Below are 144,179 nucleotides of genomic sequence, written 5' to 3'. Positions count from 1 at the left end.
GCCATTGTGTATGAAAGGTGCTATACAAATAAACTTGCCTTGCCTTGCTCAGGGGCCCAACTGTGGCAACTTTGCAGCAATGGGACTTGAACCAGCAACCATCTGATTAATAATATCAAAAAAACATACAGCGTTTAAGTTCTTGCTCAGGGGGCCAACTGTGGCAACTTTGCAGCAATGGAGTTTGAACCAGCAACCTTCTGATTACTAATTAAAAAAAACAGACAGCGTTTAAGTCCTTGCTCAGGGGCCCAACTGTGGCAAATTTGCAGCAATGGGACTTAAACCAGCAATTTTCTGATTAATAATATAAAAAAACAGACAGCGTTTAAGTCCCTACTCAGGGGCCCAACTGTGGCAACTTAGCAGCAATGGGGTTTGAACCAGCAAACTTATGATCACTAATAGTCTGAGTCTGTGAAGTTGCTTTGAGACAAAGTCTATTGTAAGTGCTATATAAATAAAATGACTTGACTAAAAGTAAATTGTGGCTTTTGTTGTATTTTTATATTGATTTTAACTGTTTTTTTTTTTATTTCAGTGTTTTTAAATAAACTTACAACATAAAACAACAAATTAATTTTAATTAGTGCTTATTTGTTGTTTTGTTTCTGCCTGCTCTGGTGGTGGTTAGGATAATTGGCAGGAAACGGCCTGCGCTAGCTTTGTAGTAAGAACATAAAAATAATTTGACATTAATAAATCAAACCATATCAGGCTGTTCTCCAATATAAATATTTTTATATTAACTGTAAAGTAAAACACGATAACTGTAAAAAAATATTTTATTTTATTTTATTAATAAATGAGAAACATTGGTGTGTTTGCCCTGCCATGGACTGGTGCCACGTCCAGGGTGTTACTGTGTGCCTTGCACCCATTGAAAAGCTGGGATAGGCTCCAGCACCCCCTGCGCACAATAGAATTATTATAAAATAAATATTAAAAGTAATTTTTAGTTTGTGAGGAACAGTAATTGTATATAAAAACAATTCTACATTAATTAATATAAATTGTATTATATTGAACACAGTCAAGGACAATTTAGTGTCTCCAGTTCACCTCACCTGCACATCTTTGGACTGTGGGAGGAAACCGGAGCAAACCACACAGACATGGGGAGAACATGCAAACTCCACACAGAAAGGGCCCAGACCGCCCCACCTGGGGATCGAACCCAGGACCTTCTTGATGTGAGGCGACAGTGCTACCCACCGTGCCGCCCAAATAAGATATAGAGATATCTTTCAAATGTAAATGAGAACACACATTTAACTGAGTGGATATTATATTTTTTGTCCTTTAGTTGTCATTTATGTCAGGTTTTTTTTTTTTTAATTTTTTTCAAGTGACCAACATTTTGTCCATGATTTTTACCGAGACGCACACAACATAAACAATGCATCAAAACAAACAAAATATATTTAACTGAAAAAAAAAATGGTGGCAATCTGCTCCCACTGTGGTTTATAAGATGTAACATGAATCCTCCATAAGGGGTGTTCGTGTACAAGTATATTCTGTATTTATGTGTTTGTTAAAACTCGTTTTTGAATTATTTTATTTTTTTTGCGACCCATTTTTTTACACTGATCTGTCATTACACATTTGCATTTTCAGCATTTAGCAGACGCTTTTATCCAAAACGACTTACAGTACTGTGAGAGTACACAGTTTAAGCATTTAATGGTTAAAGAACTTGCTCAAGTGCTAACAGTGGCAACCTGGCAGTGGTGGGGCCTGAACCAGTGACCTTTTGATTACTAGTCCAGTACCTCAATCACTAGGCTACAACTGTCCTACATAGAAAGCTGCTAATCACATCTTTTCACCAGTCAGCAGCAGATATCAGCAGAGAGCTTTAGTGTGTGCAGATGATCATGCTATGCTTTCTGTACTCCTCTGGTCCATGTACGGGCGGGCACCTTAACCCGACAGTAGGAGTCGCTGTTGCAGTAGCAAGGATGTGATTTCTGATCTGGCCTTTACTTAGACTCTGGCAGGTGTGTCGCAGGTGAGACCCAAAGCATGCATGAGTTTCAGCTGAGACTCAAACTCGAGTTTCTGTGGTTGCAGGCCAACAACTGGGCCAGTGCAGCACCAGTTTCAAATGTTATTTCTTTATTAATTTAACGTCATGTTTTACACACTTTGGTTACATTCTTGACAGGACAGGTAGTTACTGGTTTCTTTAGTTTACAAACACAGTCATGGACAACATTGTATCTCCAGTTCACCTCACTTGCACATCTTTGGGGACTGTGGGGAAAAATCAGACCTCATAGACATGGGGAGAACATGCAAACTCCAAAGGCCCCAGTTGGCTCCACCTGGGAATGAACCCAAATTTCAAGGTTTTAAGGAACATTGCTTGCTCGCTCTTAAAAAAATTAATACAATTAAAAAAGTTAATTAGATAAATAATTTAATACAGTGTATTTATTATATGCTATTATATTACGCTTAATGTTGCAAAACAGCAGCACTGATTTAAATTGTCCCGATCACGTTTTTTTGTTCCTGATCCCGATCATTAATTTTGATTCAGATGCGAAACCGAGTCTCAAACCGATCGATACTTGTATTTTCTAGATATTGTCTAGATAAGAACTGGATAATACTGTTCACACAGTGCACACTTCAAGTACATTACAGTTATTCAAATTAATCCTGGTTTGTTTATGTACTTGTAGGCGTGTTGTAACTAAGCCAATCAGAGTGTATTTAGCAGTGGGTATAGCATTTATCTCGTTTAGTTTTACAATTGCTGTAATAAATGTATAATGGTTTCCCCCCCTTTTGTGTTGATTTAATTCATGTATACTTTGGCATCCCCTGCACTTCCACTTCACCCTTGCTGGTCAAGGAGGTCCTCAGGCTAGCGTACTGACATACTAAGAATCATGCTATTTTCTCTAGCTTCGTCCGGAATCGCATACTTCCATACTCAATAGTACGCCAAAGCAGTACGCGAGAGCGGTTAGTATGTCCGAATACATAGTATACATAAAAAGGTACGTGAGAAGTACCCGGATGACCTACTTCTTGGGCAGCCATGTTTGAGTATGCAAACAATGCACACTTTCGGTCCGCTAATGTTTCCCATAATGCAACTGGAGCTGTGTAGGCATTCAAAGCAGAAGAAAGCGAAAGTAAGATGAATAAAATAAAAATTTTATTATTGCGTACAACCCTAAATAACGTTATGATTAGCGCAAAAAGATGATAAATATCCAAAATTTTGGCGAGTGGGGCTTGTAATGAGTGTGCGGTCTGTAACTATGGTGATATTACGTCATCACGTCCTCACGTCATCACTTGACGTTGGTAAGATGGTGGATGTAGTATGTAGGGGTGTTGCGTGCATACTGCACACTTCTGTACTGAAAGCGCGTACTTCTTTACCGGACGAGCGGTGCGTACTTCTTCCAATCTAGTACAGACTCTGTAAGTATGCGATTCCAGGTGGAGCTTCTGTGTTCATCCACCGCTTGTGGAGGTGCCATGACGAGCCAGCAGGAGTCAGTGTTGCAGCAAATGTAAATCAAACATGAATGAGTTCCCAATTTGGAGGACACATTTTAATCAGAGGAAGTTATTTTATTTCGGGTCTGTGGTCACAGATGGACAGTGGCAGCTTATGTAACTTAACAGAGGCCAGATAAGACACAGACTAACGAACAGTTTTATTTCGTCACTGATGTTTCTAAAGAACCATCTATCATTATACTGTATTTCATTGTTTGGATTTGCTGAAAACATCAACTGATAAAATTTTTGGCTGATCATTATTAGAACTTTCATTCATTTATGCATTGTTTTATTTAAATGCACTTTCTCCCATTTTTTTCTCCCGCTTTAACACGTCCAAATGCCCCATTGCATCACGCTTCCTCTCCGCCTATGCCGAACCCTGCTCTGACTGAGGAGATCTAAGCTAACCCACGACCCCTCCGACACGTGGGCAGCAAGCCGCATGCATCTTATCACCCACACATTGACAAGTGTTGTGCCACCTAGCGTTGTGTACGGAGAGACACACCTTAAGAGCACTCCTTCCTCATCTCTGTGTAGGCGCCTCTAATGAGCCAGCAGAAGTCGTAATTGCACCAGTCTGACAGAGATAGATTCCATATCCAGCTCCAGTCCCGCCCATCTGAACAACAGGCCAATCGTTGTTCATGTAGCTGCTCATCCTCAGCCGGTACAAGACGAGATTCGATCCGATGTATTCGAGATCCCAGCAGTTTTTACTGCTGCGCCACCTTTTCATTATCTGTTTTACCACCATTTTATTCTGGTCAGCACATGGTGGGTCAGATTTATTGGGCAAAAGGCAGAAAAAAAGCTCAGTGGTTAAGGTACCGGTCTTGTAATCAGAAGGTTGCTGGTTCAAGCCCCACCACTGCCAGGTTGCCACTATTGGGCACATGAGCAAGGCCCTTAACCCTCAATCGCTCAAAATTGTCATAATTGTGAGTCGCTTTGGATGGAAGTGTTGGCTAAATGTAAATGTACTTAAATTGCCCTGTGTGTGTGTGTGTGTGTGTGTGTGTGTGTGTGTGTGTGTGTCTGCTCTGTGATGATCTGGTGACCTATCTCGAGTGTTTCCTGCCTGTCGCCCAGTTATTTGGACCCACCATAACCCTGAGCAGAATAACTTGATGGTAAAATGATGAAAAATGCATTGTGTTTATACTTTTTACTTATAATATCAAATTTTGTTTAATAATCTAAACTAATTAATCTAAGTAAGGCGTTTAAAAAAGGATAATTACCTTTTTACATCACTACACGTACAGTATTCCAAAGTCATCATGATAGAAGTTTTGAAATAAAGAAACTCACCGATCTTTAGGTCGTCTCATGGTTTTGGTGGCATAGGTGCCAGGGTGGGAACTACTTTAGGATCGGTGGTCCAGTATCCACGGAAACCCTGCGCCTGACGTGCTTCATTAGAGAGGAAGCGCACAGTGGCTTTGTCTCCAGCGATGGTCAGATTGGGTGGTACAGACCCACAGAACTGACCTGGGCAAAAAGTAACACCAAAACAAAGATCAAACCACTTTATAGCAGGTTTTCCATCGCTCAGAGGAAATAAACAGTCCTATCTAACCCTTACTGGCATTCAACAAGTATTTACTATTGTATTATTATTGTTGTTCTCTGTGACCCATTTTTTTGGCTTGCGACCCTTGGGTGGGTCCAGGGTTTGGAAAACACTGATCTATGTCATTACATATGTACATGTTCAGCATTTAGCAGATGCTTTTATCCAAAACAACAGGACTGTGACAGTATATATCTAAGCAATTGAGGGTTAAGGACTTTGTTCAAGGGCCAGCAGTGGCAACCTGGCAGAAGTGGGGTTTGAACCAGCGACCTTTTGATTACTAGTCCAGTACCTTAACCTCTAGGCTACAACTGCCCTACATGTAATGCTGCTAAGCACATCTTTTTACCAATCAGCAGCAGATATCAGCAGAGAGCTTTAGCGTGTACAGATGATCATGCTATGCTTTCTGTATTCCTCCACTGTATGTGCGGCACCTTAACCAGACAGAAGGAGTCGCTGTTGCAGTAGCACGGACGTGACTTCCCATCTGGCTTTTCCTTAGACTGGCAAGTGTGTCTGTAACGGCCGATAGCATACAGAAGGAACAGCTGAACAGCTGAAGAATTTACTATTGTATTTACAAACTACGTATAAAGTTTGCACATACTTGTACAAACATGATTATATAGCCAAAAATATGTGGACATTCCTTCTAATTGTTAAACTTTAGGTGTTTTAACAGCCGTTGCCAATGTTGTATACCAGCGTTTTTCAAACTTTTTATTAAGCGACCCACATTTTGTCCATGATTTTTATACGACCCAGGCAACACAAACAATGCATCTTACACTCGCTATACAAGATGTAACATAAAGCCTCCACAAGGGGGCATTTGTGTACAAGTTTTAAAAATTATTATAATTTTTCTCTGCAACACATGTTTTTGGCTTGCAACCCACCCAGGGTTTAAAAATGCTAGTGCATACCACTGATTAAATAAAATAAATGATATGCTTTAGGTCTCCACAGAACCATAGTGAGAGCCATTATCTCCGCATTAGAAACATTCCTGCACACTTTTCTTTAATATATCTGCTGCTATACAAAACCTGAACTGTTGTTTATACAGTATAATAAAGTATGGTGTGCATTCTATTACTCAGTACAATGTACCAGCCAACACCACAATCGCCTTTTGGTCCCGTCCCTTCAGTTTTTAGGTCCAAAAACGTATCGTGTACATTAATATTGATCTGCACTGTGTGTATTGTGTTGTTTATACTTGTGATCTTTGTAGCACCCTGGTCCTGAAGGAACGTTTATCGCTTCAATATGTTCTTGTATAAAGCTGAAATGACAAAAAGGGCAGCACTGTGGCTAGGTGGGTAGCACTGTTGCCTCACAGCAAGAAGGTCCTGGGTTGGATCCCCAGATGGGGCGGTCCAGGTTCTTTCTGTGTGGAGTTTGCATGTTCTCCCGGTGTCTGTGTGGGTTTCCTCTGGGTGACCTCCTTGTGGCCAGTGATAGCTCAGTGGTTAAGGCACTGGACTAGTAAACAGAAGGTTGCCGGTTCAAGCCCCGCTGCCACTGTTGGGTCCCTGAGCAAGGCCCTTAATCCTCACTTGCTCATTGTGTAAGTTACTTTGGATAAAAGCGTCTGCTAAATGCTAAAAATGTAAATGTTAGTATAAATGCTTGCATGAAAATAACTCCTTGACTAAAGGTGACTTTTCCTACACAGCGTTTTGGCCAGGATGCTGTAATTATAAAATATTGTATGTTTGTATCTATTTTCAACACTTTACTGTGAGAGCTACTTGCAGGCACATGCACAGACATTTTTGGGGACAGGTGCTCAAGCCAAAAAAAGGGCACCCATTGCCAAAATTATTAATACAATTAAAAAAAAAACACACAGTAGGATATTTAACTTATATATTTATTTTTGTTAACACAATCAATACACATCTAATCAAATAACTCAAATTATCAAATTGCATAAATAAATGAAAAACAGGCAAAAACAAGGCCATACTGTGCACGTTTTTTATTAACCAAACAATATATTAAATAATCATCAAAAAATAGCTCAACTTAAGATCTACCTTTGATTTCAAATCAGAAACCCACTTTGGCTAGTTAATGTTAGCAATGGGCCTATTATTCTGCCAATAAAACGTAACCCTCACTTGCTCATCATGTTCCGCTCATTGTGTAAGTTACTTTGGATAAAAGCGTCTGCTAAATGCTAAAAATGTAAATGTTAGTATAAATGCTTGCATGAAAATAACTCCTTGACTAAAGGTGACGTTTCCTACACAGCGTTTTGGCCAGGATGCTGTAATTATAAAATATTGTATGTTTGTATCTATTTTCAACACTTTACTGTGAGAGCTACTTGACATTCTCCTGCAAAATATTTGTGCTCATGTTTTTTTTTCTTCAGGCTTTCACATCAAAATAAGTAAGATTTAAAATGAAACAAAACTGGTGACCTTGTCTAATTTGTAAAACAGTAAAACACTTTTGGGGGAATTGATGACAGGGAGGGTAATTTTTATTTTTAAATATTAATGATTGTAGAAAAAAAATTGGGCTCCAACAGAAAGGGCACTTTTCTCATCCAGGGCAAAAGGGCAGGTGCTTGAGCACCGACAGCTGCGTCCGGAATCGCATACTTAGAGAGTATGTACTAGATTGGAGGAAGTATGCACTACTCTGCCGGTAAAAAAGTACATACTTCCAGTACAGAAGTATGCAGTATGCACACAACACTGCTACGTACTACATCCACCATCTTTCCAATGTCAAGTGATGACGTGGGACGTGATGACGTAATATCACCATGGTTACAGACTCATTACAAACCCCACTCGCCAAACTTTTGGATATTTATCGTGTTTTTGTTATTTATTCGTCTTTAAAATGTTTTTATTTTATTTATCTTACTTACACTTGTAAACAGAGGACCGCTATCTTTCTTGTTTCTTATTACGCTTCGAACGCCTACGCAGCTCCAGTTGCATTATGGGATACATTAACGTACCGCAAGTGTGCATCGCTTGCATACTCAAACATGGCTGCCCAAGAAGTAGGTCATCCGGGTACTTCTCGCGTACCTCTTTATTTATACTATGTATTCGGACATACTAACCGCTCTCGCGTCCTCATTTCGCGTACTACTGAGTATGGAAGTATGCGATTCCGGACGCAGCTTAAGTCTATCTGTGCACGTGCCTGCTGGGTTGCCTGGCAAAGGGCAAAGCCTCTTGAGGAACAATCACACAAACAAATGTACATAAGACATTGAAAACAAACAACGATGAAATAAATAATAAATAAATAAATATCAATTATATGAATAAATAGTGGTGTAAGACCAGAAAATCATCTAACACTGCTCCTTTAGGACCCTGGCTTGCAAAGACTTTCTTTCGCTGATATCCATCCACTTTTTTGTATAAACCCCTCCCACTTGCGGTATAAACCCCTCCCACTTGCGGTATAAGCCCCTCCCACTTGCAGTATAAGCCCCTCTCACTTGTGGTATAAGCCCCTCCCACTTGCGTTATAAAACCCCTCCCACTTGCGGTATAAGCCCCTCCTACTTACGGTTCTCCGGTCTGCAGAGATACCTTTCTCATTTTTTGGCCGGCGCCGCCACCGGGGTCGCGGTGTATTTAAATATACAGAGGGAGCGCGGTGATGAAGGTGAGTTATTTTTTTATCCTTAAGTTACTTTGCTTGTCTATTTCTCACAAAAATTAACCAACTGTTGGTTATTTTCTCAACCCAGCACTTATGTTAGCATGTCCTGTAGAATGTAAACGTTTGTAACGGCCCATGTTGCCAGATTGGGAGGATTTTTTTTTAAACTGGCGGGAAATTGGCAAGTTTCAAGGAAACACAAATAAAAATATTTCAAATGTAATTAAATGTATGATTACTAATCTGTAACATATCAGCAGTTTGTTAGTACAGTGTTTTTCATGAGTATGCATTTTGGCGGGTTTTGAACACTAGTTTTAACACTAGCAATCTGGCAACCCTGATGACAGAACCGAAACGTCAGTTTGGAGATTTGCTGCAGCAGCATATTTAAGGTCAGTGTTTTCAATTTATTTTATTGTTTTTAATGCTAATAAAATATATGTTTGAAATATTATTAACCATATGTTTAGTTTAATTACCTAAAAACTCAATTTGCCTCTTCAAGGCATAAATATATTGTCCCCAGGAGCACTGTGTAGGGAACATAAATCTATTGTTTAATATTCTGTCTAGTGCACTAAGTAGGGAACATAAATCTATTGTTTAATATTCTGTCTAGTGCACTAAGTAGGGAACATAAATCTATGATCGAGTATACAATCTAGTGCACTATGTAGGGAACATAATGAATTATGTAATACACTATCTAGTGCACTCTGTAAGGAACACAAATCATCATCTAGTTATACTTTCTAGTGCACTATGTAGTGAACATAAATTCATGTCTAAAATACTTTCTAGTGCACTATGTAAGGAACATAAATTATTTTCTAATATACAATCTAGTGCGGTTAGCAGCTCCTAAAAGTTCTGTTATCACCCACAGGGCTCTAGACTAACTTTCGCATTTAACACCGCAGTTTTACAGGTTCAGTTTTTTTTTTTTAAATCACTTTCCATATAGGCAATATTGACTTGTAAATTATTAACTAACAATCTTTATTTGAAGCACAATTCTCGAAAAAATTGAAAATCGAGAAAAAAAAAAAAAGAGTTTCCAGACAGAGAACTAGTGTCTAATCTGGTAGTGGAACCTTGACTTACGAGTTTAATTTGTTCTGTGACCAAGCTCGTAACTCAATTTGCTCGTATATCAAATAAAATTTTCCCATTAAAATGAATTGAAACGCTATTAATTCGTTCCAGCCCCCCAAAAACCACACCGATTTTTTTTGTTACGTGTTTTTAAATAAGAATAATGTACTTTATAAATAACAAATAATGTATAAAAAACAATAATACATAATAAAAGAGAATGTAAAGAAATAAACTGGTTTTATTAAGTGTATTTACCTTAAAAATCAGACGAAGATGCTGGCGGAGGTGGAGATTGGCGGAGGAAGTTGGGGGAGTGTTTCATTTCGTGCTTGTTACAGGGCTCAAACGCCTCGTGTTGTGTTTTCCCAGATCTTCAATAACAGTCTGGTGGAACCCAAAAGCAGATTTGAAAAATTGCAGTGAGTGAGATTCGAACCAGGATCGCGGGTGTTAAAGAGCTTTGCTCTACCCGATTCACTATGGGCCTATTCAATCCTTGAATGTAAACAAATAGCAGAAGATATATATATATATATAAAGGAACTGTGTGTTTGTTGAAAAAAGGGAAAGACTGACTGAAATAGCGGAGACCGCAACTTGATAATAAAAAATAAAACGTGCGGTTTCGAACCCCGCACGTCAGCGTACTGAGCTCGAGAGACTGATGCACTAACCACTACTCTATAGGGTGTATAAAGGATGCCAAACAAACCAAAAAATACACAAAGAAAAACTAATCTGATGAGCTACCCGCTGGCTGTTGGGTAGTCGTTTCAGAACTCAAAGAGACCTCAACAAAGGTGTGACGTTACTAAAGAAATGATAAATTACTTTACTTTTCTAAAACTGTTCCAGTTATTTAAACAGGGAGATAAACAAAAAGGTCTTTCTTTTAGGGGAAAACCAATGTTCCTGAAACAGAGAGAAAAAGAGGACGAAAGATGTCTTTTTTTTAAGAAGATACCGGCGAGGTCTGGTATTACTAGATTAACACAAGACTCTGCGCCAAGTGAGCCGTGCGCAGCCTTTATAAAGGTGCTGCACAGCTGATGTCAATCAGCTTAATTATCCCTGGGTGTGGCACGCGGTCTCCCTCTAGTGGTGGGCGGATGGCGGTGTCTTACAGTGCTCTGTCATCACTTAACTTACTCGCTACACACTTAATGCTACAATATATTGCTAAATTTAACTTACACACTATGCTACACTTCATCGCTATACTTAATTGTGACTTTAAAAAAAATATATAATAAAAAAAATATATATATATTTTTTTACTTCACTTAATCTTGGCTTTTTTGTTACATTTTCCGCTCTTTCACTTGCTTGTACGGCAAGATAACCAGGTGAACTGAACTCAGATCTCGGCTCGTATCACAAAGCAAAAAATCGACCAAGTGACAGCTCGTATCTCGGAAAATTCGTAAGTTGGGTCACTCGCAAGTCAAGGTTCCACTGTGAACCGTGACGTCATCTGTGGGCGTCACAGTGTCGAGGTTTGTGTGCTTTGCTAAACCGTTGTGCTGGTGTCTCGATTGGAGCTTGAAGCTGAATTTTTATCTTTTAAAGTTCACCTGATTAAAATTTGAGCCAGTTTGCCGCCTCCGTTTGCACGTTCACGTGGAGTGCTCGCCACATTAAGGGCTGTCCCAAAGTAATTAGGACAGAGGGGGAGTGCACTATACATCCCTCCAACAGCGAGTGTACACCAGAGCACACTCAACCACCACACTCCACAGAAGTGCAGCTAGGAAAGGTGAACAGAGGAAACACCTTACAAATGTAGCTTCCGACATCATTTTCAGTAAAATATGATATTAGGTTTCCTCATAAGGTGTTAAGGCAAATTTAGGCACAGTCTTCTTCAGTCTTTTTAAAGAAAGTAATGAAATCTGTGATCGGTGAACTTAAAGGGAAATGATTCCTATCTGGAATCGACTCCTAAATACAACGGACGGCGCTACGACTGATCTGCCAGAAAATTTAGTAATTTAGCAAAAAATGCTTATAAATGTTTTATTATTACTCGAAATTAGGTCATAGCCATAAGTGATATAAACACTTAAAAGTAAAAATTTTCATAGAGAGCAAATTTTGGGGAAAATGTAGAAAAAGCATCTAAATCTAAGCAAACTCTGATGATTTAAGGTTAATAGCTTGTCTTAGTATTTAGCCTCTTATGTCGGTTACACAGTAGTCAGTAATGCATCTGCATGTATAGAGTTAGCTGGTTATGTGAAAGCTAAATACAATTATAGTTTTAGTTTATGGTTTAAACATACACTTATCAACTTTATCAAAAAAAGTTTGGAACTTTAGACAAATGAATCTGGTGGTGTAAACTAGGGGGGTAAATGTTGTTGAGAGTAAAAATTTTCACACCCGTGGGTGTTTACTCAGACAGGATTGGCTATATTTCAGAGAAGGGTGAGGCGTGGCCCAATCTCGCGATGGAATGGCACCCTGTCCAGGGTATTTCTGTCTTGTGTCCAGTGTTTCCTGGTGGAAAACCAGAATGAAGGTGGTATATGAAAATGAAATGAGCCATTTTAGCACTGCAGGGACACTAGCATGGTAGTAACAGGGTTGTGTCTGTTGTACTGGAGGTGCAGCAGGTCTAGCAGTGTTGTTAGGATTTTAACTTCTCAATCTGTTGATGCATGCTCAGTAATCCAGGTACACAAATCCACAAAGTTGAATCAGTTCATCTGTTCATCAGAAGAAGTCTTTCGGATTGAGTGACGAAACGTATCTCTACAACAAACTTGTGTCCAGATGAACTGATTCAACTTTGTGGATTAACTTCTCAATGTTAATACTTGGAGGAGTAATATATATATATATATATTAGAATTGTGTTTGACTAAAGTAAAGTATATCTCCTTCCTCTTCTTTTAAATGTTTACAATTATACTAAATTATTTCTATAATGTAGCAGCTTAAATGATGTTTGGCTTCAATGATGTTAGGTCACCCAATGATCTTTAATGCAGTAATGATGTGGTCATATGAACTCCTATGCAAATGATTGGACACCTCTGGTCAAATTCCATGTTGTAATGATTTTAGAAGTTAACACATCCTCCAAATACAAATCCTTATTTTAAAGCAGACCTAAAAATTGCATATTATTTTTTAATATTTAACATTCGGAAAAATAAAGCTTAGCCCATTTTTTTGTGTGGTAACAAGTGCAGGTGCCGTATAAGATTTATTTGAATAGCTTCTGTTTGCTTTCCATATATTGCCAAACAGCTTTCCCTCTTTATCCATCCAGACTCAGTCACCTGTCCTTTAATTTTGATAAGTCCATGCTTGCTTTAGCTGTCAGCTCTTCTCTTTTTGATAAGTCTCTGCTTGCTTTAGCCGACTCCCTTAGCTACAGGTGCGCAGCAACAGGAGCCCTGAACAGAAACACATCCCTGCAGAAACACATGCCCTCCCTGCACTTCCCATGCCACTGTGTTTTGTTGCCCTGTCACTGCAGAGGCTCTTGACAGAACAGAATCAGCAATAATGTGGCAGAAGTTGACTGTACCCGTGGTTGATTTCTCTCCTCTTTTGTGTTTCTCTAAGCACAACAAGGCAGCGGTGCAGATCAGGATCAGGGAGGACATGAAGAGAATGGCGCAGCTGCCCATGCTGAAAAACCTGCCGACCCTCAACACCTCGGGGGACAAGACAGGTCAGAGGGCATTTGGTGTTTCCCTGATTGAACTGAGCGAATTAGGATTGGTAAATGACGGCGTGCCCTCGGTCCTGAGAGGCATGGTGGAGTACCTGAGACAGCATGGTGAGTAAAGTGCAAAGTGATAATAGACTATTCATAATATGAGAGCTTATTACTATGGCATACGAAAATGTTACATACATGTAAAGCAGCTGTAGCCTAGTGGTTAGGGGACTGGTCCAGTAATCAGAAGGTTGCCGGTTCAAGCCCCACCACTGCCAGGTTGTCACTGTTTGGCCCCAGAGCAAGGCCCTTAACCCTCAATTGCTTAGATTGTACACTGTCTCAATATTGTACGTCGCTTTGGATAAAAGCTTCTGCTAAATGCTGAAAATGTAAAGAAATCTAATATATGAGCTACACAATGTCAAATTTAATTATTAAAAAAGACACTAAGTGTGGCTAAGTGTGTAGCACTGTCGCCTCACAGCAAGAAGGTCCTGGGTTCGATCCCCAGGTGGGTCAGTCCGGGTCCTTTCTGTGTGGAGTTTGCATGTTCTCCCCGTGTCCGCGTGGGTTTACTCCGGGTGCTCCGGTTTCCTCCCACAGTCCAAAGACGTGCAAGTGAGGTAAATTGGAGATTGTCCATGATTGTGTTTAATATAAACTTGTGAACTGATGAACCTTGTCGAGTAACTACCGTTTCTGTCATGAATGTAACCGAAGTGTAAAACAGGACGTTAAAATCCTAATAAACAACACCATGGTATACTGTGTTTAATACCTTCACTTTATTTTGGATACCTTTCTCCTGCATGATACCTTTCAACAATGTTGATTTATTTATTTATTACAGGATTTTAACATCATGTTTTACACTTTGGTTACATTCATGACAAGAACAGGTAGTTACTCATTACACAAGATTCATCAGTTCTCAAGTTTAACATCCAACACAGTCATGAACAGTGTTGTATCTCCAGTTCACCTCACTTGCACGTCTTTGTACTGTGGGTGGAAACCAGAGCTCCCAGAGGAAACCCACACAGACACAGAGAGAACATGCAAACTGACCGCTCTAACTGGGGATTGAACCTTGCTGTGAGGCGACAGTGCTACCCACTGAGCAACTGTGCCGTCCCCTTTCAACAGTGAGATCCCTTTAGCGCTGCATTAATGCAACTACAGTGAGGAAAATAAGTATTTGATACACTGCCGATTTTGCAAGTTTTCCCACCTACAAAGAATGGAGAGGCCTGTAATTTTTATCATAGGTACACTTCAACTGTGAGAGACAGAATCTAAAAAAAAAAAAAATCCAGATAATCACATTGTATGATTTTTGTAACCAAAGTAACCAAAGTTTAAAACATGATTTTAAAATCTTAATAAATAAATAAATTTGAGATATACAGGTCCTTCTCAAAAAATTAGCATATTGTGATAAAGTTCATTATTTTCCATAATGTAATGATAAAAATTAAACTTTCATATATTTTAGATTCATTGCACACCAACTGAAATATTTCAGGTCTTTTATTGTTTTAATACTGATGATTTTGGCATACAGCTCATGAAAACCCAAAATTCCTATCTCAAAAAATTAGCATATCATGAAAAGGTTCTCTAAACGAGCTATTAACCTAATCATCTGAATCAACGAATTAACTCTAAACACCTGCAAAAGATTCCTGAGGCTTTTAAAAACTCCCAGCCTGGTTCATTACTCAAAACTGCAATCATGGGTAAGACTGCCGACCTGACTGCTGTCCAGAAGGCCATCATTGACACCCTCAAGCAAGAGGGTAAGACACAGAAAGAAATTTCTGAACGAATAGGCTGTTCCCAGAGTGCTGTATCAAGGCACCTCAGTGGGAAGTCTGTGGGAAGGAAAAAGTGTGGCAGAAAACGCTGCACAACGAGAAGAGGTGACCGGACCCTGAGGAAGATTGTGGAGAAGGGCCGGTTCCAGACCTTGGGGGACCTGCGGAAGCAGTGGACTGAGTCTGGAGTAGAAACATCCAGAGCCACCGTGCACAGGCGTGTGCAGGAAATGGGCTACAGGTGCCGCATTCCCCAGGTCAAGCCACTTTTGAACCAGAGAAGCAGCACTGGACTGTTGCTCAGTGGTCCAAAGTACTGTTTTCGGATGAAAGCAAATTTTGCATGTCATTCGGAAATCAAGGTGCCAGAGTCTGGAGGAAGACTGGGGAGAAGGAAATGGCAAAATGCCTGAAGTCCAGTGTCAAGTACCCACAGTCAGTGATGGTCTGGGGTGCCATGTCAGCTGCTGGTGTTGGTCCACTGTGTTTTATCAAGGGCAGGGTCAATGCAGCTAGCTATCAGGAGATTTTGGAGCACTTCATGCTTCCATCTGCTGAAAAGCTTTATGGAGATGATGATTTCATTTTTCAGCACGACCTGGCACCTGCTCACAGTGCCAAAACCACTGGTGAATGGTTTACTGACCATGGTATTACTGTGCTCAATTGGCCTGCCAACTCTCCTGACCTGAACCCCATAGAGAATCTGTGGGATATTGTGAAGAGAAAGTTGAGAGACACAAGACCCAACACTCTGGATGAGCTTAAGGCCGCTATCGAAGCATCCTGGGCCTCCATAACACCTCAGCAGTGCCACAGGCTGATTGCCTCCATGCCACGCCGCATTGAAGCAGTCATTTCTGCAAAAGGATTCCCGACCAAGTATTGAGTGCATAACTGAACATAATTATTTGAAGGTTGACTTTTTTTGTATTAAAAACACTTTTCTTTTATTGGTCGGATGAAATATGCTAATTTTTTTGAGATAGGAATTTTGGGTTTTCATGAGCTGTATGCCAAAATCATCAGTATTAAAACAATAAAAGACCTGAAATATTTCAGTTGGTGTGCAATGAATCTAAAATATATGAAAGTTTAATTTTTATCATTACATTATGGAAAATAATGAACTTTATCACAATATGCTAATTTTTTTAGAAGGACCTGTATGTCTGTCTATATATGTCTATCGAGATGCGCAACCTATAGTATAAAATAGTAATTTCTTCAAGAAGGTAAAGCTCTGCATCCACCTAGACTCACAAGCCAGTTGGAGTGGCTTCTTCTCGCTCATTCACATGCTCATACCCACCCACCGTGCCCCCTACTGCTCAGGTGCGATGCATTTGTACGAATCTGGATGTATTTGTGAGAAAATCTGACAAAAATGACACAAGGCGCCAGAACAGTGCCAAAAGTCACGTGATTCCCAAACGGCATTTGCGGAACAGCTTTTGTATTTGTAAAACGTGTTCTATTTGTTTGTGAAGTGCAGTGTATTAGAAAAAAAGCTGTGCATTCATTTGAAAGTCACATATGCATTTGCAACAGTGGCATTTTGTATTTGTAAATCACATTGTGTGCGTTAAATAGTCGTGTTTTTATTTGAACATCGTGTTGTTTGTTTACAAATAGTGTTTTTTATTATTTGTACATTGTGTTTTGTTTGCAATTCACAAACATTCAATCACGTGTACGTCAATACATAACATACAGTTTACCTCTAGCTCCTCACCTAGTAAGTCTTCAGTTTGTTCATTCTAATGTGCACGACTTAATGCATCTGCAATGTGCATTTCTTTGCCTGGTTTGTAGCTGACTTTGAGATTTGTGTAGCAGCTCTTACCTTCTCTGTGTCTGGCTTGAGACCTTCTGCAGATAGTATATGTCCAACATACCTGATTTCAGATGTTCTGATCTTGCACTTGTTTTTGTTGAGTTTGAGATTCCTTCTATGGCGTCAAAATAGGGCCAAAAGTATTGAGAACCAAAAAGCAGATATTGAGAACCTAAAGAGAAGATTTTGTGTGCATTTTGTATTTTACATTTATGAATAGTCTGTTTTATGCTTTTGACTGCGCTGTTTCTCAGTCACGTTTCTCTCTGTCTCGCTTTCAGTATAAAAAGTTTCTCGCTTACGCTTTTTTCTGCGCTGCTCTCAGTTACGCTTCTCTCAGTTCTTCTCTCGAGTCAAAAATCTTCTCAAGTTAGAGCAGGGGTGTCAAACTCATTTTCACCGAGGGCCACATCAGCATTATGGTGGCCCCTCAAATGGCCGATTGTAACGTATCCTGCTGTGATTGCAGTCTGCTGTTTATCTTAGAGGCTGAATTCTGCATTTATATTGTCCTCCTTTACCACAGACACGGCCTTATAACACAAGAGATGCACCGGTTTCCCTTCCTGAAGCACAAACTTGTCTTCACTTTCATTACATTTACTCCTTCTGCTACATTTTCTTACTCATCTTCTTGTACATTTTAGAATCATGTGTAAATATTTCTTAACATCGTCTACTGGCGGGATGTGTCACTTTGCCGGTCACAAAATCAGCCTGCATTTTGAGAGATGCAGTTTATGTAGGATTTTAGTGTATTTTAAGACAATCATTCTGCCCTCACTAATAGTTTATCCCCCTTTCTTAGCCATACAGACAGACAGACAGACAGACAGCTCCCTTCAGAACACAGTCGGTTTATTTGCTTCCCAGCTGTGTGATACACTGTGTGCATCAAAATGAAGTAAAAATACAAACAATAAAAACAATAAAGAACTTAATACAGTAAAAGCACACAGCTGTAGTTAAGTGTTACATCTGGTACAATATGAGATTTACCCAGACGTAAATTAGCGCTAACGAGTTAGCATTTAGTGTAAAGATACTAATTGCTATAGTTACGGTAACAACCATATTTAATTATGGTAAATTTGTAACTAAAGCGCTGTGATATACTCACTAAACACTTACAAACAACTGAGAATATAAATGTCACTACTTAGAGACGGTGCTTCTGTATTATATTGCAAGATAATTCTTTTGATTTATTATTATTGTTTACATTACTGACTACGCTACCCTGCGTTCTTTTGCCGTAAAAGTCACATAGCTTCTAGCGAAGGTCAAAGTTGCCGCTTAAAGGCACAGGAGTCCCAGTAAATTATAAGTCCGTCTCTGTAACGACTTGAACAATCCTACAGTCGTTTAAGCTCTTGCGGGCCACATAAAATGATGTGGCGGGCCGGATGTGGCCCGCGGGCCTTGAGTTTGACACCCCTGAGTTAGAGTTTTGGCCCCGTTTTGACGGGTGGGCTGGATCTCGTCACTCATTGGCTGCTGGAGATAAGCCCGTGTACGTTTATATTATTGTGTTGCCAGATTGGGAGGCTTTTATTTTAAACTTGGGGGGTTTTAAGAAACACAGCATTGCAAATAAAAATGTCACTAAATGTATAATTACTAATCTGTAAGATATCAGCAGTTCATTAGTATAATGTTCTTTATGAGCACACATGGGGGATTTTCCGTGCATTTTGGTGTGTTTTGAAATACGTTTTAACACTGTAGCAATCTGGCAACCCCGATCACAACACAGTTTGGACGTTTGCTGGAGCAGCATATTTGAAGTGTTTTCAGTTTATTTTAATATTTAAATGCTAATAAAATACGTTTGAAATATTACTAGGGATGTAACGATACAATCTACCCACGATGCGATACAATTCACGATACTGAGTTCACGATACGATTTTTCCCCGATTTTTTATTTTAACTAAATGAAATTGAAGACAAATTATGACGTTTCCTTTTATTACTTCTATTTAAAATAAAATACTGTATTTGTGCTTAGATTTAATTCATTTAAATAATGAATGTCATTTTATTTATTAGATAGGTGCAAACTGCAAAATAATTGCTACACATTTGCCTTATTCTGTAATAAAATATATAGCACCAGCGCCCTCTGCTGTTTAAAGTGAATATCGATTCATCTTAAATGATTAACCGATTCAAATCGCGGCACATGCGCACCGATTTTTAACTGTCTTCCGGTGCACCGTTACATCCCTAAATATTACTAAGCCTATGTTTAGTTTAATTACCTAGCTTTAGCTTACTTTGCTAACTACAGCGGATATAAGACTTTATCTCAAGGAACGTTTGTTAATTATTATTTATTCCAATGTTTTTAACCATAGTTAGTTTATTAATGTCTCTTTTTGCTCCTTTATTAACAGTGTGGAGCAGCATGGTGCAGTATTTGCAGCAGTATGAACAGAGGAATCCATTCCCGTTTGTATGATAGAGCAGCGTCTCTTATCCAAACATCTACAAATAATCTGTGGGCTGTAATCAAAGAAACGCATGTGACTCTTTAATAAGTGTAAATAATATATTAATCTGTCTGATTTCATTTTTTTTGTGTATCCATATACATTGTTGTACTTAATTTTGTATTTACTCAAAATAATAAAAACATATTTGTGCTGACTTTATTATTATTATTATTATTAGAAGCAGCAACAGCAGCAGTATTAGTATTATTATTTTCATATCAGCATCAGTAAACAATGCATTGGAGTAAACAACATTCATGGTGAACATAACCCAGCATTGGGTAAAAAAAGATCCTTATAGTTGGGTTGTTAAAACAAACCAGCACAATTACATTACATAACAAAACAAGTCAGGTTTAAATAACCCAGCGTGTGTTCTGTCCGATATTTACAGCACTGGGTTGCCAAATAAGCATTTTTAGAGTGCAGTTGTAAGTTTGCAAGATCACAAAGTTGTAAAAACCCTTTCCTGACTTCTGCTGGCTAAATGAAAATTCAGACAACATTTAATCTCCTTCAGAGGAGTTGGAACTATTTCAGGCTGCCGGATTACATTTACATTTACATTTTCAGCATTTAGCAGACGCTTTTATCCAAAGCGACTTACACAATGAGCTGAACACAATGAGCAATTGAGGGTTAAGGGCCTTGCTCAGGGACCCAACAGTGGCAACTTGGTGGTGGCGGGGCTTGAACTGGCAACCTTCTGTTTATTAGTCCAGTACCTTAACCACTGAGCTATCACTGGATTAAGGAAACGAAGGATTTCTGTGGAAGGTACTCGGTGAGCGGTGCTCATCTCTAGCAGCCAATGAGTGACGAGGTTCCGCCCGTCCGTCAAAACGGGGCCAAAACTCTAATTTGAGAAGATTTTTGACTCGAGAGAAGAACTGAGAGAAGCGTAACTGAGAGCAGCGCAGAAAACAGCGCAAGCAAGAAACTTTTTATACTGAAAGCGAGACCGAGAGAAACGTGACTGAGAAACAGCGCAGTCAAAAGCGTAAAACAGACTATTCATAAATGTAAAATACAAAATGAACACAAAATCTGCTCTTTAGGTTCTCAATATCTGCTTTTTGGTTCTCAATACTTTTGGCCCTATTTTGACACCATACCATTCTCTAACCCTTTGCAGTAAGAGGAGGATGATCATGTTCCTCGATTGTTTCACCCTAGACTGAGAGGATATTGTCTATGACATTAATCACACCTTCCAGGCCTTCAATCATCTGTGCAATTGTCCTTTGGAAAACTTCAGAAGCCGATGACACCCCAAAATCTAGGGCAGAAGAACGTGCGCGATGCGCTCTGCCCACTGCACTACACAAACAGCAAAGTATTTATAGTGGTGGTAAATTCGGTTCATTTTATGGACTCGGGTTTATCTGAGTCACTCGGTAATGTGATCCGGTTCACTTGGGTCACTTGAGTCAGTTGAGTCACTTGTACTGACATTCTGATTGCGATTGATTTATTGCATTAAAATGCATCCAAATATCACTTGTCTTCCATGCTCTCATCTTCTGTAAATAAATCCTTCTCTTTTAATTCTCTTGGCCCCTCACACTTCTGCTGTCAGTGACAAGTTGACACTTTTTTTAAGTGAAATCTCACCTACTCACCTACCATTTAGATGGGCATATTAATGGGTCAAGGGTTTAAAATTACCATGGGGGGTATGATACTCCTTAAGTGGTACAGTACTAAAGACAGTGGTAGCCTAGTGGGTAGAGCTTTGGGCTATCAACCGGAAGATTGACGGTTCAAATCCAGGCTCTGCTATGCTATACTGTTGGGTCCTTGAGCAAGGCCCTTAACCCTGTCTGCTCCAGGGGTGCTGTAAGGTGGCTGACCCTGCGCTCTGACCCCAGCTTCCAAACAAGCTGGGATATGCGAAGAAAGAATTTCATTGTACTGTAAAACTGTATATGTATATACAGGGGTGTAGCACCAAATTCTGGGCCCTATGCACAAGCAGTGCCCATGGGCCCCCCTCACCCCAGTCCAGAGTCCTTCTAGACTCCTCAAGGGCCCTCCCCCGACTTGGGGCCCTGGTAACTCAGTCCCACTTTTCACCCCACTACGACGCCCCTGTGTATATATGACAAATAAAGTATCTCTTCTTCTAAGTAGCCTAGTTCACACTACACTAAAAGTCGTCAGGTCGCTGTACAGTTCACACTACACGACTGAATCTCTTGCACTCGGGAGTGTTTCAGTCGGTGTATAATTCACACTACACGACTGATCGGCGATAGGGGCTTTCACACTACACGATTTATCACCAACTGGAATCGCAGGCGAGCTTCTCTGGTCTCCCTTTTTTTCTTCTTTACAAAAACACACGTGAGAAGTGACGAAGGGGTTTAATGATACCACGTCCAAAAATGCACGTCAACAAGTAGCGAGAGATCAAAGGGTTTGTGGTCTGATGTGCAGCGTAAAATCAAAGAGGAAAAATAAATGAATCTGAGTGGATTTGGCAACACGAACAGTATGGATTGTTCTATAGTAAGTTGGAGGTTAATTAATACTTTTGCAATGCAGCGTGGGTATTATGTTTTGTAGAGGATCAAATCAGAAATACTGTAAAAACGTGTGTGTGCCGGTGTATCCTGATATAAACTATATTAATTAAGCCCCTGTCCCACCTGTTTACACTCCTCTCCTGCGTTTCCCCTCACACCGTATCCTGCGTTCTCATTGGCTGTTCGACATGTCACTCATTCCTAGTCGCACATCTGAGATCAGATATCTGACGTGCTAGAAAACTCAATCCAGTCGGCGAGCCGGTCGGGTCGAGTTGTTGGATAGTTCACACTTAGCGACTGAGAGCCGAGTTTTGATCACCGAGTGAACGCTGAGTTGCTCCCGAGCCGGAAAATTAAGCGCCGACCAGTCGCCGAGCGAAAATCAGGGCAAAAATCGTGGTGTGAACTAGGCATTAGCAGCAGCCAGTCAGAGGACTCGTAGGATCCGGGTTAATTGAGATTTCGGACTCGTGATTCCTGATTCAGTACTAAGATTCGAATCATTAACCCGGGTGATTCAGGAACCGCCCGGCTCTAGTACTGAACAGTCTAATATGCAGCATTTCTCTCCCACTGATTAAAATACGGAACAAAGCGCCTCCCGTATCAGTTCAATACGGAACGCGACATTTAGTTTCCAAATACGGAATGATTCCGTATTTTACGGGACGGTTGGTAGCCCTACCCCAAAAGGAAGTTGAAGAAATCTGTATCTCCCAATGGGCGTGTTAAATGTACAAAGCTTGGAGCTTTCAAAATCAAGTTTGATCTGCCAAAATCCTTCATTTGTGTCAAGCACAGAGAATATCTTTGCATTTTAGGCCATAAGGTGAACCCGTTTTTCGTTTCATCCCGTTCCCATATATGGGGCACTAAATGATTTTTACTTTATTAAAAACATCCATTGGTTTAGAACGAGAAAATAAAAGTTCTCCATTTACTTTACTGCAGTTTTTTTAATTAGTGTTTAAAGTCGACAATAGTTCCTTCCTCGCGTAGTCATATTTTGATCGTGAGCGATAAGGATTCGCGGAGTAATCGTCACTTGCTTCCCGCTGGACCAATCAGGTCACCGCTCTTTGGAACCGCAATCCAAAATGTCTGCGCCCTTGTCGTCAACATCGAGCAGTGAAGACGAGGATTATAGGACCAGAAAACCTTCCCAATCGCCCAAACAGGGTAACAAACAATGTTACATGCATCTCACGTCCATAAAGAAACAAGACGCAACTCGCACGCGGTGGAATACATTCAGAAACCGCATTAAACGCTGGCTTGGATTGGAGGGTGAGAGCCAGAGGATAGCAGAAACATGTAAACATTGTATAGACATCGAATAAGAGAATACTCCAGAAGGTGCTGGATTTCACCTCACTTACTACAGGCATTATATAGACATAAAGCGCTTATATGCTGCCGAGAAACTCATCATACTGTGTCCTGAAGCACGAGATGGTGATGTGGGAGACGAGTCTGTGCCATCCTGTAGTACCTCAGCATTTACATTTACATTTTCAGCATTTAGCAGACGCTTTTATCCAAAGCGACTTACACAATGAGCAATTGAGGGTTAAGGGCCTTGCTCAGGGACCCAACAGTGACAACTTGGTGGTGGCAGGGCTTGAACCGGCAACCTTCTGTTTACTAGTCCAGTATCTTAACCACTGAGCTATCACTGCCCTACAAGTGATTGCCCAACGAAGAATAAGGAAAAGTACATAACTGTCACAGGCAAACGACAGAAGGACCATCTGTCACAGGCAGAAACGTTTTTAGCAGATAAGAAAAAAAAAATACACACGTTTGAACCTAAATAATATATATATATATATTGATAATACACTGCCAGGCCAAAAAAAAGGTCACCGCCTGGATTTAACTAAGCAAATTAATAAGAGCCAACCGTTGGATAATTACTGCATGGGTGATTGTTTCAGCTGGCAACAAGTTATTTAACCCTAACTGATGCAGTGAGTAGCTTCTCATTTGTTAAACAGCCATGTGGAAAGACACATCCTGTGGTCGTGAAAAAGATGTTAATCTATTTCAGAAGGGTCAAATTATTGGCATGCATCAAGCAGAGAAAACATCTAAAGAGAAGCTGATACGACTAAAATCAGGTTAAAAACTGTCCAACACATTATTAAAAAGTGGAAGGACAGTGGGGTGAAACATCATCTTCGAGGAAGATCGGCGATGACTTAAACGTTTGGTGAAATCAAATCGTAGAAAGGTTATTCCATCGATGGATTTTTTCTTCCCTGATGGCACGGGCATATTCCAAGATGACGATGCCAGGATTCATCGGGCTCAAATTGTGAATTGTGCTTCAGGGAGCATGAGACATCATTTTCACACACGGATTGCCCTCCACAGAGTCCAGACCTGAACCCCATTGAGAATCTTTGGGATGTGCTGGAGAAGACTTTGCGCAGTGGTCCAAATCTCCCATCATCAATACAAGATCTTGGTGAAAAATTAATGCAGCTCAGGACAGAAATAAATCTTGTGACATTGCAGAAGCTTGTGGAAACGATGCCAACCAAAAGGCGGTCCAACCAAATATTAGAGTGTGTGACCTTTTTTCTTGGCCAGGCAGTGTATATAGTATATATAATATATACATATGTATATACATATTCTGAAATCGCTTTGTCAAGAACTCTTGATTCAACTGACTGCTAATATACTATATTTAAAAAAGAAGTCTTACTGTTAAAAAGTTATGGTGCATAAAATGATATATTCTTTACAATGTTAATGTGTATTTACAGAAATGAGCCAAGCTTTGATTCCAGCTACATGATTTTCTGTGAGAAAGTTTCTGTCAGATTGAAAAAAGAAAGAGGCACTGGCAGAATTAATGAGACACTGAAAAGTAAAATGTGTGCCCCTTCGCCCTTTGGCAATGGATGGCACCTTGAGGATGGAGAGCTAACAGTGACCTGGATGACTAAAAATCCTGCCCCTGAAAATGTGTTGCAGGAAGTCCATTGCAGTTGTAAGCAAGGCAAATGTGAGACAGGAAAATGTTCCTGTATGTCTGCAAGACTATGTTGCACCGATTTATGTCAATGCCAAAATTGTGCAAATGTTTCAAAAGAATCGGAAGAAAGAGCTACATGGGATGATTACTCAGATGATAGTGACATGGAGGAATTATAGTGATGAGTAAGAGATGCAGCGCTATATAAATAAAGTTGACTTGACTTGACTTGACTGTGTTACCCAGGAGATGGACTGCTTCATGACGATCTATGTGGTCAGGCACAGGGTGGCTAAGAGGGTGACTTACAAGGAGACAGGATTGGAGAGTTGAAACACCTGGTAGCTCCAGCTACATTGTACTAGATGCTAGAATAAGTCATGGTGTGACATTACAACATGTTTGAATGTTATGTATGGACTGATTTTAAGTTGTATTGCATATATTGCAGAATTCTTCATTTTTGCCATTATTCAAAACTAAAGGGGTTGAGTAACGAATTGACTAATTTAAACCATCTTGAACAAAAGTGTATTTTTTGTATTTCCTTCCTCTGAATACCCAGTAATTACTGACAATTTTGATGTGTAAAACATCAGTGTTTTGCAAAATTTGGCATGTGTATGTATGTTTTTATTTAGTGCCAGTTTCTGAAGATCAACCACATTTTGTTCAAATTTGCCAAATTTTATGTTTAGGTACATGTATGAATGTCAGTTTGGGATATATTTTGTGTTATTAAACTAAATATTAATAAAGTTAGAAGCAAAACCAGCACCATATAATTTTAGTTTTTTCAATTTTACATGTATACGTATTAGGGCTGGGCGATATATCGAGATTTTATAAAATATCGATATATTTTCATACGCGATATAAGATAAGACAATATCGCATATATCGATATAGATGTTACGTTCCAGTTAGATCCGACAGTTCGTCTTTCTCTTCTCCTAGGGCTGCGTCCGGAATCGCATACTTCCATACTCAATAGTACGCGAAATGAGTACGCGAGAGCGGTTAGTATGTCCGAATACATAGTATAAATAAAGAGGTACGCGAGAAGTACCCGGATGACCTACTTATTGGGCAGCCATGTTTGAGTATGCAAACGATGCACACTTGCGGTCCGCTAATGTATCCCATAATGCAACTGGAGCTGCGTAGGTGTTCGAAGCGTAATAAGAAACAAGAAAGATAGCGGTCCTCTGTTTACAAGTGTAAAAAAGCTAAATAAAATAAAACATTTTAAAGACGAATTAATAACAAAAACACGATAAATATCCAAAAGTTTGGCGAGTGGGGTTTGTAATGAGTCTGTAACCATGGTGATATTACGTCATCACGTCCCACGTCATCACTTGACGTTGGAAAGATGGCGGATGTAGTGCGTAGCAGTGTTGTGTGCATACTGCATACTTCTGTACTGGAAGTATGTACTTTTTTACCGGCAGAGTAGTGCATACTTCCTCCAATCTAGTACGTACTCTCTAAGTATGCGATTCCGGACGCAGCTCTAGTTTGTCTCTGCACATGTTCACCTGCCCCGCCCCTCTCCCTCACTGCCCCGCCCCTCTCCCTCACTGAACACAACTCGCCCCGCCCCCACCGCTTCACCAGTAATTCCACCAGCGATAGCATGGAGACGGATAAAGACATGACAGAAGCTATCGAAGAGGAGCTGCTTACTAAAAAGAAAAATAATGACTAATTTTGTAATTATTTGGAGATGGTTCGAATTCAAAGTGTCAGATGAGCAGCAGAATAATGTATTCTGTAGAGAACGCCGAAAACAAGTCCAGACAAAAGGTTCCAGCTCCGTGTACCTTCATTCGTTTTTCACTTCAAATCCCAAAGTTAAAAAACAAGAAAACGAGTCGTTATTTGTTTTAAAAACCAATACAAGGGCATGCACGCGCTGACATGCACGTATTTACTTCACATTAAGTGTTGAGAAAGTAATAATAACGTAGCGGTGCGTCTCCTGTTGTTCTGACTCTTGTGTTTGTATATGTGATGTGCATATATTTGCTCTATCTGTAAAAACAAACATTATGGGGAGTGATTTCTGTACTGGATGTTGTACGTGTTAGTTTATACTGGACGATCGCCCGACGTCCGACACATCATTTATTTATTTATCTTCTTATTTATAGTATTTCTTGTTGTCGGCCAATAAACAACCAAACGTTATTAAATTGCATGAACTAACTCTGCAGTAAACAAGGAGCAAACAGCAATTAAACAACAAATAAAGCTGTTAAATAATAATAAAGTGCATGAAGCAGAACGCTGATTAAAATGCATTAAATGTTGTAATAGTTACACAGTAACATGAACGATTAGTTCTGCCTGGATTACAGAACTGAGTTCTATACAGTAAAAGAAAATATTAATGTAAATGTTAATGTTGTGGCGACATATACATAAAATAATGTATAAAGTCCAAACATAACGAGGGGTTTACTTTTAATGTCACACAAGCTCAGCCGGAAACCGTGTCATTCCAACATCTTCCCTACACACTCGCTCCCTGCGCCCTATAGTACACTTAACATTCTTAAAGGGCCAGACAATATATTTGTAATTCACATTAGACAACAGGAGATGCCTTAGAAAACAACTCTTGTTTTTCTTAGAATAGCTCTTTTTTTTTTTTTTAAGGATAAATAATTCTTGTGTGAAGCTTCCCCAGCATGAATATTAATAAAAGTGCCTGTAAAAAAATTGGAACATGTAGCTTTGTCTCAGAAGTGTCTTTTTGTTAATACCTTATGGGATAAAAAAATTGAGATATATATCGCCATTCAGAAAAAAATATCGAGATATAATTTTTGATCCATATCACCCAGCCCTAATACGTATATACATTTATGGGCTGTGAAAAAAAACTGCAGGGTATTTTGTGGAGAACTTTTAACACAAAGTCTGTAACAGCTTTGATTACGTGCAATCTTTTGATCATGCCTATTTTCTCACGTGTTTTACGCCCTAGTATTGCTGGTAGGTCACTATCTGGAACAACATCTGGAACTCAATGTTGTATTTTTGGTGTTTGTGTTCACAGATGAGTGTTAGCTTTCCCAACGGCGACATCTGGTGGCCAGAATAGGTGAGTAACCGGCAAACTGAATTTTTGAGCTTTGTTTTGATTCCGAGTGACCTGTAGATTTTTGCAGAGATGACATTACATTCAGCACCAGTGTCCAGTTTAAAAACAACGTTTTTGTCATTTATTTTGAGGCCTTGAGAAGCTGTCTACTTTACAGTTAAGATAAAAATATTTATATTGGAGAAAGGCCTGATATGGTTTGATTTATTAATGTCAAATTATTTTTATGTTCTTACTACAAAGCTAGTGCAGGCCGTTTCCTGCCAATTATCCTAACCACTGCCAGAGCAGGCAGAAACAAAACAACAAATAAGCACTAATGAAATGCCAAGCTTGTAATTTTAAGTTTATTTAAAAACACTGAAATAAAATTGAAAAAGTTAAAATTAATATAAAAAATACAACAAAAGCCACAATTTACTTTTAGTCCAGTCAGTTTTATTTATATAGCACTTTTACAATAGACTTTGTCTCAAAGCAACTTTACAGACTCAGACTATTAGTAATCAGAAGGTTGCTGGTTTAAGCCCCATTGCTGCAAAGTTGCCACAGTTGGGCCCCTGAGTAGGGACTTAAACACTTCTGTTCTCTTTCATATGATCCAATTTTTAGTTTTTAATTGCTTTGTCCCAAGCCAACATTATGGTCTCCTTCCCCTCCACATAGGAGGAGGTTAACCAGTCAGTGCGTTGTAGAGCCAGTCCCAAGCCTGGTCAAATAAAGAGGTTTCTGTAATGTGTATGGTCCGAACTCTTCTGTACCTTATTCTTATGTACTGCCCACCTAAACAAGAACAGAACAATTATTATTATTATTAATATTAGTTACTATACATAACTACTATACTGTGTATATTTAGTATATACATAAACATTAACTCTCTACACACTCACTCACCCACCACACACACTTACCCTGTCTATTGTCCTCCAAAATGTTTCCTATCTGTCTAATGTCCTCAGATATATTTTCCACTGGTGTCCTGTCTAACTGTTTTTTTGTTTGTTTTGTTTTTGCATGAATTAATCTCCCTTCACTTTCCTGAGGATTCATAATAATAATAATCATTTTGGTTAAACACTAAGCCTTGTGGCTGGATTCATAAAGTTTACCTGCACTAAATGAACAGATTCATAAACACACTACCGTAGCAAAAACATTATAGTGCAGGTACATGAAATAGCATTTATTCATCTCTTATTTCATCAGTGATTAATCATTGATTTCTACATGTAATACATTCATGAATTCATTATGAATATGCACAAGTTCATTTTGTCTAATGTAAGTGGTGGACAAGGTACACAAACCATGTAGTTGAGTTAAAGTAGAGATATCCGAGGTAAAATATTACTCCAGTAAAGACCATATCCGGCTTGAGTCCTGCCCATCTGAACAACAGGCCAATCGTTGTTCATGTAGCTGCTCATCCTCAGCCGGTAAGGCAGAGCTGAGATTCGATACGATGTATTCGAGATCCCAGCTCTGGTTTTTACTGCTGCGCAACCTTTTCATTATCTGTTTTACCACCATTTTATCCTGGTCAGCACATGGTGGGTCAGATTTATTAGGCAAAAGGCAGAAAAAAACTTGGACAGTTTTTCGAGTTCATTATAATGTGTGGCAGACCCACACAGCATGTAGAGTTTGCATGTTCTTCCAATAGAAGCTACTCAGGGCAGTGATAGCTCAGTGGTTAAGGTACAGGTCTTGTAATCAGAAGGTTGCCGGTTCAAGCCCCACCACTGCCAGGTTGCCACTGTTGGGCGCATGAAAGGCCCTTAACCCTCAATCGCTCAAAATTGTGTCATAACTGTGAGTCACTTTGGATGAAAGTGTGGGCTAAATGTAAATGTACTTAAATTGCCGTGTGTGTGTGTGTGTGTGTGTGTGTGTGTGTGTGTGTGTGTGTGTGTGTGTGTGTGTGTGTGTGTGTGTGTGTGTGTGTGTGTGTGTGTGTGTGTGTGTGTGTGTGTGTCTGCTCTGTGATGAACTGGTGACCTATCTCGAGTGTTTCCTGCCTGTCGCCCAGTTATTTGGACCCATCATAACCCTGAGCAGAATAATTTGATTGTAAAATGATGAAAAATGCATTGTGTTTATACTTTTACTTATAATATCATATTTTGTTTAATAATCTAAACGAATTATTCTACGTAAGGCGTTTAAAAAGAATAATTATTTTTTAACATCACTACACATATAGTATTCCAAAGTCATCATGATAGAAGCTTTGAAATAAAGAAACTCACCGATCTTTAGGTCGTCTCATGGTTTTGGTGGCGTAGGTGCCAGGGTGGGAACTATTTTAGGATCGGTGGTCCAGTATCCACGGAAACCCTGCGCCTGACGTGCTTCATTAGAGAGGAAGCGCACAGTGGCTTTGTCTCCAGCAATGGTCAGATTGGGTGGTACAGACCCACAGAACTGACCTGGGCAAAAAGTAACACCAAAACAAAGATCAAACCACTTTATAGCAGGTTTTCCATCGCTCAGAGGAAATAAACAGTCCTATCTAACCCTTACTGGCATTCAACAAGTATTTACTATTGTATTATTATTGTTGTTCTCTGTGACCCATTTTTTTGGCTTGCGACCCTTGGGTGGGTCCAGGGTTTGGAAAACACTGATGATCTATTACTAGTCCAGTACCTTAACCTCTAGGCTACAACTGTCCTACATGTAAAGCTGCTAAGCACATCTTTTTACCAGTCAGCAGCAGATATCAGCAGAGAGCTTTAGCGTGTACAGATGATCATGCTATGCTTTCTGTATTCCTCCACTGTATGTGCGGCACCTTAACCAGACAGAAGGAGTCGCTGTTGCAGTAGCACGGACGTGACTTCCCATCTGGCTTTTCCTTAGACTGGCAAGTGTGTCTGTAATGACCGATAGCTACAAACTACGTTAAAAGTTTACACACACTTGTACAAACATGATTATATAGCCAAAAGTATATGGACATCCCTTCTAACTGTTAAACTTTAGGTGCCAATGTTGTGTAGGTGCCACCCGTTGCCAATGTTGTATACCAGCTTTTTTCAACTTTTTATCAAGTGACCCACATTGATTTTTTTATACGACCCAGGCAACACAAACAATGCATCTTACACTCGCTATACAAGATGTAACATAAAGCCTCCACAAGGGGGCATTTGTGTACAAGTTTTTAAAATTATTATAATTTTTCTCTGCAACACATGTTTTTGGCTTGCAACCCACCCAGGGTTTAAAAATGCTAGTGCATACCACTGATTAAATAAAATAAATGATATGCTTTAGGTCTCCACCGAACCATAGTGAGAGCCATTATCTCCTTATTAGAAACATTCCTGCACACTTTTCTTTAATATATCTGCTGCTATACAAAACCTGAACTGTTGTTTATACAGTATAATAAAGTATGGTGTGTATTCTATTACTCAGTACAATGTACCAGCCAACACCACAATCGCCTTTTGGTCCTGTCCCTTCAGTTTTTAGGTCCAAAAACGTATGGTGTACATTAATATTTATCTGCACTGTGTGTATTGTGTTGTTTACACTTGTGATCTTTGTAGCACCCTGGTCCTGAAGGAACGTTTATCGCTTCAATATGTTCTTGTATAAAGCTGAAATGACAATAAACCTTCTTGAACTTGAACCCACTTCTATTGTGACAACAGGTTGGGGAAGGTTCTATGTTCTAGTAATAAACTTAAGTAATAAACAAAGAAGTGTGTATTAATCCAGGGTTTTTCAACATTTTGTCCATGATTTTTACCGTGACCCAGGCAACACAAACGATGCATCAAAACTAAACACAAAATGAAATATACTTTTTGTATTTTGTTTATGCAATTTTCTCCCCTTTTAGCATGTCCAATTGCCAGATTGTGTCATGCTTCCTCTCCACTAATGCAGATCCCCGCTCTGATTGAGGAGAACAAAGCTAACCCACTCCCCCTCTGACCTGTGGGCAGCAGCCGTATGCATCTTTTCACCTGGCGAGTGCTAATGCGGATCAGCACTGTGTACGGAGAGACACACCCTGATCAACGCACTCCTTCCCCGTCCCTGCGCAGGCACCTAGGTTGTAGGTCGTTGGATCAGTTATGAGTAGACCTTATCTGACTTACCACTACCCCACCCCTATAGGGCGGCACGGTGGCTTAGTGGGTAGCACTGTCGCCTCACAGCAAGAAGGTCCTGGGTTTGAACCCCAGGTGGGGTGGTCCGGGTCCTTTCTGTGTGGAGTTTGCATGTTCTCCCCCACCTCTATATGAACAACAGACCAATCGTTGTTCATGTGGCCGCTCAGCCCAGCCGGATGCATTCGAGATCCCAGCTCTGGTGTGCTAGCTTGTGTTTTACCCCTACAGGGACCATGCAGGACTGAACGCTACAGGAAATCTATCCTTTACATCTGCAATCAGACTGTTCAACAACTCATAATACTTCTAAATAATTCAATCATTTATAATAGATACCTACTTTTTGTATGCTATACATGCACCATAAAACCAATGTTTACATATCTAATAAATACCTATATTTTTATGCCATGCATGCACCATAAAAAGTGTTTACATGTATATACACTGCATTTCGTTGGCTCTGTACTTGTTTACTCTGCACAGTGACAGTAAAGTTGAATCTAATCTAATATAATCATACTGTAAATTTTTATTTTATTGCTTGTTTTTATACTGTTAGTGAATGTTATAGCTATGCAATATGTTGTTGTCTGATGTGAGCTGCTGTCTATCTATCTATCTATCTATCTATCTATCTATCTATCTATCTATCTATCTATCTATCTATCTATCTATCTATCTATCTATCTATCTATCTATCTATCTATCTACAAATGAATGTAAACATCTGACTTCAGCTGTATATAGTTATATAGTTATACTGTATAGTCTATATGTTTTAAATCAAACCTTGAGATTTTCCAGCTGCATCAAAGACCTCCACATAGTCTACACATTTGCCCAAAAGATTCACCGCCTGCAGACTGAAATGTGTGAAGCTGATGTGGATCTCCTTGGCTGAAGGGATAGAGATGCTCCAGGTACAGGCAGCTTGGTTTGGATAGTTATTGGGCCATTTGGGCGAGCGTAGCTCTCCCTGCTGACTGTCAAAGTTTCCACCACATCCGACTATGTCTGTAAATAAAGGCATGTCAAATCAATACTTTTATTTAGTGTTTTTATAAGACTTTTATAACACTTTTGCAGGTTTATTGGAGATGTGACTTACTGTCAATGTCAGCTGGGCTCACGGCTCTCCATGTAGCGTTGAAGCCTGTGTCCACCACTCTGTTATTGGTGGAAAAGCGCACGCTCAGTGTGTTACCGGCAGAAATCACATCTCCTGGAGCAGACGCGCTGCAGTGGGTGCCTAAAAATAAAAAAAACAAACATAAAGACATGAACTGGGTGGAGGGCGGCACAGTGGCTAAAAAAATATTTAATGCATTTTCTCCCCTTTTGCTCCCTTTTTAGCGTGTCCAATTGCCCCCATTGCATTGTGCTTCCACTCCTCCAATGCCGATCCCCTCTCTGATTAAGAAAAAGGAAGCTAACCCACGCCCCCACCAACACATGGGCAGCAGCCGTATGCATCTTATCACCTACACCGTATGCATCTATCACTGTACGGAGGGACACCTGTACTGAGGAACACACCCTGAGAGCACTCTTTTCCCATCTCTGTGCAGGCGTTACCAATCAGCCAGCAGAGGTCGTATTTGCTTGGGAGAGAGACCCCATCCGGCTTAGTCCCGCCCATATGAACAACAGACCAATCGTTGTTCATGTGGCCGCTCAGCCTTAGCCGGTAGAGTTGAGATTCGATACGATGTATTTGAGATCCCAGCTCTGGTTCCAGTGTGTGTTTTTTACCGCTGCGCCACCTGAGCGGCCCTGGTCTGGGTCCTTTCTGTGTGGAGTTTGCATGTTCTCCCTGTGTCTGCGTGGGTTTCCTCCGGGAGCTCCGGTTTCCTCCCACAGTCCAAAAACATGTAGTCAGGTTAATTGTAGACACTGAATTGCCATGTAGGTGAATGGGTGTGTGTGTGGGTATGTATGTGTGTCTGCCCTGTGATGGACTGGCGCCCATCCAGGGTGTTACTGTGTGCCTTGCGCCCATTGAAAAGCTGGAATAGGCGACCCTGATTGGATAAGCTTTTAAGAAAGTGAGTAATTGAGTGTTTGAACTGGGGTTTTACCCAGAGTTTAATCGTTTTCAATTCCCTATTGCAATTTCCTTGGCGTTTACTGACTGAGACTATCACACACAAATACTTCCGTATTGTAGTTCTAGAAAATTCAGATATCTGGTTCACATACCCAAAGTGCCAACATGGTCAGAGATGGCGACACTGTCGCTAAGGCACAGCTGGCTTTCCTCCAGTGAGAACGAGATGAAATGTAGGTGCACGTGTTTGCCGGCAGGTACGTGGATGTTCCAGTTACAGTTGGCACCATTCTCATAACTCTGGGGGTGATTCATGGACGTTAACACACCTTCAGTGCCAGTTTGCTCCTTTAGACCCCCACAACCAGAAGCTGAAAAGTGGAGAGAATAAACAGAAGAATCAATAAATACACCATAATACACAGTCAGAGTCGGTGCTTATAACTTTAAAACCACCTCCTTGTTTCTACACTCACTGTCCATTTTTATCAGCTCCACTTCCCACACTTTGTAGTTCTACAATTACTGACTGTAGTCCATCTGTTTCTCTACATATCTTCACCCTGTTCTTCAATGATCAGGACCCCCACAGAGCAGGTATTATTTAGGTGGTGGATCACTCTCAGCACTGCAGTGACACTGACATGGTGGTGGTGTGTTAGTGTGTGTTGTGCTGGTATGAGTGGATCAGACACAGCAGCACTGCTGGAGTTTTTAAATACTGTGTCCACTCACTGTCCACTCTATTAGACACTCTTACCTAGTTGGTCCACCTTGTAGATGTAAAGTCAGAGACGATCGCTCATCTATTGCTGCTGTTTGAGTCGGTCATCTTCTAGACCTTCATCAGTGGTCACAGGACGCTGTGCACAGGGTGATGTTGACTGGATATTTTTGGTTGGTGGACTATTCTCAGTCCAGCAGTGACAGTGAGGTGTTTAAAAACTCCAGCAGCACTGCTGTGTCTTATCCACTCATACCAGCACAACACACACTAACACACCACCACCATGTCAGTGTCACTGCAGTGCTGAGAATGATCCACCACCCAAATAATACCTGCTCACTCTGTTCTTTAATGGTCAGGACTCGGTGGTGGATCATTCTCAGCACTGCAGTGACACTGACATGGTGGTGGTGTGTTAGTGTGTGTCGTGCTGGAATGAGTTAACAAAGCATGCAAACAGATGGACTACAGTCAGTAATTGTAGAACTACAAAGTACTACACTTACTAAATATGGTAAGTGGAGCTGATAAAATGGACAGTGAGTGTAAAAACAAGGAGGTGGTTTTAATCTTATGGCTGATCGGTGTATGTGTAACACACTCAAAAAAAGTTAGGACAGGGCAAAAAAAAAAAAGAGTAAAAGGAAATGCACCTTTATAGTAATTACAACTAAATATGGACAATTAATTTAGGATGTAATGTTGGCATACTGGTCATTTCGTAGACGTCCTTGCGCACGATGTTTTCGATCCAGGACATGTATGCAGATGACCGGGTGAACACACTGGGCTTTTTGTCCATGATGCAGCCGATGGGCCCAAAGCTGGTAATGCCATGCACCTCCCATGGGGCTGAAGGTCCATCCTGACACACGAGGGGCCCACCTGAGTCTCCCTGTGCCATAAAGAGAAGGAGATCGTGGTTTAATCACCTGCACTGTTCGACTTTTCTCTAGGGTACAATGTGTGGTTCCATCAGCTCCTCTGTGTGCACTGGAAGTGTTAATTATGTTCACAGCACTGACGAGCTTGTCAGCACAATATTTTCGTTTGGCAAATCAAGAGGGATTCTTTTTATTTTTTTTGCATATGGGCTTAAAAAGGACATACTAAAGCAATAAGCCACGAGAGGCCGTACGTTACTGTGATTTTAGCACGGGGATGACGTTTTTGGCACGACGCGAAGCGGAGTGCCTAAAACTTCTTTCCCCGTGCTAAAATCGTAACAGTAACGCACGGTCTCGAGTGGTTTATTGCTTTTATAAAACGGCGGTCAACATAAAATATAATAAATACAACAATGTTTAATCATAAATGTATTTATTGTGTATAAACTTACAATAAAGCATTCTTCCGCGACGCAAGGTAATCCGATTAACAGTGTTGCTAGGCAACGTGAGGGCGAAAATAACATTAACTTTCTCTATTCAGTGGCGTATTAATATGGAATGATGTGAGGTGGTCCTAGGTGTGCGTTTATCGAGGATTTTACAACGGCTTTGAACGCGGCTCAGCCAATTAGATTTTAGGACCGGAACTATCCGTTTTATAAAGTAAATTTTACTTACTGTGTGTCTGTTTTTATCTATTTGTCTGTCTGTCTCTGTCTGTTTGTCTGTTTCTCTCTGTCTTTGTCTGTCTGCCTCTGTCTCTCTCTCTCTCTGTCTCTCTCACAAACAGAGAGAAACATGCTCACAGCAGGACATGTTGTAGCAGGGGAGAGTAAAGGGACACACTTCTATACCTGCGACTCCAGTGGACCCGAACAACACATGTGTAATATAAATGTGTGGACCCAAACACCATACAAGGTTAAAATAGCATTATATCAGACTGGCTAAGCATCTACACACACACAAACACTTTGTGTCTTTAACAGACGCCATTCTTATAGAAAGGCTTTGTATTAACAGTGTTTATGTGGGTATTTGTGTCCTCGTCATAAACAGGATTACATTAGTGTGAGGTAAGATATTGATGTTGAACAGGAAGGCCGGCTCATGATTGATGTTGCAGTTTCCCAAAGGTGTTCAGTAGGAAGGAGGTCCACAGGTGTGAAGTTTCTCAACACCAAACTCATCAAATGCAAATGACGTGGACATTAAGCCGTAAACAAAAAATAAATGAATATGAATGAATGAAATATGAGCGTTAAGGGCCTTGCTCAAGAGCCCAACAGTTGCAACCTGGCAGTGGTGGTGTTTGAACCATCAACCATCTGCTAACTAGTCCAGTACTTTAACCATAAGGCTACAACTGCCCACCGTTGCCCAATGTTTATTAATCATAATCATAAACATTTCATTTTCTTGCTAAATAAAATGATAAAAATATAATTACAACATTACACATTTCAGACTATAATTGAGTTTTGTTTTTGTTTTTTTCTTAGTTTGGAGTTTGCTCACAATAACATTCAATGCAGGTCACTAGGGATGTAACGATACACTCTACCCACTGGGTTCACTATACAATGTTTTCCCGATTTTTTTAAACAAAATAAAATTGAAGACAAATTATGACAAAGTTTCCTTTTATTATTTCTAAATAAAATAAAATACTGTATTTGTGCTTATGTTTTATTTATCTAAATAATGAATGTCCTTTTATTTTTGAGGTAGGTACAAACTATGCAGAACAAAAACTGAAATGAAATAAATCCCACATTAAATAAATAAGAAAGTAAGCCGCTCAGGTGGTGCAGCGGTAAAAAACACACGCTGCAACCAGAGCTGGATTCCAGATACACCGTATTGAATCCAGCTCTGCTTCCCCAGTTTGAAGCCGAGTGGCTGTATGAGCAATGATTGGCCGGTTGCTCAGTTGGGGGGCGGGACAAAGAACCGGATGTGGGTCTCTCTCTGTCAGAATGCGATTACGACCTCTGTCTGCTGATTAGAGGCACCTGCACAGGGATGAGGAAGAGTGCCCTTAGGGTGTGTCTCTCCGCATGCAACGCTAGGTGGCACCAAACTCATAAAATGTGTGGGTGGCAAAATGCATCCTGCTTGCTGCTCATATGTTGGAGGGGATATGGGTTATGGGTCAGGGCAGGGTTCGGCATAGACAGAGAGGAAGCACAATGCAAATTGAACAATTGGATGTGCTAAAGGGGGAGAAAAAGGGAAAAAAAAGAAGGTAAGGAAGAAAGTATCCTCACATAAATAAATGTTACTGGAAAATTCAAAACCTGGCAACCCTGTAGTGACGTCAACCAGGCTAGGTGAATAGCACCAGTGCCCTCTGCTGTTCATTTTACATGTAAAACAATTTTAATTGTTACACATGTGAATCGATTTTTAACCTTCTTGTGGTGCATCGTTACATCCCTACAGGTCACTGACTATCATAATGTAAAATAATCAAGACATTAACATGAATACTGTATGTGCCAAAAGTCTAAACTAAGTTTATAAGCTTATATAATGTAAATGTACCCTTTGTGGACTAGAAACAGTTAAGGTTGATACTTTTGTCCTAAATGTTTTATGATAATGATGCAGTGTGCATACACACCTGACACACAGACTTGAGCTCGTCAGGTAGAGTGTATCCACAGCAGATCATCGAGGGCTTGACCTGGAACCACCAGTAATCCATTCTCTTACAGGTATCATAAGGAACCACAGGAAGAGCCACCTGGTTCAGAGTCTCGGCCACTTTAGGAGCTGTGGAGTTACCTGATCACAAAGAAAGAAAGAAACCAAATTACACAAAAACTCAGAATTAAATATCTGAATAATTGGAAAACTAAAACTAAAGTGCAGAGTAAAATGCGGTTTGTTATTTGTTATTTGGCCCTAAACAGACACTACAGTGCAGCAGATGATCTGAGCACAGCATCCAACCCTAAATTAAGAAACACCTTGACGAGGTACAGACGCACACGACCTGGTCGTATCATTACTGCCCTCTCAGTACAGTAGAGACGGAGCTGCACTTCCTCACCCAGTGTACCAAGTACCACCACATCCGGTCCCAATTCTTCCCCAAATTTAACTCCCTCCCAGACCCCGACACCTACTGGGGGAGCACTGAGAGAGCTGTACACTAGCAGCACTCTACACACACACTGCCACCTGGTGAGGGACAGTGGGTGACCATGTCTAACACACACACACACACACACGCACACAACAAACGTTTATTACTACCTCATAAGTGTAAATGTTATTATTTTTATTGTTATTATTTGTGTTTTTATTACACTGTTTTTATTACACTGTTTTTGAACTGTTTACAATGTCTTCTATGTTTACAGGTATGAATGTGTGTGTTAGGGAGAGAGTGAGCTGTGTGAATAAGATTGTCTGTATTGTATTTTTAATGCACTGCAAGCATCTGTGTAACCAAAAACAAATTCCTTGTATGTGTAAGCATACTTGGCCAATAAAGCCTGATTCTGATTATAATTGTATTTTATTTTTTGCACCTGCAACTGTTTTGTACGACGACGTATTAGGGCCACGTTAAAGAAATTTTTTTTTTTTAAAGTTTCGATTTTGAGAATAAAGTCGTATAATTTTCGATTTATAATAATTACGAGATTAAAGTCAAACTAAATATGAGATTAAAGTCAAAATAATTACGAGATTAAAGTCAAAATAATTACAAGATTAAAGTCAAAATAATTACAAGATTAAAGTCGAAATATTATGAGATTAAAGTCAAAATAATTACGAGATTAAAGTCTGAATAATTACGAGATTAAAGTCAAAATAATTACGAGATTAAAGTTGAAATATAATCAGATTAAAGTCGAAATAATTACGAGATTAAAGTCAAAATAATTACGAGATTAAAGTCGAAATGATTACGAGATAAAAGTCGAAATATTATGGCCATAGCAACTGACAGACCCTGAGACCTGTGCTTCTCTGAACTGACAAGCCCACAATGGCTGCTCACTCTTTGGCCATAATATTTCAACTTTATTCTCATAACCATTTAGACTTTAATCTCGAAATAATTTCGACTTTATTTTCATAATATTTCTACTTTATTATCCGAATATTTTGACTTTAATCTCAAAATCGGAATTTATACAACTTTATTCTCGAAATTAAAACTTACAAATATTTTTTACAGTGGCGATAATGCACCGTTGTAGTTTTGTATATATTTGTTCTTTCTTATTGTTATCTTATTGTTTTCTCTGTAACTGAGTTTGGAAATACAAACGTCCTTATTTGTCATGCCAATAAAGCTGGTTTTGAGTTTGAGAATCCGCACTGACCAGCAGGTGGCACTGTAACACCTCAAGAGTTCTTATACGTGAGGTGATCAGAGAGAAAAATGTCTTGATCTATGTTCATGATCATGTGATGTTTGGGCACTGGTGACTGTCTAAATTTCACTTCAGGTCAGATCTGTATTTATACGTTTGAAAACTCATTTGTAGTGACAGTGTTTTAGCTCTACATACCCGTCTCGTCTCCCCAGCCCGTAGCGTAGCATTTCTTTCCTCCAGGAAGTTCCTCATCAGCGGAGGGCAGACAGGCAAAGTCGATGTGATCGGTGCTGGTGACCTCTCCGTCCAGGCGCACCAGGGCAATGTCAAACTCCACAGTGGGAACGGTGGGGTACCTGAAGCCCTCATGCCGATAGATGCCAAGCACACTGTAGCACTGCTCAGTCGGCTCTGAATGGGTCAGGTTGTGTTTGCCCAGGCACATCTGCCATCTCTGCAGCTGATCTGCATACCTGTAGAGGAGAGACGTGCCCAGTCACACACACACAGTCATTAACACACATGTACACTATGTCAAAAATCTATGGACACCCTTTCTACTTATTAAGTTCAGCTGTTTCAGCCACTCATTGTTTACAGTAGTATAACATCTATTATATGAAAAATATATTGTTTTAACATTTGTGAAAACAAATTGGGGACAGCCCTTTTTTTCCCAGCCCTGTTCACATGTCCATAAGACAGGAGTGCCCACACTTTTGTGACTTGAGATCTACTATTTCAGTTGATGGGTCATCATGATCTACTTTTTAAAAGGTTGGCTTAGTAGCTTAATTAAATGTGCTTCAGTTCCTATATTGATATCCAGCATTACAGGGGAAGCAGCTGAAAAATCACACCAACCTCATTCTGATGATTTATACTGAATGGTGTCAGTCAGGTTTATGTAGTCTGGACAGTAGCTGCTGATTCTCAAGCAGCTTCCACGTGTTCATCAGTAAGAGTGGACCGATATTTAGACTAAATTAGTTTCATGTTGAAAAAGGCTGATTCACACAAGCAGGTTGATCCAAAAATACTGTCAAATATGTGGCACATTTTATTATGTTGGATATTTTTTCTCATCCAGCAAGTTCCAAAATTGTCCAGTAGAGGCCATAGACTTCATATGAATGTCTGATTGTAGGGTTACAATTTATGTATGTATAAGATCTGAATATTCTTCGTCAGCTTCCTCTACATATGAATGAAACAGCATCTCTGCAGTGTTCTTGCCTGAATCGGTTTCTTTGTTCTTGGTTGTGCAATCATCTTCACAATTAGTGTAGGTTACAAAAGGAAAAATGCAAAAATGGTGCAAACCAGCTACTAATAAATGAAAACGTTCTAAATTTGCGGTACTCTAGGCGGGCTGAGATGTAGCTGTGGTAACAAACCACAAATTAAGGAAACAGTGGCCACATTTTATGTCAATCACTTTGACCTGTTTAAATGAGGCGCAATCTACCAGCGTGCACTGTGCGATTGACTGGTAGATTGCGATCGATGTATTGGGCACCCCTGCCATAAGACATAAAGGTAAAATGCCCATTTAGACATAGTTTGATTGAGTGACAAGAGTTTGTTGAGTTGGAACTTCACAGAACCCTGATCTAAACCCCAGTGAACATAGATGGAATCATGAGCCAATTATCACAACAGTGCCTGACCTCACAAACGCTCTTTTGACTGAATAAGCACAAATTGTTGCAAACACACTTCAAAATCTTGTGAAAAGCTTTCTCAGACAAGTCGAGGATGTTACCTTCGGGTCAACTCTACATTTATGCCCATTGTTTTGAAATGGCTTTTCAACAAACATATGTTTTGCTATCCACATACTTCAAAATCACCTGCCTAATACTGCATAGGTCCACCTCATCTCACCAAAACAGTTCTGACCCTTCAAAGCATGGACTCCACAGCACCTCTGACATTGGCCTGTGTTATATGGCACCACAATGTCAGCAGCAGATCATTTAAGTCCTGCAAGATGCAAAGTGGGGCCTCTAATGGATCACTATATGAGCAAAGTTATAATATCATCCACTGTTTCGCTTTCATCCCAAACATGTTTGGTTGGGTTAAGACGAGGGTTCTGTGAAGGCAACTGTAACTTCTTTGCACACATTTAGTCAAATCATGTCTTTATAGACCTTGCCTAGTTCTCAGGGGTGTAATCATGCTGTATAAGAACAGGGAATTTCTGTCGGCAAAATGGTAAAAGCACAGCATTTAACTTTTAATTTTTGATGCACCTGTTTGCAATGAATGTGGCAGAAACAACTCAATTCTGTCATTAGGAGGTGTGTCCACATACTTTTGACCATGTAGTGTATCTGATCTGGGGCATAATCATGCTGGATGGGAAAGGGCATACAATTTACATGGTATTTTTATACACCCGTTAGCAATAATAGCTTTGTGCTAGTACATACTGCTCGCTATTCTTAAGATCAGCTAGTGTAAAATATTGATGTCGGATATTAGATTGTACCTGATAAAACAGTGTGCAGCTGTCAAAACCCAGTTCTTATGGATGAGTGTTCCACCACATGTGTGGAAGAAAGAGGGTGTTGGATACGATTCAGGCCAAACCTTTTAAACAAACACACAAAAAATATCATTCAAATGAATAAATGAATAAATAAACAGTCAAGAACACACTACTGAAAGTGCACAAACACAAAAATGGCTGGTCGTGCTTATTACATTGCTGGGAAGTTGTCATGGCATTAACGTGTGATAAATTATAGTGATCCAGTGTGGCAGCTCAGAAACGTGGTGCAGAATGACTGGTTGATGATGTTTGTAGTAATAGAAATGTTCTCTAATTACAATAAAAACAAGTTCAAATACACTTGGATGTCTTGAGATTTTATCTGTCTTTAATTTTTTTTGGTGACTGGATAACTGGAGCACCTACTTTAATGTTAATGCTAATAATACTTATAATATTAATAGTAATAATAAGTTTCGGATTTTGGAAAATTTCTCTCATCAAAACTTCTCTCACAATTATGTCATTTTTATTTTACATTTACATTTTAGGCATTTAGCAGATGCTTTTATCCAAAGTGACTTACAGTACTGTGACAGTATACAATCTAAGCAATTGAGGGTTTAGGGCCTTGCTCAACGCTATAGCTGCCCTGATTTTCACTAACTGCTTTTATTCTTCATCCTGATTCCAGGAAAACACTGGACACAACGCAGGAATATCATGGACAAGATGCCAAGCCATCTCTACTATAGTGCCGACTATAGTGTTTTTGGAAAAGTGGTAGAGAAATTCTGTACTGGAAGAAAATAATTGTATTTCTTTTGTATGAACATGTTATCTACACAGACAATAACCAGAGTTAGGGATTCAAACTGAACCTGCAGTCTTGAAGCTGTGTTGCACCATAATGACATGCTGTACCACCCTGCTTAAATGGCTCATGCCTAGTTCACACGACACGATTTTTTACCTGATTTTCGCTCGACAGCGATCGAAACTCGGCTCTCAATCTCTAAGTGTGAACTACCCAACAACTCGATCCGAGTGGCTCGCCGACTGAAGCGAGATTTCTAGCTTGTCGAATATCTGGATCTGAGTTGCCCGATTGGCAACGAGTGTGGTGTCGAACAGCCGATAAGAACGCAAGATACGGTGTGAGGGGAAATGCAGGGGAGAAGTTGTAAAAAGGTGGGACAGGGGCATAATATAGTTTATATCAGAATACATCGGTACACACACAAGTTTTACAGTATTTCTGACCTTACCGTTCTCTATAAAACACCAACGCTGCATTGCAAAAAATATTTATTAACCTCCAACTCACTATAGAACAATCCCTGCTTTATGTTTTATGCAGCACACATATGAAATGTCGAAGAAATGTTGTTCCAGAAATCAAGTGGAGTTTAAGGATTCTCGAGAATATCTGCCGTCTTCAAAGGTTTTTCAGAAACATTAGTGGACCATAGCTGACCGACAATCAAACTGCCTGAATAATCATTTTAATCTGGTTCTGCTGATTATTTGTGTGTAAAATGATTAATGCATGATGACTTCAGCTTATCTGAATGTACAGTACAGGCCAAAAGTTTGGACACACCTTCTCATTCCTGTGGTTTCTCTTAATTTTTTTTTAATTTTCTACATTGTAGATTAATACTAAAGACATCCAAACTATGAAGGAACACATATGGAATTATGTAGTAAACAAAAAAGTGTTAAACAAACCAGAATATGTTTTATATTTTAGATTCTTCAAAGTAGCCATCTTTTGCTTTAATGACAGATTTGCACACTCTTTGAAATTTTCTCAACCAGCTTTATTAGGTTTCCACCTGGAACGGTTTTCAATGAATGTTTGTGCCTTGTCTAGAGTGAATTTTTGGAATTTGTTGCTTTTTTAATGTGTTTGAGACCATCAGTTGGGTTGTGCAGAGGTAGAGTTGGTAAAATATAAAACATATTCTGGTTTGTTTAACACTTTTTGGTTCACTACATAATTCTTCATAGTTTGGATGTCTTCAGTATTAATCTACAATGTAGAAAATAAAAATAATCAAGAAAAAACATTGAAGCGAAGGTGTGTCCAAACTTTTGGCTGGTGTGTCCAAACTTTTGGCCTGTACTGTATATCCTGTATCCTGTCTCTGTATAATCCTGTTACATTAACGTGTGCTGAGAACGCCGCTTCACTTGTGAGGTGTTTAGGAGTTGATTTTAAAGACTTTGGTTTTACCTGCATGGACACTTGCCAGGGCCAGGAGTGAGCTTTGGCTGGTTCACCATTTACTATGCGAGTGTTCACCATAGGCGGGATCGTTGGCTTGCCACATGTTTTTGGCCAATCTGTAGAAGAGAAATAAACTGAAAGGTCAGAGGGTTTAGGACCAGATTTCCAGGTTGTATTAATCTTAGTATTTATTTCAGTGGACCCCAGGCAATGGTTGGCACATTATAAGTCATTATAACACAGCTGTACTGTAAGCTCAGAGAAATTTGAAGGCAGCATCATAAATCCTTCTAGTGAAGACAGCTTAATAAAATACTACAGCTGAAATAACTGTAGGACTTGTTTACTTGCACTGTAAGGGAAATGTATGTCATGTCATGTCATGTCAGGCTTTCACTTATTTCTTCCACTGTTTTGTGACTAACATAATTGGAACATGCCTGTTTGTACCTAAAATACCTTAAATTTGACTTCTTAACTGGGCGGGGAAGAAGACCCAACAGTTCGTCGAAATCCCCTGGACAATGGGTGACACTGGGAAACCACTGATTTGTGTACTTGCATTTTCTCTCTTTTTCTCCCGATTTTTAGCGTGTCCAATTTTTACCCAATTGCGTTATGCCTTCTCTCTACTGGTGCTGACCCCTGCCCTGATTGAGGATAGCGAACTGGCACACGCCCCATCCGACACGTGTGCAGTAGCCGACTGCATCTTTTCACCTGCACGAGGTGAGTTCATATGCGAATAAGCCCTGTGTATGGAGAGCCACACCCTGATCAACACATTACTCCTCTACTCTGTGCAGATGCCATCAATCAGCCAGCAGAGGTCGTAATTGCATAAGTTATGAAGTCCCTATCCGGCTCCCCCCTTGGTTGAACAGCAGCCAATCGTTGTTCATATAGCCGCCCAGCCCAGCTGGATGGCAGAGCTGAGATTTGATCTGATGTATTCGAAATCCCAGTTCTGGTGTGCTAGCGTAGTCTACCGCTGTGCCACCTGAGCGGCTTGATTTGTGTACTTTTTAATAGGAATAACCAAACTAGCCCTGTTTATATGGGGACACCAGGTATACTGAATAATCCAGCTATTCGATTTGCCACCAAAGCCCCCTATAAAACACACCATTGCTCTCTGTACTCCCTGGTTAAATGGCCATTAGTGGTGGGCGGATTGATCCAAATATCAATATTATCGATACCAACGTTGGTATTGGTATTGGATGGATACTAGTGTGATGAGATCGATACTTTAGTTTTACTTTTTCTCTGCTACATTCAGCACGTTTCTCCCATTTCGTCAGAAAGTAAAGACCATGTCTGTACAGACTCGCTCCTCTCACATCTTACATGCTCAACTTGCTCCTCCCCTCCTGCTCTGCTGTGTTTTGTTGTGGTACCGTCACACTGTTATAATCCTAACAGACATCAGTACGTTGGTAGGCATTGGAAGATTGTAAGTTTTTGAATACTTTGCTTTGCAGATACAGAAATGGGGGCGATTTTATGGAAATAATAGTGTAAACTATCTGTACATAAAGTACGGACTGTTATTACATAAAGCTGTTATTCCGTGTTTCTTTTGACTTTGTGCTTATAAATGTAAACAGAATAGCATCGAAATTAACAAGGACACATACAGTATATTCAGTCACTATTAAAAATCTACAAATGTATTCACCCAGCAAACACAACTATGTGGTATGAGTTAGCTGCTTGGTGGTGATACGCCATGATAATAACATTGTGAGAAAGTAAAGCACCAGAAACAAGAAATCTAACCGCTTTAAACAACTGAATTTATTTATAACCCTACTGAGAGCAGCTACTTACAAAAATGTAGTTATTACAATAATACACTTAAAGGTCATGAAAATTCATTGAGATTTAGCAATCTGATGATGCATCTACCTTAATTATTAAAAAGTATCGGTATCGGATCGATATCAGCGATACTGGCCCTGTAGTTACTTGGTATCGGATCGATACCAAATTTTGCAGTATCGCACACCACTAATGGCCATCTTTGCATATGCGTCGTAATATCCACTGGTTCATGTTCATTCACAAAACTTTTTTTGGTTACTCTCCCCCTTATCTAATTCAGCCGGTGTCTGGCCAAGTACAAAGGATCTTTTTTATTTTGGTTGGAAGTGGTGAGGGTGCGAGGAGTAGTAATTGGTTGTGTTTGAGAGACTGAGAGACGCTTATAGTTTGGATTTAGCAGCATCTGATTTCCACCCTTTTGGATGCTCAAAGAAGCTTTAAGGTGATTTAATTTGTTCTCAAAAAGAGTGCGGAAACTTTTTGAAGAACCCTAGGATAATACAAGGTCCTCACAATATATCAAGTAAAATCCAGTACACTCTTCGGGCAGTTATCATTTCAGTTTGCAATGACTAAAATCTCACTAAACTAAAACTAGACATTCTCATTTCTGTTGCTGCTCTGAAGCATTTAATCAAAGACGTATTTAATGATAATTGCAATTGTTCTATCTAATGTGTTGTGATATTTCTCTCTTCTTTTTGCTTTCTTTTCCCTTTGTCCCTCTCTTCCTTGTTTTCTTCTTTCCACAAGTGCTTCTTGGCACCTGACATGCAGTCATTGTAAATAAGAACTTATTCTTAATGTCTTGCCTGGTTAAATAAAGATAAATAAATTAATAATAACCTCAGACAAGGTTTTAGGATCATGTAAGAAGGTTAAAGGACTTGAGGAACTTACTGCATAACTACATTTTAATGAGCCGAGCTTCCATATAGACTAGCAGGGGGCATGGATTACAATATATTGCTAACCTGCCTTGCCATTAATTGGCCAGTAGGGGGGCATTGAGGTACAGAAGATTCACAGTGTAGTTTCCAGTAGTGGTGTGCGATACTGCAAAATTTGTTATCGATCTGATACCAAGTAAATACAGGGCCAGTATCGCCGATATCGATCCGATACCGATCCGATACCGATCCGATACCGATACTTTTTACTTATAAAGCAGTTTATTTACTTTCATGTAGGGAACAGCAGTGAGTCATGATTTATGAGGTGAATGTATCATCAATATGCTTTGACTAATAAATGATTGTGTTCATTAGTTAATCATGGACATGTGAAAACCCACAACAGTTTGTAGGTGAATAAAAAGTAATTTTATTAATATAATAAACTTTAATGAAGTCTGGGGTTTTTGTTCAGAAACAATTATATAATAAGAAAACAGAATTCCTACTCTCACTGCACTCTCTGGCTTCCTGTAAAATAAAGTACAGAAAATAGTAAAGAACGTCCATTCTTTTTTTTTTTTCAGTAAAAGTTTTTTGTGTATAATATAATAAAACTAAATTTATTACTTTCACTGCACTTCTTATCTGGCTTAAAACAAAGTACAGTACAACATTATAACCGAAGAACAAATGTTTCTTTTTGCCTCTCACTGCTGTATGTATTGTGTCACTTAGTCACGTGACGGCACGACAGTAAAACACAGCAGAGCAGGAGGAGCAAAGTGTGTACACACACACACACACACACACACACACACACACACACACACAACTACTTTTGGATAAAACAGGAGGAACGTACTGAATGTAGTGGAGAAAAAACTGAAATGAAGTACATCTCTAGAATCGACCCGATTCTGATACCAACGTTGGTATCGATAATATTTGGATCGATCCGCCCACCACTAGTTTCCAGTCTCAGTTTCTCAGTGATTAGTAATTCACACCAGGTGGAGGCACCTCTACTGTCTTGGGACAGTGGTAGCCTAGTGGGTAGAGCTTTGATTGTTGGTTTAAATCCAGGCTCTGCTAATGCAGCCACTGTTGCGCCCTTAACCCTGCCTGCTCCAGGGGCTGTATAATGGCTGACCCCGCGCTCTGACCCCTGCTTCCAAACATCCTGGGATATGCGGGAAAATAATTTAATTCTACTGTACATGCATAAGGCATTTTTCTTCTTGATTATGTTTCACTACTAAGAGGTCTAAGCTAATTTTTACATTTACACTTTCAGAATTTAGCAGACGCTGATCCAAAGCAACATTCAGTTCTGTCACAGTATGTCCAAGCATTTGAAGGTTAAGGGCCTTGCTCATTTCTAATGATTTATCCACCTGATATACACCGATCAGGCATAACATTATGACCACCTTCCTAATATTGTGTTGGTCCCCCTTGTGCTGCCAAAACAGCCCTGTAACTGTGATGCTCTGTGTATTCTGACACCTTTCTATCAGAACCAACATTAACTTCTTCAGCAATTTGAGCTACAGGAGCTCGTCTGTTGGATCAGACCACACGGGCCAGCCTTTGTTCCCACGTGCATCAATGAGCCTTGGGCACCCATGACCCTGTCGCCGGTTTACCACTCTTCCTTAATTCTTCCTTCTTCTAACACATCAACTTTGAGGATAAAATGTTCACTTGCTGCTTAATATATCCCCCCCACTAACAGGTGCCGTGATGAAGATATAATCAGTGTTATTCACTTCACCTGTCAGTGCTCATAATGTTATGCCTGGTTGGTGTATCTCCCACCACATTTATAGACAGATGAACTGGTTACGGCCTTACCGATAGTGATGTCATCCCATGGGTTGGGTGGTACAGGGGGTTCAGTGGGAGCAGGCAGTGTGGGATCTGTGCTCCAGTATGCTCTAAACCCTTTCTCCTCCATAAATAAGTCAACATGAAAGCGCATCACCAGCATGTTACTGGTTGTTTTGATCACTGAAGGGATACTGTTACCACAGTAGGGACCTGTAATACAGAAAACACACAGACTTCAGTAAGAAAACCCTCATTAGATGGTAGAGAAGTCGAGAGAAGACATTTAAACAAAGATAGTATAGTTGCTTGATTATCTACAATTCTCTATTGGGTGCACTGGGATAGACAAAATGATATTTTCTGGTCTCAATATGTAATGAATATAATGAATTTAAATACATATAAAATTATATAAAGCTACATACTGTATATATATACACACACCAATTAGCATAACATTATGACCACCTCCCTGTTTCTACACTCACTGTCCATTTTATCAGCTCCACTTACCATAAACACTTTGTAGCTCTACAATTACTGACTGTAGTCCATCTGTTTTTCTAAATACAGTTTTAATATCATTCTCAGCACTGCAGTGACACTGACATGGTGGTGGTGTGTTAGTGTGTGTTGTGCTGGTATGAGTGGATCAGACACAGCAGCGCTGCTGGAGTTTTTAAATACCGTGTCCACTCACTGTCCACTCTATTAGACACTCCTACCTAGTTGGTCCACCTTGTAGATGTAAAGTCAGAGATGATCGTTCATCTATTGCTGCTGTTTGAGTCGGTCATCTTCTAAACCTTCATCAGTGGTCACAGGATGCTGCCCATGGGGCGCTGTTGGCTGGATATTTTTGGTTAGTGGACGATTCTCAGTCCAGCAGTGACAGTGAGGTGTTTAAAAACTCCAGCAGCGCTGCTGTGTCTGATCCACTCATACCAGCACAACACACACTAACACACCACCACCATGTCAGTGTCACTGCAGTGCTGAGAATGAACCACCACCTAAATAATACCTGCTCTGTGGTGGTCCTGGGAGAGTCCTGACCATTGAAGAACAGGGTGAAAGCAGGCTAAAAGAGTATGCAGAGAAATAGATGGACTACAGTCAGTAATTGTAGAACTTAAAAGTGCTTTTATATGTTAAGTGGAGCTGATAAAATGGACAAGTGAGTGTAGAAACAAGGAGGTGGTCATAATGTTATGGCTGATTGGTGTAGGTCTTAGCAAGTAAGCTCCAGCTATCAAATGAAACATGTTAATAAAACATGTCCAAATTATTTCTGCTTACTGGATACATTTATTTTTTCATGTAGGATTCTAATACAAAGGCTCATATCGCTATAATATATTTAGATGTCCACGTACTTTCGATCATGCTGTTTTATTCTTTATAAAACTTAACAATGCAGTGAAAACCTTGCTCACCATACTTTCTGGCAGTGGGATGTGACCCATCATAAATGACCACGTTGTCATGGCAGCGGCCGAGCAGGATGTCCTTTGATTCCACGTCAAAATGGGTAAATGTCAGAGTGATGCTTTTGCCCTCAGGCACCTGCACCATCCACATGCACTCCCTGTTGGGGGGGTAGTTCATGGGCCAGTTCTCTGACTTGATGACCCCGGTCTCCTGGCGAGAGAAACCCCCACAACCTTGAATTTCTGAGGAATAAAATAAAAAGATTAAAGCAGATCTATGGATTAGACATAGAATAATGCAGGCTCATGAGTGGTTTCACAGAGAACGTCAGAAAACCAACATTTTGGCCAAGTCAACTATCTGTCTGTCCGTCCGTCCATCCATCCATCTATCTAACCATCTATCTGTCTGTCTGTCCATCTATCTATCTGTTGGTCTGTCCGTCCGTCCATCCATCCATCCATCCATCCATCCATCCATCCATCCATCCATCCATCCATCCATCCATCCATCTATCTATCTATCTATCTATCTATCTATCTATCTATCTATCTATCTATCTATCTATCTATCTATCTGTCGGTCTGTCCGTCCGTCCGTCCATCCATCCATCTATTTTATTATTATTATTATTATCTGCATATTATTACTAGTATACTCATTCATACCTACAGTGAGGGAAATAAGTATTTGATCCCCTGCTGATTTTGTAAGTTTACCCCCTTACAAAGACTTGAACAGTCTATAATTTTTATGGAATGTTTATTTTAACAGAGAGAGACAGAATATCAACAAAAAATCCAGAAAAAAAACATTAAATAAAAGTTATAAATTAATTTGTATTTAATTAAGGGAAATAAGTATTTGATCCCCTACCAACCAGCAAGTTCTGACCCCCACAGACCGGTTATGTGCACAAAAGGCACACAAATTAGTCCTGTCCCTGTATAAAAGACTCCTGTCACAGAATCAGTTTCTTCCGTTCAAATCTCTCGACCACCATGGGCAAGACCAAAGAGCTATCAAAGGACGTCAGGGACAAGATTGTAGACCTGCACAAGGCTGGAATGGGCTACAAGACCATCAGCAAGAAGCTTGGTGAGAAAGAGACCACTGTTGGTGCGATAATTTGAAAATGGAAGAAATACAAGATCACAGTCAATCGCCCTCACTCTGGAGCTCCATGCAAGATCTCACCTGGTGGGGTAAGAATGATTCTGAGAAAGGTGAGGTCAGCCCAGAATTACACGGGAGGAGCTTGTCAATGATCTCAAGGGAGCTGGGAGCAGAGAAATGCTGGATATGGCCCCAAGAACACCATCCCCACTGGGCATTTCTCTGGCCTCCAAACACGGCGAGTGAAATTGATGCCAAAGAGCTAAATTTTGGTCTCATCTGACCATATCAATCTGTCTCGCGTGTGTAGAGAAAGCTTGGGAGAATGTGATATGGTCAGATGAGACCAAAATTTAGCTCTTTGGCATCAACTCCACTCGCCGTGTTTGGAGGCAGAGAAATGCCCAGTGGGGATGGTGTTCTTGGGGTCATATCCAGCATTTCTCTGCTCCCAGCTCCCTTGAGATCATTGACAAGCTCCTCCCGTGTAATTCTGGACTGACCTCACCTTTCTCAGAATCATTCTTACCCCACCAGGTGAGATCTTGCATGGAGCTCCAGAGTGAGGGCGATTGACTGTGATCTTGTATTTCTTCCATTTTCGAATTATCGCACCAACAGTGGTCTCTTTCTCACCAAGCTTCTTGCTGATGGTCTTGTAGCCCATTCCAGCCTTGTGCAGGTCTACAATCTTGTCCCTGACGTCCTTTGATAGCTCTTTGGTCTTGCCCATGGTGGCCGAGAGATTTGAACGGAAGAAACTGATTCTGTGACAGGAGTCTTTTATACAGGGACAGGACTAATTTGTGTGCCTTTTGTGCACATAACCGGTCTGTGGGGGTCAGAATTCTTGCTGGTTGGTAGGGGATCAAATACTTATTTCCTTTAATTAAATACAAATTAATTTATAACTTTTATTTAATGTTTTTTTTCTGGATTTTTTGTTGATATTCTGTCTCTCTCTGTTAAAATAAACCTTCCATAAAAATTATAGACTGTTCAAGTCTTTGTAAGGGGGTAAACTTACAAAATCAGCAGGGGATCAAATACTTATTTCCCTCACTGTATATCTGATATTTTATATATATTTAATATTTATTCTGATATACACATATAACAATGTATATTATTGCTCCTATTGTATACACTTATACCTATATCTACCTACCTACCTACCTACCTACCTACTATCTATCTATCTATCTATCTATCTATCTATCTATCTATCTATCTATCTATCTATCTATCTATCTATCTATCTATCTATCTATCTATCTATCTATCTATCTATCTATCTATCTATCTATCTATCTATCCTGACAGTTACAAGCCTTGGCCAGGAGCCAATTAGTTGCAGCTTAACATTGGCTGGGCTAGAACCCTTAACCTTTTGATCAATAGTTCAGTACCTTAACCATTAAACCACCACTTTTTTTAAGCACCTTCCTAAATCAAACATTAAATGGACTGACTATAATCACGATCTATCAGCATCTGCTGCACTGACTACTGTATTTCTATCTAACTATTAATTACCAGGATAATATTTTAAGTAGTAGTACACTGTATCACAGAGAAGAAATAGCAGAATCGGTCGATATTGGTGCGGAATTAAATCAGCAGAATACAGATCACCCTTTAGCTGGACAGAGCAAATTTTAAATGGTCTTCAGAGGCTGGAGCAGGCAAACACATTCAATAAATCCAACTATATTTATAATATAATCTAATGACTGTGAAATACAGCTCCATAACAAGCGTTCTGACAGGGCAGGTAGAGCACCGTTAGTTACGCCTGAAAGAGATGCTGTAAGCCACAGTGCTTGTGCAATAAAGACTATAAAGTAAAATCTCGGCTCAACTATGTTTAATCAATCTGTTTACTGCATCCAAGCCTGTCTGTTAGAGCCAAATTCAGAGATGCACTTACAGCCATAATCAATGTGCTGTCAGATGAGAGTCATCAGTACGTCCTGCTTATGGCCAAAACCTTTAAATAACTGTAAAGTATTTTTCACTATGAACCTGGTATATATGCTGGTGTACACACACACACACACGCACTCTCTCTCTCTCTCTCTCTCTCCCTCTCTCTCTCTCTCTCTCTCTCTCTCTAGGGCATTATTTGTAGCTCCAATTAAACTGACTGCATGTCTTTTTACATGGACAAGGAAATTGTACATTGTAGGAAACCAGAGCTCCCAATGGAAAGCCACACAGACACAGAGAGAACATGTAAGACCTGGACAGCTCCACCTGGGAATCAAACCAAGGACTTTCTTGCAGTGAGGTTACAGTGCTACACACTGAGCCACCGTGCTGCCCAATCCTTATTTTTTCTTTCCCCTTTTTGTCTGTGGCTTCTTAGGCACTGTATCGTTCTACTTTGGTTAAGCTCTGTAAATATGATCTGTGAATTTTTATTTTCTGCAAATTTTTTTTACATTTTTCAATTACTTCTAAGATAAAATGCAAGTCCTGCTTCAATATTCATTTATTTAGTTTACTAATATGCAATTGTATTTTTTATAAGATTTATGTCAGTGCACAAATAGCACAGAACCCTTTAACACCAGTATTACATGTGGTGATGATGTGACCATAGATCACAGACACTAATTTTGATAACCATCTGCATCAGAAAGACTTTTGTTGGGATATTTGGTAAGTGTAGGAACGGTTGAGTATGCAGTTATTTGTCTGTGTGAGAAGCAGGAATTTTACCAGCAATATCCTCTGGATAGACGGCCTCCCACGAGGCAGAAAAACCACGGTCAGCCAGACGAGCATCAGATTGAAAACTCATGGACATGCTGTTACTGACACTGATGAGAACAGGTGGCAGGATGAAACCACAGTGTGTACCTGAAACAGAGACAGACAGATCAGAGGAACCCGCCTTGGCCTTACAAATAATAAATCAGTGGACTGATCACATTTACAACCCTGTTATTCTAGTTTTCATTTTCAAAATCTGTTTTTTTTAACCACACTGTTTTTCCTCCCACTTTAGCACATCCAATTTCTACCCGTCAATCATTCTCTCACTAATGCTGGTCCCTGCTCCTGATTGGGGAGGACGAGGCTGCTCCACGCCCCCTCCGACACGTGCACAGCAATCGAACATCTTATCACCTACACTTGACGAGTGCAGTACAGTACAGCGCTGAGCACGGTGGGCTACACCCTCTACCGCACTCCTTCCCCATCTCCATGCAGGCACCACCAACCAGCCAGCAGAGGTCGTAATCACACTAGTCTGAGAGAGAGACCCCATCCGGCTTAATCTCACCCCTATCTGAACAACAGGCCAATCGTTGTTCATGTCACCACTCAGCCGGCAAGGCAGAGCCGAGATTCGGTACGATGTGCCACCTGAGCTAAAATCTATTTTGACTTAAAAATGTTCGCGCCGGTTCAGAATCAGGGAAAGACTTTTTAACAAGGCAGACGTGCAGTTCATTGATCTGTAGCTGTTGTGATGCTTTGTTTTGTGAAATGCAAAAACTCCCTCTGCAGCAGTAGCAACATCGTCTGTGTTACCCGGTCTCACAACATAGTTCATTTACCTGACTAACTCTTTCCTTCAGCAGCAGTTTTGTGTTTTGCTGACACCTACAGGTCATGTATTCTGCTTTTTGCTTTTAGTTTTTCCTGTTTTACAGAATTTAGCAATTAGTGTAATTTTCAGTAAACTGTGTGGCATGAGCGTAATTCCTTGTTAGTGATTTTAATAACTACAGCTGCTGATTTCTTGTATCTATATAAGCAGGGTGCGTTTGACTGCTTTAATGAAAAGTATAGAACAGTGGTCTCTCTGTCAGGATCAAATAAAAACTTCCATCTGTCAAATTTTAAAAGAAAGATGCCGGAACATGGGTGACACTGTTAAAAACCAAGCAAGCTTTACACCAGTCCAAAGAAGATTCAAAATGACCTTTTCAGTACTTGTTTTTACTGGTCAGGCTTACAGTGAGTGAAGACCCTATCCTGCCAACACTGAACTAAAGAGGGAAACATAGTCAGGGCATCAATCCAACCTTAGGGGTATTTATAGGAGCTGATTCACTTACTGTCATGTCTTATAGAGCTGAAAGAAAAACATCGTTCCTGGGGAAAATCCATACAGACACAGGCCGCCCAATCAATAATTGCTTAATCGTGATCAGTAAGTAGAAAATTGGGAGCTGGTACTGGATCCAAACCAATAACAGCAATTACAAAAGAATTAATTTACAACAAGGGTGAAGAGAGAAAATACAGCAGATCTGGTACATTATCCATAGGTGTGGTCAATGATTACAACTAGACATCCTCAGGTATCAGTTATTGGTACGCTATTCTTTTATGCTTACTGATTAGATTCCATGACTTCTCTACCATCCTGCAAAGAACTCAAACACCACAGACAGACTTGCTATCTCCACAGCTGAGAATCCTGGTGCATTTCTGGACAACAATCTATAACACTTCACATCCTCACAATTTCTTGGATCCTTAGTGGCAGAAGGAGCTTCCACGGCTACTGAGAAGATCCCAGTGTGTCTCTCACTTCCCATAAGTCAAATCAACACAATATGGGCACCTGACCATTAGCTTGTTGGACATCCCATTTCAAAACCTTGTACTGTACCTTCAGCCACTTGCACCTTTAGAATGACTAAATGTATAAACCCCGATGCAGGTTAGTTCTGGTTAAGGTTAGGACATTTTATTAAAAAAAAAAAAAAAAAAAAAAAAAAAAAAGCAATAAAAACAAGAATTTGTGATTTCTTCATTCTCTTAAGCATCATTTAAGTGATAAAAGTACAAATGAATGGCTTTTAATGCTTTGACTGACATTTAATTGTACTTTAGATTAAATTAGATTAGATTAAACTTTGTCACTGTGCAGAGTACAAGTACAGAGCCAATGAAATGCAGTAGCATCTAACCAGAAGTGAAAGATAGAGATTATTTATCTCAGCAGTGACCAGATAAGTGATAACCTCAGACGCTTAAGGGACTTCAAATTACCCTCCAAGGTGCTTCGTAACTTCTACACCTGCACCACTGCATAGGCAGGCTCTCCAGAGGGTGGTGCGTTCAGCTGAGCGCATCATCCGGACTGAGCTTCCTGACCTGCAGCCCATATACAGGAAATGGTGCTGGTCAAGGGCCAGGAAGATAGTAAAGGACCCCAGTCATCCCACTAATGGACTGTTTTCTTTGTTACGGTCTGGGAAGTGTTTTCTTGCCTTAAAAGCCAAAACGGAGAGGATGAGGAGGAGCTTTTTCCCACAAGCTATTCGGGTCCTCAACCAAAATAGCGTTCAGGACTAATTTGCACAAATCTAAATTTATATATATATGAGTATATATAGATATATATGTATGTGTGCACATATGTATGTATGTATATGTATATGTGTACATGTATATAGATTTGTATTTGTGTACAATATTCACACTCTTATTGCATTTTGTTGCAAAATATAGATACAGTATTATGTTCAGTTGCACAACTGTTGTCACTTTCGCACACTTGATCACTTTAAATTGCTTCTATTTTAAATTTATTTACGTTTCTTTTTAATTTCAATTTTAAAATTTTTTGTATTGTATTTTGTATTTTTCTACACTTTTAGATTTTAAAAACATTGCTATTTTTTGTATAAATATATATTTATTTGTCTACTTTGTCTATTTTGTAATTACTGTGGCCGAGCAGTCACTAAAGCATTTCACTGCCAGTTGTACTGTGTATGACTATGTATGTGACAAATAAACCTTGATTTGATTTTGATTTGATTTATAGCAGATAATATACAATATATACATTATTGTTGTGCTGGTGTAAATAGTGCAATAGTGCCATGTGCTAATGTGCAAATACTGATGGTATGTACACAGATGAGATGATACACTCGTTAAAAATTACAAGAGTTCAGTGCAATCCAGGGTGCAGTGATATTTTTAAAGTGGTGTGGTAGAGTTCAACAGGGTTACAGCCTCTGGGAAAAAGCTCTTCCTTAGTCTACTGGTGCGAGAGCCGAGGCTCCTGTAACGCCTGCCAGCAGGGTGAAAAGTCCACGGTTGGGATGAGAAATGTCCTTGATAATGTTCCTCGCTCTGCCCATGCACCGTTTGTAATAAATGTCCTGTATGGTGGGTAACTGGGTGCCGGGGATGCGTTGGGCCTTTTTAACCACCCGCTGGAGAGCTTTCCGGTCAGTTGCCATACCACACAGAGATGCAGTTTGTTAGAAAGCTCTCAATTGTACAGCGTAAAAGTCCACAAGTATTCTGGGACACAAGTGGGCTTTCTTGAGTCTTCGTATAAAGTAAAGGCGCTGTTGTGCCTTTCTGACCAGGACTGATGTGTTGAGGGACCAAGAGAAATTGTTAGATTGTCATTTATTTGGTAAATATATGAAATGTTTCACAGTAAGCAGGTGAGTTGGTGACAGGTAAGGGACTCATGATTGGGTTTAAAGGAGGATCAACCCATTCTAGCAAGTCATAGCTAACCAAACCACAGTTGTGCCAAACTTAATAAAAAAATTGTCAATCAGTTTATAAAGAACATGTCTCAATGCAAAATTACCAATAATTGAGGTTAACTGTCTATAGTGCATAATAGTATAAACAGATTCAAGATATCTCAGTCTTTGTAGGACAAGGATAGAAACCACTGTTAAATATTTGTTGATTATATAAAAACATGACCTTACCCAGTGACTGCTGGCTGTCAGAAACCATAAGTTTGTCCCCACCGCACTGTCCTGTTTCACCAACAATGCCCAAATCTTTGATGTGCACTTTGACCAGGAAGCCCTCAGGCACACTGATGTTCCAGGAACAGCTTAGATTTGCAGGATAGGGGTTCGGGAAAGACATCGAATGGACCTCACCTTTCCTACCAGACTGATGGCCTGGGGAGCCACAGCCAGATTCTGCAGACACAGTGCAGGAATATTAGCCAAATATAAGCCAAGTTTTTTTGTGTTATGGAAACATTTATACAGATCAGCACAATGAGAAAAAAGATACAGTAGGAATAAACAGGGATACACACATGCACTTACTTACCTGCTCACTTACTTATTCACACCCATTGGTAATTAGCCAATGCACCCACTGGCATGTTTTAGGGGTGTGTAATTGGCATGAGGAACACAGAGTGTCACTAAATGACATAGTCAACTCTATAAACACTAAATTTCAATATGTAGAAAAATCAAAAAGCAACCATTTCCCTACTGCAGCTACTGCTTTCATTCCTTCATCCAAGTAAATACCCCATCATACAGCCAATCATTATTCAGAATGGAAATGTGGGCTTTGACACACTGTTTTATCAGGGAAAACAAGGTATATGTGTGCTTGTTACATGAGCACCCACCTTACAACCATTTAAACAAGTTCCGATCTGTATTTTCAGAAAATCTGAATTTCCCAGTGAGGGTTAAATTATAAGTGCAAATTGAATTTCTGTGCTCCAATAATACTTTTACCCTACACAAAATCATTGTATAATTTTAAGATAGATAAAATATACACCGACCAGGCATAACATTATGATCCCACTATTGTGTTGATCCCCCTTTTGCTGCCCCATACACAACAAACTGTGCTGCTCTGTGTATTCTGACACCTTTCTATCAGAACCATCATTAACTTCTTCAGCAGTTTGAGCTACAGTAGCTCGTCTGTTGGATCAGACCACACGGGCCAGCCTTCACTCTCCACGTGCATCAATGAGCCTTGGCTGCCCATGACCCTGTCGCCGGTTTATCACTGTTCCTTCCTTGGACCACTATTCATAGATACTGACCACTGCAGACCGGGAACACCCCACAACAGCTGCAGTTTTGGAGATGCTCTGACACAGTCGTCTAGCCATCACAATTTGGCCCTCATCAAACTCGCTAAAATTCTCACACTTGCCTATTTTTTCTGCTTCTAACATCAACTTTGATGATAAAATGTTCACTTGCTGCCTAATATATCCCCCCCACTAACATGTGCCGTGATGAAGAGATAAGTGTTATTCACTTAACCTGTCAGTGGTCATAATGTTATGCCTCGTTGGTGTATATCTGTTAAAAAAAAAAATCAAATTTTTTATTAGATTTAAAAGCAAATTTAAATAGTAAGGAGTCATTCTAAATTATAATCCTGGCTCATTTTAGTCAAATGAACTTTTAAATAATAAGAAGCAGCTTTATAAGAAATGTTAGAAAAGGGATTTTGCAAAATGTTGGCATTGCATTTTTAACTAACATAGGGCTCTGGTTTGTGGCTAGGCTGTTTCAGCCAGCCAGACACTAGCCAATCAAATCTGTTCAGACTCCCAACTTAGAAATGCTTAGATTCAAATTCAGTAGTAGTGTGCTAGTGTTTATTTATTTCTTAATCAATAGAATTCTCAGTTTTTATGATGGAAAGGCTGCATTAATTTAAGGCCAGTATGGTCTGATCATATTAAACATAACATAATGCAGGTTCACTTACCTATTGGTGCAGTTGTGATAGATGGCGTAACGGTGGTGGTGGGTTTGATGGTAGTTGTTGAAGCAAGAGCCACAGTGTAAACTGCATTGAAGCCCTTGGCGTTCCCACTGTTATCACTCTTAAATCGAATGACTAATTCATTACTAGTGGACAATATTGAATTTGGAACCTTGTTTCCACAGAAGCGACCTGAGATTAACAGGAATCACTGTTTTATAATTGAGTCAAGCAGCAATGTCATTAAAACATTTAACATTTCATTAAGGGTTTATAAACAGTGTATAACAGACTTACCCAGTTTGATGGCACTAACACCATCAGTTTCACCTTCAAAAACATCTACATAGTCAAAGCAGGACTCAGGAACCAGGTCGAAGGCTGTGAATTTGAGTTGAACCCTCTCTCCAGCAGGCACCGCAATCCTCCACTGAGAATTAACACAAGGAAATTATTGGTTAATTTACTTCCCAGTCAAATTACACAGAATAACAGTTAAATATGTCGCCTAAACAAACTATGGAGAAGTTTTGGGTTTCATTATTTTGCAGTTCTCTACAGCAGAGTTAAGATATACTGCAGTAAAGTAGTGGCCGCATGGTGGGTAGCACTGTCACCTCACAGCAAGAGAAAAGTACTGGGTTTGATTCCAAGGTGGAGCAGTTTGGGTCTTTTCTGTGTGGATTTGCATGTTCTGCCCATGTCTGTGTGGGTTTCCTCCGGGTGCTCCGGTTTCCTCCCACAGTCCAAAGATGTGCAAGTAAGGTATCAAATCGCCCTTAAATGTGTGTGTGTGTATGTGTGTGTCTTCCCTGCGATGGACTGGCACCCTGTCCAGGGTGTAGCTGTGTGCCTTGCGCCCATTAAGAGCTGGGATAGACTCCAGCACTGTAATCTTAATGCAGAATCCAATAGAATGGCATGTACAAACTGAGAACAAACCGGGAACACCCCACAAGAGCTGCAGTTTTGGAGATGCTCTGACCCAGTCGTCGAGTCATCACGATTTGGCCCTCGTCAAACTCACTCAAATCCTCACGCTCGTCCATTTTTCCTGCTTCTAACATCAACTTTGAGGATAAAATGTTCACTTGCTTGCCTAATATATCCCACCTACTTACAGGTGCTGTGATGAAGAGATAATCAGTATTTTATATATATATATATATATATATATATATATATATATATATATATATATATATATATATACATATACAGTATATATACAGTATATATATATACGTATATATATATATATTGTTAGTTTTTACAAATTTTGGTTGGAAGCAATTCCAGCTTGGGTATAAATATGTAGGTAAACATTAAAACTTCTATTTTGGCTATTAACTTTATGACATAACCTCCTAATGTTTTAGTATTGATTATAATTCACATTACAATTCAGTGTTTGACTGCATCTATTAAAAATACATGAAACAGTTAACAAAATTTCTTGTTAAAATCTACAGAGCTACTTATAGCCGCTCAAATCTATTATTAACATTTCATTTCGATTTTTAAATTTATACCCTTGACTTTATGAACACAGTGTCAGGTAGGAAATGTTACATTATTGCAATGTGATAAATGCTCAGGCATAGACAAGTTTGTTCTGACATTGTCTGCTGCATCAAGGGTCAGACAGTGAGCAGATGCTGTGCTCGTGTAGACAGCTGAAGGGCTGAAATGTCCAGACCAGGGTCATGCCAACAATTTTCTGTATATATACAAAACCCTCACCTGGGAATTGGGCATATCGCTCAACAACTGCTGGCCCATTACTTTAATCACTAAACCAATCTGCCTCTTATTTACACACACACACACACACACACACACACACACACACACACACACACACACACACACACACACACACACACACACACACACACATAGTAATATCCATCTAATTATAAAGCCTGTGACAGTATTAGTGAGGCTGATAATCCTGTGCTGTATGCACCCGTATGTCACTGTGGTGCAGCAGTCTGTTAATCTTTCGTGCTCTTGTGGCGGAGCTTGCCAGACTGACTGCAGATTAGCCGGTGTCTGCAATTTTCCTGGCCAGATGGAGCTATGAAGGTGCTGGGAGGCTCCAAAACTCCATAATCAAACATGTCAAAGAAAACATGACTAAATTTCCTAACCCAAAGCAGAGAGAAGATAGAACAAATAGGCCAGTGTGTTTGTCAGAGTAGAGATCCCCACACTACATGTACTTGACAAGAAAAAGAGAACTTACACAAATGTTTAACCCACAAGGTCACGAGCATAAGCTGCCCCCAGCAAATCACAGATGACAATGTCCTCCCCCCATAAGGGGATATTGATAAACCCCCAGTGAAATTCAAGACTACACAAAAAAAGGAGAAAGGGCTACATAAGGAAAAGAAAGAATGCGAACTGCAGCCAGCAGTGCCAGCTACTCAATCCACCACCAAGCTCTTGAAATAAGAACAAAGCAAGGGAACTCAGTTAAAGTAACAAGGATACAAAGGCAGACTGTCACTCCAACACCTGATGCCATCTGCATCCAGGCAGCTAAAGACAGCTCCCAGTTCAGTTCCTGGCAAAAATATCAATAGAACACAGAACTGTCTTCTGTATGTATTGTAGGCCTTTGTATTTATTATACTGTATTTTTTTTTTTTTTACATTTTGTTTATGCATTCTCTCCCTTTAAGCGCGCCAAATTACCCAACTGCCTCATGCTTCCTCTCCACCAATGCCGATCTTCACTCTGATTGAGGAGAACAAAGCTAACCCATGCCCCCTCTGACACGTGGGCAGCAGCCGTATGCATTTTGTCACCTACACTTTGACGAGTGCAATGTGGATCAGCACTGTGTACGGAGAGACACACCCTTACAGCACTCTTTTCCTATCTCTGTGCAGGTGCCATCAATCAGCCAGCAGAGGTCATAGTTGCATAGTTGTCATAAGTTATGAGAGAGACCCTACCCGGCTTAATATCCCACCCTATCTGAACAACAGGCCAATCGTTGTTCATGTGGCCGCTCAGCCCAGCTGACAGGCAGAGCCGGGATATCTGCAACTCTATGTCTCTGCCGGCCATAATGGCATGGCAGGTAGGCATGATGCAGTAATCCACACCACTGCTCGTCTATTCAGCAGGTGGGCCAGTTACAGCAGCACTGTCATGAAGTCTATAATCATAACTTTCATAATTTCATTTTAACTGTAATGAAATAGAAGGTCTTTGTATTGCACGTGTATGAGAAACAAATAAATAATACACCAACCAGGCATAACATTATGACCACTTACAGGTGAAGTGAATAACACTGATTATCTCTTCATCACAGCACCTGTTAGTGGGGGGGATATATTAGGCAGCAAGTGAACATTTTATCCTCAAAATTTATATTAGAAGCAGGAAAAATGTGATGACTAGATGACTGGGTCAGAGCATCTCCAAAACTGCAGCTCTTGTGGGGTGTTCCCGGTCTGCAGTGGTCAGTATCTATCAAAAGTGGTCCAAGGAAGGAACAGTGGTAAACCGGCAACAGGGTTTGGGCGGCCAAGGCTCATTGATGCACGGGGGGAGCGAAGGCTGGCCCGTGTGGTCTGAACCAACAGACGAGCTACTGTGGCTCAAACTGCTGAAGAAGTTCATGCTGGTTCTGATAGAAAGGGGTCAGAACACACAGAGCAGCACAGTTTGTTGTGTATGGGGTAGCAAAAGGGGGGCCAACACAATATTAGGAAGGTGGTCATAATGTTATGCCTAATCGGTGTATATCTACATATTTTATGTCTAGTAGAGATTGTTGCCAGCTGATTTCTTGCCTGACTTTAAAGACCATAACCAAAAAATAAATAAACATTCTGTATTATTAATAAATTAGCCAGGTAAAATTACTCAGCCACTTAAGATTCCAGCCGTCAGATGTAGAAGATGTGAAGCTGAATTGAGTTGCTGCCATCTGTTCTTTTTTTTGCTTCACAGTCTCTTGCCTTGAAACGTTGTGTTTCATCATTACAAGCACTGACAGTGATGTGGCATTTAATTTCTAATATTAATACTGCACATTAAATAGTGAAAATAGTTCATAAAATACACAATTGACTAGTCAGATCAGCACACAATACTGTCACATGACTGAGACATTTTTCACCGATCAGCCATAACATTAAAACCACCTCCTTGTTTCTACACTCACTGTTCATTTTATCAGCTCCACTTACCATATAGAAGCACTTTGTAGTTCTACAATTACTGACTGTAGTTCATGTGTTTCTCTGCATACTTTTTTTAACCTCCTTTTACTCTGTTTTTCAATGGTCAAGACCCCCACAGGACCACTACAGAGCAGGTATTATTTAGATTCTCAGCACTGCAGTATCACTGACATGGTGGTGGTGTGTTAGTGTGTGTTGTGCTGGTATGAGTGGATAAGACACAGCAGCACTGATGGAGTTTTTAAACACCTCACTGTCACTGCTGGACAGAGAATAGTCCACCAACCAAAAATATCCAGCCAACAGCATCCTGTCAGCAGCGTCCTGTGATCACTGATGAAGGTCTAGAAGATGACCAACTCAAACAGCAGCAATAGATGAGCGATTGTCTCTGACTTTACATCTACAAAGTGGACCAACTGGGTAGGAGTGTCTAATAGAGTGGACAGTGAGTGGACACGGTATTTAAAAACTCCAGCAGCGCTGCTGTGTCTGTATATACTTCGACCAGCTTCTCAGTCCACCAGCGATATAAAAGCCAAAAGCTTACCAAACAAGAAAATATAAGAAAAAAGACACAATAAAACCTGGTAAACAACTCCATTCTCATAGTTCTTCTCTGGGAAACCGGGGGTCCCCAGCTCTCCTTGTTCACCTTGCAGAAGGCCACCAGCCCCGACTATTTCTGGACGGAGAAGGAGACACAGAATTAGAGCAGGTAGACGAAGAGGCAGATAGAGAGGAGGCAGGGATGGTTTAACTGTCTGAAACCCGAGAGATATCTGAATCCTGTCATCTTTTGGTTTCGCACTGATGCAGCTCCTGAATTTCTAGGTCAGCGCTGGTATGAAATAGAGCTACTGCTGTCAATCCCTCTGGATTTACCCAGAGATTCAAGTAATTAGGCTTGTTATGCAAACTAATGCCAGATACAGAAAAGTATCTGTTTGTAAACCATTAATGAGTTTGTAATAAAAAATATATATAAATCAATCACCAGTAAATATTTTTCATTATATGTCAAATTCATTATATGTGGGCTATATATGGCAGATTTCATGTAACCGTAGTGTATGTGTGCAGCCAACATTCTATTAAAGATATTCTGATATTTACATTGACATTAAGGGGCTAAAGTTTAACACGTGCAACTTATTATATGTGAATAGCTTAGAATGATTAGGGTTAGTGTTAGAGGCATTGCAATAATAACATTTAACCATATTAATCATGCATTTTTACATTTGTCTGAATCTTTAATGAAATCAGGGTGAACTTTTGGTATTGAAAGAGTAATAACCAATCAGATCCACTGAGGCATTTTATTCAGTAAATACTTGTGAAGTTGATTGACACAATACCAAGTGCGCACATGAAACAAACTAAACAAAACTGACATAGACGTAGACTAGAAAATATAAATATGAGATTTTAATCCTTCCTATCCAGTATTAGTAGGTTTAATCAAATTATCATATAATTAAATGTGAATATAAATAGGATTAGTGCATTTCTATTCATTTTAGGATGTATTATAAATCAGTGTAATTACCTGTAACCATTTCAGGATCCACAGCACGGTATGCAGCTCTAAATCCTTTCTCTGTTTTTCTGTCGTTGGTGTCAAAATAAACCACCAAGCGGTTTCCCAGTGACACCACCGGCTTTGGCACAGATTTACCACAGTATTTTCCTGTAGAATAAAATAAATCAAATTAAAAATTAAGCAATATTAGATAACTGCATGAAATCAGACTACATTTCTTTATTTTATTTTCCCAGCAATGAGGTTGTAGCATTAAAAACTCAGACTCAGCTTTGTTGTCATTCAAAACCATGTACATGATTAGAACGAAATGCAGTTACTTAGGTCTCGGTGTGTGTAACATAATAAAATATAAAATATAAATAGCAAAAAAACTATGTTAAGTATAAAATAAAACGTAAGACTTAAAAAACTAGCCGCTCAGGTGGCGCAGCGGTAAAAAGACACGCTGCAACCAGAGCTGGATTCCAGATACACCGTATCGAATCCAGCTCTGCTTCACCGGTTCGAAGTTGGGCGGCTGTATGAGCAACGATTGGCCGGTTGCTCAGTTGGGGGTGGGACAAAGAACCGGATGTGGGTCTCTTTCTGTCAGAATGCGATTACGACCTCTGTCTGCTGATTAGAGGCGCCTGCACAGAGATGGGGAAGAGTGCCTTTAGGGTGTGTCTCTCCGCACGCAACGCTAGGTGGCACCAAACTCATCAATGTGTGGGTGGCAAAGATACATCTGGCTGCTGCCCATGTTTCGGAGGGGATATGGGTTAGCTTCGATCTCCTCGGTCAGGGCAGGGTTTGGCATAGACAGAGAGGAAGCACGATGCAAATTGAACAATTGGCTGCGCTAAAGGGGGAGAAAAAAGGGGGGGGGGGACTTAAAAAACTAGAAGAAATAATTAAGACATGAATTTTAAATATTTACATTTACATTCACAAGTATTACACAAGTATTGCACAGGAACTACAGCAGCTTTATGTGGATCTAAAGTGCATGATTCAAAGTATAGCAGCAGAAAAAGGCAGCACCAGGTCACAGGTGTTTAAAGTGATTGGTGCATAGAAAAAATCATAAGAAATAAGAAAAGCTAAGCATACAAGCATTAGTATATACAAAAAATAAGAAGATAAACTCTTGTAGGTCAGCTATCAAAGTTAAATAGAGAAATATTATATTATATAAATATATTATCACTTTTGAGTGTACTTAGGTGACATCACAAACTAAACCACAAACTTAAATTGTGCAAATGCTGACAAACTCGTTAGTGTGATAGGATGTGGTTTAAAACACAGCTTCATGTCTGCTGGTTTTAAACACAATTTAATTTAATTTTAATGTTACTGGCTGCTTAAAGGCTTATTGTGCTGCTTTCTGCGAGTTTAAAATTGTGCATAAGACAGGCTTAATTCTACTTTAACTGAAATAAATGAAGCAAAAAAGGTAAATAAAATCTGCAGCCCAAAGCGTGAGACGATAGAACTGATAGGGATATAAGCCTACGCTGTCCTCAACAAAGGTGACCAAGAGCTTGTCTCACATTTCGCCTTCAGCAAAATGCACAACCAAAAAGGAAAGTATGAAAAAAATAACATGAAAGGAAATGGGTGGAAACTGAGTTACCACAGCACTAGCTACTCAATCCACCAGTGTGTAATAACTTATTAAGAGGAGCTCAGTTTATGCTGGGAGGCAAATAAAAAGGAGCAGGGCAGTCACTCCATCGCTGACACAGTCCACGCCAATGAGGATTCGTCTGTGGGTCTTCATTTAAAAGGGTGGAATCATTCCACCTCTAAAGGCACCCTGCCCATCCAAGACAGTTATTCCATGATGGTCAAAGGGCACTGCAACACTGACTGAGTTCCTTCCGAAAAAGGGCTCTACCAGCTGCAGCGCATTACCACTAATGAGAAACAGAGAATGTCTAATTAAAGAAAATGCCACAGACAGTCGTCTGCGCCTCTATTTCCCCTGCAAACTATTAGTAATGGTGATCCAAGTGACCTGCCAATCCACCCCTATAAACAGTTAGAAAGAAAGCCCAAACTGTTAACTTATACTGTTGTCATAACTAAACACCACTAAAACAACAAGAAGAACCAGTCACCAGATCTCAATTCATAAATCCATAATCTTTCCACCACTATTTAAACTCCAAGTGAAGAATGATTTTGAAAGCAAGGCACCCCAGTTTTGTTACGACTGGTAAAGCTGTTCTGGTGGACCAATATGTTTAAAGAAATGTCATTTTGCAGGGTTACTTATAGTTCCTAGAATTAAAACGATCACAGCTGGTGGAAAAGCATTTTCCTCTGTCCGGGACGCAGAGACAGTCTCTATGTTCAAGTCTAGATTAAAAACATATTTATTTACTCTTAGTTATGCTGTAATAATTAGTGGTGCCGGAGTCTAAAGCTACTCTCTGCAAAACTGACATTTTACTCTTAACAATTTCACATTGTAACTACATCTTCTGTTGTTTTACCCCGAGATGGTTCTGACGGAAACCTGTTCACCCTCTCGAGGTTAAAGACGGCAAGTTGAGACTTCAGTGCCTGCAATGCTGCTCCTGCTAGATGGGATGGGAACCTGGTGAGTTTGCACCAAAAATGTCCAGAACTTACAACAGACTTTATCACAGACTGGACTGAACAATGAAGAACTCACATTATTTTTTTGCTAGTTATAACTTTCAGTTCAATTTAATTTTGTGTTTGTATGATTTGTGTAAATCATGTTTATTTAAAGTATCCTCCAGACCACCCAAAAAGGATGGGGGTCCCTGCTGAGTCTGGTTTCTCTCAAGGTTTCTTCCTGTAATTTTAAGGGAGTTTTTCCTTGCCACTGTCGCCCTCAGCTTGCTCAATAGGGTTTTTTTTGGTCTGTTGGTCCTGGATTCTGCAAAATGGCTTTAAGACAATGCCCATTGTATATAGCGCTACATAAATAAATTTGATTTTGGTCTTAACTTTAATCTTTATTTGTATTGGTTTATATTATGCAGAGAAACATTTTGTCCAGGCCAGTAAAAATCCAAAATGTAATTTGATCGTTACTAAAATCACAGTGGATTTATCTCACTTGTGAGCAAAGTGACATGAGCCACTAAAGAAACAGAAAGCTGGTCTGTGGTTTATTTAAGAACTGAATGTGATTTACTCTGATCTACCGCTGCATTAAAATAAAACTTATTTTCTTAAGATATGTTGCCTTTAGGTACATATTACCCCAATGTACTGTATCCACAGTCAAGATTTATCATTTACTGTGAAAAAATAAGTGACCCAGAATTCAGAATGGTGGGGGACCAAAGCTGGACGTGATATCAAAGTGCAATCTTCTTAGCCTTGGCGTAAAGAGGACTGCAGCTACAGGGCTTGAGTGAGCTTGTGTATGTGTGGGTGTTAGAGATGGTGATCAATAATTCATGAGTTAGTGACCGCCTAAGTGGCCTATTTCTAAATGTGACTAGTATCAACCTCCCACAAATTAAACTACACTATATTGCCAAATGTATTTGGACACTTCCTAATTTCAGGTGTTTTAGTCACACTAGCAGAGGAAAATTCATTATATTATCATTTTATTAAAAATTATGGCCATAAAAACAATGTATAATGAGTTCGGTATGGATACACTCGAGTGGTCTGAGACTAATCCCAGTGAACACCTTCAGCATGAGCTGGAATACTGTGTGTGAGCCAGGCTTTCTCATCAACATCAGTGCCTGATGCTCTTTTAATTAAGCAGACACAGCAGCACTGTTGGAGTTTTTAAATACCGTGTCCACTCACTGTCCACTGTATTAGACACTCCTACCTAGTTGGTCCACCTTGTAGAAGTAAAGTCAGAGACGGTCGCTCATCTATTGCTGCTGTTTGAGTTGGTCATCTTCTAGACCTTCATCAGTGGTCACAGGATGCTGCCCACGGGGCGTTGTTGGCTGGATATATTTTTGGTTGGTGGACTATTCTCAGTCCAGCAGTGACAGTGAGGTGTTTAAAAACTCCAGCATGTCAGTGTCACTGCAGTGCTGAGAGTGATTCACCACCCAAGTAATACCTACTCTGTGGTGGTCCTGTGGGGGTCCTGACCATTGAAGAACAGGGTGAAAGAGGACTAAAAAGGTATGTAGAGAAACAGATGGACTACAGTCAGTAATTGTAGAACTACAAAGTGCTTCTATATGGTAAGTGGAGCTGATAAAATGGACAGTGAGTGTAAAAACAAGGAGGTGGTTTTAATGTTATGGCTGATCAGTGTACATTGACCAATCATAGTGAAGGGGCATCAAACTGGAACCAAAAACAAGACCATCCCAACCATGTGCTCCCCGAGACAGGGGTGTGGCACATAAACATGGCTGGGAGCTTCAGGAGCTCAGAGATGCTGGATTCGTGACACCCTCTAGTTTTCAGATGCTGTTCAGGCACAGTTGAAGATCTGAGGGACACGACCAGTAAGTCAGTTCCCTTCTGTTGTAACTGTAATGACTATTGTCTGGTCAAGGGACTTAGCATGAGGAGAGAAGAAATACAAAGAGCTTGGCATGATCCTTCATGTGTTTAGTGGTCACTGGGGAAACCAGCCACTGTCCAGTGGAAATAAATACATGGTGGCTTTAGATGTACGAGCCTGCAACACTATTTAGCCATCATGGGTGTCAACTGAAATGAGATAATAAACACGACTACTAGGAGTTGGGAGAAAAAGAAGAAAAATTAACGCAATAAAAGAACTGCTAATGAATAACTGTAATCTATAATGAGTAAGGGCTTTAAGCTGGTATACTGGTGTAAGTTTCTCTTTGCAGAAAAAGCGAAGCCTGTCATGACCTGATCTAAAGCCTCATTTCCCTGGCAGATTGAAGACAGATGCATAATAAATCCCTTCATCAGCACAGAGCGGTGTTTGTGAAAGCCGAGGCTGTGGATGATCGATACGTGTGGGCAGGTATTCCCCAGCTGAATGATTTTCTCTCACTTCCAGTCTACACCAGTGGAGGAAAAATCTCCTCAAAACATTACACAGTGATAGATTATCATGGGATTCTCACCAATAATTCCTGACTCGTCTCTAAGTGTCAGGGAGTCAGAACTGCATGTGTTCGAATCCTCCAAAGAGAAGTCGTGGAACCACAAATTGATTACCTGGAGATACAAAAAAGATTAGTGCACATTTCCCCGTGATTTAGTAAGGCCCTAATTATGGGGGTCTCTTCTGGTTGATGAATGGGGTACATGGGGTGAAGCTGTACAGAGCAACAGATGGGCCACAGTCACAGACAGGCTACAGTCAGTAATTGTATCCTTATTAAGTTAATCACCGATCAGCCATAACATTAAAACCACCTCCTTGTTTCTACACTCACTGTCCATTTATATCAGCTCTACTTACCATATAGAAGCACTTTGTAGTTCTACAATTACTGACTGTAGTCCATCTATTTCTCTGCATGCTTTGTTACCCCCTTTCATGCTGTTCCTCAGTGGTCAGGACTCTCCCAAGACCACTACAGAGCAGGTATTATTTGGGTGGTGGATCATTCTCAGCACTGCAGTGCTGCACTGCACTGACATGGTGGTGGTGTGTTAGTGTGTGTTGTGCTGGTATGAGTGGATCAGACACAGCAGCACTGCTGGAGTTTTTAAATACCGTGTCCATTCACTGTCCACTCTATTAGACACTCCTACCTAGTTGGTCCACCTTGTAGATGTAAAGTCAGAGACGATCGCTCATCTATTGCTTCTGTTTGAGTCAGTCATCTTCTAGATCTTCATCAGTAGTCACAGGACGCTGCCCACGGGGTGCTGTTGGCTGGATATTTTTGGTTGGTGGACTATTCTCAGTCCAGCAGTGACAGTGAGGTGTTTAAAAACTCCATCAACATTACGGTGTCTGATCCACTCATACCAGCACAACACACACTAACACACCACCACCATGTCAGTGTCACTGCAGTGCTGAGAATGATCCACTACCCAAATAATAACTGCTCTGTGGTGGTCCTGTGGGGGTCCTGACCATTGAAGAAGAACAGCATGAAAGGGGGCTAACAAAGCATGCAGAGAAATAGATGGACTACAGTCAGTAATTGTAGAACTACAAAGTACTTCTATATGGTAAGTGGAGCTGATCAAATGGACAGTGAGTGTAGAAACAAGGAGGTGTTTTAATGTTATGGTCGATCAGTGTATAAAATAATCAATCTAATCTGCATACCAGATAGGTGCACCTAATTAAGTGCATGTCCGGAAAACCTTGCCTACCTTCTTGCTGTCCACAGTGATGGTCCAGCTGCAGCTCTTGCCGCTTTCGTAGCCGTAGGGGTAATTTCCACTGGTGAACTCTCCAGACTCACCACTCAGATGCCCTGGGTTTCCACATCCTGAATCCAACACCACTTCTGCACACAGCAAGTCACGAAAAAGTCATTTGATGACAAGCATTTGCTCAGTACGACAGTAGTTAAGACGTGTTGTAGTGGTTAGTTCTAGAAGTAACACTTTGTGACAAGGGTTAATGGAATAGCATAGCTTAGTAAAATGCTAAATAAACAGCACTGATTTGCTAAACAGTCTGATTACTAGTGTGAGTCCTTTCTGCAGGTCTTGCTGATGAACACAAAACAATAATAAATTGAAAACGTTTTTCTGTAGATGCGACTTGCTATGAAAACCATGCTCATTTTAGATTAATAACAGCAGGACGAGGGTTCAAGTGGCGCATCGGTCTAACGGTCGGGTACACAACAGAAACAATTAGCTGTATTGAAGAGAGAGATTGCTAGATAGAAGGTCATCTTCATGTAGCTGCTGGTGTAAAGAAGTGGCTAGTGGCTATCTAACCTCTGCTAGCCTGCGGCCATTCTCAACCTGTGATAGTGTCATGCAAGCAGCAGGGGTTGCATTTGATCAGGCCGGCTTGTTGCTTAGTGTTAAACTTGGACTGTTCTGGACATTTTTACCTCTAAATATCATAGTCCAATCAGCATCAGGTTGTGTTCTTTACAGTACCGCCCCCGGATTGCTCTCATAGACTCTCATGATAAGGCTTTTTTTCCAGCTGTAGGCACTGCAATGTAATCTCAATGCCATCATTGTAAAATTGTAAAAATTGCCTCCTCCTCCTCCTCCCACCAACCCCCCGCATATTAGCAGTTTATGTGTGGATTTAACCTCTCTACACACCTAACAGACTGCAACTGCTGTTGTCAATTCAAAACAGCATTATTTCTGTTTATCCTCAATAAAAGGGTTAGGCGGTTAGGGTTGCACCTATAAAAAATATAATGGGTCTTACCCCATCATAGGAACATGATCAAAATCAAAAACAAACCAGCAGAATCTCACAATCACATTTATTCTGTCCGTTTTACTTAAATAAATACTCAAAAATAAATGAACATAAAAAATCACAATATTTCATAATGCTTTGCTATCGTTGCAAAATGAAAGCCAACCATAAACAGCAGAACCGCGACCCAGATCAGTCACACAGCAACAGAAAATCATAACCACTTATCTGCTTACCTGATCTATATCCATGTGTTGTTCCATTAGGGATATAATCCACTTTATATAAGACCATCTTGTATGTTTCCAGAATATATACATTTATATCCCCACTGTTTTATCCACCTAACTAATGAAAACTATTATATTTATTCTCTCGGCTTTCCCAGTAAAAAGCTTAAATTGGTGATTCGTTTACTAAACTGTCATTTATAAAACAACCAATGAAGAGAGAGATTGAAATTCCGCCCAGAATGTGAATTCTGAAGCTCTGATTGCTTTATACATCTGAATCAATTCACCGAATGAACCGATTCATGGAGTTGTTTATGCACAACATGATAATGAAACAGAGTGAGTCGTTTCTGACTCGTTAACTCTAAAGCCGACTCTAAAGCACACAAATGCGTAAATGCTCAGCGGGCCGGATCAAACAGCATAACGGGCCGGTTTAATGTCGAGTTTTTTATTGTTTTCTTTTTTTTTTTTTTACTCAGTAACGGGTGTTATTTAAAATGTAGCGAATTACAATTCTTAATACAAAACATACTTAAGTAAAAGTAAAATTACAGGTTTTTATTGTAACATTGAAAAATCCTAAGATTCAGGTTCAGCATTACATCAATACACTGACTTTAAATAATAAATCAATATGAATTAATAGTTTGTAATTACATAAATGCATAGTGGAGAGCACAGACGCTCATCAGCAATAAGAGCAAAAATTTCTAGCACACTTTCATTCCATATCATAATTTTAATTTGTCACTGCACTATTAGTATAAATAATATACAGTGTATCACAAAAGTGAGTACACCCCTCACATTTCTGCAGATATTTAAGTATATCTTTTCATGGGACAACACTGACAAAATGACACTTTGACACAATGAAAAGTAGTCTGTGTGCAGCTTATATAACAGTGTAAATTTATTCTTCCCTCAAAATAACTCAATATACAGCCATTAATGTCTAAACCACCGGCAACAAAAGTGAGTACACCCCTAAGAGACTACACCCCTAAATGTCCAAATTGAGCACTGCTTGTCATTTTCCCTCCAAAATGTCATGTGATTTGTCAGTGTTACTAGGTCTCAGGTGTGCATAGGGAGCAGGTGTGTTAAATTTAGTAGTACAGCTCTCACACTCTCTCATACTGGTCACTGAAAGTTCCAACATGGCACCTCATGGCAAAGAACTCTCTGAGGATCTTAAAAGACGAATTGTTGCGCTACATGAAGATGGCCAAGGCTACAAGAAGATTGCCAACACCCTGAAACTGAGCTGCAGCACAGTGGCCAAGATCATCCAGTGTTTTAAAAGAGCAGGGTCCACTCAGAACAGACCTCGCGTTGGTTGTCCAAAGAAGCTGAGTGCACGTGCTCAGCGTCACATCCAACTGCTGTCTTTGAAAGATAGGCGCAGGAGTGCTGTCAGCATTGCTGCAGAGATTGAAAAGGTGGGGGGTCAGCCTGTCAGTGCTCAGACCATACACCGCACACTACATCAAATTGGTCTGCATGGCTGTCACCCCAGAAGGAAGCCTCTTCTGAAGTCTCTACACAAGAAAGCCCGCAAACAGTTTGCTGAAGACATGTCAACAAAGGACATGGATTACTGGAACCATGTCCTATGGTCTGATGAGACCAAGATTAATTTTTTTGGTTCAGATGGTCTCAAGCATGTGTGGCGGCAATCAGGTGAGGAGTACAAAGATAAGTGTGTCATGCCTACAGTCAAGCATGGTGGTGGGAATGCCATGGTCTGGGGCTGCATGAGTGCAGCAGGTGATGGGGAGTTACATTTCATTGAGGGACACATGAACTCCAATATGTACCATGAAATACTGAAGCAGAGCATGATCCCCTCCCTCCGGAAACTGGGTCGCAGGGCAGTGTTCCAGCATGATAATGACCCCAAACACACCTCTAAGACGACCACTGCTTTATTGAAGAGGCTGAGGGTAAAGGTGATGGACTGGCCAAGCATGTCTCCAGACCTAAACCCAATAGAACATATTTGGGGCATCCTCAAGCGGAAGGTGGAGGAGCGCAAAGTCTCGAATATCCGCCAGCTCCGTGATGTCGTCATGGAGGAGTGGAAAAGCATTCCAGTGGCAACCTGTGAAGCTCTGGTAAACTCCATGCCCAGGAGAGTTAAGGCAGTTCTGGGAAATAATGGTGGCCACACAAAATATTGACACTTCAGGAACTTTCACTAAGGGGTGTACTCACTTTTGTTGCCGGTGGTTTAGACATTAATGGCTGTATATTGAGTTATTTTGAGGGAAGAATAAATTTACACTGTTATATAAGCTGCACACAGACTACTTTTCATTGTGTCAAAGTGTCATTTTGTCAGTGTTGTCCCATGAAAAGATATACTTAAATATCTGCAGAAATGTGAGGGGTGTACTCACTTTTGTGATACACTGTATATATATATATATATATATATATATATATATATATATATATATATATATATATATATATGATGCATTTCCATTGTGGATTCTGGATGGATCTATTTCACTTGGCATCAGTTCTGTCTGACTGCTAAACAATCATCATCGCTAAACGAATGCTGCAGCTCAGACACCGTTGGCCATTAAAATGGCAAATATTTGTCACTTTTCTCCCCAAAATGGATTTGTCCAAAGTTTTTAATCAAAGGGTTTGAAGCAGGGCAGAAAGTCTTCTAAAAAAAAAAAAGAAGTGAGTTCATCCAAAGTTGAATTGCTCTGCAGAATATTTCTGCCAGTTCAATTTTTCAGATTTGTAGAAAATGTATAGCTGAAGTAAAGTAGAATTTACAGTTTGCCTGTCAATCAATCAGCACTGATAAATCTTTGATGATTGGACTGGTGGTCTTAAGCTCTGGATTCTCTTATATGTAAAATGTAATTTTATGGTTTAATTTGTGTTTGTTTTTGTGTGTGTATACTTACCAATTACACACAGTGAGCTTCCCTACAATGTATTCCTACAATTCTTATGTGTTTGTTCATATGTGACTAGAAGTGTTTTTGTGGGAATTTGTGCCCATTTAGTCAAAATAGCTTTTTAAACAGAGGGCTTAGGTTTTCACACCAAACCAGGTCTTACATCACTTTGCTCATAGAAACACAGTCATGCTGGAACGGAAAAGGCCATCCCTAATTTCTTTTGGGGATCAATAAAGCAAGTAATCAATCAAACTTCTGCCACAGTTCGATGCATAACATGTTTTATACAGTATAACTGACTTTATACACCTATTAACAAGTGTATCCACATACCTTTGGCCATATCGTGTTCTATCAATATATGAATGATTTATTATCATTTAAACCATACTCACCGTGACCCTGACCAGTTTTGACACAGGTTGGCACATGCCAACTTTGACATATGTAAAATTTTATTTTATGGTTTAATTTGTGTGTGTTTGTGTGTGTGTGTACATTTTTACATTGTATAAGCCAATTACACACAGCGAGCATCCCTACAATGTATTCCTACAATTCTTACCACAGTAAGCATGTGCAGTTCTGTGTACACTGTCCTGTGTGTTCTCATTTGTTTTACTGGGCACGTGCACATGATTAAACTGACAATAAATCTCTTGCACTCACACTTCAACTTCATTTCTCTTATATCATTCACTTTCAATTAAAGTAATTTAACCCTGAGGTGTACAGTGTACATTAGTGATCTCAGAGCATTAGTGATCTTTAACAAATCATGTTCTTCATTTGCCCCTTATTTTTTGTAGATGCCTTCCTGACCAAAAATAATTTGTTAAGAAATTGTGCAACCTTAGTGTAGTTTTCATGCAGTACAGCCACTAATTATGCATACACTCCAGGACCACACATAAAACACATACAAAACAAGAGATAATACCCCCATTTCCCCAAGAGGATCAAACAAGTCTTATTTTATTTAATAAAAGAAATATTTGTTTTAAAAATAAACCATTCATAAAACTTTTTGGACTAGATGAGCAAGATATGTGAAAGCAGCCATAAGCCATAAAGGTCAAATCCAATTGAAGATCAGCACCAACTACAGTGGTACCTTGTATCTCAATGTCCAGCTCGATGCCATTCGGCGAGAAATTTGTACCCTTAAACTCAACATTTTCCTTGAACTCAATGTGTGTGCAATAAAACGTCATCAAAGTGCGAATATGAGATGAATCTGCATTTGTGTGGAATAACCATCAGATTCACTCTGAAAGCTTCACATGTATCTGTGTTTATCTGGATTTTCCTCCCTGTTTCACTTTTAAACTTGTGTTACAGCTCGAGGTTCTGAGAAATTGTGAGAATCAGCTTTTTGTTGAGATGCTTGTCGTTAAGAAGAAGCTTAACCTTACTAAACCTCTCTTAATTATTAGTGATCATAAGTTCTCTCCACTAATTAAATTCCTTGCTCATTGTTTTGGTACAAGAAGTCACATTAATCTTTGTGCACCGCCGCCACACTTCATAGGAAATAACAGCACAGCAGCGCAAAAGCGATTCTTTGTATGTAAATGCACCCTTACTGAATGTAAGGAAACAGTAAAGAAGTAAAGGTAAAGTGCAGTTTTTATTGTATTTTAATTGACTTTTTTATATATATTTTGTTTTATGCATTTTTTCCCTTTTAGCACGTCCAATTGCCCAATATCATCATGCTTCCTCTCCATCAATGCCGATCCTCACTCTGATTGAGGAGATAGAAGCTAACCCATGCCCCCTCCGACACGTGGGCAGTAGCCGTATGCATCTTGTCACCTACACTTGACAAGTGCAATTCGGATCAGCACTGTGTACAGAGAGACACACCCAGACAGAACTCTTTTCCCATCTCTGTGCAGGCACCATCAATCAGCCAGCGAGGTCGTAGTTGCATTAGTTATGGGAGAGTCCCTATCCGGCTTTTTTAACATCCCACCACTATCTGAACAACAGGCCAATCATTGTTCATGTGGCCACTCAGCCCAGATGGCAGGCAGAGCTGACATTCGATACGATGTATTCCAGATCCCAGCTCTGGTGTTCTAGTGTGTGTGTGTTTTTTTAACTGTTTTCAATTGTATTTCAGTGTTTTTATATTATATTTGTGTTATTTTTAGTGTATAAGTGTCAAAAACATCCCCATTATTTAATATTAGCCTAAAATATATGCAGTTCCACAGGACCATGAAAAAATATCTTGAAACTCAACGTCTTTTAAACTCGCCGCCACTCCCAGAACCAACAGATGTCGAGTTTCAAAGTACAGCTGTATCTACTTTCAAAGAGCCAAAAGAATAATGTACCTTCAGTTTCTCCACCTGTGGAGCTGTTGTTCTCAACAACATAAACCACAACCAGGCCGATGCAAGCCGCAGTCATGGCCACAAACAGAAGAATCAGGCTTTTTTCCAGTGTGGTCAGCCTCATCTTGGATGGCATCTTCCTTCCCTGCTCCTCCACCGGCGATGCCTGGGTCTGACAGCAACGTCTTTAAGTTGGCGAAGAATATTTTCGTACAGATCTTTATCATATGTACTGAATCAATGCCATTAGAGTTGAACTTTGTAAGGCTGCACTTTGTTCTCAGGAGAGCTGGATATTGCATCTGCAATTCTTTATCCACGGATAGTGATCTGTCTCTATCAGCTGTAAGTGTTATATTGATAACAGAGTGAGAGTTCAGGACACAGTGTGCACTCTGATCAAAGTGACTGTATTTGTAATCTACACTATATGGCCAAAAGTTTTGTGACTAGAAGTGTTTCTGTGGGAATTTGTGCCCATTTAGTCAAAATAGCTTTTTAAACAGAGGGCTTAGGTCTTCACACCAAACTTTTTTAACCAGGTCTTAATGTCTACATCACTTTGCCCATAGACACACAGTCATGCTGGAACGGAAAAGGCCATCCCTAATTTCCTTTGGGGATCAATAAAGCAAGTAATCAATCAAACTGCTCCCACAGTTCGATGCATAACATTTGTTTTATATAACTGACTTTATACACCTACTAACAAGTGTGTTCACATACCTTTGGCCATATCGTGTTCTATCAATATATGAATGATTTATTATCATTTAAACCATACTCACCGTGACCCTGACCAGTTTTGATACAGGTTGGCACATGCCAACTTTGACATGGTTCTTGTGGTGGATTCTCCTAATCTACCTTAATGTGTACTGAAAATGTTGCCGCTAGTGCCAACAGCTCGACCAGACAGTAGGAGGAAGCAGGAGTCGCTCAAACTTTACTCTCCAGGGTGCTGGCTCCCATATGAAACTGCTGAGTAATGCAAGTACTCAGTCATGACTCTGTAAATCACAGTTACATTACAGAAGCTAAATAGAAATTCTGTTGATATAATTGATATAATTGTTATAATTCATTGTGCAGGGGTAGTTGTAGCCTAGCGGTTAAGGTACTGGACTAGTAAGCAGAAGGTCGCTGGTTCAAATCCCACCACTGTCAGGTTGCAACTGTTGGGACCTTGAGCAAGGCCCTTAACCCTCAATTGCTTAGACTGTAAGTCGCCTTGGATAAAAGTGTCTGCTAAATGCCGAAAATGTAAATGTAAGACTTTGTGTAAGGCTTAAAAAGATAAAAAATTTACAAGGGATCTTCAAGTTTGCGCACTTTTATAGTTTGGTTGCAAGCTGTGAGGGTGGGAGGAGGAGTAATTGGTCATGTCTGAGAGATGCTTATAGTCCGGATTTAGCACCATCTGATTTCTTTTTTTTTGGACCCTCAAAGAAGCTTTGAGGGGAAGAAGATTTTCATGTGATGATGATGTGAAAGCAGCACTGCATCAGTGGCGCATAGTGTGCAATAATATTAATAATAATGTAAGTATTTTAATTATGTGTGAAATAACTTTTTAACTTTCTATTTGCTAATTTTTTTTCTTTTTTATTCTTTGTTTTAAATTATTAGTGTGTTTATTCTTCTACATAAATGAGTGCTACTGTAAGAACTGCATTTTCCCTCTGGGATCAATAAAGTATTTCTGATTACGGCTAATAAATCACTTGGAATAACACTTGGAAATCACTTGGAAAGTGATCATGTGGAAAAGTCATTTCTTTTTAAAATTCTTAATAAATAGAGTTTAAAAAGTGCGGAAACTTTTTGAAGACTCCTCTATATGTCTTACCTACTGTTAGCAAATTAATGAAATTTATTGTTAAGGCTTGATAAGGTTTTTAAATGCAACAATGCTGTGTGTCTCTGTCCTAAAAGAAAAGACACAGTGAAGCACAGATAAACTGTCCCGTAGTGTTCCGCAGCATGGCTACTTCACTATCTTATTATGATAATGGTGGAGCAGGGCAAGAGCTGTTCACATCTCCCATAAACACATAAAGCCTTGTATTAACTGCTATCAGTAAGATTAGCTCGACACCTTACAAACTTTTACCAAAGACCTTGACCTGAGGTTCAGCGCTAATATAATGTTTAGCAATGAGTTTGCAATGCCAAAAAAAATTAATTAAGTACTGTACTGTTTTATACTGTACGAGTTGTTAACAGCTGAACTGACTTTCTTACTCAGCGGTTTATTGTTTGGTATCAAGCCTATTTAAGAAGTGCAAAACTCAGCTAATTTATTACACTGCTTTTTGTGCCAATAAACTAGTAATTTATTAACCAGCTTACTTATTAACTAGCATGTAGGCTAGCTAATGTCTGATTTCACAGGTCTGATTTCATACTGTGGCATTGGCACATTAGTGTGCAGTAGAAATTAATGATAAGAATGTAAATAATGAGAAATAGGTGTGTTCCAAGCTGGGGATTATACGAGTGAATTTACTATCCGTTATGATGACACCCTTCGTCCAACAATACCCAGTATTACATTGATGTCAGAAGGGGATTGAAAGAAAGCAAAAGGACTTAGGCTAGATCCCATATCAGTAGTGGATGCTGGGTGAGCTGGTGGTAAATAACCCCAATTTTATATGCAGTTGATTTGCATAATTACCTATCGGGTCCATATGCAAATCACAATGACCATTAATTACAATGGCCATGTCTGCCTTTCACATATGATTGGGGTATAGCTCCTATCACAGCGTTTTAAGATGGTGACAGATGTACTCTCAGGCACCCCCTCGGTTCAGGAATGGTCGTTCCCTCTTCACATAGATGGCCTCTTTGACTCCCTGTTCAAACCAGCGTTCCTCCTTGTCAGGGATCTGCACATCTTCATCATTAAATGAGTGGCTGCTGGCTTGTAGGTAAGTGTAAATCGTGGAGTCCTGGCCAGAATAGCTATACCCCAATCATAGGTGAAAGACACACATGGCCATTGTAATTAATGGTCATTGTGATTTGCATATGGACCTGATCACCGGTTCCATTGTTATGCAGTGGGCGGTGATCGGTCATTATGCAAATCATCTGCATATAAGGTTGGGGTATTCAACACCAGCTTAGACTGAAGAAGTCACTTGGATGAGTGACAAAACATAAATTATCTCTACAACAAACTTGTGTCCAGATTAACTGATTCAACTTTGTGGATTTTTGTACCTGGATTATTAATCATGCATCAAGAAATGCTAACAGAGGACAAAAAGAGGCTGTGAAGAATTGGGTTAATCTTCGAGTAAAGGTAGGCTCCACCAAATACAGCACAAGAGATGGTACCAAGAACTAGCCAGCATACCTCCAACAGTTTGACAAGATAGCAATGGCAGCAGGATGAAGCAATGCCCCAAAGATGGCTCCACCTTAGAATAGCTTGTGCTCCAGGAACTGCTAGATCTCCCACCAGATGACAGAGTCACATGAACAATAACTATGAACTTTTCACAATATTATGCATGGTAGATGGTGAAAGATCAAAATTATTTGCAATCATTCACTGAGAATTATAATTTTTTAAATAATATTTGGTTAATGGTGAGTTATGACCCATCTATGATTGCGTCCAAAGACCTTTGGTGGATCTTCCTTTTATAGCCAATACCCTCTGTTTGTACCACTTCACCTGTAACAGGCTGATTAGACAAGAGGGGGCGGACACACACGCATAGATGTTTTACAAAGTTTAATGATAACAAAAGACTAGACAAAGTTACACAAGACAGGTTTAAACAAGACAACACACACACACACATAAACGAACGTAAATGCTAATCTAACTGCTAACACTAATCGCTAAATACATGAAACCTATGCTATGCTAAATGCTAAAGCTAATCTAAACACCAGAAACATACACCTTAACAATCCTAAATCCTATGCCAATCTAACACAAAACATGAACAAGACTACTTCTAAAACAAGACTTCTAAACCTGAACAAAAGCATGGACAATAGGTAGAGACAGATCTGACAGATCTGACAGATCTGACAGATCTGACAGATCTGACAGATCTGACAGATCTGACAGACCTGACAGACCTGACAGACCTGACAGACAGGTGCAATCAGCAGCGCAGCAAACCAAACCAAACCAAACCAAATTCAAAAGCAAATTGGTCTCTGCTGACTGATCCACAGCTGCTTGCTTAAGTCCTCTTAGCTTATTACCTGAGACAAGGTGCAGCTGTGGATAATTAGCCAGGAGCACATAGAGGCTGGAACTGTGACATCATCTGCTTATAGTGAAATGTTTCGAAAAGGCGTGACTTTATCCCCGTCAACTTTGTCCAAATTCTCAATTTGTTTTTTACTTTGCAAATTACTTATTTACTTTCAGTTACTTAAACTTTTATTGCGTTTTACAAAATGTCCCAACCAAAGGTGATGGAACACATTTTACCAGAATTACTTTGGTTGTTTTGATGTTTAGTAGCTGCATTAGCAACTTCATTCCTTCATTTATCATCAATAACTGTTCTGTCCTCATTCAGCATTAGAGGTGAGAACTGGCCACCAGACAGGAATCTATCCTGGACAGGGAGCCAGTCTATTTCAGACCTTACAAGCTCATTTAATCACACTGAGCAGCAATGTCCACCTCGGGGCCTTTCCTACAGAACTGGGAATAAACCAGTGTACTCAGTAAGGGATCATGAGGGAGAGAACATGCCACTTGACACTTTCACATATCTAAGAATAAAATAGAATAACAGAATACAAAATAATAAGGAAAAGTATTTTAATATGAAATTAGCAACACAATGGCATGGCTTGTAGACTGAGTGTCACACAGCAATGTTGGACCAAGGTTTGATCCTCACTAATTATCACTGTTATCACCCTCCTACTGACACCATTCAAAAGTAGAATCGGCTGTTCTAAATCACTCCTGAGTATTAGTGACTAAATATACACTGATCAGCCATAACATTAAAACCACCTCCTTGTTTCTACACTCACTGTCCATTTTATCAGCTCCACTTACCATATAGAAGCACTCTGCAGTTCTACAATTACTGACTGTAGTCCATCTGTTTCTCTGCATACTTTTTTAACCTGCTTTCACCCTGTTCTTCAATGGCCAGGACCCCCACATGACCACCACAGAGCAGGTATTATGTAGGTGGTGGATCATTCTCAGCACTGCAGTGACACTGACATGGTGGTGGTGTGTTAGTGTGTGTTGTGCTGGTATGAGTGGATCAGACACAGCAGCGCTGCTGTAGTGGTCCTGACTATTGAAGAACAGTGTGAAAAGGGGCTAACAGGGAGAAACAGATGAACAACAGTCAGTAATTGTAGAACTACAAAGTGCTTCTATATGGTAAGTGGAGCTGATAAAATGGACAGTGAGTGTAGAAACAAGGAGGTGGTTTTAATGTTATGGCTGGTCAGTGTATATGTGTCTGCTTCTGAGATTCAATTTTTGTGCCAATATAGTTTGGAACTCGATAGTAAGTGTTAAAGAAAACAGGTGGGGTGTGGTGACAAATGGGGTGTGGTGTAACTCAGGTCTTTAATATGACGAAGGATATTAGTGGCTGCACCTAGTGAGGTTAATTACCCTGGTTATTTGTTTTCACAATGTGTGTGTATGTATGTGTTACAGTTTAGTAGCACACCGAGCTGAAAGTGTCTGGACTTGCTGAACAGCTCATTGTTTTGTTAATGGTTTTCTAAAGTGCACTTTGCGTTCCCATTTTGTGCTGTAAAGCAATAAACCTGAACAATGGAACAAAGCCTTACCTGCCTCCTGAGTCCTCTTCACTGGCTTAAATCAACTTGTTATAACTTGATTAGTGCTCCCCTTTAAAGCACTTGCAAGTCTTTGTGTGGATGTATGACCTACTGCTTCATGGCTGAGCTGTTGTTGCTCTAGGAAATTTACAGTTAACAGTAACAGAATTTGAAGATGATAAGAAGCGTTTTATAATGTTGAACATCAGTCACGGAGCTCTTCTATTTTACTGCCAGTGTATATCAACTTTATGCTTTATTTTATGTATCTTGTAGCACTAAATGTGTAAAAGTAAGCGGAAATCAAATTTGGAAACTCAGTGATGTTATTTAAAAGACACCATAGGGCCAAAAGTATGTAGACTCCCAACCATGAGCTTGTTAGACGTTCCATTACCAATCCATGAGCAATGAGCATTATTATGAAATTGGTCCCCACGTTTTGGCTTTCACTTGTAAATTCTATGTCCTGGCTTGTACATTTACATTTTAATTAATCCTGAAGGTGTTTAAAGTGGTTGGAGTAGGGGCGTTGTGCAGGTCACAACGCTTCTCTACACATTATACAGCGGTACATTGGAACTCAACATCAGTTGGTTCTGGGAGTGGCGCTGAGTAAGGTATTTTTTTCCCATAAGGATGTTTAAGAAACCTGTTAATGTGTTTCATGGTCCCGTGGAACTGCAAATATTTTAGGCTGATATAAAATAATGAGGTTGTTTTTGACACTTATATACTGAAGATAACACAAATATAATATAAAAAACACTGAAATACAATTAAAAACACATTACATAAGAAGTGACAAAATAGCTGGCTGTGCCGTTATTTCCTATGTTGTGTGACTTTTTGTATTAAAACAAATGAGGAATTTCATTAGAGGAGAGAACTAATGAGCAGTAATAATTAAGAGAAGTTTTGTGTTACTGTGTCGTTCTTTTAATACATTAAGTCACATCAAGCTTATTTTTACTATAAGTGTTTTAGACTCAGAAAAGCTGATTCTCAGGTGGTGCAGCGGTAAAACACACGCTGTTCACCAGAGCTGAGACCTCGAATACATCGTATCGAATCTCAGCTCTGCCTTGCCAGCTTGGGCTGAGCGGCTACGTGAACAATGATTGGCCTGTTGTTCAGATATGGGTGGGATTAAGCCGGATAGGGTCTCTCTCTCTCTCATGACTGGTGCAATTACGACCTCTGCTGGCTGATTGATGGTGTCTGAACAGAGATGAGAAAAGAGTGCTGTCAGGGTGTGTCTCTCTATACACAGTGCTGAACTGCACTGCACTCGTCAAAGTGTAGGTGATAAGATGCATACGACTGCTGCCCACGTGTCAGAGGGGGCATGGGTTAGCTTAGTTCTCCTCAATCAGAGCGGGGATCGGCATTAGTGGAGAGGAAGCATGACGCAATCGGACGCGCTAAAAGGGGAGAAAAAGGGGAGAAAATGCATAAAATAAAAAAAAGTACTAAATAATGAAGAGAAGTTTAGTGTTTCATTGTCGTTCTTTTAATACATTAAGTCACATAAAGCTTTTTTTTTTTTAGACTCGGAAAAGCTGATTCTCACAATTTCTCAGCACCCTGAGCTGTAACACAAGTTTAAAAGTGAAACAGTGAGGAAAATCCAGATAAACACATATACATGTGGAGCTTTCAGACTGGATCTAATGGTTATTCTACACAAATGCAGATTCGTCTCATATTCGTACTTTGATGACGTTTTACTGCACCGCTCATGCCAGCGCCGAACAAAGCGACTGTCGCACACACGTTGAGGTTAAAGGAACAAATTTATCCACAAAGTTCATCAAGTTTCAAAGATTTCGAGTTTAGGGGACGTCAAGTTACAAGGTAACGCTGCATGCCAAAACATGATTTCATGGATCTTAGTTTATGCAGAAGGAATTGCTGCTGAACCAGGAAAGGGCCTTCCCCAAACAAATGCCACAAAGATTGAACTGTTCTTTAATTGTATGCTGTATCGGCATTGCTATGCCTGTGTACAACTAAATAAACAAGCATTTGACAGTGAACGTGTCACGGCTGATTACATGTCACTCAGTAACAGAAGTAATTGTCAGTGACTGTTTTAATCCCCACAGATAGATCATAATGATTGATAATAATAAGCACTTTTTGAGAAGTCAGAGTCAGAGCATAGGGTTTCCAGAAGTAAAGAGCATTTAATAATATACCAGTTAAGTGTGTTTCAAACAACTTGGGGATTTTCCTTTTTCTATTGGGTGATAACCCATCTATAGGGGTTAATGCTGACTGTAAGAATTTGTCTGTTGAATTTCAACACAGGCAAATCTCATTCTATTTAATGAAAACTAACCACAGTGTCTCACACCTAGTGTGAAATTTGGTTGGTCTGACAGTGCTCCCCACATCTGAGGATTGTTTTTAGCAGGATAAGCTCCATGCCACACAGCCAGTTAATGAAGGTGTGGATGAAGGACCACCAAATGAAGACCTTGTCATGGCCAGCATTGTCATCTCCAGACCTGATCCATATTGAAAGCAGAATGTGATAAAGAGGAAGATGGATGGCCACAAGTTAGCAAACAAAGCCGAGGTGGTGGTGGAGAGCAAAGGGTAGAGAGATGACAATTCGTGCTATTTTACCAAATATTAATTTCTGAATCTTAAAACTGCAACCCCAAATCAAAAAAAGTTGGGACAGCATGGAAAATGCAAAAAAAAAAAAAAAATACAGTTTCTTACATTTATTTAATTGCAGACAGGATGAACCTGAGATATTTCATCTTTTGTCTGGTCAACTTCATTTAATTAATTAATAAACATCCATTCCTGTATTTCAGACCTGCAACACATTCCAAAAAGAGTTGGGACAGTAAAGCATTTACCACTTTGTAATGTTGACATTCCTTTTCAGCACACTTAAAAGACGTTTTGGCACCGAGGAGACCAAGTGATTTAGTGTTTCAGCTTTTATTTTGTCTCGTTCTTCCCGCAAACACGTTTGAAGATGTGCAACAGTACAGGGTCGTCATTGTCGCATTTCTCATTTTAAAATTCTCTACTGGGGACAGATCGAGACTGCAGGCAGGCCAGTCCAGTACCCGTACCCTCTTCTTCTGCAGCCATGCCTTTATAATGTGTGCAGCAGGTGGTTTTGCATCGTCTTGTTGAAAAATGCTGGACGTCCCTGGAAAAGATGACGTCTTAAAGGCAGCACATGTTGCTATAAGATCTCAATGTACTTTTCTGCATTAATGCTGCATCACAGAAGTGTTACTGACCTTTGCCAAGGGCACTGACACGACCCCATACCATGACAGACCCTGGCTTTTGGGCTTGTTGCTGATAACAGTCTGGATGCTCCTTTTCGTCTTTGGTCCGAAGCACATGGCGTCAATTTTCTTCCAAAAAAAGACCTGGAATGCTGATTCATCTGACCACAATACACGTTTCCACTGTGTGATGGTCCATCCTAGATGCCTACGAGCCCAGAGAAGTCGATGTCGCTTCTGGACATGGTTAACATAAGGCTTCTTTTTTGCACAGTAAAGTTTTAAGTGGCATTTGTGCAGTAACTCTGGATTGTAGTGCTTGACAAAGGTTTGCCAAAGTAATCCCTCACCCATGTGGTTATATTAGCTATTGTTGAGTGACGGTTCTTGATGCAGTGCCGTCTAAGGGATCAGAGATCACGGGCGTTCAGCTTAAGCTTGCACCCTTGGCCTTTACGCACTGAAATTCCTTCCAATTCCTTGAATGGTTTAATGATATTATGCACTGTAGAAGGAGAAATATGCAGATCCCTTCTAATCTTACTATGAGGTTCGTTGTTTTTAAACATTTCAATCGTTTTCTCACACATTCGTGGACAAACTGGAGATCCTCTGATCATCTTTGCTCATCAAAGACTCTCAGTCTTTCCTGATGCTGCTTTTGTACTAAAGCATGATTACAATCACCTGATGACATCACCTGTTTAAAATCACATATTATTTAGTTTTTAACCCTAAATTACCCCCGTCCCAACTTTTTTTGGAATGTGTTGCAGGCCTGAAATGCAGGAATGGATGTTTATTAATAAATGAAATGAAGTTGAGCAGATAAAACATGAAATATCTCAGGTTCATCCTGTCTGACATCAAATAAAAGTCAAAGTAAATGTAAGGAACTCTGTGTTTTTATTGTATTTGCATTTTTCATGCTGTCCCAACTTTTTCTGATTTGGAGTTGTAGTATAAATTACTACTGTGTTTTTTAAATGAATATAAACTTGTTGCAGACAGTGCACATGTCACGGCTGATTACATGCTTTAGGATAAATGTGAAAAATGTCAAAAGATATGACATTAATAAGGCAACAATTATTAAATAAAAATTGGTTATGTAAAAAATAAGCAGTCACTTATGGAGGAATAAATGGGTGATGCAGTGCTATAGGCAGCAGTGGAAATATAATTAGCAGTTTATGGAGAAAGCCAAGATTTAGGTGCACGCTTAGGGTTTGTTTTGCACTTCTCTCCACTGCGGGACCAGTGATTTATGAATGCATCTGCCTGCGGTAATAAAGCAGTCTCTAATGAAGCCAGAGGAAGGTGACCTTGTGCTGCAGGATGATTTTACTCTGTGTGTGTACCGTCGTAGTTTGTGTGGGTGGATACTGCAGAGGCTTGTGAAAGAACTATTCTATACTGGACATCAGGCTTTCTAACAGTGGCAATTTGCAATCATGCGTGAGTGTTCACATGCACACACACACACTTGTATCAGTGGGAACAGTCCTAAAGAATGCCAGAAAGCTTCATCAGTTTAAATCCCAGTCACATCTGAGATTTTGGCAGCAAATGGTTCAGATGTTGGTGTGTGAAACTACTTATAACCATAATTCCTATTCAAAGTAACAGTGTGTTTTAGTGTTTAGAACTGTGCACATAATGCAGTGATGTCAATCTGAGCCACACCCAAGAAATGCATTCTCCATGCCTATGACTAGCTCAGTGACATACACTGATCAGCCATAACATTAAAACCACCTCTTTGTTTCTACACTCACTGTCCATGTTATCAGCTCCACTTACCATATAGAAGCACTTTGTAGTTCTACAATTACTAACTGTAGTCCATCTATTTCTTTGCATGCTTTTTTTTAGCCTACTTTCATGCTGTTCGTCAATGGTCAGGACCACCACAAAGCAGGTATTATTTGGGTGGTGGATCATTCTCAGCACTGCAGTGACACTGACATGGTGGTGTTGTGTTAGTGTGTGTTGTGCTGGTATGAGTGGATCAGACACAGCAGCACTGCTGGAGTTTTTAAATCCCGTGTCCACTCACTGTCCACTCTATTAGACACTCCTACCTAGTTGGTCCACCTTGCAGATGTAAAGCCAGAGACGATCGCTCATCTATTGCTGCTGTTTGAGTTGGTCATCTTATAGACCTTCATCAGTGGTCACAGGACGCTTTCTCATGGGGCGCTGTTGGATGGATGTTTTTGGTTGGTGGACTATTCTCAGTTCAGCAGTGACAGTGAGGTGTTTAAAAACTCCAGCAGCGCTGCTGTGTCTGATCCACTCATACCAGCACAACACACAATAACACACCACCACCATGTCAGTGTCACTGCAGTGCTGAGAATGATCCACCACCTAAATAATACCTGCTCTGTGGTGGTCCTGGGAGAGTCCTGATTATTGAAGAACAGCATGAAAGGGGGCTAACAAAGCATGTAGAGAAACAGATGGACTACAGTCAGTAATTGTAGAACTACAAAGAGCTTCTATATGGTAAGTGGAGCTGATAAAATGGACAATGTGTGTAGAAATAAGGAGGTGGTTTTAATGCAATGGCTGATCGGTGTGTATATATAAGTATATTTGTTTTTTGACCTGCTGGTGGAATAGCCAATAGACCTAAGACCACACAACCACATGACCAGAGTCCATGTTTTATCCAATAAAACACTATTTTAATAACTTGCAAGAACTTCACATACTTGGACTGCTTATGGCTAATCTGCAATTAAAATTAGAAGTTCAAATGTGTGAAAGCATCCAGACAGATGCCATCATCAATCCCCACGATGCGGATGATGAAAGGCATTACCTAAAGCACTGGTCTCTTCTGGAAGATTTATTTCTGAGCAGCCTGCTTTACTTACGCCAATTTAGGTCAGGAACTTAATCAGTAAATCAAATGGAAAAGCTTTTAATTTGTTCAAAGCTTTATAGCTGAGATGCTGCTGTATATTATTCATCACATGAAAGGCAGGAAACACCCGGGACAAGTCACCAGTCCATCACAGACCTTGTATTGCAATTTGAAGTATAATAAAGCCAAATAAAAATTCATTTGTTCTAAAAACCGAGTTCATTAAAATATAAAGACAAAGAAAATGTATCTAAATTTGAAATGACCTCTGTAAGTCACTCTGAATAAGAGAATCTGCTAAATAGATAAAGTATAAATCTCATAAATCTCAGAGCTCAGTTCAGTTTATCATTACAAAGATAAAGAAACTTTGAAATTACAGCCACATATGGAGTTAGTTAATAAAGTTACTTGGACAGTGGTAGCCTAGTTGGTAGAGCTTTGGGCTATCAATTAAAAGATTGAGAGCTTGAATCCCAGCTCTGCCATGAAGCCATGATGGCTGATGCTGCGCTCTGACCCTAGTTTCCAAACAAGCTGGGATATGTACAGTAAGAATTTTGTTGTACTGCACATGTGTATACATACACCAATGAGACATAACATTATGACCACCTCCTTGTTCCTACACTCACTGTCCATTTTATCATCTCCACTTACCATATAGAAGCTCTACCATCTAGAAGTTCTACAATTACTGACTGTAGTCCATCTGTTTCTGTGCATACTTTTTTAACCTGCTTTTACCCTGTTCTTCAATGGTCAGGACCACCACAGAGTAGGTATTATTTGGGTGATGGGTCATTCTCAGCACTGCAGTGACACTGACATCAGACCTGGTTCTGGACTGCGTTGATGTCCACCCCAGCGCCCCCATAGCACCGGCCCTGCATGTTTTACTTTAGTTTCACCCTAAGCCAGATTCGAACCTAGGGTGGAAAAATATGCGAGATGCGCTCTGCCCACTGCACTACTCAAACAGCGGTGTGTTAAACACATTGTAATGCTGATATAACCTGCACACACATGACGTTACAAGGACTAAAAGTGAACACTACTTAAAATAATAACCAAACGCTTTCTAATTCCCACGGTAGCGGCAGAAGTTGCTCGCCCTGTTACAGGTTCAGAGATAATAAAAAAAAAAAAAGCCTTTGCTTCTGTTGCACTTGCCCCCCCCCCATCCCCAGCCCCACCCTAGCGTCGGCCCTGATCGACATGGTGGTGGTGTGTTAGTGTGTGTTGTGCTGGTATGAGTGGATCAGACACAGCAGCGCTGCTGGAGTTTTTAAATACCGTGTCCACTCACTGTCTACTCTATTAGACACTCCTACCTAGTTGGTTCACCTTGTAGATGTAAAGTCAGAGACGATCGTTCATCTATTGCTGCTGTTTGAGTTGGTCATTTTCTAGAGAAGCAGAAAGGAATTTGGTCAGATAAGGCTAAAGTGAAACTTTATAGCCTAAACTCAGAGTGGTATACATTTAAAGAGGATGTCCATATACATTTGGCCATATAGTGTAAGTCAGAGACAAAATATGTTCACAGGTAAAAAATGTGCATTTAAAAGTAAGCCAAATGGAACAATTCATACAGAGTTCACAGAGAGTAAATATGAAGAAAATCAAACCTAAAATGCTCGACAAACCCCTCAGTGAATGAAGTGCAGAACATGCTGCAGTGAGACGCTGATCTATACAGCATCACACGGGTCTCTGCAGCACTCCAAAAGGATGGTGTAATCCAACCAGCCTCAACTAAGTAAATTGGAAGACATAAATCACACTGAAAAAATAATGATCCCAATCAGGATTTATACGAGCAAAACAATCACTCCAGATAACTAGGGAGCAGTTTCATTTCTTTGATGTTTTAATCTATAAAAGCTCAGTGGTCAGCATTCTCTCATGGCACCACTACTCCATTCTGTGTCACAGCACTCAATTTATATTATTACTTTCTATTGCTTTCCTGGATCAAATTGAATCAATTCCTACACTAAAAAGAAATATAAAGAAAAACTTTGCAGCAGCAGTTTATGGAAGGTTATTTCCTGCTCCAGCAGGACTTTGTTTGCCCTTGTGCACAAAGCGAGTTCTATAAATACACAAATAAAAGCTCGGTTTAAAGAAACTCCAGTGCCCTGACCTCAGCTCCACTCAACAGCTCTGAAAAGAACCAGAACAGCAGTTGAAGCTTTCTTGACCAACATCAGTGTACAGTCATACAAATACTTATTTGACGGCATGGGCACAAATTCCTACAGACCTACTTCAATGTCTTGTGAAAGGCTTTCTCAGAAGAGCGGCTGTTGTTAAAGCTGAATAGATCAAATAGAGGTCACTCTGTTTTAAAACCATTTGGTCCAACAAGTTTATGGTCAGGTGTCCAAATACTTTTAGCCGTTGTGTATCTTGCTAGAGATAATTTTGTCTCTAGAAAGCTGTAACAGATTTCATAATCCTGATTAATTTATTTTGGGTTTTTGAATTTGCTGTTTTTTTTTCAGTGTTTATTCCTAAATTTGGCCTCCAAAATGGGTATTAAATTGAGAAAAGGGGGATATTTGATACAAAAAAGTTATTTTAAATTCTCCTATCAGTTACTTTTGACACTCAGTTAAAATAGTCCAAATACAGAAGCTCAGGTGGCGCAGCAGTAAAACACACTAGCACACCAGAGCTGGGATTTCAAATACATCGTATCGAATCTCAGCTCTGCAATCCGGCTGGGCTGGGCGGCTTCATAAACAACGATTGGCTGTTGTTCATCCAGGTAAGGGAGCCAGATAGGGACCGCATAACTGATGCAATTACGACCTCTGCTGGCTGATTGATGGCTGCACAGAGTAGAGTAGAGAAATAATGCTGATCAGGGTGTGGCTCTCCGTACACAAGGCTGACCGGCATATGAACTCGTCTCATGAACTCGTCAGGTAAAAAGATGCAGTCAGGTACTGCTCACGTGTCAGAGGGGGCATGTGCCAGTTCGCTCTCCTCAATCAGGGCAGTGGGTCAGCATCAGTAGAGAGGAAGCATAATGCAATTGGGTAAAAATTGGACGCGTTAAAAAAAATCTGAAGAAAAAGGGAGAAAATGCATAAAAAAAATAAAAAAATAGTCCAGATACTATTTCTAAATATACTGTATCATTATATTCTTATTATTTGATGCATATTTTTGCACTTACTACTCCATATCATAGTGTATATGACAAAAGGTATGTTATGCAAGTGAAAAGTCTTCATCTTCATTGTGGCCAAGCAGCTGAATAAAAAAATAATAAAAATCAAGAGCAGTGCGAGCTCACCACACTGGACCCTGGTGAAGATGAAATTATAAGTCTTTGCCATCTGGCTGTCTTTAAATTATAAATTAAGAATTAAATTATAAATTAATCTAGGTTTAGTGGATTCCAGGAAAACAGATGCAGAGAAAACCTTCCCAAATGGATAGTATCAACTGCTAAGTGATTTTTAATGTTTGGTGCTGGGCTCCTTAGTTCCAGTAAAGTGTTATAGCATATTCCTTCACTCCTTCACAACCGCTTATCTAATCAGGGTCACGAGGGGATGCTGGAGCCTATCCAAGCTTTTCAATGGGTGCAAGGCACACAGTAACACCCTAGACGGGGCTACAGTCTATTGCAGGGCAGACACACACACACACCCATTCACCTGTAGGGCAATTCAGTGTCTCCAATTAACCTTACTGCATGTTTTTGGACTTTGGGAGGAAACCAGAGCTCCCGGAGAAAACCCGCACAGACATGAGGAGAACATGCAAACTCCGCACAGAAAGGACACGGACCGCTCCATCTGGGGATCGAACCCAGGACCTTATTGCTGTGAGATGACAGTGCTACCCACCAAGCCACCGTGCCGCCGTTCCATATCATATTGTATATGACAAAAAGTATGTAGAGTTATGGAAGTGAAAAGTGATCTGCAGCTTTTTAAATTGAGGTTTTGTGGCCAAGCAGCTGAATACTAAAATAATAAAAATCAAGAGCAGAGCGAACTCACCACATTAGATCACAGTGAAGATGAAATAATAAGGCTTTGCCATCTGGCTGTTTTTAAATTAGAAATTAAGAATTAAATTAGAAATTAATCTAGGTTTTGTGGATTCTAGGAAAACAGACGCAGAGAAAGCCTTCCCAAATGCATAGTATCAACATTAAAGTTATTTTCAGTGGTTGTTGCTGGCCTCCCTGCTTCCAGTAAAGTGTTAAAGCATATTATACAAGAATATTCTGAAAATATAAATTCTAAGCAATAGTTTGGGAAATAGCACGTATTGTTTTAGCATACAGCACAGAGCAAGATTAATACAGAAACAGATCCCAGACTTTATTCACGTCTGATACCTATGGGGTAAATTGGATGCCATCCATCCATGCAATCCATCAGTATTCAACCTCACAAATGCTCTTGTAGCTAAATGAATGAAACTCTTAAGATTCACATTCATAAATCTAGTGGAAAGCCTTCCTGGCTGTTGTAGCAGTAAAGGGAAACTTCATATAAATATCCATGTTTTTGTCCGGGTCCTTTCTGTGTGGAGTTTGCATGTTCTCCCCGTGTCCGTGTGGGTTTCCTCCGGGTGCTCAGGTTTCCTCCCACAGTCCAAAGACATGCAAGTGAGGTGAACTGGAGATACAAAATTGTCCAAGTCTGTGTTTGATATAACCTTGTGGGCTGATGAATCTTGTGTAATGAGTAACTACTGTTCCTGTCATGAATGTAACCACAGTGTAAAACATCACGTTAAAATCCTAATAAACAAACCAATCCATGTTTTTGAACCCAATAATGAGGTAGAACATACTGTACAGTATTTACAAACACAACTGAGCAAACTGAGAGTAAACTGATTTAAACCATTTTAATATAAAATGAGGGTAACATTGCTACTGAATGTGGCATCTGGATGCACACAGGTCCAGTTTACTAGACATAGCACAACAAGCATAGCAGATTAGGAATTACTCTTTTTACTCTTTATCAAGACTAGTAATACTGAATATAACAATTAAGGGACATGTATGTATGTTAGGCAGTCTGGGATTTCAACAATTGGATAGATCTTTGACCAATATACAGTACTTGAAAGAATTAGTAGATAAGTTAGTTGAGTTGAATTTGATACATTCTTGATAGGATTTGGAACGAATAACCAAAAGCCTTGATATTTAAACCATTCCAACCTCAGTTTTCACCCTCGAGGTCATTTTTCTTCTTTATTATTCAGTTTATTTTCTGCAGTGCACCAATTCTGCTTCCAGCAAAACAGACCCAGGTTATAATACTGCATACAGTACAATACAGATTCATCTTATATAACCAACAGTAGGTACAGTTAAGGGTTAAGTGTTTTGCTCAAGGGTGCAACAGAGGCAATTTGGAAGTGGTGAGGCTTAAACCAGCTAATAAAATAGAATAGCCAGACATACACCGACCAGGCGTAACATTATGATCACTTACAGGTGCAGTGAATAACACTGATTATCTCTTCATCACATCACCTGTTAGTGGGGGGGAATATATTAGGCTGCAAGTGAACATTTTATTCTCAAAGTTGATGTTAGAAACAGGAAAAATGGGCAAGCGTGAGGATTTGAGCGAATTTAACAAGGGCCAAACTGTGATGGCTAGACGACTGGGTCAGAGCATCTTCAAAACTGCAGCTCTTGTGGAGTGTTCCCGGTCTGCAGTGGTCAGTATGTATCAAAATTGGTCCAAGGAAAATTTGGTCATATAGGCTTCCAAAGAAGACACAATTCACCAAAATATTTTGGCAAGATCTGGTTCTCTATTTACATCAAAGAAAAAGGGATCTCTGAATCACTTGTCAGACTCCTGATATTGGTTTTCCCAGCATCAGCACTATACTTTGATTAGCTTATTGCTATAGCTCATTATTTTTTAAATATATATTTCCCCTTTTTCTCCCTTTTTAGCGCGTCCGATTGCCCGATTGCATCATGCTTCTTCTCCACCCATGCCGATCCCTGCTCTGATTAAGAACAAAGCTAACCCATGCTCCTTTCGACACGTGGGCAGCAGCCGTATGCATTTTGTTACCTGCACTAGGCGAGTGCAATGCGGATCGGCACTGTGTACAAAGAGACACACCCTGATCAACTCCTTCCCCGTCTCTGTGCAGGCGCCATCAATCAGCCAGCAGAGGTTGTAATTGCATCAGTTATGAGAGAGACCCAATCCGGCTTTTTAATATCCCACACCTATCTGAACAACAGGCCAATCGTTGTTCATGTGGATGCTCAGCCCAGCCAGCAGGCAGAGCCGAGACTCGATATGATGTATTCGAGATCCCAGCTCTGGTGTTCCAGTCTGATTTTACCGCTGCGCCACCTGAGTGCCACCTGATGTAATTAATGTATTTCATCACAACTGATAGAACACGGTTACATTTCCAGTGAAGCGTCTACTAAGTACAAAGCAATGATAGAATCCAAACCCTCATCATCAGGCTTTTTCTGCATCAGTTGCACAGCACTATTTTCTCTCAGTCATTGACAGCGTGCCATCTGTTGTTTTTTTGAGTCTATCCCATGGCAGATCAACACACTGAATTAAATTATGTAGCTCCTGAAATGTATCCACAGCTGTGGGCTTTGTACACAACCGACGTGAAGTTAGCAAATCATTAATCACTTTAAACCAATCATTCATTTCATTACTCTTCTCATTAAGCTTTGATCCACTCTGCATGTACACAATAAATTCTGTGGAAAATTCTGGATTTATTTCTAATAATTCAGTAAGAGGAAAAAAGCCAATGCATAAATCATTGAAAGCCCAAGACTGCCAGGACATACACGTCCCTTAAAAGTATATGTAACCGTTTAGCTTAAATGGATTTGCAATGAATTAGTAAAGGTTGCGAGTTAAACAAATGCATAGAGGATAATTCATTGTCAAAAAAGCAAAACAATTATTTACCACTTATTATTTACCACCGCATAATACTAAAAGTTCAATGAGACTGAATTTGTTTGCAGAAAATTGTGTAAAAAGGATAACAATAACATGATAATCAGTGCAACGTATTACTGCAGCTTCCACACCAGAGTTTCTTACGTAGCCATCTGAATAAATTCACATGCACATAACCGTTTTATCATCATCATCATCATCATCAAATTAAGTGTTGTTATTGCCTTTTACTCTTAATACTGTTGTAATTCTTCTTTTCACATATTGTCTATTTATACTCTTCAGCACCTTCTGGCACCCATTGGTTTTTTAAAAGCCTCATACTTTGCTTCAGTGTTCGTTCGGTCATGTTTTGCACCAGAAATATTGAAGACTTTTCTTAAACAGGCAATCAATAAACCAGACCATGATTTCTTCTTATAAGCTTTCATTCCAGCACTGATGATGGGGGTGGGCGTACGCAACAGTTTGGTCGTCTGACATTTCGGAACATGGATCTAAAGACGTTACCTTGTTGGCGCTTTTTCTTTTTACCAGCTGGCGAGTCCGACGATCCACCTGATATGGATTTCCTGATTGACATTTGGGTTATGATTTTCTTTTCATGATCTTTTATTTTGCACTGGAGGTGACTCTGAATGGCAAAACCGAGAGTCTCTGGATCCAGTGATGCACCGTAAACCTCCCAAGTCATGCCTTGTTCATCCCACAATACGTCACGGCTGGTTTTCTTGTTTGGCTTGGCGTCCTTCTTATTCCTCTCTAGCTCCAACTTGGATCTACCTTCTTTCACTGATTTCACTGATTCTTTGTCCACCAGATGTCCAGCCATCTTCCTTTCTTCTGATTTAGAGCTGGGTTGTAGGACTGAAAGAGATTTTGCTGTCTCTCTGTTTTGCACATTGGCATCCATGCACATACTGGTCACCTTGGGCTGTGAATGAAGGGATTTAGCGTCTGAAAGTATGCCTGGTTGCTCTGATTTAGCACTTTTATCAACCAGACGTTGAGAGTCGTGAACAGATGTTGTGATTGGCAACTCACATAAGCTCTCTTTTTTGGAGTTTTGATTTCCAGAAAGCCCTTGGGAGGCTTTGTGGTTCTGACTGTCACATCTAGTTTCAGTCGATGCCTTGCTTTGACTGCATGTCTCAATATTAATCTGATAAACTGGCTGAAGTGGGAAATATCCTTTCTTGGCATTGTATGCTGGTGGATCTTTTGGTCTGGTCTCAAGTTTGGCCTTCTGTTGTAGAGCACCATCTTTGTGCACCAAGGCACCACCTGGTTTACAAATTCCCTCTGATAAGGTTGCAAGATTCTGGCCACATAATCTACCAGTGCCAATGAGAATCTCTGAAGGAACAAATGAAGGTACCTCTGAAGTATTCACTTTATATACCACTGCAAGATTTTCCTTTTCATCCATTTGAAGACAGGCGGACATTTGATTGACGCCGTGTTGGTGCATTACAAGGCTAGGACTTGTCTCCACTGCTCGACTGCAGACCGTAGCTACAGCCTGGACCGCCACATCCTGGTGCTGTTTAGAGAACGAGATACGACCCTCTGCTGATGTAATGGTCGGTGATTCTTGATACGACCTACAACGTTTGGTCGTATTTTCTTCAGAAGCAGATCCATGTGTTTGGACCACATCACAAATCACTTCAGTACAGGGGGAGTGAATTGATGATGTTTCAGTAGAGAACAGGGTGCTGTTTGTGGTAACTGCTTGCTGGGGTTTAGTATTTGCATCATGCCCAGATTCAAGGTTGCAATTCTTCTCCTTCACCTCTGTTTTGTTTGCTTGATATGTGGAAACATCTCCCGTAGGTTTCTCATTACTCTTTGTTGGCTGAGAGGTCTCCGGAAGTTTAGAAACTGTCTTGGAACAATCTCCTGATGAAATAGCTTCCTGGGATTTCTTGATTGCATCTGGTTGAGGTTGATTTGCTGGATTTTGTTGAGATAAAGCCACAGCAGCAGCTGGGGGTTCTGGATTATTGGTGTGGCATAACTTCTTTACTGTGTCTGTACAACTGCTGTTTTCATCAGTTTCTGATAGCTTACTCTGTACCTCCTCAGTCGTGGATGATCTACTCTGTACCTTATCAATTTTTGACGACCTACTCTGTTCCTCCTCGGTTTCTGAATTATTCTGTACCCCCTTAGTTCCTGTTGATTTATTCTGTACCCCCTCAGTTATTGATGATCTGATCTGTGTTTTGTTATCTGCTGTTGACCTACTATGTACCCCCTCAGTTATTGATGATCTGCTTTTTACCTTATCAGTTCCTGAAGATCTACTCTGTACCCCCTCACTTGCTGGATATCTACTCTGTACCCCCTCAGTTATTGATGATCTGCTTTTTACCATATCAGTTGCTGATGATCTACTCTCTATTTTCTCATTTGCTGGGGATTTACTCTGTACCCCCTCAGTTGCTGAATCTCTACTCTGTACACCCTCAGTTGCAGGTGATCTACTCTGTACCCCCTCAGTTGTTGGAGATCTACTCTGTACCCCATTAGTTATTGATGATCTGCTTTTTACAATATCAGCTGTTGATGATCTACTTTGAACATTCTCAGTTGTCTGCACTGTCTCAGTCAATGGTAATCCACTTTGTACCACCTCAGTTTTAGATGGTCTATTCTGTACCCTCTCAGCTCCTGATGTTCTATTCTGTAGCCCCTCAGCTGCTGGGGATCTACTCTGTACCCCATCAGTTACTGATATTTTATTCTGTACCCCCTTAGTTACTGGTGATCTGCTTTGCACTTCATCAGTTGCTGGTGATCTACTCTGCACCCCCTTAGTTACTGGTGATCTGCTTTGCACTTCATCAGTTGCTGGTGATCTACTCTGTACCCCCTCAGTTGCTGTTGACATACTTTGAACATTCTCAGTCGATGATCGTCTGTGTACTTTCTCATTCACTGATGATTTGTTTTTTACCCCCTCAGTTGCCAGTAATATACTCTGTTCCTCCTCAGTTGCTGATGCTCCACTCTGTAGTTTATCCTCACACTGCTTGCCATTGTTTGCTTTTTTAGTAGGACTCCCATGTCTTTCCTGTTCAGCCGTAGACCGTGGTACCTCTGATGAGGGATTAATCATCTGAACATTGTTTACCCCAGAAGTGTTTCGTAACAGATCTGAGTTATTGCAGTCCTTGTGACTTTCCTTAGCACTTTGTGTACAGTGATCCATCTTGGTGTCTGCCAGATGTTCCTTGCTGTCAGGGTTCATATGACCTCCACTGTGTAAAGAATCCGAGTTGGATTTCTCATCCATGGGTTTTTCTTTAGCTGTGAACTGAGAACCGTGTTGTGTGTTATCCTGACCTGGTTTTGTTTTCTTGGCAGAGGAGTGACTCTTGTTCAAGTTCATGTTGGATTCCTGGAGACAGTTGGCATTAGTGTCCTTGTTGCACGAAGTATCTGTACCGGATAATCGAGGGACCATTTGCACAGTAACAGTCCTCTTAGGGTTTGGTACAGTTCCCATTTTAAAACAGTGTTTCGCTTCCTTTTTGTACCAAATTCAGAGTGATGATCCTGAAAAAAATGGAAAGAATATATAATTATATCATAAATAACAGTCAGCACAAAGGCAACAGTGGTAACGTTGGTGCCACACAGCCACATGGGTCACAGCGTTTGACTGTTGCATATACAATGAAAGAAATTAAGGGTTAAGGACCCTGCTCAGGCATCTTGGCTTGAACCACTCACTCACTTTCTTAACCGCTTATCCAGTTAGTCGTGGGTGTGTGTGTGTGTGGTTCGAGGAGCATATCCCATCGCAGGGCAGACACACACACACACACTCACACACACATATATTCACACACACATTCACCTATAGGGCAATTCAGTGTCTCCAATTAACCTGACTGCATGTTTTTGGACTGTGGGAGGAAACCGGAGGTCCCGGAGGAAACCCACGCAGACACAGGAAGAACATGTAAACTCCACACAGAAAGGACCCGGACCGCCCCGCCTGGGGATCGAACCCAGGACATTCTTGCTGTGAGTCACAGTGCCGCCCTTGGCTTGAACCAGTAAACTTTTCTACCACTGCGTGAGTGGTAGAAAAGTGAATACAATAAAAGTGAAACCTTAACTGTTTCAGGCCTTCACACACATATGTTCACTTAGTTATACCTAGGGAATTGTACAGTATTCAAGCCACCCACTGGCATCTTGCTGGAAGTAGAGCACCTGGATTAAACCCACATAATGATCAGGAAACATGTCTATTGAGCCCTTCTCACCAGGAACTTTTTGTAGTTTAGTCCCAAGCAGGAGCAATGAAAGATGTTTTGAGTCGGGAAGCTGCCAACTGAATCTGACAGTGTAAAGCAGCTCAGTTCAAATACTGCATGCTGTGATAAAGCATCCAAAAAGAGATGTTATACTGAATTTGTGCAAAATGTTCATGGTGCAGGGGCATTACAGCTGACAGTGACAACATCTTTTACATCACAGTGCTTTTAATTCATTGTTTGAGCTTCTTTACCCAGCGTAACAAAGTGTCAGAAGTCGTCTGGGTATTTTAAGTGTTAATGCCCATGATTGGTTTCTGCTTAAATAATACACTTCATAAACATATATTTCATCAATACATAGAGAAATACAGTACCTGCCAATTTTATAAATTTAAATAAAAATAGCAATGCATAAGTAAATAAGAGAAGAGCTGGGCGGGACCTGAATCACCCAGGTTAATGATTCGAATCTTCATACTGAATCAGGAATTATGAGTCTGAGGTCTCAATTAACCCGGATCCTATGTGTCCTCTGATTGGCTGCTGCTAAGTACACAAGGCGAGTGAGCAGACTCACTGGAAACACCGCCGACTCAGATGATTTGACTGAACCGGCTTCACTCCAGTCCGAGAATCTAAGTAATAAGTTAAATATTCTAAAGAACAGCGGTTAAACACACTGGTGTTTGTTATGTGGCTTATTTTATGTACATGCTGTTATTATTATTATCAGTAGTAGTGGTATAGATTAGTAATGCAGCATATTTCTTGTAAGCAAAACAACAACAAAATATAGTTATAGTATTATTAAAATGCAAATGCTTACAGGCTACTTTAGTACTGTACCACTTAAGGAGTATCATAGCCCTCTGCCCATGGTCATTTATTGACTGTTTGTTTTGGTGCCACTGTGGCTGCCTGACTGGGTCAAGTTAACCTGGCAATTTGTTGTTGACCATCCCCCATGAACCCTTGATCTATTAATATACCCATCCGACTGGTAGGTAAGTCCACCCCATCTCCCCCCTCCTTGTCTCTATCTCCCATGATCAAGATTCCACTTAGAAAAAAGTGTCAACTTGTCACTGACAAGAGAAGTGTAAGGTGCCAGGAGAAGGATTTATTTACAGAAGATGAGTGCATGCAAGACAAGTAATATTTGGATGCATTTTCTTGCAGTAAATCAATCGCAATCAAGATGCCAGTACAAGTGACTCAAGCGAACCGGATCACATTACTGAGTGACTCAGATTAACCCAAGTCCATAAAATGAACCAAATTTACCACCACTACTCTGAAGGTCAGAGTAAAAAAATACTATTAAATCTTTAAGAATGAATCATTTCTAGAATTAATACAACAACTCGACATGAAATATGTTGGTATAATTTAGAAAACTCACTGTATTAGGCTGCACACAGAGCAAAAAGATTACTGTTGAGTCAGTAAGCTGAAGATTGTGTCTCAATCCATACACCAAATCCTGTACAGTGTGCTCGAAATAGTAGCCTTGCCATTGGTCGAAATCTAATGTAGCACTCTGTTTAGTTTATAAGATGGTATTTTGACCATAATAGCTCTTAACTGCTCCATGTGTGGACTGAAACACCAAGTTTCATGCTGATGTATTACATGCGTGTGATCTCCTGTCCCCCTGTGTGTTTTCGTTCTCTGGGCTGTGGTGAATCTCTTCCTGTGCCTATAAATTTGTTACATTTGCAATCAATTTAAAAGAAAAACAGACAAATCTACACCTATCAGAGCATAGAGATGCAAAGAATGGATGAACTATTGTACAAGAAAAAGTGTTCTTTTAAATGTACAGGTAAAAATAGAGTGTTAAATCCTGCCAATGGTGCATTAATAAAGCATTAATATGACTCCGCACCCAAGAGTAGATCTCTGCAGGGACACAACACACTGTTTTATTTGTTTGGGTATTAAATTTTACCTATTATGGTTTTTTAATCAGTAATGTCCAAGCTCAGGCAGGATGTCCATTGCCTATCCCAGCTTTTCAATGGGCGCAAGGCACACAGTAACACCCTGGACGGGACGCCAGTCCATCGCAGGGCAGACACACATACACACACACACATATACACACACCCACTCACCTATAGGGCAATTCAGTGTCTCCAATGAACCTGACTGCATGTCTTTGGACTGTGGGAGGAAACCGGAGCTCACGGGGGAAACCCACGCAGACACAGGGAGAACATGCAAACCCCACAGAGAAAGGACCTGGACCGCTTCGCCTGGGGATCGAACCCAGGACCTTCTTGCTGTGAGGCGACAGTGCTACCCACCGAGCCCCATCCCCCCCTCCCCCCCGCCCCCCCCATAAATAATTATGTTCCACATTTTTGTTTGGTGCTCGGGTAGCACAGCGGTTAATTGCACCACCCCATTACCACTGGAATCCGGGGTTTGAATCCCTAGCAGTGCTATCGGCCGGTCGGGAATCTACATACAGATGTAACTGAGACGGCTATGTCTGAGACGGGGGTTGACCGAGACACCACAATGGATTGGTGTCCTGTAAGGAAAGTGTTACTGCATTGCACCCAGTGATTCTGGGGAAACCGGATCGACAGGGACCTGACCTGGATAAAGCAGTAGAAAAAAACATGAAAATGAAATGAAATGTATTTAATTTTATTTTAATTTTATACTTTTATTATGTTATTTTCAATTTATTTTAAATGTATTTGTATTTATTTTTGCTCTACGGCAAATTACATACCAGTTATGACACTGGTTCAGATCCTTCAAACATGCAGCATCACCTGTCAATTTAGTATATGAGTAAAAGCATCATAAAACAGTAAACCTGAACAAAATTTAAACACATAGACTATGAAGACAGTCATATTATTGCTAAATTGTGGTATCAGATGTCAAGTATTGAATAATAATGAAATGCATCATTACAGTTTTAGGATATCCAGTAAAATCAAGGACAGTTTATCCACCTTAAAACATGTTAAAATCAAATATGAGACCAGACCTTTACTGGTAAACCATGTACCAGTAAAGGAAAAAAGGGCAAAACAGGACTGAACTGATGCTGATCAAATGAGGATGTTGTATCTAGATCCTGTATGCAGGTCACACTGAAATGTAATATGAACTAGTTCATTAGACCAAATGAGTTGAGATCCATCGAGCATGCATCACCTCTCAGATCATGAGATGTACAAATGAATCACTGAAATAAAAGATGAGCTAGAATAACACCATATCTACAATACCATAATTCCCTTATTTAACCACATGATCAGTGAAGAGGAAGAGCTGCATGACCTTGTCACAAAATTAATCATTACACATGGTCTCACTGAACATCCTACATAAGCACACACACTAAACCATGTAGAAGAAACAATCCTCCTACCTGCCTCAGTGATTATCTCAGGCTCACATCAGGCACGGCTCTGGGTTGCACACTGCGCTATTTTCCTCAGCTTTAAGACACTGGGCTGAATATCAATGCAAGCAGTTCAGCAGCTTGGAGTGCAGCAGCGGAGACAAGCCACACCCACACAGACATCTGATATGTTAATGAGCTCGAAGGTGACCCAATGATTGGTCAGTGTAACATGACTAATTACTAAATACTAGCTGCTTCTTTGGAGAATTACATTTAATTGGTTTAAAGGAATATACAAGGTCACATAGCTAGTAAATTGTATGATGCAAAACAACTTGGGGTTCTGTGGGTCTGGGTTCCATCCTGTTTCTTTTGAGAAGTATGCACGTTCTCCCTGTATCTATGTGCTCGGATTTCCTCCTGCCTTCTAAACACACACTGCATCACTACACATACTTGGTGTGAGAAAATGAGTGGATGTGTGGTGCCCTGCAGTGGAATGGCTACCTTGTGCCCATCATGACAATGAAGACAATGAAGGAATGAAGCAGTTAGGGAAAATAAATGAATGAATGATGTGAGTGTGTGAATGTAAGTGTATGTATGTGGGGTAAATACTTTTGCTTAGATATGTGATTATGTGTATGCAAGTATATATTTGGTCGAAATGTGAATGCTTCTGGTCAGATATGTTGTGTGTATGCAAGTATGTATTTGGTGGGGGGGTGTGAAAACTTTTGCTTAGATATGTGATTATGTGTATGCAAGTATGTATTTGGTCGACATGTGAATGCTTCTGGTCAGATATGTTGTGTGAATGTAAGTGTATGTATGTGGGGTAAATACTTTTGCTTAGATATGTGATTATGTGTATGCAAGTATATATTTGGTCGAAATGTGAATGCTTCTGGTCAGATATGTTGTGTGTATGCAAGTATGTATTTGGTGGGGGGGGTGAATACTTTTGCTTAGATATGTGATTATGTGTATGCAAGTATGTATTTGGTCGGAATGTGAATGCTTTTGCTCAGATATGTGATTTAGTGTACATGTATGTTATTGTTGGGGATGTAAATATATTTGCTTAGATATGTGATTATGTGTGTGCAAGGGTGTAATTTGTGGGGGATGTAAATACTTTTGCTCAGATATGTAATTGTGTGTATGCAAGTATGTATTTGGTAAATATGTGAATGCTTTTGCTCAGATATGTTGTGTGGATGCAAGTATGTATTAGGTGGAAATGTGAATACTTTTGCTCAGATATGTGATTGTGTGTGCATGTATGTAATTGATTGGGGTGTGAATACTTTTGCTCAGATATGTGATTGTGTAGGCAAGTATGTATTTGGTAGGAATGTGAATACTTTTAATCAGATATGTTGTGTGTATGCAAGTATGTATTTGGAGGAAATGTGAATATTTTTGCTCAGAAATGTGATTATGTGTATGCAAGTGTGCTTTTGCTAATATACTTTTGCTTATACTTTCGCTCTGATATGTGATTGTGTTTTTTGTTTGTTTTTTTGGGCTTGGGGGTCGGGGTCGAGGTCCGGGGGTACCTCCCTGAAATGAATTTTTGCAACTTGGGATTTCTGCAATTGTCTAATTCACTATTCTAGTGCACTACTTAGGGAACATAAATTCATATCTAAAATACTATCTAGTGCACTATATAGGGAACATAAATCCGTTATCTAATATACAATTTAGTGCACTATGTAGGGAACCTAAATCCGTTAACTAATACGCTACCTAAAGCATTATGTAAGAAACATAAGTCTTAGTTCTGTTATCACCCATATACCTTGGTGTGTGCGAGAGGTTTTTTAGCTTCTTCTTTGTGTGTGTGTGTGTGTGTGTGTGGGGGGGGGGGGGGGGGGTCAACATTGCAACTTGGGATGTCTGCCACTGCGACCTTGACCAAGATGAAACAGTATACGTTGGAGACGTACTTGTATGTGATTTGCGCGGAGGTTCTGCCCCCTTGTGTTAGAAACGCTGTATTGCATGCAGTAGGTGGAACTACACAAAAGATTGGCCGTATCCCAAATACCTCTTCATTCTGTTAGAAGTGCACTACGTTGGCTATAAAATATTGAGCTACACAACAAAACAAACTAGCTGCTATGTAGTAAATTGTATTTCGTACACTGACTTACCACTGGTGGGATCAATTCAAATATAGTAATGTGTCGTATGATAGTATACGGATTGGGACTCATCCGTGGAGTCAACAGCCTATGTAGGGCACTAGGTGTATGGTGGAATGGAATTGAGATTCAGCCCGTCATTGTGGACCTGGTTCTAGCAGACCGTTCTAGTTAGCGCTAACCTAACTGTTAGTTCATTCTGCATTTTTATTTATATTCAAGGTGAGTTTAAATTTACAGTAAATAATTAATTTTGGTCAAAGAACATCTTGAAGAATTTGTTTGAATGTGTTTGTGTAAACAAGACGCCGAGTCCACCGAGAAACGGAGGCTAGCTAATAAGCAAAGCTAACTGGTAACTATTGACAACCTGTTTGAGTAGCAAAGCTGTATTTAGCTTAGCAACAATATAATTCACTTTTACGTTTCTGTATCATACTCTCAATGACCTATATCTCTTATTTTAGCACTACATACTAATTATAACACTTTGCATCATTTCGGGTGGAATAGTTGGTAAGTTAGCCACGAAAATGACTAGACTAACTGAAGTTATATTGTTTATGACTGTAATTTAAACTAGCATGTTGGTACATTCAGCCACACGTATGTCATTACAGTCTTGGGATTTCGATTGGAACATGTTTTTTTTGTCTTATTAACTTCCACGAATTTGACTTCTTTCAAAGGTTTATTGCAAGTTTTCTAAAAGAACAATCAAATACAGTGGTACCTTGTAACTCGATGTCCTCTAAACTTGAACTCTTTAAAATCTCTTGTGGTTCAAAGAAGAACAGAATTTTCTCAGAGATCGATTGCTGCAATCAGATTTGCAATATCTCTTGTGGTTCAAAAGTTATCAACACAAAGTTGCAACAACAACCGGGAACGTTCCCTGTGATGCACAGCTATTTAACGTGTTCAGTGTGTTGTCCCTGGTGCTGAACACAGAGCTGAAGGCGCTGGATCCAATCGTTCTGAACCCGCATGAGAATCTCTGGAGAAATGCTGTCACAAGCCTCCACGATGCGGTGCTGAAGGTGGTGTTTGTTGCGGATTTTCTCAGCTTACACAATTTGTTTGAGATGACCCCAGAGATAACGATTGGATCCAGCGCCTTCAGCTCTGTGTTCAGCACCAGGGACAACACACTGAACACGTCGAATAGCTGTGCATCACAGGGAACGTTCCCGGTTGTTGTTGCAACTTTCTGTGTTGATAACTTTTGAACCACAAGAGATATTGCAAATCTGATTGCAGCAATCGATCTCTGAGAAAATTCTGTTCTTCTTTGATATGCTACATGACCACCTTCCCATTGGAAAAACTTGCCCTTGATCCAATATAGCGGCTTTCAAGATGTTCCGGACATAGCCTAAAAGATAGGCCCCCTTACCCATTACTTGCTGGGGTATACAGATATGTCATTTTTCCTTTCGTTTCTGAAATAAAAGAGTGTCCTGAGACTTTTGACTCACCCTGTACATACATTTTTGTTTATTTACTTATTTTATGTAATGGCACAAATGAAAAGTGAGTAAGCACATTTGTGAATGTCCATTAATTTGTACAAAAGGTCAGATTTTTTCTCTGAAGCTCAGGCGACTTTATTTGTTTATTAGGATTTTAATGTCATGTTTTACACTAGAGATGGGACGATCGATCGGCTACGAATCGGTATCGGCCGATTTGTAATCAAAATATGCTATCGGCGATCGGCGATATTTCCTAAAAGTAGCCGATCCGATCGTGTGATATATAAAGACCATGTTAAGTTAACAGCTCAGTGGATTGATCCAGACTGAGCTACGAAGCACCAACCATCACATCACCATTCATCAACAATCGTACAGAAACCATCGTGAAAGCTCTTACGATGTAATTTTGCTGATTGTAATATTTACTTTAAAAAGATAATTCAACCCGGACACATCTGAGTCGATTCTATCAGCACGTTATATAAACTCCTGGTTCACTTTGGTAAATCGTAAGCGGTTCTTACTTGTGATGTAGATGAGAACAGAAGACGTTACAGAGCCAATCAGAGGCAAAAGTTTATTCATTACCAAATTCGTTAGTTCAGGATCATCTGCTGAACTTTTAGAAAACTTTTAGCTCCTTAGATGGAACGAGTCTGACTCGGTTACAGATCTGTGGTAATAGCAGTTTAATGAAGCTTTTTAATGTAAGAGAGTCACACAGAATGTTCTGTAGTAGCTGGTGTTTATTTAAAACCACGACATTTAATTAATAACAGTAAACACGGAGAGATAACTGAGAAGAGAAACTTACGCTTCACATAAAAACGAATCAACTCATGAATCAATGAATCACTTATAGCGATACTGTGAACAAAGCGTCTGTTCTAAAGGCACAAACACACACACACACACACACACACACACGCGCGCGCGCGCTGCTCCGGTTTATCTTCACTGTGAGGCTCTTTTTAAGTTTATTTACTGCTAATACCAAACCCCCGATGTCCGATGTCCCTGAAAGGAGATCGGAGATTGGTATGTCCAATTCACCTCACTTGCACGTCTTTGGACTGTGGGAGGAAACCAAAACCCCCGGAGGAAACCCACGCAGACACAGGGAGAACATGCAAACTCCACACCTGGAGATCGAACCCAGGACCTTTTTGCTGTGAGCCATCGTGCCGCCCTGTCAGGCGACTTTGAGCAAGTGGATTTGAGCTTTAAAAGCTGTAAATACTAACAGCTATGACGGTACCAATTCTGAAATCATATTTTCCGAGATTCATCTATTCACTCAGATTGTTCTGCTTATTACTGTCTGACATCATAATAAATAAATACCTAAAATATTTTCTCTAGTGGTTGCAGACTTATGACACCCACTTTTGGTTATGTCCTTTGGCTCCTCTAACCAGTTTTTTTTTTGCATACATTTGGCTGGATTTTGACTACTGTACTTGAAATACTGTATATTCAGAATCAGAATATTTTTATTGTCATTATACCAGGTAGAAATTTCGTTATACCTGGTATAATGACAATAAAGATATTCTGATATTGTATTCAGCAAAATTAGGGGGTTTAGACTTTAATTTGCTTTTTAAATCCATATGCTCCCTTTCAGGGTCACCACAACGGATCAGTTGTCACTTTCTTGTTCTGTCCTGAACATCCTCCTCTGTCACATCAATTACCTGCATGTCCCCCCTCACCACATCTATAAACCTCTTTTTTGGCCTTCCTTTCATCCTCCTGCCAGATGGTTTCATCCTCAGAATCCTTCACCCCATAGAACTCTCATCTCTCCTCTGCACATGCTCAAACCATCTCAGTCTCGCCTTCCTGACTTTGTCTCAGGGCAGTGATAGCTCAGTGGTTAAGGTACTGAACTATTTGCCGGTTCAAGCCCCGCCACCACCAAATTGCCACTGTTGGGTCCCTGAGCAGGGCCCTTAACCCTCAATTGCTCATCGTGTTCAGCTCATTGTGTAAGACGCTTTGGATAAAAGCGTCTGCTAAATGCTGAAAATGTAAATTGTAAATGTCTCCAAAACATCCTACCTCAGCCGTCCCTTTAATAAATCATTTCCAACGAGAATTGCATCAACTTTTTTTCTGCCACCTCCAGTCTCGTCTCATGTTTTTTTTTGTCAGTGCCACCCCCTTCTAGGCATTCAACAAAGCAGGCTTCAACTTTTGAACTTATCTCTGCCAGATACTCTTTTATCACAAGTCACGCTACACCACCCACTCCAACATGCACTCTTTTTTTCACATCTTTACCACACTCTCGAACCCAAGTATTTAAACTCATCCACCTTAAAACTCCTCGACTTCCTGCAACTGCACCTTTTCATCGCCCTCCCTCTCATTAACACACATGATGTACTCTGTCTTAATCCGTCTTACTTTCATTCCCCTTCTCAGTCATGCTTATCTCCATTCCTGTGTGTATTATCTGATGAATAATGCTCTGTTCTGTTAGGTATTACAGAGGATGTTGGGCTGTATCTGGGAATACGTCTATACATCCTTTCTGCGCTTCTGTTTAAAGTGGTTTCTCAGACAAATCACTGGAAAATGTGAGCTACAGCGAATCTGTGATGCACATGGTCCTGGAGCACAGAGGACATCGCAGATAGGTGATCACTGCAGCTGCTAATAATACATGTGGACATACACTAATCAGCCATAACATTAAAACTGTCCATTTTATCAGCTCCACTTACCATATAGAAGCAATTACTGACTGTAGTCCAGTCCACCCCCACAGAGCAGGTATTATTTAGGTGGTGGATCATTCTCAGCACTGCAGTGACACTGACATGGTGGTGGTGTGTTAGTGTGTGTTGTGCTGGTATTAGTGGATCAGACACAGCAGCGCTGCTGGAGTTTTTAAATACCGTGTCCACTCACTGTCCACTCTATTAGACACTCCTACCTAGTTGGTCCACCTTGTAGATGTAAAGTCAGAGACGATCGCTCATCTATTGCTGCTGTTTGAGTCGGTCGTCTTCTAGATTTTCATCAGTGGTCACAGGACGCTGCCCACGGGGTGCTGTTGGCTGGATATTTTTGGTTGGTGGACTATTCTCAGTCCAGCAGTGACAGTGAGGTGTTTAAAAACTCCAGCAGCACTGCTGTGTCTGATCCACTCATACCAGCACAACACACACTAACACACCACCACCATGTCAGTGTCACTGCAGTGCTGAGAATGATCCACCACCTAAATAATAGCTGCTCTGTGGTGGTCCTGTGGGGGTCCTGACCATTGAAGGACAGCATGAAAGAGGGCTAACAAAGCATGCAGAGAAACAGATGGACTACAGTCAGTAATTGTAGAACTACAAAGTGCTTCTACATGGTAAGTGGAGCTGATCAAATGGACAGTGAGTGTAGAAACAAGGAGGTGGTTTTAATGTTATGGCTGATCGGTGTATACTGTGTTCTAATTGCAATTTAAGTCTCATGGATAGTTTTTATTGCCCAGCATCATGTTCTACCTACATTGTGCTTGCATATAGAGTGTAATTTATAGATAGAGATGTTGTCATGTAATGGATAGTAACCGTATTATGTCTTGTTATAGAATTCTCCCTGAAATCTTCAAAAAACAAGGTAAGAGAACGTTTTGCTACTGCATCTTCATTTTTGTTTGAAATTGGTGATTACGCTCCTGCTGTTATGGTTGTTAAACATCATGTTTTATATTACAGTAAGTTTTTTGGTTTGTTTTATTGCACAGGTGTTAAGAGATGCTGTGGAAGTAAAGGAAGATGCCGTGGATAACTTTGTGTTGCAAATCATGAAAGAAAAAAATATCCCAGAGCAAAAAGATCCCAAGTAAGTGTAAATTCTTTGTATCTTCACGTAAAAGATGTAGAAAGCGTGAAACTGTCGTTACACTGTAAGATATATAGAACATCGGACGGCACGGTGGCTCAGTGGGTAGCACTGTTGCCTCACAGCAAGAAGGTCCTGGGTTCGATCCCCATGCGGGGTGGTCTGGGTCCTTACTGTGTGGAGTTTGCATGTTCTCCCCGTGTCTGCGTGGGTTTCCTCCGGGAGCTCCGGTTTCCTCCCACAGTCCAAAAACTTGCAAATGAGGTGAAATGAAGATACAAAATTGTCCATGACTGTGTTCCATGACTACCGTTTCTGTCATGAATGTGACCAAAGTGTAAAACATGACGTTAAAATCCTAATACAACAAAAACAAACTTATATAGAACATCCATAGCTTTTATGTACAAGTTGCAAATGTTAGTAATGACATCAAGCACACTAACAAGCTCTCGTGTTTGAATCTCAGCTCTGCTATCAGCTGGCTGGGCTTCTAAACAGACATGATTGGCTATGTCTAAGAGAGGGCGGGTTAAAGGAATTCCTCTTTGCTGCTGCAATTGTGGCCTCTTGGCTGGTCAGTGATGCCTGTACAGCAATGGGGCATAACGGGGATCAGTGTGTGACTTTCTGTGATTTTGATACCTGTGTGAACCCGTCTCAGGCAGGTGAAAGGAAGCAGTTGGCAAACTAAGGGTGTGTGTGTTAGGTACGACCTTCCTTGGACAGGGTAGGGGTCTGAACCAGTAGAGGACATGTAAATGGGTGGTTGGATATGACTAGATTCTGAAAAAATGGTTAAATGCTTAAAAAAGGATAATAAATAATTAACCATTAAGGTTTACAGGGCTTACTACTAAATGTCTTGTTTGATTTAATTGTTTAGGTTTAAGGTACATCTTCAGCTGTGTCTCCTGCAAATAAGCGGTTACAGCGCTCTCTTCACGGGGGTTGAAGATCTTAGAAAAGAGGTGTATGACTCAGACAATGAAGACCATGAGAAGATGCTGCTTAAGGTAAGTTATATAAGATGTTTAATCTACAGACACAAAGATGCATGCTGATTACATGTACAGTTAATAATGTGGTATGAGCTTATGTAATAAGTTTGAAGAATCAAGGCACTTGGGTGGCATAACAGTAAAGCATGCTAGCTTACCAGTGGCTGACATCTTAAGCTTGTAAGTTAGAATCTCAGCTTTTCTAATGGCCGACTGGGTGCCTACACAGGGCTGCAGCACGTGTTTGATGGGGCATGTTTTAATCATGGCTTTCCTCGGTCAGGAGTGGTCTGCAGCAGTAGAGGCAGAAATACAAATTGTGTAATTGGATGTGACTAGATTTGGGGGGGGGTGTTTCTCAACCTTTTTTCAGTCACGGCACCCTTTAAAAGTATGCAAAATCTCAAGTCACCCCAGTCTAAAATGTATTAAAAAAACTTACACTTACACACGCACACACACCATAAGGTTTCATTTAGGGAGGGAGGGGTAAACGTGACTTACTTTCAATGGTACACCTTGTTCTTGATGTAAGTTAGGCTCGAAAAGCTCAGTTCGAATGAACGAATGAATGAATTCAGATTAACGAATCAGATTTAACATAATTAAACAAGTTTATAGTTTATTTCTCAATTATTTGTCATTATACTAAGAGCAGAGCTTCTTTTCTGCACGTTCTCTCTGTAGCTCGGTTACGGCTCTCTCTCTGTGTGTGTGTGTGTGTGTCTCGCTCGCTCTCTGCTCTCCGTTTTCAGATTTGAATTTCGACAATAAACAGCTCTTATTATGATTAATTCCCTCTGCTGATGCAAAGCGGACTGGGTGGATTACAGCCGATAAGAAATAAAAATATATAGAACGGCTCCCAGAGGCGCGACTCGGTTCCCTTTGTTCATTTTAAAGAGCTGTTCAATAGAATCGGATTGTTCTACTTTGACTTTTTAAAGATGGAACCTTTTATTCAGCCATGATAATATTCATAGCAGCTGACATGGCGTTGAAAATTGAACAAATAAAACCTAGCTACTCCTGACCCCCACTGCTTATACTAAACAGGCTCTAGGAGGCTAATCCACTATATGCTGCGTTATTATGTTCAAGACTTTAACATTTTGAAAAGCACGCTGAAGTGAATGTGGATTTAGTAAATAAATGCCGACCTTTAGCTCAACGCTGTTGTTATTTTGGTTAGTTGTGGGACTTGCTGATGCCGTCAGTGAAGTTGGAATCTCGAATCACCAAGCAGTGGGGGGACATCGGTTTTCAGGGCGATGACCCAAAGACAGACTTCAGAGGGATGGGCATGCTTGGCCTGGTAAACCTCGTGTAAGTATCTTTTATATCTGTGTAACTGTTTAATTTTTAAGCATAGTATTTATGTTTGAATTTCTGTGTAAATAATTTGGGCTGTGGTGGCTTAGTGGTAAAGGTACTGGACTGGTAATCGGAAAGTTACTGGTTCAAGCCCTACCATCACCACCACCATGTTGCCACTCTTGCCCCCCTGAGCAATTGTCTGCACTGTAATTGGCTACAGGTGTAATAATTGTCGCTTTGGATAAAAACGTTTGCTAAATGCTGAAAATGTTTTATAATGTATACAGTTGTTCGGTGAAAATCGAATCGGCTTTGAGTTTAAAGGTATTTTTTCCCATAAGAATGTATGGAAAACCTGTTAATGTGTTTTCCTGGGTCCTGTGGATCTGCATATATTTTAGGCTAATGTAAAATAATGGGGTTGTTTTTGACACTTATACACTGAAACTAACACAAATATAATATAAAAACACAAACACAATAAAACCTGCTCTATACCTTTACTTCTTTATTGTTTCCTTACGCTTCTTAATTAGTGGAGAGAACTTTTGAGCAGTAAAAATTAAGAGGATTTAGTGTTTCTGTGTCGTTTTTTTAATACATTAAACCGCATTAAGCGTTTTTTAACCATAAGCGTTTTAGACTCTCGAAAAAGCTGATTCTCACAATTTTACAGAACCTCGAGCAGTAACACAAGTTTAAAAGTGAGGAGAATCCAGATAAACACAGATACACGTGGAGCTTTCAGAATGGATTTGACGGTTATGCTGGACAAAGCAGCAGTTGCACACACGTTGAGTTTAAGGGAAACGTTGAGTTTAAGGGTACACATTTTTTGACGAAGGGTGTTGAGTTTCAAAGATTTTGAGTTTAAGGGACATTGAGTTAATAGGTGCCACTGTAATTACAGTCAGCAAGGATCCTGGACACACTAGTAGTTAAATGGCTACAAGGTGGTGTGGCATGGCAAACGCATTTTCCAAATAAAAATGATGTCCTTTAACGACAGCTTTGTGATTAAGTTTAGTTACTTTACATAGAAAGACAACAATTGAATAGAATTGAATCTTTATTGTCACATACACAGGTACAATGAAATGTTGTGTACCAACAGATTTCCATCATGGTTCGGTTCTTTACCGTATTTTAATAGGATGGATGGACAGAAAGATGTTCTTCTAATTTTACATAATAATATCTGGTTGTTTCTGTGATCAGTTTTTTTAGTGAGAACTACACCCAAGAAGCACGGCATGTCCTGTCCCACGCAAACCATCCAAACCTGGGGTAAGTCATGCACAACCACACTATATTGTAATGGGGTGGGTAGCACCAGCAAGACTTCCAAGAATGAATCCAATATGCAGAATGCTTAACAGAGGTCAGTAGAGTGACTGCCCAATGCTTTCTTTTGTTGTTGCTAGTTTTGAAAACTGGGTTGTCACACTCTGGTGGATTGAGCAACTGGCACATTTTGTGACAAATGGTTCTCATTCTGTCACTGTCCTCTTCCGTCCTCTCTCCCTCTCTACTTCAGGCCGTGGACGTTTCATTTGTATTTTTGATATTTTTATTACTTTGGCCTTTTTGCATATTGATTATTAGATTTTTCCTTTTTGTTGGTGGATCAGTGGGTAACACTGTCGCCTCACAGCAAGGATCGGTCCGGGTCCTTCCTTTGGGGTGTTTGCATGTTCTCCCCATGTCTGTGTGGGTTTCCTTCGGGAGCTCTGGTTTCCTCCCACAGTACAAAGACGTGCAAGTGAGGTGAATTGGAGATTCAAAATTGTCCATGACTGTGTTTGACATTATAAACTTGATGAATCTTGTGTAGCAAGTAACTACGTCCTGTCATGAATGTAACCAAAGTGTGTAAAACGTTTAAAACCTAATAAAAAATGTATGTGGCTCGGTAGCCACAGTATTGTTCTGTCTCATTTAAGCATCCTGCATATTGGATTCATCTTTCAAAACATTATTGTGGAACTCTACATGGGGCCTTTGTAGCAAGGTGTGGTAACACCATTGTTTTAGCTATACAATGGACTCTTGACTTACGAATGTAATTGGTTCTGAAGGGCTTTTCTTCAGTCAAAATGTTTGTTAGTTAAACCTATTTTTCCCATAAGACATCATGTAAATAGAATTAATCTGTGCCAGACCTCCCAAACCCCCCCCCTTACCTAACCTTTCTAATGTCTTAAATGGTCTTTTTTGTTATAAATACAAGTATATTTGCCCTTAAATCTTAAATTATTATTATTATTATTATTTTCTTCTTTATTTTAGTAGCGTTGTATTTTGTAGGTGTAATTTCACGAAAGAATAACTTCCTTCTTCTCTCTTACTCATTGTCTCCTCTGTCTGATACACAGCGATAGCTACTGGCAGGAGTAATAATACAACAACAAAAAACACTTTCTCTGTACATTCTCTGGGGACATTTTAATATGGAATTGTACAAAATATAAAGAAAACATTGGAAAAACACCGCCCACTGTCCGAATGTTTGCTCACTGTATATAGATAGATAGATAGAGAGAGAGAGAGAGAGACACAGACACAGACACACGGTTGGAGTCAACTTGTTTGTGACGTCACGTGTTTCGCGAATTTCAGTTCGTAATCCGAAATTTGTTCATACGTTAAGTTAAAAAAGATCATTCGGAACCCAAAATGTTTGTATGGTAAACCGTTCATAACTCAAGGGTCTACTGTATATTCACTTACATAAAAAACACTTTGTTTGCTATTTTTTTCCTTCAGTGCTACATCACAATTTAACAACATTTGATGTTTGTTCAGGTACTCTTATGCCATAGTGGGCATTAACCTGACAGAGATGGCCTACAGTTTATTAAGGAGCGGCACTCTGAAGCCTCACTTCTACAACACAGTGGAGGGGAAACCAGATCTGCACCATTTCCACCAGCTCTACTGTGAGTCAGTTTATTAAACCTTAAAACAGCTTTCACAAGAACTTGTTGCGCTTTGTTGACTGCGAGGCTGCATGTTACCTACCGCTTATGACAGTTTAAGGTCTTCACATGATACGCGGCTGTACCCCTGAGCTGCAAGCTTAATAAACACTATTAACAATGTTGACTGACAGTGTTGACAATTTAGTTACATGCAGTTTTGTTTGAAATGTATTTTAGGTCAAAACAAGACCTCTTTAAAGTGGGTGTCATTAAAAGTCATGTGAAAATCAGTAAAATAATAAAGTGGGATATTTTATTTTTAAAGTTGAAGTAAATCATACAGAAGAACTAAGATACCACGACAAGCGATTTCACAGCTCACTAGTCGCTGTGGCGTATTTCTTATCACAATACAGTGGTTCAAATTTAAGGTGACGGGCTCAGTCAGGTTGAGATTATGTTTTAAATCCTCTGATTTTATGTTTGGTTTGTGCATTTTTTAGGTTACCTGGTGTACGAGTTTGATAAGTTCTGGGTGGAAGAGAAGCCTGCAAGTATAATGGAGTTTAACATTTATAGAGAGAAGTTCCACGACAAGATGAAAGCCTACCTACAGGATCCTGAGGTCACCCTGATATTAGAAGTGGACTCTAAAAACTGACCAGCATTACAAATAACTAAAGTTTTGATTTATGAAGTCTTTAAAAATATGACTGAATTATAGCTTTATAAGCACTTTGTCTATATGCTTCCTATTGTTGAATAAGTAAGTTTTATATAAAAAATGTTAAATTAAACAACAGTTTAAAGAAATCAGTAGGCCAGGAACCATTTAGGTTTTCAGTTGTTTTGTTTATATATGGTGAAGACCTCAGTTTTTAACTGTTTGTTAGGCAAAGAAGAAAAATGTTCCAGATTTGTTTACCGATTGTGAATCCATTGCACACTGTTATATCAAGGAAAGCCAGATAACCACACGCCCCATTCAGTACGTGTCCAATCTGCAGTCGCTTCTTTATTATTGGGTTCCCACACAGAGCCATATTGAGTGGACATTACGCTAAGCTTCATGTGACTCTTCCCTCATTCACATGGCACCTGGCCCAGATCAGTAAAATAATAAAGTCGATCATAAATTTGTTTTGTTAATCTAAAGTTGCATTAAATCATATTGAAGAACTAAGATGCCACAACAAGCGATTTCACAGCTCACTTCTCACTGTGGTGTATTTTTCATCACATTGTTTTGGTTCAAATCTAAGGATAAATGAAACACTTCAGGTTTTTGAGGCAGCACTGCCTCAATGTGACACTTCCCTCATTCACACGGGCACCTGGGCCAGTCTCAGAGATCGCATATGGCAGCAACAACAGGAGTCCCTGTCCAACCTTCTCACCCTCAGACACGGCCAATTGTGTTTGTGTGATTGCGTGGATGTCCGGCCAGGTCGGTGACTCTGCTGAGATTTGAATGTGTGCTAGTGACTTGGACCTCTGTGCCACCCGTGTGCTCTTGATATGTAGATTGAAAAGTATCATACTCCCATTGGTCCATATATTTTTACTGGTTTAATGCACCTTAATATTCCATCACTACTAATAACCAACTAATTAATGCAAATAATTGTATTGTTGGTCTTACAGTTAGATTTATTAATGGTAGCGTATTTATAGCCTTAGTTTGTGGAAAATCAAAACCTCAGCCTGTACAAACTTATTGAAGTATTTTCTGGCCTAGTGGGCTAGCTCTTTTTTTTGGTCCCCCATATATTAATAACAATAAAATGTTTGTTGGTTTCCTTTGTTTTTGGTGCATCATTTCTGGAAGTTGATGATTATTTCCACAGGCAAAAATCAAATGGTGCAAAAGTTGTTCTTTCTTATGCTACATTGTCTTGCACATAGTTTAACCAGTTTTACATGTTTGTGGGTCCAACTGCTAATTCATTGCAATTACACCAAAATAACACTTGGACTAAATGGTTTTTTCACCTCATAACACAAATGTTTGTGTTTCAACTCTGTATTTGTGTAGTTATGAGTGTAAAAATACTGTATGGTACTGGTGCTCATGGTAAAGTAAGCATTCAGCCAAAATGGAAATTGTACTGTGTTTTTACTAAGCTAAAATGTAGTTGCTCAAGCACAAGCTTTCTTGTCTTAGGTTTGCTTTTTAGTTTTACACAGGAGATAAAAAAAACACACTTTTAAAAACTAAATTAAAGGCACCCAGGTGGCGCAGCGGGATATTCCGCTGACGCACCAGCACCGAGTTTCTGAACTCCCGGTTTCGAGGCTCGGGGTTGCCACCGGTTGGCTGGGTGCCATCTGGCGGGCATAATTGGCAGTGCCTGCAGCAGATACTAATTGGCCACCGTATCTGCAGGGTGGGGACCGGACTATATGTGGGTGGGTGGGTCTTCATACGCAGTGTAAGGACCCTGATTGGCAGAAGGGACGCACGGATGAGAAGAGAAGGGCTGTACACGTGTAAAGAAGGCGTGGGCTAAATTAAAACACATAACATTTGTTGCATTTAGCAGACTTTTGCTTTTATCCAAAGCAACTTACAATTATCACTGAATACAATTTAATTAATTGAGGAATAAGGGCCTTGCTCAGGGGCCCAACAGTGGCAACTTGGCGAATGTGGGGCTTTAACCAGCAACCCTAAGATTACTGGTCCAGTACTCTAACCGCTGTGTTACCGCTGTCCTGAGCTGTTCGGCCACTGTTAATTAAGACCAGTAATAGTGTTCAGTCACAACCCTGAGACCTCCAGAGTCAACAGCTTTTTGCAGCATCAGGTTGTAAGTTTTTCCTGGTCTTAAAAATGATTCATTTAAAGATGTAATTGACATCAGTTTGTAATTGGTACAGGGGTTCATTGGTTAACCTGTATTTTTAAATCCTTCATAAACTTCCATTTAATATTCATCATCTACTTAATCTTTTAGGAACGTGACGGGTTTGGTTCACTTAATAGCCAATAGCACCACTGACATTCAAATTGGTTCTCAGTGGTGGTTGGCTTTTTCCTATGCCACAGTAATGCCTGCTCATGTGAATATATCAGCTATTAATGAATGCAGTGCTGTCTGAGGAATTGGAGATCACAATTTTTGGCTTAGGCTTGCACCATTGCCCTTTACGCACTGAAATCCCTCCAGATTCCTTGAATCATTTAATGAAATTATGCACTGTAGAGGAGAAAATATGTGAATCCCTTCCAATATTTCTTTGAGGTACATTGTTTTTAAACATTTAAATGATTTTCTCACGTGTTGATAAACATGGATACTGCTTTTGTACCAAATCATGATTACACATTATCATATGTTGACATTTGATAATTTCCTCCCACAGTCCAAATACGTCCAAGTGAGGTGAACTGGAGATACTAAATTGTCACTGTGTTTGACATTAAATATTGAACCATCTTGTGTAACCAGTAATTACCCACCCTGTCATTAATGTAACCAAAGTGTGTAAAACATGAAGTTAAAATCCTAATAAATAAATTCTACTCCCCTAATCTAGTCGTGTCGAATTACCCTGATTGCGTCCTCTATACTGATTCAACCCTTCACTGCTGACTGAGGACGCTCCCTCCGGCACGTACAGTCAGTACAGCCTGCATTTTTCACCTGCACGAGTCGAGTTCATACACTGACGGGCACTGTGTACGGAGGGCCACGCCTCCATTAGCATTATTCCTCAGCCCTGTGCAGGCGCCGCAGTTGCACCAGTTATGAGGACCCATGATCCGGCTTTTTTACCCTCTAACCCTGAACAACAGCCAATCGTTGTTCATGCAGCCGCCCAGCCCAGTAGGAAGGCAGAGCTGAGATTCAATACGATGTATTGGAGACCCCAACCCTGGTGCGCTAGTGTACTTTTTTACGGCTGCACCAACTGAGCGGCCTCATTTTTTTTAATTTTTATACCTCATTCATAGCCCTAAATTGTCCATGTCAGAACTGTTTGTAAAATGTGTTGCAGGAATTGATGTATATTAACAATTAAAATGAAGTTGACCAGATAAACATGAAATATCTTGCATTTATACGTTCTGCAATGAAATAACAAAGTGAAAGTAAGAAACTGCAGGTTTTTATTTGCATTTTCCTTACTGTCCCCATACTGTATATAAAAGTGTTCCAATCATTCATGTTCTAATCATTCAATCACAAAAATAGAAAAACACATCCTACAACCTTCCAGCATTCTAGTGGTCACTCAGTACAGTAAATATACAGCGAACAAAGATGTTAATAAAAATACATGAGGAATTCCTTTTTGAACAAAGGATTAATTCGTCTTACATAACAAATTTACAAAAAATAAAGGCAGCTTACAGTGGCTGTTGTGTAAAAGAATGCACTGTTTATATTAGAAGGGAAGGTTCAGAACGAACTTCACCACCTGCCAACTACAGCTAACAGCCACCGGTTATACCAGAATACACTTGACTTGTACCTGATGAAGCATTATAAACCTGAGAAATGATCGTAATTACCATGGTATAAATATATACTGCTCTTGCATTCTGTTTCAGAATACTAAAGCTCAGCGTGCGTTTTCTCTTTCTCATCCATTCTGCATCTACTTCTTCAACTGGTTTAACTTTGAGTCCATATATTAAAACAGATGCACAGTTTTTCTCAGATTATTTTATATTCCTTCTACTTTGTTCCTGGAGACCATCATCGCTCTCTTCAGCTGCTCAAACGACACGAACATGACGACGTTCCAAGAGCCCAGCCTCAGAAATGATGGTACGAATCTACAGAGAGATGAAGACATACATACAATGTGAATACATGACTGGTCAATTAAAAAAATATAACATGTCACTCAGGCCAAGGTTTACAGTCAGCTCAAGGGTTATTGGCACCCTGCGTAAAAATGAGTTAAAGTTGTTAAATTTTCTCCCCCCCAACCTAGTCGTGTCCAATTACCCTCATTGCATCCTTTACACTGATTCGACCCTTCACCGCTGACTGAGGACGCCTCTCAACTGACATACGCCCCCTCCGGCACGTACAGTCAGTACAGCCTGCATTTTTCACCTGCACGAGTCAAGTTCATACACTGACGGGCACTGTGTATGGAGGGCCACACCCCCATAAGCATTATTCCTCAGCCCTGTGCAGGCACCATCAGTCAGCCAGCAGAGCTGAGATTCGATACGATGTATTTGAAAACCCAACTCTGGTGTGCTAGCGTACTTTTTACCCCTGTGCCACCTGAGCGACCACCATGACATGATTTTTATTTTTTTTAAACAAATATTTTACAAACAAAAGTATGGCGTCTACATGGAACAAGGAACAAGTGATGAGAGGTGCAGCAAGGATTTTCCAGAGGATTCAGGATTGGTGGAAAGACCATAGCAATCTCAGGTATTCTGATTACATTGTGTTATTGTTGACATCACCAGAAGAACTACAGGAACAGGTGTGTCAAATCAAGAAGGTAGCAAAGGAATATCACATGCTGATTAATGCAGCAAAAAATCTAAGTGGTGATGAACAAGTAGTAGAGATTATAGTAGAAGGTAGAAGATTGGAACAAGTGGACTCCTTATATTTGGGAAGTAGAGTGCTGGTGAAGTGAAGAATGGTGATGGGCATGGTGGTGATGGTCAAATTTATAAAGACATGAAAAAATAAGTGTAAGAATTTGCACCATCATTAAGCTATGATTGATGGAAGCCTTTATCTGGCCAGTAGCCACATATGAATGTAAAGCCTGGACACAGTGCATCAGAATCTCATGGAGGAAGATGACAACCACTGAGCAACAACAGAAAAGGAGCCACTGAACCACATTAAGTTCCGCAATTTACGTTAGTTTGGGCGTGATAAGGTGCCACATGACAACATTGAGGGCAGCATTAAGAAGATGGAAGGCTTGGGGAAGGCTCAGAAGTCGAGGCTAGTCTGCTACAGGTGAGCCATTTGTGTAGCCAACCATTCCAAACCGTTCATTCACATCTACATGATTAACTAAAAATGTGTAAAGGTGATTTCAGTTACTAAAAGATGTGTCTGTTGACTGTTTGTTAACTGTGTTAGAGTTTTATTTACCCTTTGTAAAAGGCAGTGGGCCCTTCTTTGGTCATCATTGTCCAGGCACAGTTAACGGCACTTCTGTACTGTCCAGGTGGAGAGTTCATGTAGCGAGTCTTGACCACGTCCACTGGAGAGGCGATCACAGTGGTGATAAAACCAGCACCAAACGCAGAGAGGAAATGGCACGGCAGGTTGTCTGGAAACAATATTAAACAATAAAGGTAAGGTCACTCTTTCTATAATACTCAAGTACTGTAATATGCATTTTTTACATAAATGAACAAATTATGTGCAATACAACACACATACACTGGTAAATGGATAAACGTACTAAAAGCCAGAAAAAATCTAACAGGCACCATTTAACATTAAAACCACCTCCTTGTTTCTACACTCACTGTCCATTTATATCAGCTCCACTTACCATATAGAAGCACTTTGTAGTTCTACAATTACTGACTGTAGTCCATCTGTTTCTCAGCAGGCTTTGTTAGCCCCCTTTAATGCTGTTTTTTAATGGTCAGGACTCTCCCAGGACCACCACAGAGCAGGTATTATTTAGGTGGTGGATCATTCTCAGCACTGCAGTGACACTGACATGGTGGTGGTGTGTTAGTGTGTGTTGTGTTGGTATGAGTGGGTCAGACACAGCAGCGCTGATGGAGTTTTTTTACACCTTACTGGACTGAGAATAGTCCACCAACCAAAAATATCCAGCCAACAGCGCCCTGTGGGTAGCGTCCTTTGACCACTGATGGTCTAGAAGATGACCAACTCAAACAGCAGCAATAAATGAGCGATCGTCTCTGACTTTACATCTACAAAGTGAACCAACTAGGTAGGAGTGTCTAAAAGAGTGGACAGTGAGTGGACATGGTATTTAAAAACTCCAGCAGCGCTGCTGTGTCTGATCCACTCATACCAGCACAACACACACTAACACACCACCACCATGTCAGTGTCACTGCAGTGCTGAGAATAATCCACCTCCTAGATAATACCTGCTCTGTGGGGGTCCTGTGGGGGTCCTGACCATTGAAGAACAGGGTGAAAGCAGGCTAAAAGGTATGCATAGAAACAGATGGACTACAGTCAGTAATTGTAGAACTACAAAGTGCTTTTATATGTTGTCATGGTGATGGTGAACGCTGGCGCATTTGGCTGCCGCTACCGTTGCCGTATTTTATTTTTATAGTAATTTTCTTTCATTTTCATCTTTTCGCACACTCCTGTGGTCACTAGCCATTCGTGAATTTTTTGGGTCGTGAGAGATACGCTGGTGCGTTTAGATGCCGCTTCTCCCCCGGTGAAACAGTTTGAACAAAAACATTGCACGAAACATTGTACTGGATTTTATGCACTGGATTTGGGATCTTTTTTACTGTGCTTGTGTTGCTGATGCTTCTATGATGTGGAGCGGTGTATCTGGAGCAGTGAGAGTTAGCGGATTAACTGTGTTCTGTGTCCGCTGCTCTGTGTAACATCTGCTATTGTGTCTAACTCCTTTCTCTGTCAATGTGGATTGTTTTGAATTGCTCCTTTGGCTGCTGGGATTGGATGGCTGGAGTCTCTGCAACTTTTCTGGTCTAGACAACGTCTGCGGTCTCATCATGACGATGGAGTGCTCTTTCAACTTTATGCTCTGGGACATTCACGGTATAAACCTCCAACATCTTTACTGCTCCACCGCGACCTTGGTATTTTGCAAAGGCCTAAATATTCCCACCGAGCCTCAGGTCGGACTTTTGTTTACCAACAGCATGCTAACAGCAACATTCCCTCACTCTGGTCACTGCAACGCCGTGAGGTTGCGATGGTGATGCTAGGCTCCTCCCACCAGAAGTACGGAAATCTCATCTGCAGCAGCGTTCAAAACCCTCAAAACATCTTTTCCAGCTGACTCAGAACTGTGCCACATGTTTGGTGTTTCCTATGTTTGTAAATGTGTATTTTATTTATTTTGCTTAGTAAATGTGTATTTTATTTATTTTGGTTAGATTTTCTATATTTTTATTGTACAGCGTCCTTGGGTGTCATGAAAGGCGCTTTTCAAATAAAATTTTTATTATTATTATTATTATATGGTAAGTAGAGCTGATAAAATGGACAGTGAGTGTAGAAACAAGGAGGTGGCCATAATGTTATGGCTGATTGGTGTATATGCCACTCATATGGTGCAGATTATGCTAGTCCACTGCTTCTGAAATCCAGTTCCAACCCCCAGAGTTGCAATGTTTAATAGAACTGTTTTTAACTGATTAGATAACACAGATGTGCTATTAGCTGTTTCATAGCCTCCTTACACCTTTGACCCTGTCCTGTCAGCGTTCCATATCTAGCAACGCCTGGCACACACTCAATTATTTCAAAGAACATCAGCGCCTGGTGAAGGGATACGTACTGTTCAACAACAACAAGCTCTTATGAACTTTGATTTACATCACAGGGCAATTCAAACAGTACAGATGTGCTATTTGAACTCGATTTATATTGACTTGGTGCATGTCTGCACATGTTTTGCTTCATTGAGATGTACAGTATATCTAATCATGTGAACTTTCATTACACCAGTGTGTACCATTCACGTTCATTCAGCTTCTTCATTATTGATCTTCTTTAATTAATGCCCACCCTTATATACACTGATTAGACATAACATTATGACCACCTCCTTGTTTCTACACTCACTGTCCATTTTATCAGCTCTGCTTACCATATAGAAGCACTTTGTAGTTCTACAATTACTGACTGTAGTCCATCTATTTCTCTACATACCTTTTAAACCTGCTTTCACCCTGTTCTTTAATGATCAGGACTCTCCCAGGAACACTACAGAGCAGGTATTATTTAGGTGGTGGATGATTCTCAGCACTGCAGTGACACTGACATGGTGGTGGTGTGTTAGTGTGTGTTGTGCTGGTTTTAGGGGGTCAGACACAGCAGCGCTGCTGGAGATTTTAAACTCACTGTCCACTCTATTAAACACTTATACCTAGTTTGTCCACCTTGTAGATGTAAAGTCAAAGACGATCGCTCATCTATTGCTGCTGTTTGAGTCGGTCATCTTCTAGACCTTCATCAGTGGTCACAGGACGCTGCCCACGGGGCGCAGTTGGCTGGATATATTTTTGGTTGGTGGACTATTCTCAGTCCAGCAGTGACAGTGAGGTGTTTAAAAACTCCATCAGTGCTGCTGTGTCTTATTCACTCATACCAGCACAACACACACTAACACACAATTACCATGTCAGTGTCACTGCAGTGCTGAGAATGATTAAAGATGCCCATATTTCGGGCAGCATGGTGCCGCAATAGGTAGCACTGTCGCTTCACAGCAAAAAGGGTCTGGGTTCGATTCTCCAGGGGTTCTTTCTGTAGAGTTTGCATGGTCTACCTGTGCGGGTTTTCTTAGGCGGCACCAGTTTTTCTCCCACAAGTCCGAAGATGTGCAGTCAGACCAACTGGAGCTACTAAAAGTGTGTGTGTGTGTGTGTGTGTTTTCTGTCTCTCACCCAATTAATCTGACCCACCGTGACACTGACCAGGGTGAAGCAATGGTAAAACAGATAATGACTGAATGAAAGCTGATATTTGATTGGGTGCCAATCTTAGTTCTTCAATCATACCATAACATGTCATCAATATATTACATGTACAATATAAGTACTAAAACCTATAGTATGAAGTCTTAATTACAAAGGTTATCTTGTATGTGGAATAGTGTTTACACAGACAGTGTCGTTCCACTATCCCAGTATCTCATGAATGAAGCAATCAGTCATGTGGGTTGGAAGATTTTGATGTTAAGACATTTCTTATCACTAGACAGGTTACAAATAGGGTGTGTGTGTGTTTGACCAATCAGTGTTAATGTTAAACTGAGTGTGTTGCAGATAGTGGTCTAGTAAACCGGCCTAATCTGGAAACACGAGCTTTGTTCTGTGTTCAACAAGATCTAATCTCAGATTAATACAAAAATGCTTTAAAGTAAAAGTTAAACCCCCCAAAAAACACTGATAATAAACTAAGCACCATGTCTACACTTACTATTAGCATTGTTAACCAGGTCTGGATATTGTCTTTTGAGTAATTGCACTTATTGGCCACTTTATTAGGAACATCTGTACATCCCTTTAATATAATAATACAGTCTGTTTACATTCATGATTGATGAACTTCAGAATGGGAAAAATATGACCATAGTATACTTGTTGGTACCACAGTGACTAGTTTGAGTATATCAAAAACTTTTAGTTTACGCAGAATTAGGCAAAATAAAAAATACTATGCTATGAGTGGCAGTTCTGTAAGCACAAATGTCTTGTTTATGGGTCAGAGAATAGATTTGAGGCTACAGTTACTCAAATACTTTTTACAGTCACGGTAGACAGGAATGCATCACCTGATAAATGGCGCAACTAAATGGACAGTTAGAGACTAAAACTGTTGCCTGATCTGATAAATCTTGACTTTTGTTGCATTCTGCAAAGGTTAGGGTTTAAACAAGGTGTAAATCTGAGCTTCCGTGCCCCCTCTGTCGGCCAGCACAAGGAGACGTGACTCTTAAAATGACTCAAATTCATTCAGCCGCATTGCAATTAATCCAAAAGCTTGTTGGACATTCTATTTTAAAACCAGGATCATTAATAAGGGGTTCTTTCCATATGCAGATTTAACAACCTCTACATTTCATTGAAGGCTTTTCACACGATTTTGTGGTCTATTTTGTTTACACAGACATGATTGGCTAGGTCTGAGTGGGAAGGGGAGTTGGCCGAGGCCCTGTGATGCATTGGTGCCCTGTCTAAGGTGTTCCTGCCTTGCACCCAGGGTTTTCTGGTGGAACTGGCCACAACCCTGACCAAGATAATGCTGTTGATGAAAATTAAATAAAATGATGACATTTTATAAATCTGTTATCAATGTGTATGGCGGAAATATAAATTCAGCACCTACTTCTGCTAGTAACTTATGTAATAATATGAGATATGTGAAAATATGGCGAAGGTTTTTATTTAGTGGTTACAGGGTTGATTTAATTCTGTACACATACCTGACATCAGCTTGTGTCTAAGAATGGCTTCTTTGATTAGATCATAAGACACCAACTCTGTGCAGTTGACCAAGGCATTCCTGGTGATGTTGGGTAACGTTCCTGAAAAATGATAAATGTATTCATTTATAAGCATCTGTCAAACTTTTCACTCCTAGTAAAAAAACATGGTGTAAAATCAACAAACAATAATTACTGTAACTATTGTCATCTCATGACTTTTTTAATGGTCCCAAACTCGATTTGATTCTCTTCCACAATTCCTCACTACAGATACGATCACAGACCTTTCCAGAGCCCTCTGAGTCCTTCGTGGTGGAAGATCTGTCTGTATGCTTGCATGGTGCCGTTATAGCGACGAGCGACTCCCTGCAGGTTCATCTGCGCCTGGAATCGCACCTTTACCACATCTGTGGGCTGTGCCATCGAAACAGCCATCGCCCCGGTGGTGCAGCCAGCCAGGATCCTGATACCAACATTGGGGTCTGTGGAGGACAAATAGTGGTTTAGGTAAAACTAGAGACAAATATCTGTTTGATATATACTATATCAAAAAGTCACACACACACACACACTTGTAAGGGACACAGTGCAAATTGTTGAAACATTATATTAAAACTAAATGAATTATGAATACATAAATAAATACATGTTTATAGAGAAAATGTAAATATTACAGAACATTTTATTCACTCATCTTAATGAATTGCTTAATACCTATCTGGGATGTGGTGGGTCTAAATTCAACCAGAAACTTTAAAAGCAAGATGTGAATACATCCTGGACAGGGTACCAATCCATCGCAAGGCAACCCACATTCACACAATCACTCACTTATACCTTTTTAATTACAACTATATATCACAACTAAGTGCCACTCTTCGACTCACTGTCTTTGCCTCCTGTGTAGAAGCTCTTGACGTTGTCGTACAGGCCGATTCGTATGGAGGCGAAGGCCATCTGTCTGTGCAGGCCGGCTACCAGTCCATTATAAAGCGAGCGTGGTCCTTCCGTCCTCACCATGGTGCTGATGGTCCCAAACACACCACGGTACCGTATGTCTTTAGCAGCCCCCACTGTCATCTTCTCACCCTGAATCTGAACACATGATAGAAAACACAAATCAGGAGAACAGATGAGATTTGATCTGATGTCCTGCTGGTATTTGCTAAATATCGAGCAAACTGTAAATACAGGCTTTGAATAGAACACAGGACTCGCAGCAGGTAGTTTTTGGGATTTCTATTATTTTTGTGACTGTTCTTTTCGTGACAAAGATGCTGCAAATCTACCGGAACACGCACCTTTAAAAAATTCAAAAGACTGCTCTCATGGGGGTCAGCGGCATAATACTCTCACTCACCATTGCAGAGTGCTCAAGCTGAGAGGTTCAAATCTCAGCAGTGCTGCCAACCTGGCTGGACATGTCGTGGAGGGGAGATGTGTCTCGGGGAGGGAATAGCACTGTTGCATCACAGCAGGAATGGCCTAGGTAAAATCCCCTGCTGGGTGGCCAGGATCCTTTTTGTGTGAATTTTGCATGTTCTCCCTTTGTCCAGGCAGTCAGGTTCATTCATGCTGTGTGTCTGTGTGTTTGCAAATGTGTGTTTATGTGTGTGTGTTTGCCCTTTGACGGACTGGCGACCTCTCTCAGTATTTCCCGCCCTTATCCCAATGAATCTTACCCACTGTGACCCTAACCAGGATAAAGCGGTGGTAAAACAGACAATGAATAAATTAATGTGTTTAATTTACACAGTTGGGTATTTACATTTATGGCATTTAGCAGACGCTTTTATACAATGCAACTCACAGTATAAGCAATTGAGGGTAAAGGGAGTGGTGGGGTTTGAACCAGCAACCTTCTGCTTACTGGTCCGTACCTTAACCACTAGACTACAACTGCCCTATTATGGTCTATTACGCCAGTCGGTACAGGTGCGAATCTCAGTGGTGCTATCAGCTGGCCGTGTGTCTACATAGACATGAAGTAGGCTATGTCTAAGTGAGATGGCCAGTCCTTCTATGGGCACTCTTGCCTTGTGCCCAGTGTTTCCAGTAGAACCAAGCCCACTGCAGCCCTGACCAGGATAAAGCAGTTGATACAAATGAAAAAAGAAGAAATGTACTCAAGCAGTGGTGGATACAAATACTGTAACAGGATAAATGTGTTGGTTTACCTGTAATCTGACTTTAGCTGTGTCCAGAGGGAAGGTAACCAGGTCGGCTATACAGGCAGCAGTACCAGCACTTAGCACCTTCACTCCCAGAGGAGGAGGAACCTCAGAGGGCTTCAGTCCCACCATGATCACAGCTGTACAAAGAAACAGGAAGAGGGATTAGTACCCCTTTACACTCAGGTTTAAAGTCTAATTCTGTTTGTACATAACAATCTTAAACTCTTTTTTGTTTTGCTCATTAAACATTTACCTGTTTAATGGAGCATTAAACGAGGGTTCTTCAAAAAGTTTTCTCACTTTTTTAAAACTATATTAAAGATTTCAAAAACAAATGGCATCACTTTTCTACACAGTCACCTTCTGATACATTTTTCCAGCAGCGTACCAACTTTATAATGCCATCAGCAAAAAATGTTGTAGCGTGTAGCCACTGATGCAGCGCTGCTTTCACATCATCATCATCACATGAAAATCTTCTTCCCCTTAAAGCTTCTTTCCCAAAAGGTGAAAATCAGATGGAGCTAAATCCGAACTATAAGCTCTCTCAGTCTCTCAGACAAGACCAATTACAACTCCTCCCACCCTCACTGTTTGGAGACTTTTTGAAGATCCCTCGTATTTAGTTAATACAAGTCTAAATCCTTATTTTGGCCACAAAGTTCGTTTGCATCTCAAAACTGTGTTAAAATGTATACATTAATAAAAAATATATAGAAATACACACACTACATAATATGCCCAAAATAGTATGTGAAGTCTATAACCCACACAGTTATAAACTTTAGGTGTTTCAGCCACTCCCACTGCTGACTAAAAGTCAAAATTCTAGTCTAAAAATCAATTTTATAAAATATAACTGCCTTCAACTTTGTGGCAACAGTTTGGGAAATAGTTCTTTTCTATATCTATATAACTCTGCTCTGTGCCACCAACAAGTTCCCTAAAGAAATGGTTTTATGAGTTTGATGAGGTGTGAAGGAGCTTCAGTGCCTGCACAGAGCCCTGACCTCAACCCTAATGAACACCTTTAGGATGAATTGAAAGGTTACTTGTCTAAATAATACCTGACCTCGCAAATGCACAATGGCACAAATATACACAAGCTTATACACAAGCAACACCAAAATCTTGTGATAAGCCTTTCCAAAAGACATCTGTAGCGACAGGAGGGGGTGAAGGGATTACATTTTAATGCCTGTATTTTTAAAATAGATAGAATAAAATAGATTTCAAAACCAGGTTCTAGTTCTGTGGCCTCAGACTTTTGGCCATATAGTGAATGTGTATAATTGACTAGATATTTTATACATGGTATGAAATAATAAACAATTCTCATTAAAATAGCATGAATGCATTTAAACAGTGTTAGTTTGTTACTGTATCAAAGTGGTAAGTAGGATAAAACAGTGGATCAGGTGTTACATCCTACTTTCTGACTACTGCATCTCTTACAGTAATTACAGTAATTAAAAATAGTACTTTCAGTGTACTAAGATAAGAAAATAAAAAAGCGCTTTCTAATGGAAGTTTAGAGGCAGTTGTTTACCAGACATTTCTCTCATGGAAATGTGCTAAGATTATTGACTATTATAATCACACATACTTCAAAGATACGGCTGATAAAAGACTAGTATACAACGTTGTAATACTGATATTTTTTAAGGCAACATGATAAGTTAAAAATCTTTGTTAGCAGATTATTTAGAAAATGTTTAAAGTTATTTATCTCAGTTACAAACAAAGTCTGTTTGAAATAATACAGTAAATTCCAACATAGTCATATTTTTCTCAATTCTTGACACAACTGTTCTGCATTATTAATGATTGGTTAATAAATGTAGATGCACACCCTAACAAACAATGTCTGTTTTTATTGTGACTTGTTAGTTTTATTACCTCAGAGTCATTCAGAATACACTGCTGGGCAAAAGAAAATGAGCCAATGACGTGTAGTGAGAATAAGGAGCAGCTTTAGGAGAGCCTAGAGAAATTGAGGTATAGATTAGAGAAAAAGGCAATGAAAGTTAGCAGGAGTAAAAGAGAGTACATGTGCTTAAGTGAGGGAGGGAGGGAGGTGGAAAGGTGCAGTTGTAAGGTAAGGTGGTGAAGGTATGAGTTTAATTACTTGAGGTTGATTTTGCGATTCTCTTTTGGGGGACAAAGCTGGACAAGATTAGAAACGAGTTTATTAAAGGGGCAGAACAGGTAGGATGTTTTGGAGACAAAGTTAGGAAGGGGAGATTAAGATGGTTTGGCAATGTGCCAAAAATAAATGTATGGAAATGCAGTTTTATTTGCAAACTACTTTTTACGCTACTGATTATCAACTCATGCTACAATAAATTTCATTTTGATTTCATTTGAATTCATACACATTCTTTCTCAGCACTAGATGACTAGATAGAGATAGACTAGATAGAGCAGTTAAATTCTCACTAGTTATAATCACTCACACACCACAATGACATTAATGATCTTTTAAACAGCCTAATGAATAAGCTTAAGTTGCTGATTGTGTATTTTAAACCACAAAATAAATAAGGGGTTTGTAAAGAATAATGTGTTCCTAAGATTTAGCCAAAGAAAAAGAAAAGCTGCAAAAATCTTTCAAAATTTAAAGACACACGGTCGAGTACTTCATTAGTTACACCTTGTTAGTACATTTGTATATTCTTTTAGCTGCTCTCATATTTAGGGTTCTCCACAGTGGCACAGTTTTTATGCTGGATGCACTTCCTGAAGCAACCATCCTATTTTTATATGGGATTGGAACCAGCACAGAGAGCTCACTGATAGGTACCCTCAATGGTAGTGAGCTAGCATACTTTATTGCTGCACTGCCTACCATCCAGATACATTTTTTGTATACAATTACTGACTGTAGACCATCTGTTGTTCTGTACATTAGGTCACCCTTGTACCCATCTGGCAGTATAAATGCCCCCCTGACTAGATATTATTTGATAGGTGGACCATTCTCATCACTGCAGATATAATAAAATGGTAATGACATGGTAGTCTGTGTTGTTCTAGTATATTTCTATCAGGTCCAGAAGTGCTGTTGGGATCTGATTTGAAACACCCTAGTGTCAATGATGAGAGGTGAATGTAAAGCCAACAGTGTCCTGCATTTAGAAAGTGTCCACTAATAAAAGATCAGTGGAATATCAAGACACTGTGCATGAAAAAAACAAAACAGCTCTAGTTTGTAAGTGTAGAACTACAACCTGTACTAACAGGGTTTGTGTTGCTAATAGAGAGGCCAGTTTGTTTGTTTATTAAGATTTTATCGTCATGTTTTAAACTTTGGTAACATTCACGACAGAAACGGTAGTTACTGGTTACACAGGTTAATCGGTTCACAAGTTTTAAAGTCAAACACAGTCATGGACAATTTTGTAACTCCAATTCACCTCACTTGCACATCTTTGGACTGTGGGAAGAAACCGGAGCACCCGGAGGAAACCCACGCGGACATGCAAACTCCACACAGAAAGGACCCGGACCACCCCACCTGGGGATTGAACCCAGGACCTTCTTGTTGTGAGGTGACAGTGCTACCCACTGAGCCACCATGCTGTAAAGAGGCCAATAGGTTTAAATCACTCGCACCAGCGCAACACACCATGTTAGTGCCACTGGAGGGCTGAGAATGGTCCACCCCTGCAACATCAATGATCGTTAGAGGTACTATAGGGGGCCTTTGATGGATAAATATATGATGGATAAATTACTTTATATACAGTAAGTTTATTTGTATAATAGATGTAGCTTATAAAATAATCAGTAAATGTACGGACCAGTTAGGTGAACCTAATAAAGTGCTTGGTTTGTGTCTACATCCCTTACAAGTGTATGTAAACTTATTATTTTACCTGTAAAAAAACAGTATACAAAATAAAATACAAATAAAAAATGTCTCATTAAAACAAACTAAAATTAACTTCGGATATCACCTTGCAAACTGTGATGGTAATTCAAAAAAGTGAAAAATCCTGTAAACTGTTACTTACATTTTAATCCAGCTGTGAAATAATCCTGTTTTGTGGAAGGTCTTTAGTTTTTGGTTTATTTTTCTGAAAGAAAGAGGCATCTTTCAGTCTTTAAATAATATAGCATTCTTGCAGACGCTAAGAGAGGCGTTTCTCAACTATCACAGTCCAACTCAAAGTCCACCCAATAACGAAGAGTCAATGTCCACTGTAGCTGTTCAGAAAACAACACACACATTTCAAAAGATAGTGCTGACAAAACCGGACCTTCTGTTTTGATTGCGTAAGACGTGATTTGTAACAATTTTTACTTGCTCAGCAGAGAAATCATATGAAACAATATATTTCACATAAAGGAACTTTTTACTGCACACTAAATGACAGTTGATGAAATGAAAGTTTACTTTTCTCTCAAACGTGCTCGAAACCAAATGATATTAATTTATAAGATACAGTGGGCCCTTGAACCATACAAACATTTCGGGTTACGAACGATCTCTTTTAACATAACCTACGAACAAATTTCGGATTACGAACAGAAATTCGCAAAACACGTGACGTCACGAACAAGTTGACTCCAACCGTCTCTCTCTCTCTCTCTCTCTCTCTCTATATATATATACAGTGAGCGAACATTCGGACAGCAGACGGTGTTGTTCCGGTGTTTTCTTTATATTTTGTAAAATTCTATATTAAAATGTCCCCAAAGAATGTGCAGAGGAAGCTCAGTGATGAGAAAATGTATAAAACTATTACTATTTGTTGTTGTATAATTACTCCTGCCAGACAGACAGAGGGGACAGTGAGTGAGAGAGAAGAAGGAAATCGCTGTGCAATAAACAGTAACAGTAAATGTTGTGGAAAGAAATACCAGAGACCTATAGCAATAAAATATTTTCTAGGAACTACTACTACTCAACCTTTGCCTCCAAACCAGCTTTTAATTCATTAACTCTCAGACTTGCACTGTCCTAAATGTCTTGAATGGTTAATGGTGAGATGTTTTATTTTAACCCTTTGATGCACAACCTGGATCAAAAGTGACCCGACTGGGTTTTTATTTTCTATATATTTGCAATAAATTAATTTAGTCATTCAAGCTTCAATGAATTCCTCAATTAACTTGTTTTTGATCATCACAAATCCTTATTTCAGTTTTATATTTTTTTAATAAAAATCATTTTTGTATCACTACCCTTCTAATGCACAACATGGGTCAAAAATGACCCGTATGTATTTACTGTGGAATTTGACAGGAACTACTGACATTTGTAAGTGTTTGTAGTCAGAAACATATTTACTGATCTTTTGAAAGATAACCAATGATTAGGCTCTTACCCTTCACTAGTTAGAGGAATATGTCCAATACTATTAGCTTGTTAGCATATTCTATTCTAGATAGCTTTTATTAGATATAAAAAGGACAGTCAATACATGAATAACTGACTAATGTGCATATGAAAATAGTCTTTGCTTTTTAATAGCTTATTTCAAAGTGTTAGGACAGCTGATCTCTGATGCTTGAGACCTACAGTATGTGCCACAGGGCAAAGATGGAATTGAGGGTGTGTCTGTGAATCCATCTCACCTAGATGAAGATGACTTTTTTGATGACACAGAAGACTCATTTGAGCCCTCTGAAGAGGAAACTCACTCAGTTGACCCTGCTTGCATGGGTAGACAAGAGCTGGGATGTGACTTTACAGGAACTCTTTCTGGATCCACTGCAAAATCCATTGTGCAGGGCCACCATGACAATATGACCATGGAGAGCTATGTGCGAAAGAAGGGAAAAGCTGTTGTCCTCTTGAGCACCCATCATGAAGACAAATCAGTGGATGTCAATAGTGTAAAGAAGAAACCAGAGGTCATCCAGTACCATAACATTCTGTGTTTGCCACTTCCAACGTGCGAACCATTTGATCCATCCAGTACTATAACAAAACAAAAGGTGGACAGAATGGATCAGATGGTTCGCACCTTGTAAGCGGAGAACACAGAGGTGGCACATGGGGCTCTGGTACAATATGTTGTATGTTGCCACCCTCAATGCCTTCATTATCTTCACTGCTAACACCCTGATTGCATGATATCTATATGATCTCATCAGTTTTATGTTCAGTCACATTCACCGATCTTCACTACAGTTCAATATCAGTGTTAATTTTAATAAATATATTATTACAGTGTGTTTTTATTTTATTTAATCACACTTGCAGACATGGATCATTTTCGACCCATGTGTGTAAAGCTGATGTCGTAATCCGCTTGTTAAGTGGTGACGTGTCGACCTTATGATACGTCACATCCGGGTCCAAGTTGAGTCCCTCGTATTTTCAATATGCCACAGTGCTGTGTCCCGTACTGCTTCAACAGGTCCGAGTCGAAAAAAAAAACTACCCAACTGTCTTTTTACCGCTTTCCTTGCGATTAGATATCATGAAGTAATATTTTTGTTCATAATTCAATGTAAAAAGGTAAACTGTCATTGTACACTGCTCAAAAAAATAAAGGGAACACTAAAATAACACATCCTAGATCTCAATTAATGAAATATTCCTGTTGAAAATCTTTATTCATCACATAGTGGAATGCGTTGAGAACAAAACAACATCAAAATTATTATCCCATGGAGGTCTGGATTTGGAATCATACTCAAAATCAAAGTGGAAAATCCAATTACAGGCTGATCCAACTTCAGTGGAAATTCCTCAAGACAAGTTAAAATGAGGCTCAGTATTGTGTGTGGCCTCCACATGCTAGAGGTAGCATGAGACGGTGTCTACAACCCACAGAAGTTGCTCAGGTAGTGCAGCTCATCCAGGATGGCACATCAATGCGAGCTGTGGCAAAGAAGGTTTGCTGTGTCTGTCAGCACAGTGTCCAGAGCATGAAGCAGATACCAGGAGACAGGCAATACACCAGGAGACATGGAGGGGGCCGTAGGAGGGCAACAATTCAGCAGCAGGACCGCTACCTCCTCCTTTGTGCCAGGAGGAACAGGAGGAGCAGTGTCAGAGCCCTGCAAAATGACCTCCAGCAGGCCACTAATATCCATGTTTCTGCTCAAAATGTCAGAAACAGACTCCATGAAGGTGGTATGAGGGCCCGACGTCCACAAGTGGTGCTTGTGCTTAAAGCCCAACACCGTGCAGGGCGATTGGCATTTGGCAGAGAACACCAAGATTGGCAGATTCGCCATTGGCGCCCTGTGCTTTTGACGGATGAGAGCAGGTTCACAGTGAGCACGTGACAGACTTGACAGAGTCTGGAGACGCCGTGGAGAACGTTCTGCTGCCTGCAACATCCTCCAGCATGACCGGTTTGGCAGTGGGTCAGTAATGGTGTGGGGAGGCATTTCATTGGAGGGCCGCACAGCCCTCCATGGGCTAACCAGGGGTACCCTAACTGCTATTAGGTACCGGGATAAGATCCTCAGACCCATTGTGAGACCATATGCTGGTGCAGTGGGCCCTGGGTTTCTTCTGATGCATCACAATGCTAGGCCTCATGTGGCTGAAGTGTGTCAGCAGTTCCTGCATGATGAAGGCATTGATGCTATGTACCGGCCTGCCCGTTCCCCAGACCTGAATCCAATCGAGCACATCTGGGACATCATCCACCAATGCCACGTTGCACCACAGACTGTCCAGGAGTTGACTGATGCTTTAATCCAGGTCTGGGAGGAGATCCCTCAGAAGAACATCCGCTGCCTCATCAGGAGCATGCCCAGGCGTTGTAGGGAGGTCATACAGGCACGTGGAGGCCACACACACTACTGAGCCTCATTTTAACTTGTCTTGAGGAATTTCCCCTGAAGTTGGATCAGCCTGTAATTGGATTTTCCACTTTGATTTTGAGTATGATTCCAAATCCAGACCTCCATGGGATAGTAATTTTGATTTACATTGATCATTTTTATGTTGTTTTGTTCTCATGTTGTTTGTCAGTTTTCATGTAATGAATTAAAAATATGACCGCTTACCTCTTGATGAGGTGACATGAAATAATGACATGAACTTTTCATGATATTCTGATTACCTGAAGTGCACTAGTGTACTGCACATCTTGTCTTATTTGTATCTTAATGTATGTTTCTAATATATATATATAATATACAGTATGTACTGTATATAATAAGACCTTTTCTCGTCCAGACCGCTATTGAGAAGGACTAGACATTTATGACTCGGGTAATGTTTGTAAATCCAATTTCCAACGACAGCAACACGAGTTCCTTAAGTTTTCCACAAACAGAATTTATTTTAACTTTCTTCTTACATTGACTTATCCGTTAATCCAAGTTTCTTATAAAAACTCACTATGTTCGCAATTGGCGTATAACAAACAAAACTACGATCATAAATCTGTTGCTCCACCCACGTCCTCTTTCTTTCCGTATATTTGATAAATATTTTTTGTATATAGTCAGTATAATTCTGCCCCCCCCCTCCCCCACAGGCTCCACCGAAAAGGACTAATGAATAACAGCATACACTGATTACCAGGAAAAATAATCAATAGCTGAAATACCAAGTCTCCACCTCAAATAAGTATTCTTTAACCAAACAGAAAATATTTATGACAATAAACATAGATCATTACAATTAGTGCAATATGGATCTTGCAATATATATATAAAAAGGTTCACAGGTTTAGCCATAGTTGTTTGCGTTTGCGATTAGGTTCGTTTGGCCCCGGAAATGACGCGTGACGTCACACTTAACAAGCGAATACAAAAACTGTTTTTTGTTCATGAAGTAAATAAATAAAACTTAAAAAAATTATTAAAGATAATCAGAAACAAGATGTGTACTAAACACTTGGAACAATAAATGGGAAAATAAATTGATTTCAAAATATATACCAAAAAGATACTCAGCAATACATGAAATAACATAGGAAATGAATATGGGTCGTGTGCATTAGAAGGGGTTTGCTTAGCTTGTGCATCAAAGGGTTAAGAAAGAAAATCTTTTATTCTTTTGAGGGTAAACTGGGTCTTAAAATGAGGTAAAATTAGAGTCTGTAATTCAGAACTTCCTACAGAGGTTCAATTATGGGTTTTATATATTTATATATATTTTGTTTATGCATTTTCTCCCTTTTTCTCCCTTTTTAGAGCGTCCAATTGCTTGATTGTGTCATGCTTCCTCTCCACCAATGCCAATCCCCGCTCTGATTGAGGAGAACAAAGCTAACCCACGCCCCCTCCGACACGTGGGCAGCAGCTGATGCATTTTGTCACCTACACTTTGACGAGTGCAATGCAGATCAGCACTGTGTATGGAGAGACACACCCTGACAGCACTCTTTTCCCATCTCTGTGCAGGCGCCATCAATCAGCCAGCAGAGGTCGTAACTGCATTAGTTATGAGAGAGTCCCTATCCGGCTTTAATATCCCACCTCTATATGAACAACAGGCCAATCGTTGTTCATGTGGCTGCCCTGCACAGCCGGCAGGCAGAGCTGAGACTCGATACGATGTATTCGAGAACCCAGCTCTGGTGTGCTAGTGTGTGTTTTTACCGCTGCGCCACTTGAGCGGCAGGTTCAATTATGTTTAACTTCATCCTGGTGTTGATCCAACCAATTATGAATGACATTGGCAATATAAGGGTGTGATTAAGATGTGATTAAAATATGATTAAGACATCATTAGGAAAAATGTTTGCACCATAGGGTGTACCTGGACCTGTAAAATGACCTTGTTTTGTTGGATGTTCTATTTTCTCTAATCATTAATCTGAGGTGCTTGGTGGTGGAGCGGTACCAGTTGTGCTAGCCCAATATTGATAGGATAAATGGTTGAAATCCCCAGCAATGCTGTTGGCCAGTCTTGTGTGTACATACATAAACAGTTGGCTATGTCAGGGGGTGGCAGAGGCCTCGTGTTGGACTGGTGTCCTGTCCGGGATGTAAAGACAAATCTATTGTGATGCTGACCAGGATAAAGATAAAGGTGTCCAGCTTTTGTGCTGTTTTATTTATTTATTTATTTTAGCTACTGTATGTGATGCATCTAATCACATGTCTAATGCATCTATGGCTGTGGCACCAACTTTTTGTCTGCTTTGAAATTTTATCATCCATGTTCTGGTTTTCAGATCTTTACATGGCCTCGCACCTTCATATCTTGGAAGTTTGCTTACATCATATTCTCCAGCTCAGCCTCTTCGCTCTTCCACCTTGCATCTGTTAACAGTTCCCCTCTCTAAATTACGTACATTTGGTGACAGGGCATTCAGTGTTGCCGGCCCCAAAATGTGGAATAGTCTCCCTCTTGAGTTACGTGCTTGTTCGTCTGCAGCCGTGTCTTTTCTATCTGGCTTTTGAGTGACCTAGAACTGTGCCACACGTGTAGTGTTTCCATGTTTGTAAATGTGTCTTTTTATTTGTATTTTTTGTACAGTGCCCTTGGGTGTCATGAAAGGCGCTTTTCAAATTATTTTTTTTTTATATTAATTATTATTAATATTATTAATAATATTATTATTATGTCAATTTCCTTGGAAATCTCACATAATAAAGTATTACTTGTCAGACCTCTTTATGACTTATAAGGCAGTCAATTAATACAATTATACAGACATCACTTAACCTTGAGTCCAGTTTTTGAAGCGCAGAGTACTTGGCCTATAAGCTGAGTTACTATAGGCTCAAAACTAGCCTCTATATAGCCTCTATCCTGGTAAAGCTTGGTTCACAGGCAAATATCAAATAATCCTTTAATAATTAATCATCCTTTCTAACATGCTGTACTACTTCAGAAATGTACTGCTCAATTAGTACATCATGTCCATAAGAAACGCACATGTAGTAATTCTGTTAAGACTCCTATACCTGTCAGGGTTAAAGTTTAATTTACTCTGGAACTGTTTAAAGCTGTTGGGTAACTTCAGTGTGCTGCTAGCTACATCCGACTTCTGTTTGGCAATCAAACTCCAGCAGGACAGGGGCTCGTCCTCTTCCAGCCAATAGCTGCTCAGCACTTGAACTGTGTACTCTGACACCCAAAAATATGATTGGGTCCTTGATCGACTGATGTTTATTGTATATTATGAGCAAATCCTTTCCATTTAGCAATGTAAATGTGCAATTATACTGATGTAAATGGGTGGGAGGGTTATACGAGTGGTACGAGTATCTGTTGTCTAGTGCTTAGATCAGATCAGATCAGATTACTCAACTTCCTGTAACAGCACACATAACGTACCTGCTCACACTTACGGACTTTCTAACCACATATATTTATTAAGATTTAAATACCTACACCATGCTGCTACTCTTTATTATATTCTGTGCAATAACTTAAGTGTTTAACACCAGGCATTTTATTTATTTATTACACCGGTACCTCATCACTGCAAATTATGTGCAATATTTCCTACTAGTGTGTACATATTTTTTACTTTACTTAACGTGTATTTTATTCTGTTTACAATGTATATGCAATAGTGCTTTTTTATTTTTTTACTGAATGTATATCTTTTTTTAAACTTAATGTATATTTTGTGTTGTATATGCTCTTTTTCTTTCTTGTTTTATATTCTGCACATTGGAGCTTGGGAAACGCAATCTCGTTCAGCTGTGCACTGCTAGCTGTATAGTCTGAATGACAATAAAGTTCACTTTGACTTTGAGATCAAAGAAGACAGTTCAGTCTGTTCAAATCACTCGGACAAGACAAGTTTGGTGCCAAAGGTTACTGTGAGGAAATACAGCTAATGTTGCTGATAAAAAGGGGTGTCAAACTCATTTTCACAGAGGGCCACATCTGCATTAGGGTGGCCCCTTAAAGGGCAGATTGTAACGTATCCTGCTGCGATTGAATGTTGACCATCATATTACTTTGTCTGTTGACCAGGTGTCCAGCTTTTGTGCTCTTAATACAAAGTTTTATCATTGATCATTGGCCTTTGATACAAGTGGTGTCTAAATGTGAGCCTAGTAATGAACTGAAGCTTTGTGAGAGAGAAATAAAAATAAACACAAAATGATCATAATGAGATCATAATAAAACCAGCTTATCTTGCTACATGCCACAAAACATAATTAAATTATTATTATTTTGGGTCATTCAGTAAATATGCCGGGCGGCACGGTGGCTAAGTGGGTAGCACTGTCGCCTCACAGCAAGAAGGTCCTGGGTTCGATCCCCAGGCGGGGCGGTCCAGGTCCTTTCTGTGTGGAGTTTGCATGTTGTCCACGTGTCAGCGTGGGTTTACTCAGGGAGCTCCAGGTTTCCTCC

The 144,179-nt window shown here is 40.0% G+C and overlaps 5 protein-coding genes across 6 annotated transcripts; 2 read left to right on the top strand and 3 right to left on the bottom strand.

Annotated features, from left to right (window-relative positions):
- Positions 1-11,610: 11,610 nt before the first annotated feature.
- Positions 11,611-19,838, top strand: LOC134314626 (protein FAM13A-like). The gene is made up of 3 exons (XM_062995293.1): positions 11,611-11,621; positions 13,442-13,658; positions 19,595-19,838. The coding sequence occupies exons 2-3, from the start codon at positions 13,481-13,483 to the stop codon at positions 19,657-19,659; spliced, it is 243 nt and encodes an 80-aa protein (XP_062851363.1). The 5' UTR covers positions 11,611-11,621; positions 13,442-13,480; the 3' UTR covers positions 19,660-19,838.
- Positions 19,839-28,818: 8,980 nt separating this feature from the next.
- On the bottom strand, positions 28,819-79,487 carry zgc:154142 (uncharacterized protein LOC555481 homolog). The gene is made up of 21 exons (XM_062995292.1): positions 79,352-79,487; positions 72,814-72,950; positions 71,601-71,694; positions 66,550-66,690; positions 65,585-65,682; positions 61,086-61,218; positions 60,792-60,980; positions 59,009-59,230; positions 55,020-55,160; positions 51,185-51,421; positions 49,773-49,958; positions 45,202-45,311; positions 42,960-43,060; positions 40,658-40,935; positions 38,749-38,912; positions 35,944-36,127; positions 34,658-34,876; positions 33,567-33,707; positions 33,248-33,472; positions 30,575-30,754; positions 28,819-29,105 (listed from the first exon to the last, which is right to left on the bottom strand). Exons 1-20 carry the CDS (start codon positions 79,485-79,487, stop codon positions 30,591-30,593), a joined length of 3,300 nt encoding a protein of 1,099 aa, XP_062851362.1. The 3' UTR covers positions 28,819-29,105; positions 30,575-30,590.
- A 19,196-nt stretch (positions 79,488-98,683) lies between these two features.
- On the bottom strand, positions 98,684-101,770 carry gprin3b (GPRIN family member 3b). Its single transcript, XM_062996391.1, has one exon. It carries the CDS (start codon positions 101,768-101,770, stop codon positions 98,684-98,686), a length of 3,087 nt encoding a protein of 1,028 aa, XP_062852461.1.
- Positions 101,771-108,159: 6,389 nt separating this feature from the next.
- Positions 108,160-120,429, top strand: elmod2 (ELMO/CED-12 domain containing 2). 2 transcript variants are annotated; one of them, XM_062996239.1, is made up of 9 exons: positions 108,160-108,281; positions 112,026-112,182; positions 113,133-113,161; positions 113,289-113,386; positions 114,273-114,402; positions 115,580-115,713; positions 116,923-116,991; positions 118,510-118,643; positions 119,129-120,429. In XM_062996239.1, the coding sequence occupies exons 2-9, from the start codon at positions 112,038-112,040 to the stop codon at positions 119,284-119,286; spliced, it is 897 nt and encodes a 298-aa protein (XP_062852309.1). In that variant the 5' UTR covers positions 108,160-108,281; positions 112,026-112,037; the 3' UTR covers positions 119,287-120,429. The 2 variants fall into 2 exon arrangements, with proteins under 2 accessions (XP_062852309.1, XP_062852310.1); XM_062996240.1 differs by lacking the exon at positions 108,160-108,281 and adding an exon at positions 108,499-108,575.
- Positions 120,430-122,716: 2,287 nt separating this feature from the next.
- ucp1 (uncoupling protein 1) lies at positions 122,717-136,052 on the bottom strand. Its single transcript, XM_062996238.1, has 7 exons — positions 135,949-136,052; positions 131,936-132,069; positions 130,646-130,853; positions 130,043-130,240; positions 129,756-129,857; positions 124,718-124,898; positions 122,717-123,411 (listed from the first exon to the last, which is right to left on the bottom strand). The coding sequence occupies exons 2-7, from the start codon at positions 132,059-132,061 to the stop codon at positions 123,300-123,302; spliced, it is 927 nt and encodes a 308-aa protein (XP_062852308.1). The 5' UTR covers positions 132,062-132,069; positions 135,949-136,052; the 3' UTR covers positions 122,717-123,299.
- Between the last annotated feature and the right edge of the window lie 8,127 nt (positions 136,053-144,179).

This window comes from Trichomycterus rosablanca, chromosome 5 (genome assembly GCF_030014385.1).
Source record: "Trichomycterus rosablanca isolate fTriRos1 chromosome 5, fTriRos1.hap1, whole genome shotgun sequence".
Taxonomy (NCBI): domain Eukaryota; kingdom Metazoa; phylum Chordata; class Actinopteri; order Siluriformes; family Trichomycteridae; genus Trichomycterus; species Trichomycterus rosablanca.
The sequence above is the reverse complement of the archived record's forward strand: the minus strand, read 5'-3'. Positions and strand labels throughout refer to the sequence as shown.

Bases quoted from the DNA above. Each gene is read 5' to 3' on its own strand.
- LOC134314626 (XM_062995293.1), top strand. From the start codon at position 13,481: ATGAAGAGAATGGCGCAGCTGCCCATGCTGAAAAACCTGCCGACCCTC. The intron at 13,659-19,594 runs GTGAGTAAAGTG...CTTTATTAACAG, and splicing joins GGAGTACCTGAGACAGCATG to TGTGGAGCAGCATGGTGCAG.
- zgc:154142 (XM_062995292.1), bottom strand. From the start codon at position 79,487: ATGCCATCCAAGATGAGGCTGACCACACTGGAAAAAAGCCTGATTCTT. The intron at 60,981-61,085 runs GTAAGTCTGTTA...TGTTAATCTCAG, and splicing joins TGTTAGTGCCATCAAACTGG to GTCGCTTCTGTGGAAACAAG. The intron at 59,231-60,791 runs GTAAGTGAACCT...CTGTGTCTGCAG, and splicing joins TATCACAACTGCACCAATAG to AATCTGGCTGTGGCTCCCCA.
- gprin3b (XM_062996391.1), bottom strand. From the start codon at position 101,770: ATGGGAACTGTACCAAACCCTAAGAGGACTGTTACTGTGCAAATGGTC.
- elmod2 (XM_062996239.1), top strand. From the start codon at position 112,038: ATGTTGGGCTGTATCTGGGAATACGTCTATACATCCTTTCTGCGCTTC. The intron at 114,403-115,579 runs GTAAGTTATATA...TATTTTGGTTAG, and splicing joins ATGAGAAGATGCTGCTTAAG to TTGTGGGACTTGCTGATGCC. The intron at 115,714-116,922 runs GTAAGTATCTTT...TTCTGTGATCAG, and splicing joins CTTGGCCTGGTAAACCTCGT to TTTTTTTAGTGAGAACTACA.
- ucp1 (XM_062996238.1), bottom strand. From the start codon at position 132,061: ATGGTGGGACTGAAGCCCTCTGAGGTTCCTCCTCCTCTGGGAGTGAAG. The intron at 129,858-130,042 runs GTCTGTGATCGT...ATCATTTTTCAG, and splicing joins ACTCAGAGGGCTCTGGAAAG to GAACGTTACCCAACATCACC. The intron at 124,899-129,755 runs GTATGTGTACAG...TATTGTTTCCAG, and splicing joins TAGACACAAGCTGATGTCAG to ACAACCTGCCGTGCCATTTC.